Source organism: Oncorhynchus tshawytscha, linkage group LG31 (assembly GCF_018296145.1).
Source record: "Oncorhynchus tshawytscha isolate Ot180627B linkage group LG31, Otsh_v2.0, whole genome shotgun sequence".
Classification (NCBI taxonomy): domain Eukaryota; kingdom Metazoa; phylum Chordata; class Actinopteri; order Salmoniformes; family Salmonidae; genus Oncorhynchus; species Oncorhynchus tshawytscha.
Window position 1 is genome coordinate 22907974 of NC_056459.1, and position 121896 is coordinate 23029869.

Genomic DNA, 121896 nt, shown 5'->3' on the forward strand with positions numbered 1-121896 from the left:
ATGTGCATCTTCATAAATGGGTTGTGTTCATTAGGGCAGAAATGTTTCAAAACGTTTTGCAACAGAAAACAAAACAGACCCTTTCTGATTGGACAAGACCAGGTAGTTCATCCCTGATTCAGTAAGTCTTCTTTAATTTGTGTCTAATGAACAGGACCCTGAACTCTGTCAGGTTCACCTCTGTCAAGGTGCTTCGTATTAAATGGGATGAATATTCAAACCTATAATCATTATGCAGCCCTCCCTCTGCCTGCCTGCCTGTCTTGGAGGAGGCCAATCAACTTAGACCCAGACCTGAGGGAAATGCTGAGATGGCAAAGCCATCACGGAGAGGTGTAAATTTGTCCTTATGACAGTGGTCTCTCCCCCTTCCTCCTGGACATAAATCTTCTCTTCAGGAAACAAACAGGAGACATTGGTGTCTCATATGTATCCTCCCATCATACATGGGATACCATAGGCAGTGTTCCTCCAGGGAGGAGAGAGAATGGGATTCAACAGTCATTTAGGTTTTATCCCAGGTTTCTTTCCCCTGAAGGCTGAAAGGTAGAGGAGATGGGTTTAATACTTCCACTAGGATATGAAATAAGGACTTAGGGAAGGATGTCACTTTATTATCTCTTTGGCTGTCTCTCTCCCCCTGTAGACTGGTTGGTGGGTGGGGTGTTAAGGGAAAGGGTCATTCACCATGATTAGTGACAGGCTTCTGAGTGTCCCCGGGGAGAGCCAGGGAGGCTGTGTCATCCCCCAGCCCCCAGACACACTCTAATCCCCTCTGCTTTATGGGGGTCATCTGGCCTCTGAGGAGAACAAGGATGAACAATAATATGTACGGCGAGACGAACAACAAATTACAGAGCTTGATGTGGGAAGAGTTCAGGGACACTGTAATAAAACGCTTTGCAGCAAATTATGAAAATCGGTGTTCTTATTGGACAAGTTCAGGTTGTACTTTCCATTTTTTGTTTTTTTAAATGTCCAAAAGAACATGACCCGGATGGATGGTGTCTACTAAGTAGAAGGGGGTAGGGGAAAGTATAGCCAAACATACTGGCTGTAGCTCTCAATGGCTCCGTTGGTAAAGCTTGGGTTTTGGGTTCAATTCCCCGGGCCAGCCATACGTAAAGTGTATGCACGCATGACTAAGTCGCTTTGGATAAACGTTTGTGCTAAATGGAATATATAAAGCATGAAAACGGCAAAAGGCTACGTAATGCTGCTACAGTGGTAACAGTTGAGACGTTCGCTGCTCCAGATAACTACCCAGTCCTACTCTCTCTGAAAACATGACAGTGCAGTTATTATCTGGCTATTTCCCCACCCTGTCTTTTGTTTGTTTTCCAAGGTCATTGTTATGCCAAGTTTTACACAGAGTGCTGTGATTACCGCGGCAGAACATCTTTGCATCCCAGAAGATAAATCTGGATTAAAGAGTGTAATCAACTGGAAAATAATGTATTTTTTTGGTTGGGGGTTCGGTGATGCCACCCGGTTTATTGAATCTGGAATTATAAATGGGTTAATTCCTTTAATTCCTCTTTGTAGCACTCACTCACAGCCAGCATGGATGCCCAAATTGTGGATTTGAAGCAGGGCCGTTTCCACTCCTTACTCTGTGAGCTACTGTTAGTTTTTTGAGACTATTATCTAAAAACAACAGTTAAAGCCTTTGTTTGGAGGTTTTGGGGTCCTGTTGTGCTGTCTTCTCTTCACTTCCCTTCATGTTGTATTTCTCTCCTCTGGCGAGGGCTCTGTCTTCATCTGACTAGATATCACTAAGCTTTTCAGGTCAGATTCCTGCACTATAATCACCTCTATTCACGCACAAAACACACACACAGACAGACAGACAGACAGACAGACAGACAGACACACACACACACACACACACACACACACACACACACACACCAAGAAAGACAGACAGACATACACACACCCAGAAAGAAAGACAGACAGACATACACACACACACACACCCAGAAAGAAAGACAGACAGACATACACACACACACCCAGAAAGAAAGACAGACAGACATACACACACACACACACCCAGAAAGAAAGACAGACAGACATACACACACACACACCCAGAAAGAAAGACAGACAGACATACACACACACACACACCCAGAAAGAAAGACAGACAGACATACACACACACACACACCCAGAAAGAAAGACAGACAGACATACACACACCCAGAAAGAAAGACAGACAGACACACACACACCCAGAAAGAAAGACAGACAGACACACACACACCCAGAAAGAAAGACAGACAGACACACACACACCCAGAAAGAAAGACAGACAGACAGACACACACACACACACACCCAGAAAGAAAGACAGACAGACACACACACACACACCCAGAAAGAAAGACAGACAGACAGACACACACACACCCAGAAAGAAAGACAGACAGACAGACACACACACACACACACCCAGAAAGAAAGACAGACAGACACACACACACACACACCCAGAAAGAAAGACAGACAGACAGACACACACACACCCAGAAAGAAAGACAGACAGACACACACACACACACACCCAGAAAGAAAGACAGACAGACAGACACACACACACCCAGAAAGAAAGACAGACAGACACACACACACCCAGAAAGAAAGACAGACAGACAGACACACACACACACACACCCAGAAAGAAAGACAGACAGACACACACACACACACCCAGAAAGAAAGACAGACAGACAGACACACACACACCCAGAAAGACAGACAGACAGACAGACACACACACACACACACCCAGAAAGAAAGACAGACAGACACACACACACACACACCCAGAAAGAAAGACAGACAGACACACACACACCCAGAAAGAAAGACAGACAGACACACACACACCCAGAAAGAAAGACAGACAGACACACACACACACACACCCAGAAAGAAAGACAGACAGACACACACACACACACACCCAGAAAGAAAGACAGACAGACAGACACACACACACCCAGAAAGAAAGACAGACAGACACACACACACCCAGAAAGAAAGACAGACAGACAGACACACACACACACACACCCAGAAAGAAAGACAGACAGACACACACACACACACCCAGAAAGAAAGACAGACAGACAGACACACACACACCCAGAAAGACAGACAGACAGACAGACACACACACACACACACCCAGAAAGAAAGACAGACAGACACACACACACACACACCCAGAAAGAAAGACAGACAGACACACACACACCCAGAAAGAAAGACAGACAGACACACACACACCCAGAAAGAAAGACAGACAGACACACACACACCCAGAAAGAAAGACAGACAGACAGACACACACACACACACACCCAGAAAGAAAGACAGACAGACACACACACACACACCCAGAAAGAAAGACAGACAGACAGACACACACACACCCAGAAAGAAAGACAGACAGACAGACACACACACACACACACCCAGAAAGAAAGACAGACAGACACACACAAACACACCCAGAAAGAAAGACAGACAGACAAACAGACAGACACACACACACCCAGAAAGAAAGACAGACAGACAAACAGACAGACACACACACACCCAGAAAGAAAGACAGACAGACACACACACACCCAGAAAGACAGACAGACACACACACACCCAGAAAGAAAGACAGACAGACAGACACACACACACACACACACCCAGAAAGAAAGACAGACAGACACACACACACACACACCCAGAGAGAAAGACAGACAGACAAACAGACAGACACACACACACCAGACAGACAGACAGACAGACAGACAGACAGACAGACAGACAGACAGACAGACAGACAGACAGACAGACAGACAGACAGACAGACAGACAGACAGACAGACAGACAGACAGACAGACAGACAGACAGACAGACAGACAGACAGACAGACAGACAGACAGAAAGAAAGAAAGAAAGACAGACACCCAGAAAGAAAGACAGACAGACAGACATACACACACACACACACCCAGAAAGACAGACAGACAGACAGACAGACAGACATACACACACACACACACACAGAAAGAAAGACAGACAGACAGACATACACACACACACACACACACACACACACACACACACACACACACACACACACACACACACACACACACACACACACACACACACACACACAGACACACACTGTAAATCCTTCCCCTGGCTCTCTCTTCTCTCTCTTTTTCTCCCTCTTTGTGTGGATCATTCTTCATTACTGCAGTGTTGATACGTGGTGGGAAGACTTGTTCAGACTTTATTCATGATCCTGTTAACAGGAGGAGGTGCTAAGACTCTGTTAGGAGAGGAAGAGAGGGTCACATAATTAACCATCAGCCTGTTAGTAGGAGAGAGAGAGGAAGAGAGGGTAATAGAATTAACCATCAGCCTGTTAGTAGGAGAGAGAGGAAGAGAGGGTAACATAATTAACCATCAGCCTGTTAGTAGGAGAGAGAGAGGAAGAGAGGGTAACATAATTAACCATCAGCCTGTTATTAAGAGAGAGAGAGGAAGAGAGGGTAACATAATTAACCATCAGCCTGTTAGTAGGAGAGAGAGAGGAAGAGAGGGTAACATAATTAACCATCAGCCTGTTATTAAGAGAGAGAGAGGAAGAGAGGGTAACATAATTAACCATCAGCCTGTTAGTAGGAGAGAGAGAGGAAGAGAGAGTAACATAATTAACCATCAGCCTGTTATTAAGAGAGAGAGAGGAAGAGAGGGTAACATAATTAACCATCAGCCTGTTAGTAGGAGAGAGAGAGGAAGAGAGGGTAACATAATTAACCATCAGCCTGTTATTAAGAGAGAGAGAGGAAGAGAGGGTAACATAATTAACCATCAGCCTGTTAGTAGGAGAGAGAGAGGAAGAGAGGGTAACATAATTAACCATCAGCCTGTTATTAAGAGAGGAAGAGAGGGTAACATAATTAACCATCAGCCTGTTAGTAGGAGAGAGAGAGGAAGAGAGGGTAACATAATTAACCATCAGCCTGTTAGTAGGAGAGAGAGAGAGGAAGAGAGGGTAACATAATTAACCATCAGCCTGTTAGTAGGAGAGAGAGAGGAAGAGAGGGTAACATAATTAACCATCAGCCTGTTAGTAGGAGAGAGAGAGGAAGAGAGGGTAATAGAATTAACCATCAGCCTGTTAGTAGGAGAGAGAGAGAGGAAGAGAGGGTAACATAATTAACCATCAGCCTGTTAGTAGGAGAGAGAGAGGAAGAGAGGGTAACATAATTAACCATCAGCCTGTTAGTAGGAGAGAGAGAGGAAGAGAGGGTAACATAATTAACCATCAGCCTGTTAGTAGGAGAGAGAGAGGAAGAGAGGGTAACATAATTAACCATCAGCCTGTTAGTAGGAGAGAGAGAGAGAGGAAGAGAGGGTAATAGAATTAACCATCAGCCTGTTAGTAGGAGAGAGAGAGAGGAAGAGAGGGTAACATAATTAACCATCAGCCTGTTAGTAGGAGAGAGAGAGGAAGAGAGGGTAACATAATTAACCATCAGCCTGTTATTAAGAGAGAGAGAGGAAGAGAGGGTAACACAATTAACCATCATCCTGTTATTAAGAGAGAGAGAGGAAGAGAGAGTAACATAATTAACCATCAGCCTGTTAGTAGGAGAGAGAGAGGAAGAGAGGGTAACATAATTAACCATCAGCCTGTTAGAGAGAGAGAATGAGAGGGTAACATACAGTAATTAACCATTAGCCTGTTAGAAGGAGAGAGAGAGGAAGAGAGGTTAACATATTTAACTATCAGCCTGTTAAAGAGAGATTTAGAGGGTAGCTGAATTAACCATCAGCCTGTTAGAGAGAGCACCTACAACACCCTGTTCATTCACTAAGGAAGGAACCCACCCCACCCATCTAAATATACATATTTGTCCCCTCTATCACTTATAGTATGTTTCTAATGTGATCACCAAAATGAAATCAAAGTTTATTGGTGACATACACAGATCTGCAGATGTTATTGAAGGTGCAGTGAAATGTTTGTGTGTCTAGCTCCAGTGTAGTAATAATACCTAGCAATCACATAATCCCAAAATAAATCAATTAATCCATGTCAGAGTGAAGAATGTAAATATACTGTATATACACTGACTACACAAAACATTAAGGACACCTGCTCTTTCCTTAACATGGACTGATCAGGTGAATTGAGGTGAAAGCTATGATCCCTTATTGATGTCACTTATTAAATCCACTTCAATCAGTGTAGATGAAGGGGAGGAGACTGGTTAAAGAAGGATTTTTAAGTCTTGAGACATTTGCCCACTGAAGTCGGTTACGACGCCGAACTGCAGTCAGGTCAAAACCCTGGTGAGGACAACGAGCACGCAGATGCGTTTCCCTAAGACGGTTTCTGACAGGTTGTGCAAACCCAGTTTCATCAGCATCCGAGTGGCTGGTCTCAGACAATCCCGCAGGTAATGAAGCCGGATGTGGAGGTCCTGGGCTGCCGTGGTTACACGCGGTCTCCGGTTGTGATTGACACCCTAGACTTAATATTTTGTAGCACAGCCTTTGGTCAAAGTAACTGCAAAGCTTCCTGCACCTCTGTACTGGCAGTTTGGCCCCTCCTCTTGGTCAAACTGCTCCAGTTCTCCCAGATTAGAAGGGTGCCTTCTCCTAACTGTTGTTTTCAGATCTCACCACATGTTTTCAATGGGATTTAGATCTTGACTCATTGGTGGCCACCTCAGAACAGTCCAGTGTTTTGTCTTGAACCATTCCTGGGCGCTTTTTGAAGTATGTTTGAGGTCATTGTCCTGCTGACACTGGGTCCAACATTGCTCTTCAAAATGCCTTGGTATTCTCCTGGTTTCATGATGCCATGCACACGTTCAAGGCACCCAGTGCCAGAGGTAGGAAAGCAACCCCAAAACATCACTGAACATCCTCAATTTGACTGTAGGGAAGGTGTTCTTTTATTTGAAGGCTTCCTACCTTAGTCACAACACAACTGATTTGCTCAAACACATTAAGAAGGAAAGAAATTCCACAAATGAACTTTTAACAAGGCACACCTGTTAATTGAAATGCATTCCAGGTGACTATCTCATGAAGCTGGTTGAGAAAATGCCAAGAGTGTGCAAAGCTGTCATGAAGGCAAAGGGTGGCAACTTTTAAAAATCGAAAATATATTCTGATTGGTTTAACACTTTTTTGGTTACTACATGATTCCATATTGGTTATTTCATAGTTTTTATGTCTTCACTATTATTCTACAATGTAGAATATAGTAAAAATAAAGAAAAACCCTGGAATGAGTAGATGTGTCCAAACTTTTGACTGGTACTGTATATATATGTTTGGACACATTCCATAGTTGATTCCAGGCTTTTACTTTATTTTTACTATTTTCTACGTTGTAGAATAATCGTGAAGACATCAGTGCTGCATCAGATGACCTGGCCTCCACAATCGCCCGACCTGAGATGGTTTGGGATGAGTTGGACCACAGAGTGAAGGAAAACAGCGAACAAGTGCTTAGCATATGTGGGAACTCATTCAGGACTGTTGGAAAAGCATTCCAGGTGAAGCTGGTTGAGAGAATACCAAGAGTGTGCAAAGTTGTCATCAAGGCAAAGGTTGGCTACTTTGAATAATCTAAATCTCTATGAGCTTTACACACCTGGATTGTACAATATTTGCACATTATTCATTTTCAAATTCAAGCTCTGTCAGGTTGGTTCTTGATCATTGCTAGACAGCCATTTTCAAGTCTTGGCATAGATTTTCAAGACGATATAAGTCTAAAGTTCAACTAGGCCACTCAAACATTAAATTTCGTCTTGTTAAGCAACTCCAGTGTATATTTGGTCTTGTGTTTTAGGTTATTGTCCTGCTGAAAGCTGAATTTGTCTCCCAGTGTCTGTTGAAAAGCAGACTGAACAAGGTTTTCCTCTAGGATTTTGCTTAGTTTGCTTAGTTCTTTTCCGTTTATTTTAAATTTTAAAAAGTCCTTGCCGATGACAAGCACACCCATAACATGCTGCAGCCAGCACCATGCTTGAAAATATGGTACTCAGTAATGTGTTGTTTTTGATTTGCCCCTAACATAATGCTTTGTGGTCAGGACATAAAGTTAATTTCTTTTCCACATTTTTTTGCAGTTTTTACTTTAGTGCGTTAATGCAAACAGGATGCATGTTTTGGAATATTTTTATTCTGTACAGGATGGCCATAACAAAGGGGTTGAATAATTATTGACTCAAGACATTTCAGCTTTTCATTTTTTGTAAAAAAAAAAAAAAATTAACACTTTTTTTCCCCAATTTCATGGTATTCAATTTGAAGTTACAGTCTTGTCTCATCGGACAGGCGACGGTCGAGAGCTGTGCGTCTTCCAAAACACAATCCAGCAAAGCCACACTGCTTCTTGACACAACGCCCGCTTAACCTGGAAGCCAGCCGCACCAATGTGTTGGAGGAAACACGGTGCAACTGGCGACCGTGTCAGCGTGCACTGCGCCCGGCCTGCCACAGGAGTCGTTAGTGTGTGATGGGACAAGGATATCCCTGCCGGCCAAACCCTCCCCTTAGCCGGACTACGCTGGGCCAATTGTGCGCCACCCCATGGGTCTCCCGGTTGCGGCCTGCTGCGACAGAGCCTGGACTCGAACCCAGAATCTCTAGTGGCACAGCGTGCACTGCGATGCAGTGCCTAAGATCACTGCGCCACTCGGGAGACCCAGGTTTTCATTTTTTATGAATTTGTAAAATGTTCTAAAAATAAAATTCCACTTTGACATTATGGGTTATTGTGTGTAGGCCAGTGACACAAAATCCTACTTTTAATCCATTTTAAATTCAGGCTGTAATACAAATAAATGTGGAAAAAGTCAAGGGGTGTGAATACATACTTTCTGAAAACACTGTAGATACTCAGCTTTTAGAGACTCCCTAATACTGTTCCTGCCTCACACTTGGCGATTGAATAGAGACTCAAGCCCCCATGTGTAAACTCATCAAAAAAGAAACGTCCTCTCACTGTTAACTGCATTTATTTTCAGCAAATTTAACATGTGTAAATATTTGCGTGAACATAACAAGATTCAACAACTGAGACATAAACTGAACAAGTTCCACAGACATGTGTCTAACAGAAATGGAATAACGTGTCCCTGAACAAAGGGGGGGTCAAAATCAAAAGTAACAGTCAGTATCTGGTGTGGCCACCAGCTGCATTAAGTACTGCAGTGCATCTCCTCCTCAAGTACTGCACCAGATTTGCCAGTTCTTGCTGTGAGATGTTACCCCACTCTTCCACCAAGGCACCTGCAAGTTCCCGGGCATTTCTGTGGGGAATTGCCCTTGCCCTCACCCTCCGATCCAACAGGTCCCAGACGTGCTCAATGGGACTGTAACGCTCATTCCTTTGACGATAAACGTGAATCCGTGACTGGTCAGTGAAGAGCACTTTTTGCCAGTCCTGTCTGGTCCAGCGACGGTGAGTTTGTGCCCATAGGCGATGTTGTTGCCGGTGATGTCTGGTAAGGATCTGCCTTACAACAGACCTGCAAGCCCTCAGTCCAGCTTCTCTCAACCTATTTGCGGACAGTCTGAGGACTGATGGAGGGATTGTGCATTCCTGGTGTAACTCGGGCAGTTGTTGTTGCCATCCTATACCTGTCCCGCAGGTGTGCTGTTCGGATGTACCGATCCTGTGTAGGTGTTGTTACATGTGGTCTGCCACTGCGAGGACGATCCGCTGTCCGTCCTGTCTCCCTGTAGCGCTGACTTAGAGTCAGTACGGACATTGCAATTTATTGCCCTGGCCACATCTGCAGTCCTCATGCCTTCTTGCAGCATGCCTAAGGCATGTTCACGCAGGTGAGCAGGGACCCTGGGCATCTTTCTTTTGGTGTTTTTCAGAGTCAGTAGAAAGGCCTCTTTAGTGTCCTAAGTTTTCTGTAAGCCGTTAGCTGTACCTTCTGTAAGCCGTTAGTGTCTTAACTGCCATTCCACAGGTGCATGTTCATTAATTGTTTATGGTTCATTGTACAAGCATAGGAAACAGTGTTTAAATCCTTTACAATTCAGAGATGTGAAGTTATTTGGATTTTTACGAATTATCTTTGAAAGACAGGGTCCTGAATAAGCAACGTTTCTTTTTTTTGCTGAGTTCATATATGATGGTGTGTGTGTATAGACAGTATGGACACGATATGAATGGAAAAAGTGTGTACAGCAGTAGTTATATAGGATGAGCCATGACTAAAATACAGTATACACAGTTGAAGTCAGAAGTTTACATACACTTAGGTTGGAGTCATTAAAACTCGTTTTTCAACCACTCCACAAATTTCTTGTCAACAAACTATAGTTTTGGCAAGTTGGTTAGGACATCTACTTTGTGCATGACACAAGTAATCTTTCCAACAATTGTTTACAGACAGATTATTTCACTTATAATTCACTGTATCACAATTCCAGTGGGTCAGAAGTTTACATACACTAAGTTGACTGTGCCTTTAAACAGCTTGGAAAATTCCAGAAAGTGATGTCATGGAAGCTTCTGATAGGCTAATTGACATCATTTGAGTCAGTTGGAGGTGTACCTGTGGATGCATTTCAAGGCCTACCTTCAAACTCAGTGCCTCTTGTTTGACATCATGGGAAAATCAAAAGCAATTTCCAAACGCCTGAAGGTACCACGTTCATCTGTACAAACAATAGTACGCAAGTATAAACACCATGAGACCACACAGCTGTCATACCGCTCAGGAAGGAGACGTGTTCTGTCTCCTAGAGATGAACGTACTTTGGTGCGAAAAGTGCAAATCAATCCCAGAAAAACAGCAAAGGACCTTGTGACGATGCTGCAGGAAACGGGTACAAAAGTATCTATATCTACAGTAAAATGAGTCCTATATCGGCATAACCTAAAAAGCCGCTCAGCAAGGAAGATGCCACTGCACCAAAACCGCCATAAAAAAGCCACGGTTTGCAACTGCACATGGGGACAAAGATTGTAATTTTTGGAGAAATGTCCTCTGGTCTGATGAAACAAAAATAGAACTGTTTGGCAATAATGACCATTGTTATGTTTGGAGGAAAAAGGAGGAGGCTTGCAAGCCAAAGAACACCATCCCAACCGTGAAGCACGGGGGTGGCAGCATTATGTTGTGGGGGTGCTTTGCTGCAAGAGGGACTGGTGCACTTCACAAAATAGATGGCATCATGAGGGTGGAAAATTTTGTGGATATATTGAAGCAATATCTCAAGACATCAGTCAGGAAGTTAAAGCTTGGTCTAAAATGGGTCTTCCAAATGGACAATGACCCAAAGCATACTTCCAAAGTTGTGGCAAAATGGCTTAAGGAGAACAACGTTAAGGTGTTGGAGTGGCAATTACAAAGCCATTACAGACCTCAATCTTATAGAAAATGTGTGGGCAGAACTGAAAAATCCTGTGCGAGCAAGGAGGCCTACAAACCTGACTCAGTTACACCAGCTCTGTCAGGAAGAAGGCTACTTGAAATATTTGACCCAAGTTAAACCATTTAAAGGCAATGCTACCAAATACTAATTGAGTGTATGTAAACCTCTGACCCACTGGGAATGTGATGCAATAAAACCTGAAATAAATAATTTCACATTCTTAAAATAAAGTGGTGATCTTAACTGACCTAAGACAGGGAATTTTTACTAGGATTAAATGTCTGTAATGTAAGTTAACTTCCAACTGTACATGTAAAGTGGGTGAAACAGTATGGAAACAGTACTAAAGTGACCAGTGTCCAATGACTTTAGGGTGGTAGCCAGCTAGTACCCGTGACCAAAGTTCAAGGCAGGGTACTCGGTGGAGGCAGGCTAGTGGTGACTATTTAACATTCTGATGGCCTGGAGTTTGATAAACAGCTTCTGTCTTTTAGTCTCAGCTTTGATGCACCTATATTGTTTCCTCTTTTTAGTGGGCTGAAGTGGCCATGGCTGAGGTTATTGATTTTTTTGGGGGCTTCCTGTGACACCGGGTGCTGTAGTTGTCCTGAAGGGCAGGCAGTGTGCTCCCGATAATGCGTCAGGTAGACCTCACCACCCTCTGGAGATCCCTGAGGATGCGGGCGGTGCAGTTGCCGTACCAGGCGGTGCAGTTGCCGTACCAGGCGGTGATACAGCCCGACAGGATGCTCTCAATAGTGCATCTGTAGAAGTTTGTGAGGGTTTTAAGGGCCAAGACTAATTTCTTCAGCCTCCTGATGTTGTTGCGCCTTCTTCACAACACTGTCTGTGTGAAGGGACCATTTCAGGTCGTCAGTGATGTGCACGCCGAGGACTTTTGTAAACTCTCCACTGCGGCCCCGTCGATGTGGATGGGGGCATGCTCTCGCTACTAGCTCCTGTAGTCCATGATCAGCTCCTTCGTTTAGTTGAGGAAGAGGTTATTTTCCTTCACAGTCATGGGTGAACAGGGAGTACATGAGGGGGCTGAGCACGTACCTCTGTGGGGCCCCCGTGTTGAGGATCAGCGTGTCGGAGGTGGTGTTGCCTACCTTCACCATTTGGGGTCATCCCATCAGGAAGTCCAGGACTTATGGAGGGAGGGCTTTAGACTCAGGGCCTTGAGCTAGTGATGTGCTTGGAGTGCACTATGGTGTTAAACACTGAGCTGTAGCTGAAGACCAGCATTCTTACAAAGGTATTTCTCTTGTCCAGGTTGGATAGGGCGGTGTGGAGTGCAATGGAGATTGCGTTGTCCATGAATCTGTTGGGGCGGTATGTGAATTGTAGTGGGTCTAGGGTGTTGGGTAAGGTGGAGGTTATATGGTCCTTAACTAGCCTCTCAAAGCACTTCATGATGACAGAAGTGAGTGCTACGGGGCGATAGTCATTTAGTTCAGTTACCTTCACTTTCTTGTACAGGAACATTGGTGGAAATCTTGAAGCAAGTGGGTACAACAGACTGGTGTATGGGGAGATTGAATATGTCCGTAAACACTCCAGCCAGCTGGTCTGCACATGCTCTGAGGACATGACTTGGATTCCGTCTGGGCCGGCAACCTCATTAGGGTTAACACGCTTAAATGACGTGCTCATGTCAGCCACAGAGAATGAGAACAGTCCTATTGAGCTGAGGGGGTCCGTGTTGGCAGCACTTTTTCCTCGAAGCGGAGGAGGTGTTTAGCTCATCCGGAAGCGAGGGATCAGTGTCTGCGACATGGGTCACAGAGGAGTTCATGTTATTGGTGTGATCTGTGGTCATCTAGATATCAATGATGGAATTGTCTCCTGTTAAATTCCAGTTTAATAAATGTGCATGTTTAGTGTACCTGGCTCGCTCGAAGATTTGAGCTCTAATTCTGTGAGCGCTGATCGCACTGCTCCTACAGTCAGAGCAAACAGCGGCTGCCTTCCCTATGTAGTGAACTACTTTTGACCAGGGCCCATTGGGCTCTGTTCAAAAGTAGTGCACTATATATGGAATATGGTGCCTTTTGGGACACAGACGAGGCCTTTGGAGCATGACAGCAGCCCGTGTCGTCCCAGACTGACAGGTTCTTTGATATGCTGATCATTTGCTTGTTCGTCTGGCTTTCTGCCGCAGGCGTTCACTTCCTCCCCTTCTCACATCGTGTCTCTCCCGCTCCGCTCCTGCTATTCTCCTGAGCTCTGCAAACATCCTGTAGAGCAGATACGTTTTGAGGTGGGATGTTTGCATGAGAGCTCCAAAAAGTGATCTGAGACATCTTTGATATATATTCTAATAGCTGTGTGCAAGTAATACAAATACAAATATTCCATCCAAAGTGCCTTCATAAAATGGCATCTTTCCATCACATCATGGGACGGTTTCCTAAACAGAGATTCATCCTAGTCCAAAAAATCTATTTTAATTAAGAACCTCCATTGAGAATGCTTTCTAAACCAGGTCTAAAATAAATCTGTGTCTGGGAAACCAGCCCCATATGTGTAACCTAGATTTCCTTCTCTCTCTACCTCCTATCCAGACATCCAAGGTCTTTCCACCTCTCCACTCCTCTAAATCCCCCTCTTTCTTCTCCTCCCAGGTGATGCAGGTGGTGAGGGATCAGATCATGCGAGCGCTGACACAGAAGCCTAATTCCCTGGACCAGTTGAAGAGTCGCCTGCAGAACCTGAGTTACACTGAGATCCTGAAGATACGCCAGTCTGAGAGGATGAACCAAGAAGACTTCCAGTCCCGCCCCATCCTGTGAGTCTACTGTGTGTGTGTGTGTGTGTGTGTGTGTGTGTGTGTGTGTGTGTGTGTGTGTGTGTGTGTGTGTGTGTGTGTGTGTGTGTGTGTGTGTGAGAGAGAGAGAGGATGGGAAAGGGGGATACCTCGTCAATTGTACAGCTGAATACATCCCGAGTGGCGCATCGGTCTAAGGCACTTCATCCCAGTGCTAGAGGCATCACTACAGACCCTAGTTCGATTCCAGGCTGTATCACAACCAGCCGTGATTGGGAGTCCCAGAGGGGGCTCACAATTGGCCCAGCGTTGTCCGGTGTTGGCCGTCATTGTAAATAAGAATTTGTTCTTAACTGACTAGTTCAATAAAGGTTAAATAAATACTGAAACGTGTCTTCCACATTTAACCCAACCCCTCTGAATCAGCTGCCTTAATCAACGTCATCGGCTCCCGGTGAACAGTGGGTTAACTGCCTTTCTCAGAGGCAGAGCAACAGGTTTTTACCTAGTCAGCTCGGGGATTCGATCCTACCCGCCAGGCTACCGTGCGTGATGGTCCTCTCAATAGGAAAAGATGGAACTGCTTGAGAAGGACACAGCAGTCAGTGATATCGCTGTCTAGATGTCCCCAATCCTTCATTAAAAGAAGACAAAAACATTGAGGCAGAAAGGAAATAGGAAATAAAGGAAATAGCTGCTAATATTCATGACATGGATGTCCTCATGCCCCATCCTTTACCCAGTCCAAAAACAGACGAAAACAAAGGGAACAAGAGACAATATGACTGTGGAAGAAAGGAAACACGCTAGTTAATACTAATTTAATAAAACGTCCCTCCACCCTCGCTCATTTCCATCCTTTATCCATTTGTTCATATAATGTCGGCTATTGGCACAGCACACCTGCGTACGGTTCCCCTCAGGTTGAAAATCTGCATTAAAATCGAATTTGTCTACAAATGGTATTCTGAGTGAATCCTCCATTACGGTCTTATAGTGCATCAGACTAGAGAGAGAGTGTATGTTCAGTGCTATTAAAGCACTCCTTAACTGCTTATGGATAAAGTCCTAGTAATGAAGGACATTGTTTGTCCTGTCACTGTATTTTAAGGAATTTAGCATCTAGCGGCATTGAAAATCATTTCATGCCGCCAGCTTGGTCTCTGAAGAACCGGACAGTGGCATGTATCGAGCTGATATTGATCATGTGAAAGGGTCATTGTTATTGGAGAAATGAGGGAGGGGAAATGGTTTTAGCTTTTAGACGGTAAGCGTCAGATGTTTGGGACGTGGGGTTGTTCAAACCTTAGGATTGCAATGTGCTGGAAAGAAAGACCCGTGTAACATTTACCTTCTGTAAGGGCACTCACTCAAATTAGACCAGCTTATATAAACAGGGTCTTAACAAGAATGAATATTACATTCATTAATGCAGAGGAAACATTTATGAGAGAAGGTGTTAGGCTGCATCTCATATGGTTTGAAAATAAAAGAGAGCCGCACACTCTAAGAGCTCAGATGCAAACATTTAATTACCAATTACCAATATTTCGACAGCCAAGCTGTCTTCTTCAGGGTATAATGCAGGGTATAACCATAATCTCATATGGTTCCAGGTTGGTTCCAGATTTCCTACATAGGGCCCTTGGTCAAAAGTAGTGCACTCAATGTACAGCTTTACCTAATGTAATCTACAATACAGTAACTGTATAGAAGGGGAGAAAAGTCATGTATAATTCATTCTTGAGTCCTCCATATAATTTGGTTCAATATTTCACGCTTCAATAATGAAGTACGTTTCCATTTCTATTTGGATTCCACTCCCATCTCAGTGGGTCCTGCCACTCTATACTCTGTGTCCAGGAACATTTGATACAAGCCATCGCAGAGATTTATCTACAGTATGTAGCCTTTGAAAGAGCTCATTTGGGTGCTTTTCAGAGGTGAAGAGTGAATGAGATTGAGCTGCAATGAATCTGATTTATAAAATGGCAGTGCCAAAAGTCTGAGACACAGACAGGGCGACAGACAGTCTGAGACACAGACAGGACGACAGACAAAGTCTGAGACACAGACAGGACGACAGACAAAGTCTGAGACACAGACAGGACGACAGACAAAGTCTGAGACACAGACAGGACGACAGACAAAGTCTGAGACACAGACAGGACGACAGACAAAGTCTGAGACACAGACAGGACGACAGACAAAGTCTGAGACACAGACAGGGCGACAGACAAAGTCTGAGACACAGACAGGGCGACAGACAAAGATGATTTCACTATGTGGAGTAACTGAATCCTTAGCGTCCCTTCCCACTGACAGATATCAGAGTAGGGTGAAGTTGCCCCTAGATGCTGATCTTGGGTCAGTTTAGCATTTTCCTAACTAGGATTTGGGGAGAGGAAGCTGATCCCCGATCTGTACCTAGGGGAAACTTCAACCTTACATGTATGTCTACTCAACATCCAACTACAGATCAATGTAATGACGTAGTCCACTGATAATCAGAAAGCACAGAGCCAGTGGATATAATTGCTAGGGAAAGGCACAAAAAGCCTGACCTAATGAGAAAGAAATTCTGATTCGACAGTCCTCTCCACAGCAGCCCTCTAATAGGCTGTTTTTTCCACAGCAGCGTCCTGACTGGCTGGGAAGTCATGGACTATGTGGGCCCGCGTGTTTCCCCAGTCAGAGGAGGTTTTATGTATAATTCATGTTTGTAGATGTTAGGGGCTGTGTTCAGAGCTTTCATATGTAGAGGAAGAGCATGCAGAGAAACCTACATGCTAGGCTAAATGACAGATCACTGCAGGGGGCTGTGCATCTCGCTCCGGGAGACTGGATGTGTGTGTGTGTGTTTGTGTATGCGTTTTCCTCTTATGTTTTCCCACCTCACCATATGTGGTCCTAGCACTCATAATGCTTTGTGTGTGGACAGAGTCAGTTGTTTATGTTTCCAGTTTGAATAGTGCAGTTCTATTCTAATAGGTCGTCTGGTTAGTGTGCCTAATTCCAGTTTGAATAGTGCAGTTCTATTCTAATAGGTCGTCTGGTTAGTGTGCCTAATTCCAGTTTGCCTCAGCCTGTGACTGAGACTGATTTTAGACCTGGGACTGATTTTGACCTGGGACACCAGGTGGGTGATTCCCCTCTAGTCAGGGACTAATTTAGACCTGGGACACCAGGTGGGTGATTCCCCTCTAGTCAGGGACTGATTTAGACCTGGGACAACAGGTGGGGGATTCCCCTCTAGTCAGGGACTGATTTAGACCTGGGACACCAGGTGGGTGCAATTAATGATCAGATAGAATAGAAAACCAGCAGGCTCCGGTCCTCATAGGGTAAGAGTTGACTGCCCCTGCCCTAAATAGTGCACTATTTTGACCAGGGAATAGGGTGCCATTTGGGACAAAACCCAGTGTGTGTTGTGCCAGTGAGTCTCTATCTCTCTCTCTTACTGACTGACTGGTCTCTGTTTTCTCTGTTACACTGACTGACTGGTCCCTGTGTTACTGACTGACTGGTCTCTGTTACTAACTGACTGGTTCCTGCGTTACTGACTGACTGGTCCCTGCGTTTCTGACTGAATGATTCCTGTGTTACTGACTGACTGGTCTCTGTGTTACTGACTGACTGGTCTCTGTGTGACTGACTGACTGGTCTCTCTCTCACTGACTGACTGGTCTCTGTTTTCTCTGTTACACTGACTGACTGGTCTCTGTGTGACTGACTGACTGGTCTCTGTGTGACTGACTGACTGGTCTCTGTGTCACTGACTGACTGGTCTCTGTGTGACTGACTGACTGGTCTCTGTGTTACTGACTGACTGGTCTCTGTGTTACTGACTGACTGGTATCTGTGTTACTGACTGACTGGTCCCAGTGTTACTGACTGGTTCCTGTGTTACTGACTGACTGGTTTCAGTTTTTCTGTGTTACTGACTGAATGGTTACTGTGTTACTGACTGGTCTCTGTGTTACTGACTGACTGGTCTCTGTGATACTGACTGACTAGTCCCTGCATAACTGACTGACTGGTCCCTGTGTTTCTGACTGATTGGTCCCTGTGTTTCTGACTGATTGGTCCCTGTGTTACTGACTGACTGGTCCCTGTGTTACTGACTGACTGGTCCCTGTGTTTCTGACTGACTGTTTCCTGTGTTTCTGACTGATTGGTCCCTGTGTTACTGACTGACTGGTCCCTGTGTTTCTGACTGACTGTTTCCTGTTCTCTCTGTGACTGACTGACTGTTTCTCTGTCTTGTCCGTAGGGAGCTGCGGGAGAAGATCCAGCCAGAGATCATGGAGCTGATCAAACAACAGAGGCTCAACCGTCTGTGTGACGGAACCTGCTTCAGGAAGATCAGCAGCCGCCGGAGGCAAGGTGGGGGTGACACACACACGCACACACACACGCACACACACAACTTACTTGGACTGTCAGTAATGGCTCTGTCGCTGTGAATCAAGAAAACACACACATACACACACACAAACATGTGTGTGCCAAACCAAACATTAAGAACACCTTCCTAATATTGAATTGCGCAATCCATGTCTCAAGACTTAAAAATCATTTTTTAACCTGTCTCCCCCCTTTCATCTACACTGATTGTAGTGGATTTAACAAGTGACGTAAATAAGGGATCATAGCTTTCAGCTGGATTCACCTGATCAGTCTATGTCAAGGAAAGAGCAGGTGTCCTTAATGTTTTGTGTAGTCAGTGTTTAACACAGTGTCAGGAATTTACTAAGACATCCTACTGCTTCCAAAAGCAGCTAATATCTGAGCTGTGTGGCCCTTACCTTTTTGTCTGGAACGGTTTCTGTCCCCAGCTCTACAGTTCCACTGAGCCTCATTGCTCTGAAGTGCATGAATCGATTTCACTAATGGAGGAACGGCCTAATTAAATTCCCGGCCAGGCTTCTGAAGCTCTTCCCCGGTCATCTCAGAGTTCTGGAATAGACATGAAGTTGGTTATTGTGACTCTTCAGAACCTTTGGACCCAGATAGAACCAGTTCCTTCAGTGCTGCGGATGTATCGGATGTCTGGGGGAAATGTAGGGCGTTTTATCTGTTAGTGACTCCTCTTTTGTCTGGGCGTTTGTTGGCGTTGTGTGTCCCAGGTCCCATGACATTCTACATAGCTTTTATTAACAGTAACATAAAAAACCTCCTTTCAGTAGAAGCTTAGTTTATGTTTGTGTTCCCAAATGGCAACCTATTCCCTATATAGTACACTACTTTTGACCAGCGCCCTATTGGTCCTGGTCAAAAGTAGTGCACTTTACAGGGAATAGAGTTCCATTTGGGACATAGCATATATCTCCCTGTCCTTGATTTAACTGTGGCGGTGGAATGGAAGCCTGTTCATCCTTTCCCTGTGGAGCTGGAGGACATATGAAGCGTTTACACTTCAGAGTGGAGTGTTTGGGGAGCATTGAGCCTAATATCCTTTTTCACACTGACTGACTGGCTGGCGCGTATGCCTGGACACAGCAGGGAGAGAGCACAGCACAGCACAGCACAGCACAGGGGGAGGCCTTATCGGTTAGCACCGCTATAATGTGGTGCCTTTCACAGCCGGAGAGGATTAAATCTCCCACCCGAGACCAGACTCTGTCTCTCTCTATCCTATCCACCTCTGTCTCTCCCTGTCCTCGTCCATCTCTCTCTGTCCTCCTCCTCTCTCTGTCCTCCTCCTTCTCTCTCTGTCCTCCTCCGTCTCGCTCTATCCTCCTCCGTCTCGCTCTATCCTCCTCCGTCTCTCCCTGTCCTCCTCCGTCTCTCTCTGTCCTCCTTCTCTCTCTGTCCTCCTCCTTCTCTCTCTGTCCTCCTCCGTCTCTCCCTGTCCTCCTCGGTCTCTCCCTGTCCTCCTCGGTCTCTCTCTGTCCTCCTTCTCTCCCTGTCCTCCTCGGTCTCTCCCTGTCCTCCTCGGTCTCTCTCTATCCTCCTCCGTCTCTCTCCCTGTCCTCCTCCGTCTCTCTCTCTGTCCTCCTACTTCTCTCTCTGTCCTCCTCCGTCTCTCTCTGTCCTCCTCCGTCTCTCCCTGTCCTCCTCCGTCTCTCTCTGTCCTCCTCCGTCTCTCCCTGTCCTCCTCCGTCTCTCTCTGTCCTCCTCGGTCTCTCCCTGTCCTCCTCGGTCCTCCCTGTCCTCCTCGGTCTCTCCCTGTCCTCCTCGGTCTCTCCCTGTCCTCCTCGGTCTCTCTCTATCCTCCTCCGTCTCTCCCTGTCCTCCTCCGTCTCTCTCTGTCCTCCTCCTCCTCTCTCTGTCCTCCTCCGTCTCTCTCTGTCCTCCTCCGTCTCTCTCTGTCCTCCTCCGTCTCTCCCTGTCCTCCTCGGTCTCTCCCTGTCCTCATTGGTCTCTCTCTGTCCTCCTCCATCTCTCCCTGTCCTCCTCGGTCTCTCTCTGTCCTCCTCGGTCTCTCCCTGTCCTCCTCGGTCTCTCACTGTCCTCCTCGGTCTCTCTCTGTCCTCCTCCGTCTCTCCCTGTCCTCCTCGGTCTCTCACTGTCCTCCTCGGTCTCTCTCTGTCCTCCTCCGTCTCTCCCCTGCACAGACATAAACCGCTTCTGTCTCTCTCGCGCTCTCTCTCATGCACGCACACACATGCACACACAGGTTACGTATTGTTGAGGTGCCCTGGAAGCGCTGTCGTCCCAGCCCAGGGCCTGTGGGCTATTGGCTGTCTGCCACCACACTGTAGTGAACACAACTGAAGAATTAGTATAACTGCAGATCCACACCTCCACCCGGCACTTTCTAAGTGCTTCATTCCTAAAGGACTCCTCTCAAATCATATTTCCACATACAATATACGTATACAAATGGCTAAGTGTGAGGCAGGAACAGTATTAGAGAGTCTCTAAAAGCTGAGTATCTACAGGGCCTTCAGAAAGTATTCACACCCCTTGACTTTTTCCACATTTTGTTGTGTTACAGCCTGAATTTAAAATGGATTAAATTGAGATTTTGTGTCACTGAAAAACTCACAGCTGTAATCAATGCCAAAGGTGATTCTAACAATGTATTGACATGGGGGTGTGAATACTTATGTAAATTAGATATTTCTGAAAAAATCTATTTAATCCATTTTGAATTCAGGCTCTAACACAACAAAATGTTGAATAAGTCAAGGGGTGTGAATACTTTCTAAAGGCCCTGTAGCTGACAAACAGCATCAGTCTGAGGCCCCTGTCTTTCAAGTACAGATGCCTACTGTATGTGGAAAATACAGATATATATGTTTACATACAAGTCATTTCAAGCAATATGGGCCATTATGTTGTATGCAAGCATCACGTGTCCCAAAAGTGCATCCAAAATCATACAAATATATATTTTCTTAGTCAATTATGTAGTTAAGAAATAAATGATGAATTAAAGTGAATTGGAGAGTAGCTGTATCTCAATAGCTGAGGAAACAGAAACAATAACAACAATCTGAGCAGTATTCTGTCTGGAGGCTAGATATCTCCAGTCTAGATATCTCCAGTCTAGATATCTCCAGTCTAGATATCTCCAGTCTAGGTATCTCCAGTCTAGATATCTCCAGTCTAGATATCTCCAGTCTAGATATCTCCAGTCTAGATATCTCCAGTCTAGGTATCTCCAGTCTAGGTATCTCCAGTCTAGGTATCTCCAGTCTAGGTATCTCCAGTCTAGATATCGCCAGTCTAGGTATCTCCAGTCTAGGTATCTCCAGTCTAGGTATCTCCAGTCTAGGTATCTCCAGTCTAGGTATCTCCAGTCTAGGTATCTCCAGTCTAGGTATCTCCAGTCGAGGTATCTCCAGTCTAGATATCTCCAGTCTAGATATCTCCAGTCTAGATATCTCCAGTCGAGATAGCTCCAGTCTAGATAGCTCCAGTCTAAATCCTCTCGCTCTCTCTCTCTCCTCTTTCTTTCTCGCTCTATCCTCTCTCTCGCCCCTCGCTCTCTTTCTCTCTTGTCCCTCGCTCTCTCTCTTGCTCTCTCTCTTGCTCTCTCTCCTCTTTCTCTCTCCTCTCTCTTTCTCTCTCTCTACCTCTCTCTCTACCTCTCTCGCTTTACCTCTTTCTTTCTCTCTCTCTCTCTCGCTACCTCTCTTTACCTCTCTACCTCTTTCTCTCTCTACCTCTCTCTCTCGCTACCTCCCTTTACCTCTCTACCCCTTTCTCTCTCTACCTCTCTCTCTCTCTTTCTCTACCTATCTCTCTCTTTCTCTCTCTACCTCTCTCTCTACCTCTTTCCCCCTCTTTACCTCTCTACCTCTCTTTCTCTATCTACCTTGCTCTACCTCTCTCTATCTTTCTTTACCTCTCTTTTCTCTCTACCTCTCTCTCTCTCCTCTCTCTCTCTTGCTCTATCTCTCCGCTCCCTAAGCAGTCAGTCAGTCGTCTCACACCACCACTACACTAGGCACGACACAGCCACTCCCCACAGACCAGCGCCAGCCTCCCTGCTGCCAAATGTCTATTCTCAGCAATTAGGATTTGGACTGTGTTGTCCATGCGAGCGCCAACCAACCCTCCCTGGTCCCCAGCCTAGTTCTGCTCTTCCAGGGACATGCATAATGGGTAGAGAATAAAGTGCCAGGCCTTGCTCTACAGGAGGCCTGTCCACAGTGCCCAGGCATGCCAGCCTGTGTGCCAGCCGGCCCCAACTGCCCAGCAGGCGATAGCACCCCAGTGCCGGGTGCTATCAGTCACGCTAGCCACCTCCAACACATGAGAACATCACACACCACAGCCCATGAGAATAGAGATCGGCCGATTATGATTTTTCAGCGCCGATACCGATTTTTGGAGGATCCCTCAAAAAAACATCCGATACCGGTTAATCTGCCGATTATTTTACATGTATTTGTAATAATGACAATTACAACATTACTGAATGAACACTTATTTGAACTTAACATAATACATCAATAAAATCAATTTAGCCTCAAATAAATAATGAAACATGTTCAATTTGGTTTAAATAATGCAAAAACAAAGTGTTGGAGAAGAAAGTAAAAGTGCAATATGTGCCATGTAAAAAAGCTAACGTTTAAGTTCCTTGCTCAGAACATGAGAACATATGAAAGCTCGTGGTTCCTTTTAACATGAGTCTTCAATATTCCCAGGTAGGAAGTTTTAGGTTGTAGTTATTATAGGAATTATAGGACTATTTCTCTCTATACGATTTGTATTTCAAAGACCTTTGACTATTGGATGTTCTTATAGGCACTTTAGTATTGCCAGTGGAACAGTATAGCTTCCGTCCCTCTCCTCGCCCCTACCTGGGCTCGAACCAGGAACACATTGACAACAGCCACCCTCGAAGCAGCGTTACCCATGCAGAGCAAGGGTAACAACCACCCCAAGGCTCAGAGCGAGTGACGTTTGAAACGCTATTAGCGCGCACCCCGCTAACTGAATAGCCATTTCACATCGGTTACACCAGCCTAATTTCGGGAGTTGATAGGCTTGAAGTCATAAACAGCGCAATGCTTGGAGCATTGCGAAGAGCTGCTGGCAGAACGTACTAAAGTGCTGTTTGAAGGAATGTTAACGAGCCTCCTGCTGCCTTCCATCGCTCAGTCAGACTGGTGCCTACCATCGCTCAGTCAGACTGGTGCCTACCATCGCTCAGTCAGACTGGTGCCTACCATCGCTCAGTCAGACTGGTGCCTACCATCGCTCAGTCAGACTGCTCTATCAAATCATAGACTTAATTATAACATAACACTCAGAAATACGAGCCTTTGTTTCCGGATTTGACCATATTAATGACATATAATTTCAAAAACAAAAAGTTTATTCTTTCAGTGAAATACGGAACCGTTCCCTATTTTATCTAACGGGTGGCATCCCTAAGTCTAAATATTGCTGTTACATTGCACAACCTTCAATGTTATGTCATAATTACGTAAAATTCTGGCAAATTAGTTTGCAATGAGCCAGGCTGCCCAAACTGTTGCATATACCCTGACTGTGCTTGCAATGAACGCAAGAGAAGTGACACAATTTCACCTGGTTAATATTGCCTGCTCACCTGGATTTCTTTTAGCTAAATATGCAGGTTTAAAATATATATACTTCTGTGTATTGATTTTAAGAAAGGCTTTGATGTTTATGTTAGGTACACGTTGGAGCAACGGCAGTCCTTTTTCGCGAATGCGCACCGTATCGATTATATGCAACTCAGGACACGCTAGATAAACTAGTAATATCATCAACCATGTGTAGTTAACTAGTGATTATGATTGGTTGATTGATTGTTTTTTACAAGATAAGTTTAATGCTAGCTAGCAACTTACCTTGGCTTCTTACTGCATTTGCGTAACAGGCAGGCTCCTCGTGGAGTGCAATGAGAGGCAGGTGGTTAGAGCGTTGGACTAGTTAACTGTAAGGTTGCAAGATTGAATCCCTGAGCTGACAAGGTAGAAATCTGTCATTCTGTCCCTGAACAAGGCAGTTAACCCACCGTTCCTAGGCTGTCATTGAAAATAAGAATGGGTTCTTAACTGACTTGTCTAGTTAAATAAAGGTGTAAAAAAAACTGCAAAATCGGTGCCCAAAAATACCGATTTCCGATTGTTATAAAAACTTGAAATCGGCCCCAATTAATCGGCCATTCCGATTAATCGGTTGACCTCTACATGAGAACATCACACACCACAGCCCATGGGAACATCACACACCACAGCCCATGGGAACATCACACACCACAGCCCATGGGAACATCACACACCACAGCCCATGAGAACATCACATACCACAGCCCATGGGAACATCACATACCACAGCCCATGGGAACATCACATACCACAGCCCATGGGAACATCACATACCACAGCCCATGGGAACATCACATACCACAGCCCATGGGAACATCACATACCACAGCCCATGGGAACATCACATACCACAGCCCATGGGAACATCACATACCACAGCCCATGGGAACATCACACACCACAGCCCATGGGAACATCACACACCACAGCCCATGGGAACATCACATACCACAGCCCATGGGAACATCACACACCACAGCCCATGGGAACATCACATACCACAGCCCATGGGAACATCACACACCACAGCCCATGGGAACATCACATACCACAGCCCATGGGAACATCACATACCACAGCCCATGGGAACATCACATACCACAGCCCATGGGAACATCACATACCACAGCCCATGGGAACATCACACACCACAGCCCATGGGAACATCACACACCACAGCCCATGGGAACATCACACACCACAGCCCATGGGAACATCACACACCACAGCCCATGGGAACATCACATACCACAGCCCATGAGAACATCACACACCACAGCCCATGGGAACATCACATACCACAGCCCATGGGAACATCACACACCACAGCCCATGGGAACATCACACACCACAGCCCATGGGAACATCACATACCACAGCCCATGGGAACATCACACACCACAGCCCATGGGAACATCACATACCACAGCCCATGGGAACATCACATACCACAGCCCATGGGAACATCACATACCACAGCCCATGGGAACATCACATACCACAGCCCATGGGAACATCACATACCACAGCCCATGGGAACATCACATACCACAGCCCATGGGAACATCACATACCACAGCCCATGGGAACATCACATACCACAGCCCCATAGTGGTACACAGTGAAAACATTTTCCAGGAGACCATCATCAGACAGACCAGAAAGGTCCAATCAGCCCCACACAGCACTGAACACAGAGTTCCAGATGATGCCATTGGGAAGGTGCTATAGGGTGCCTAGATGCAGGCTGAACATTATTTTGTCCCCCTGTCAATAAAACTGCTAAACAGCAGGGGAGACGGAGGGAGACGGACTGGTGCCAGGCCTGTAGGGCTTCATGTGGAATTGCCACCTGGTCACAGTCTGGCCTGGCTGGGAGGGGGGTGTATGGTAGGCTGTTGTTCTGTGTCTGACTGTCCATATGGGATAGTGTTAGGGTTGTTATGTTTGGTGTTGCTGCCTTTAGAAAGTAGCGTAAATATGCTTTGGGTGGTTCTGGTCTATACAGTACATACACAATCCAGGTGTATTAGTGTCTGTTTCACCAGGTTTGTTGGTCTTTATGCTGGTTTTTTTTTTTTCTCTCTCTCTCTCTCTCTCTCTCTCGCTTTCTCTCTCTCTCGCTTTCTCTCACTCTCGCTTTCTCTCTCTCGCTCTCGCTCTCTCTCTCTCTATAGATAAGTTCTGGTACTGTCGACTGTCTCCGAACCATAAAGTCCTGCACTATGGAGATCTGGAGGAGAGCCCTCTGGGAGAGGTGTCCCATGACCTTCTACAGGAAAAATGTGAGTAATGTGAGCAACACAAGTACTGTTCTGGGTCAATGACTGGAACGAATTGCAAAATTCGCTGAAGTTGGAGACTTATATTAACCTCACTAACTTTAAACATCAGCTGTCTGAGCAGCTAACCGATCTCCGCAGATGTACATAGCCCATCTGTAAATAGCCCATCCAATCTACCTACCTCATCCCCATATTGTTTTTATTTACTTTTCTGCTCTTTTGCACACCAGTATTTCTACTTGCACATCATCATCTGCACATCTGTCACTCCAGTGTTCATTTTCTAAATTGTAATTACTTCGCTACTATGGCCTATTTATTGCCTTACCTCCTCACGCCATTTGCACACACTTTATATAGACTTTATTTTTTCCATTGTGTTATTAACTGTACGCTTGTTTATTCCATGTGTAACTCTGTGTTGTTGTTTGTGTCGCACTGCTTTGCTTTATCTTGGCCAGGTCGCAATTGTAAATGAGAACTTGTTCTCAACTGGCCTACCTGGTTAAATAAAGGTGAAATAAAATTAAAAATTAAAAACAAACTGACTGTCAGTTTTCTTTTTTTCTTTTTTTTTTAGCTAAGTGCAACTTGCAAAATAATAGTTTACTGCCAGGGTGCCTGACGAAGATGTTGTTACTGACATTGTTAGTAGTTAATGTAGCATGTCAACAGAATAGCAGTTGACACTAAATCTAACGGGTGATTATGAGAGGACGTTATTCTTGATGTTGACGTTCCTCTCTTCCTCCTCCCGTAGTGCCTGTGGCCGATATCAAAGCAGTGGTCACTGGTAAGGACTGTCCTCACATGAAGGAGAAGGGAGCTCTGAAGCAGAACAAGGTGAGTGTGTGTACAGTATCTGTCTGTGTTTCTGTGTCTTATATCACAGTATCTGTCTGTGTTTCTGTGTCTTATATCACAGTATCTGTCTGTGTTGCTGTCTTATATCACAGTATCTGTCTGTGTTGCTGTGTCTTATATCACAGTATCTGTCTGTGTTGCTGTGTCTTATATCACAGTATCTGTCTGTGTTGCTGTGTCTTATATCACAGTATCTGTCTGTGTTGCTGTGTCTTATATCACAGTATCTGTCTGTGTTGCTGTGTCTTACATCCCAGTATCTGTCTGTGTTTCTGTGTCTTACATCCCAGTATCTGTCTGTGTTGCTGTGTCTTATATCACAGTATCTGTCTGTGTTGCTGTGTCTTATATCACAGTATCTGTCTGTGTTGCTGTCTTATATCACAGTATCTGTCTGTGTTGCTGTGTCTTATATCACAGTATCTGTCTGTGTTTCTGTTGTCTTATATCACAGTATCTGTCTGTGTTGCTGTGTCTTATATCACAGTATCTGTCTGTGTTTCTGTTGTCTTATATCACAGTATCTGTCTGTGTTGCTGTGTCTTATATCACAGTATCTGTCTGTGTTGCTGTGTCTTATATCACAGTATCTGTCTGTGTTGCTGTGTCTTATATCACAGTATCTGTCTGTGTTGCTGTGTCTTATATCACAGTATCTGTCTGTGTTGCTGTGTCTTATATCACAGTATCTGTCTGTGTTTCTGTGTCTTATATCACAGTATCTGTCTGTTTCTGTGTCTTATATCACAGTATCTGTCTGTGTTTCTGGGTCTGTGTGCCTTATATAACAGTACAGTTTTCAGTGCTGTGAAAAAGTATTTGCCCCCTTTCTAATTGTCTCTACTTTTGCATATTTTTGAAACTGAATGTTATCAGATCTTCAACCAAAACCTAATATTAGAGAAAGGGAACCTGAGGGAACAAATAACACAACAATTACATATTTATTTCATTTTTTTTATCATGAACACAGTTATGCAACACCCAATTCCCCTGTGTGAAAAAGTAATTGCACTCAATAGCTGGTTGTGCCACCTTTAGCTGCAATGACTGCAACCAAATGCTTCCTGTAGTTGTTGATCAGTCTCTCACATCGCTGTGGAGGAATTTCATTCCACTCTTCCAAGTGCAGCTGGGTCATGCAGAAAGACAATGATCCAAAACACACAATTAAAATGCAAAAAATTGGCATAGTCAAAGTCTAGACCTAATCCCAATTGAGATGTTGTGGCAGGATTTGAAACAAATTTCACTGAGTTAAAGCAGTTCTGCATGCAAGAGTGGGCTGAAATTCCTCCACAGCGATGTGAGAGACTGATCAACAACTTCAGGAAGCGTTTGGTAGAAGTCATTGCAGCTAAAGGTGGCACAACCAACTATTGAGTGCAAGGCAGCAATTACTTTTTCTCACAAGGGAATTGGATGTTGCATAACGTGGTTAATTAAATAAATAAAATAAGTATATATTTTTTTGCTATTTGAAAACTCTGGTTCCCTTTATCTAATATTAGGATTTGTTTGAGGAACATTCAGTATCAAAAATATGCAAAAAATAGAGACAATCAGAAAGAGGGCAAATCATTTTTCACAGCACTGCATGTCTGTGTGTCTGTGCCTTATATAACAGTACAGTAGACGGCTCCTGAGTGGCACAGCGGTCTAAGGCACTGCATTCCTGTGTGTCTGTGCCTTATATAACAGTACAGTAGAGGGCTCCTGAGTGGCACAGCGGTCTAAGGCACTGCATGTCTGTGTGTCTGTGCCTTATATAACAGTACAGTAGAGGGCTCCTGAGTGGCACAGCGGTCTAAGGCACTGCATGTCTGTGTGTCTGTGCCTTATATAACAGTACAGTAGATGGCTCCTGAGTGGCACAGTGGTCTAAGGCACTGCATGTCTGTGTGTCTGTGCCTTATATAACAGTACAGTAGAGGGCTCCTGAGTGGCACAGCGGTCTAAGGCACTGCATGTCTGTGCCTTATATAACAGTACAGTAGACGGCTCCTGAGTGGCACAGCGGTCTAAGGCACTGCATGTCTGTGTGTCTGTGCCTTATATAACAGTACAGTAGAGGGCTCCTGAGTGGCACAGCGGTCTAAGGCACTGCATGTCTGTGTGTCTGTGCCTTATATAACAGTACAGTGGAGGGCTCCTGAGTGGCACAGCGGTCTAAGGCACTGCATTCCTGTGTGTCTGTGCCTTATATAACAGTACAGTAGAGGGCTCCTGAGTGGCACAGCGGTCTAAGGCACTGCATGTCTGTGTGTCTGTGTCTTATATAACAGTACAGTAGAGGGCTCCTGAGTGGCACAGCGGTCTAAGGCACTGCATGTCTGTGTGTCTGTGCCTTATATAACAGTACAGTAGATGGCTCCTGAGTGGCACAGCGGTCTAAGGCACTGCATGTCTGTGTGTCTGTGCCTTATATAACAGTACAGTAGACGGCTCCTGAGTGGCACAGCGGTCTAAGGCACTGCATGTCTGTGCCTTATATAACAGTACAGTAGAGGGCTCCTGAGTGGCACAGCGGTCTAAGGCACTGCATGTCTGTGTGTCTGTGCCTTATATAACAGTACAGTAGAGGGCTCCTGAGTGGCACAGCGGTCTAAGGCACTGCATGTCTGTGTGTCTGTACCTTATATAACAGTACAGTAGAGGGCTCCTGAGTGGCACAGCGGTCTAAGGCACTGCATGTCTGTGTGTCTGTGCCTTATATAACAGTACAGTAGAGGGCTCCTGAGTGGCACAGCGGTCTAAGGCACTGCATTCCTGTGTGTCTGTGTCTTATATAACAGTACAGTAGAGGGCTCCTGAGTGGCACAGTGGTCTAAGGCACTGCATGTCTGTGTGTCTGTGTCTTATATAACAGTACAGTAGAAGGCTCCTGAGTGGCACAGCGGTCTAAGGCACTGCATGTCTGTGTGTCTGTACCTTATATAACAGTACAGTAGAGGGCTCCTGAGTGGCACAGCGGTCTAAGGCACTGCATTCCTGTGTGTCTGTGCCTTATATAACAGTACAGTAGAGGGCTCCTGAGTGGCACAGCGGTCTAAGGCACTGCATGTCTGTGTGTCTGTGCCTTATATAACAGTACAGTAGAGGGCTCCTGAGTGGCACAGCGGTCTAAGGCACTGCATGGCTGTGTGTCTGTGCCTTATATAACAGTACAGTAGACGGCTCCTGAGTGGCACAGCGGTCTAAGGCACTGCATGTCTGTGCCTTATATAACAGTACAGTAGAGGGCTCCTGAGTGGCACAGCGGTCTAAGGCACTGCATGTCTGTGTGTCTGTGCCTTATATAACAGTACAGTAGAGGGCTCCTGAGTGGCACAGCGGTCTAAGGCACTGCATGTCTGTGTGTCTGTGCCTTATATAACAGTACAGTAGAGGGCTCCTGAGTGGCACAGCGGTCTAAGGCACTGCATGTCTGTGTGTCTGTGCCTTATATAACAGTACAGTAGAGGGCTCCTGAGTGGCACAGCGGTCTAAGGCACTGCATGTCTGTGTGTCTGTGCCTTATATAACAGTACAGTAGACGGCTCCTGAGTGGCACAGCGGTCTAAGGCACTGCATGTCTGTGCCTTATATAACAGTACAGTAGAGGGCTCCTGAGTGGCACAGCGGTCTAAGGCACTGCATGTCTGTGTGTCTGTGCCTTATATAACAGTACAGTGGAGGGCTCCTGAGTGGCACAGCGGTCTAAGGCACTGCATTCCTGTGTGTCTGTGCCTTATATAACAGTACAGTAGAGGGCTCCTGAGTGGCACAGCGGTCTAAGGTACTGCATGTCTGTGTGTCTGTGCCTTATATAACAGTACAGTAGACGGCTCCTGAGTGGCACAGCGGTCTAAGGCACTGCATGTCTGTGTGTCTGTGCCTTATATAACAGTACAGTAGACGGCTCCTGAGTGGCACAGCGGTCTAAGGCACTGCATGTCTGTGCCTTATATAACAGTACAGTAGAGGGCTCCTGAGTGGCACAGCGGTCTAAGGCACTGCATGTCTGTGTGTCTGTGCCTTATATAACAGTACAGTGGAGGGCTCCTGAGTGGCACAGCGGTCTAAGGCACTGCATTCCTGTGTGTCTGTGCCTTATATAACAGTACAGTAGAGGGCTCCTGAGTGGCACAGCGGTCTAAGGCACTGCATGTCTGTGTGTCTGTGTCTTATATAACAGTACAGTAGAGGGCTCCTGAGTGGCACAGCGGTCTAAGGCACTGCATGTCTGTGTGTCTGTGCCTTATATAACAGTACAGTAGACGGCTCCTGAGTGGCACAGCGGTCTAAGGCACTGCATGTCTGTGTGTCTGTGCCTTATATAACAGTACAGTAGACGGCTCCTGAGTGGCACAGCGGTCTAAGGCACTGCATGTCTGTGCCTTATATAACAGTACAGTAGAGGGCTCCTGAGTGGCACAGCGGTCTAAGGCACTGCATGTCTGTGTGTCTGTGCCTTATATAACAGTACAGTAGAGGGCTCCTGAGTGGCACAGCGGTCTAAGGCACTGCATGTCTGTGTGTCTGTACCTTATATAACAGTACAGTAGAGGGCTCCTGAGTGGCACAGCGGTCTAAGGCACTGCATGTCTGTGTGTCTGTGCCTTATATAACAGTACAGTAGAGGGCTCCTGAGTGGCACAGCGGTCTAAGGCACTGCATTCCTGTGTGTCTGTGTCTTATATAACAGTACAGTAGAGGGCTCCTGAGTGGCACAGTGGTCTAAGGCACTGCATGTCTGTGTGTCTGTGTCTTATATAACAGTACAGTAGAGGGCTCCTGAGTGGCACAGCGGTCTAAGGCACTGCATGTCTGTGTGTCTGTACCTTATATAACAGTACAGTAGAGGGCTCCTGAGTGGCACAGCGGTCTAAGGCACTGCATTCCTGTGTGTCTGTGCCTTATATAACAGTACAGTAGAGGGCTCCTGAGTGGCACAGCGGTCTAAGGCACTGCATGTCTGTGTGTCTGTGCCTTATATAACAGTACAGTAGAGGGCTCCTGAGTGGCACAGCGGTCTAAGGCACTGCATGTCTGTGTGTCTGTGCCTTATATAACAGTACAGTAGAGGGCTCCTGAGTGGCACAGCGGTCTAAGGCACTGCATGTCTGTGTGTCTGTACCTTATATAACAGTACAGTAGAGGGCTCCTGAGTGGCACAGCGGTCTAAGGCACTGCATTCCTGTGTGTCTGTGCCTTATATAACAGTACAGTAGAGGGCTCCTGAGTGGCACAGCGGTCTAAGGCACTGCATGTCTGTGTGTCTGTGCCTTATATAACAGTACAGTAGAGGGCTCCTGAGTGGCACAGCGGTCTAAGGCACTGCATGTCTGTGTGTCTGTGCCTTATATAACAGTACAGTAGAGGGCTCCTGAGTGGCACAGCGGTCTAAGGCACTGCATGTCTGTGTGTCTGTGCCTTATATAACAGTACAGTAGAGGACTCCTGAGTGGCACAGCGGTCTAAGACACTGCATTCCTGTGTGTCTGTGCCTTATATAACAGTACAGTAGAGGGCTCCTGAGTGGCACAGCGGTCTAAGGCACTGCATGTCTGTGTGTCTGTGTCTTATATAACAGTACAGTAGAGGGCTCCTGAGTGGCACAGCGGTCTAAGGCACTGCATGTCTGTGTGTCTGTGCCTTATATAACAGTACAGTAGAGGGCTCCTGAGTGGCACAGCGGTCTAAGGCACTGCATGTCTGTGTGTCTGTGTCTTATATAACAGTACAGTGGCACAGTCTAAGGCACTGCATGTCTGTGTGTCTGTGCCTTATATAACAGTACAGTAGAGGGCTCCTGAGTGGCACAACGTTCTAAGGCACTGCATGTCTGTGTGTCTGTACCTTATATAACAGTACAGTAGAGGGCTCCTGAGTGGCACAGCGGTCTAAGGCACTGCATGTCTGTGTGTCTGTGCCTTATATAACAGTACAGTAGAGGGCTCCTGAGTGGCACAGCGGTCTAAGGCACTGCATGTCTGTGTGTCTGTGCCTTATATAACAGTACAGTAGAGGGCTCCTGAGTGGCACAGCGGTCTAAGGCACTGCATGTCTGTGCCTTATATAACAGTACAGTAGAGGGCTCCTGAGTGGCACAGCGGTCTAAGGCACTGCATGTCTGTGTGTCTGTGCCTTATATAACAGTACAGTAGAGGGCTCCTGAGTGGCACAGCGGTCTAAGGCACTGCATGTCTGTGTGTCTGTGCCTTATATAACAGTACAGTAGACGGCTCCTGAGTGGCACAGCGGTCTAAGGCACTGCATGTCTGTGCCTTATATAACAGTACAGTAGAGGGCTCCTGAGTGGCACAGCGGTCTAAGGCACTGCATGTCTGTGTGTCTGTGCCTTATATAACAGTACAGTAGAGGGCTCCTGAGTGGCACAGCGGTCTAAGGCACTGCATGTCTGTGTGTCTGTACCTTATATAACAGTACAGTAGAGGGCTCCTGAGTGGCACAGCGGTCTAAGGCACTGCATGTCTGTGTGTCTGTGCCTTATATAACAGTACAGTAGAGGGCTCCTGAGTGGCACAGCGGTCTAAGGCACTGCATGTCTGTGTGTCTGTACCTTATATAACAGTACAGTAGAGGGTTCCTGGGTGGCACAGCGGTCTAAGGCACTGCATTCCTGTGTGTCTGTGCCTTATATAACAGTACAGTAGAGGGCTCCTGAGTGGCACAGCGGTCTAAGGCACTGCATGTCTGTGTGTCTGTGCCTTATATAACAGTACAGTAGAGGGCTCCTGAGTGGCACAGCGGTCTAAGGCACTGCATGTCTGTGTGTCTGTGCCTTATATAACAGTACAGTAGACGGCTCCTGAGTGGCACAGCGGTCTAAGGCACTGCATGTCTGTGCCTTATATAACAGTACAGTAGAGGGCTCCTGAGTGGCACAGCGGTCTAAGGCACTGCATGTCTGTGTGTCTGTGCCTTATATAACAGTACAGTAGAGGGCTCCTGAGTGGCACAGCGGTCTAAGGCACTGCATGTCTGTGTGTCTGTGCCTTATATAACAGTACAGTAGAGGGCTCCTGAGTGGCACAGCGGTCTAAGGTACTGCATGTCTGTGTGTCTGTGCCTTATATAACAGTACAGTAGAGGGCTCCTGAGTGGCACAGCGGTCTAAGGCACTGCATTCCTGTGTGTCTGTGCCTTATATAACAGTACAGTAGAGGGCTCCTGAGTGGCACAGCGGTCTAAGGCACTGCATGTCTGTGTGTCTGTGTCTTATATAACAGTACAGTAGAGGGCTCCTGAGTGGCACAGCGGTCTAAGGCACTGCATGTCTGTGTGTCTGTGCCTTATATAACAGTACAGTAGACGGCTCCTGAGTGGCACAGCGGTCTAAGGCACTGCATGTCTGTGTGTCTGTGCCTTATATAACAGTACAGTAGAGGGCTCCTGAGTGGCACAGCGGTCTAAGGCACTGCATGTCTGTGTGTCTGTGCCTTATATAACAGTACAGTAGAGGGCTCCTGAGTGGCACAGCGGTCTAAGGCACTGCATGTCTGTGCCTTATATAACAGTACAGTAGACGGCTCCTGAGTGGCACAGCGGTCTAAGGCACTGCATGTCTGTGTGTCTGTGCCTTATATAACAGTACAGTAGAGGGCTCCTGAGTGGCACAGCGGTCTAAGGCACTGCATGTCTGTGTGTCTGTGCCTTATATAACAGTACAGTAGAGGGCTCCTGAGTGGCACAGCGGTCTAAGGCACTGCATGTCTGTGTGTTTGTGCCTTATATAACAGTACAGTAGAGGGCTCCTGAGTGGCACAGCGGTCTAAGGCACTGCATTCCTGTGTGTCTGTGCCTTATATAACAGTACAGTAGAGGGCTCCTGAGTGGCACAGCGGTCTAAGGCACTGCATGTCTGTGTGTCTGTGTCTTATATAACAGTACAGTAGAGGGCTCCTGAGTGGCACAGCGGTCTAAGGCACTGCATGTCTGTGTGTCTGTGCCTTATATAACAGTACAGTAGAGGGCTCCTGAGTGGCACAGCGGTCTAAGGCACTGCATGTCTGTGTGTCTGTGCCTTATATAACAGTACAGTAGAGGGCTCCTGAGTGGCACAGCGGTCTAAGGCACTGCATGTCTGTGTGTTTGTACCTTATATAACAGTACAGTAGAGGGCTCCTGAGTGGCACAGTGGTCTAAGGCTCTGCATCGCAGTGCTAGAGGCGTCACTACAGACCCGGCTTCGATCCCGGGCTGTATCACAACCAGCCATGATCGGGAGTCCCATTGGGCAGTGCACAATTGGACCAGCATCGCCCGGGTTAGGGGAGGGTTTGGTCGGCTTAGGCCGTCATTGTAAATAAGAATTTGTTCTTAACTGATTTGCCTAGTTAAATTATATAAATAAAAATATGTCAGTGTATCTGTGCCTTATATGATAACATGATAGCCAACTCAATATCAAGGTATATCAACCCACTATCAAAGTAGATGTTGACATGCCAGCCAAGTTAAACCCAAATCCCTCTATCTTCTATGTATAGACATCTTAACCAAGGTGGAATAGCTGTGTTCAGTCCTGCCAGCCTGTCTGCTGGTACGAAAGCCCCAGCCTCCGCAGGTCCTGTCTCAGTAGTGACTAGAAACCAATACATTCTGCTGACATTGACAGATTAGGTCCTGTAAATATAGCCTTGAAGACAAAGGAGCACCGCTCCTCTCTCGCCTGGACCTTTATTACTCTGTCCATAAATCTGGTGTCTGAAAGAATGGGCCTACAGGTCTGTGGGCTGGCTGGCTGGCTGGATGGCTGGATGGCTGGCTGGATGACTCGACCTTGTTTGGGCTGTTTGAATGAGAACACGAGCGGAGCAACATTCATTAGTCAAGCTGTAAGACACAAAAAGTAACCTCTGTGGTCACGGGCAGCGCAGCCATAGACCTAGGATTCGTCTCTAATGGCACCCTATTCCCTATGGGCCTTGGTCAAAAGTGTACTATATAGGTAATAGGGTTGTGGTCAAAAAAGTGCACTATACAGGGTGCCATTTGGGACGTGGAATCACTCTACAGTATACTGGGCCTGGGAGATGGAGAGCCAGGGTACAGTTCAGAGATATCTGTCTGTCAGGCCTATTGGATTGACCTATTGTGTTGAATCAAATACAACATGTGCCATAGTACTAGGACACACATACAGTAGGTGCTCTGGATCAATGCGCTTCCACCATCTATGTGGTTGCGTGCCATATGCTACACAATTTATCATTAGTTCGGCAGCATTTGATGACGAGCGAGAAACATCTGTTTCAAAGGAGCCTTAACAGATGTGAACAAATGAGACATCAGCTCTCCTTCAGTGTTCTCTGTGTGGAACTCTCTCAGGTGTCCCTATGCATTCCCCATCTGACTCATTGTTTGCATCCCCCTGTGTACTTCTGACCCGTGTGGAGAACACAATAATCTGATCCAAAGTCAGCTTTTGTGTGTTTTCTCTCTCAGGATTAAGTTAGACTCTAGGGGCAACTTTTCTCCTGTGTTGGATAACCGTCTCAAAGTGCCTTTGCATCCCAGTTTGTCCCCTAGCTGTCCCCCTGCTCGGTGTGTCCCGTCCCCTGTCCCCTGGCACCCAGCTTGACAGCCAAACCATCTGATGTTGGAGTGGCTGGGGAGAGAATGTGTTATAGAGGCACAGTGGGAGGGATGCACACACTGGATTGGTGAGGAGCTCATTAGCATGTTAGTGACAGTGCTACATTTCAACTCCCTCCTTCTGTCTCTCTCTCCTCTCCTTCTCTCCCTTCCCCTCCTCTCTTTCCCCCCGCTCTCTCTCCCTCCTTATCTCCCTCTATCACTCTGTCACTCCCACATTCTCCCCTCCCTCCCTGTCTCTCTCTTTCCCCCTCTCGCTACAGGAGGTTCTGGAGCTGGCCTTCTCCGTCCTCTACGAGTCAGACGAGTATTTAAACTTCATCGCTCCGGACAAGCATGAGGTAAGCACTGAGCAGTTGGCACAGTCACCCAGCCAATGACAGGATTCAGAGATGGACTGAGAGGAAGTCAATGGAGGTTGTCCATTCTACAGCACGACGTGGAACACTTAATGTTAATACACTGATGTACGGTTGTGTGTGTCTCTGTCTGTGTGTGTGTGTACTCATCCTCTCCTGTCTCTCCTCAGTACTGTGTGTGGACGGATGGTCTGAACGCCCTCCTGGGAAAGGAGATGACCAGTGACTTCACCAAGTCAGACATGGATACCCTACTCTCCATGGAGATGAAGCTCCGCCTCCTCGATCTGGAGAACATCCAGATTCCAGAGGCCCCTCCCCCAATTCCCAAGGAGCCTAGCAACTATGACTTTGTTTATGACTGCAACTAACTAACCAACCGATCAAAATCCCCTAGCTACTGTACTGGACCTACCAACTCTCTATTTCCTAAAACGGCAACTGGAAAAAAGAAAAAGAAACTAATGACGATGAAAATTATGAGTGACAGAAAAAGGATTCTATTGAACTAGTTTCCTTCCTTCTTGCTATACTTGCTAAACTTTCTTTTTGAATTAAAGGGTGCGATTTAATACGTTTGCGGCGCTTAATGCCTCTTTGCAACACTAGGTGGCCCACTGACTGAATCATCACGTCACCATGGAGACCAAACCAGGAAGCATCCATATGGGTCCTTTAGGTCCTAAACCAGAGATGTTCTAACATTCTCTAAGCGTTGTTGTTTGGTCATCACTCTCCAAGATGTCTTCAGTGTTCTTCTCACCTCAACCCTGCTCACTCTTCACTCCTCCTTCACTGAACAATTTGCCATTTGCTTGGGGTTTGTTGTAGAAACTCTCTTTGATAATCGCTTGGTTGTCCTTTTTAGTTTTGTTGATTTTATACAGACTGTTGGATGAGAGGTGTGGCGTTTTATAAAATATAAAGAAGTGCTGGAGACGTTAGTCTTTAGTTCTCCAACGTTCTGTGTGTTCAAAATGGCACCCTATTCCTTATATAGTGCGCTACTTTTAGTACACTATATAGGGAATAAAGTAGCGCACTATATAGGGAATAGGGTGCCATTTCAGAAGCAGGCTCGGTCCCCCATTCACACTTACGTGGCAGCTAATGTCTCTGAGAGGAAGAAAGGATCAAATGTATTTAAGACGTTGAAGTGTGTATTAACACTTTTCTCCCAGGTATCTTTCTGCATACTTCACATCCTGTGTAGACTGTTACAATACGTGTGTCATTCTGAAACCTGACACTGTTATACAATAGGGGAAACTGCCTCTGAAGTTCCTGAAGTCTTCTATCCTATATCACGGCTGCTTTGACCATGCTGTATACCCAAACAAACATAACTGTAATATATGCTTGCTCAGACATACACATCTCTTTCCTCCCACTTGATACCGTTCAATCAGGCTCGATTACGACTGCTGGAACATTTCGAAGCAATATTGAGCAAAAAAAAAAACTTTGTTAAGCTGATGGTGTAATTTAGTGATATTTGTGATGCTGCCAAGTAGTCCGTATGGGGGACGTTTGAGTTTTTAGTAAAGGGAAGTTGTTCTCTGTTTGTTTTCAAGAACTATGTGGCCGTCAATTTGGAGGTTCATGGAAATGTAATTTAAAAGCGAATCATGAGTCAACATTTTTAATATGATTTATTATTTTCCATATTTAATACCTTCAGATGTTTGTCTCTAGGTCTGAAAGCCCCTCAACCTGCTGTTTACATTAAAGATTTAAGGAAACTCACCTCTTGTTGCATTGTCCATGTCTTTATCTACACTGAACAAAAATATAAACACAACATGCTACAATTTCTAAGATTTTACTGAGTTATAGTTCATATAAAGCAATCAGTCAATTGAAATAAATAAATTAGGCCCTAATCTATGAATTTCACATGACTGGGACTGTAAATATGCATATGTTGGTAACAGATACCTTAAAAATATATATATAATTGAACTGGAACAGCGTGTTCCAGTTCAATTATATATATACACTACTATGACCCAGTGCATCCCAAACGTGCTCAGTGGGTGACATGTCTAGTGAGTATGCAAGACGTGGAAGAACTGGGACACATTTTAAGCTTCCAGGAATTGTGTACAGGGATCTCTGCATTCCAATTGCCATCGATAAAATGCAATTGTGTTCATTGTCCGTAGCTTATTCCTGCCCACACCATAACCCCACCGCCACCATGGGGCACTCTGTTCACAACGTTGACATCAGCAAACCGCTCGACTTACACAACGCCAGCCAGGTAGAGTTGAAACTGGGATTAATCTGTGAAGAGCTTCTCCAGCGTGCCAGTGGCCATCGAAGGTGAGCATTTGCCCACTGAAGTCGGTTATGACGTCAAACTGTAGTCAGGTAAAGACCCTGTTCAGGTTGATGAGTATGCAGATGAGCTTCCCTGAGTTTCTGACAATTTGTGCAAAAATTCTTCAATTGTGCAAACCCACATCTTCATCAGCTCTCCGGGTGGCTCATGTCAGACCATCTCGCAGGTGAAGAAGCCAGATGCGGAAGTCCTGGACTGGCGTGGTTACATGTGGTCTGCGGTTGTGAGGCCGGTTAGACGTACTGCCAAATTCTCTAAAACAACGTTGGAGGTGGCTTAATGCAGAGAAATTAACATTAAATTATCTGGCAACCACTCTGGTGAACATTCCTGCAGTCAGCACACCAAATGCATGCTCCCTCAAAACTTGAGACATCTGTGGCGTTGTGTGACAACTGCGCATTTTAGAGTGACCTTGTATTGTCCCCAGCACAAGGTGCACCTGTGTAATCATCATGCTGTTTAATCAGCTTTTTGACATGCCACACCTGTCATGGAATATCTTGGCAAAGGATAAATGCTCACTAACAGGGATGTAAACAAATTTGTGAAATAAAATTGAGAGAAGTAAGCTTTTTGTGAGTATGGAACATTTCTGGGATCTTTTATTTCAGCTTATTAAACATGGGACCAACACTTTAGATGTTGTGTTTATATTTTTGTTCAGTATGGTTTCCTATCACACAAGATACCCATACTGCAACATTTATCGTTGATATGGCTTTCTATACAGTCAATTTTGAAGAATTGGTGAGACTTCTCTATGTACTGTACGTGGCAGTCTCTTGGATCAGAGTTCTTCCACAGACGAGAGAGAGTGAGATGAGCGGCAGTGACGCCCTGGTGTTGCTGCCTGGTTGTACATACTCTGCTGTGTTTGGGCATATTTATTATCTTTACACAGGTGACAGTGGTTCTTTCTCCCTCTCCACGCTGAACTCTCCCTCATACACACACTCGCTCCTCCGTGGGGGAATCTCAGGCCATTTACCACTCTGTGGCTCGACCCAATGGAGTCTGTCTGGACAATGTTCTATTCTGTCCATAGACTCCTGAGGGAAGACTGTTCATTTGTTAATGGAAGATGATTTCCCTGGTCATTTTCATATAGTTTAGTATTTGTGTCAGCATTCAACATCTCTCTCTCTCTCTCTCACACACACACACACACACACACACAGAGAGAGAGTTTATATTTAAGCAGCAGGTCACCCCGGAATACACTCCATTTGTCCCTGTACTGTGGTGCTGGCCTGATCAGGCCTGTTGGGCTGTTAAGTGGATTAGTCATGGTGGCTGATGGCTCTGATGTGCATCTGGTAATATGTGGATAAAAGAGGGACAAAGTGCCCTCCTCCCTCCCACCTCTTCCTCCTGTGCCCTCCTCCCTCATTCTCTCTCATTCTCTTGTTTTTTCTCTGTCTCACTCGCTATCGATCAAATCAAATTATTGGTCACATACACATGTTAATGCGAGTGTAGCGAAATGCTTGTGCTTCTAGTTCTGACAATGTAGTAATATCTAACAAGTAATCTAACAAATTCACAACGACTACCTTATACACACAAATGTAAGGGAAGAATAAGAATATGTGCATATATATATATCTGGATGAGCCATGGCCAAACGGCATAGGCAAGATGCAGTAGATGGTATAGAGCAGTATATACATATGAGATGAGTGATGTAGGATATGTAAACATTATTAAAGTGGTGTTATTTAAGGTGAATAGTGATACTTTTATTAAGTCCATTTATTAGTGTTCAGAGATTTGAGTCAGTATGTTGACAGCAGTCTCTCTATGTTAGTGATGGCTGTTTAACAGTCTGGTGGCCTTGAGATAGGAGCTGTTTTTCAGTCTCTCGGTCCCTGCTTTGATGCACCTGTACTGACCTCGCCTTCTGGATGATAGCGGGGTGAATAGGCAGTGGCTCAGGTGGTTGTTGTCCTTGATGATCTTTTTGGCTTTCCTGTGACATCGGGTGTTGTAGGTGTCCTGGAGGGCAGGTAGTTTGCCCACGGTGATGCGTTGTGCAGACCGCACTACCGTCTGGAGAGCCTTGCGGTTGAGGGTGGTGAAGTTGCCGTACCAGGCGGTGATACAGCCCAACAGGATGCTCTCGATTGTGCATCTGTAAAAGTTTGTGAGTGTTTTGGGTGACAAGCCAAATTTCTGTTGAAGAGGCACTGTGCCTTCTTCATCACGCTGTCTGTGTGGGTGGACCATTTCAGTTTGTCCGTGATGTGTACACCGAGGAACTTAACTTTCCACCTTCTCCACTACTGTCCTGTGGATGGGGGGGGTGCTCCCTCTGCAGTTTCCTGAAGCCCACGATCATCTCCTTGGTTTTGTTGACGTTGAGTGAGAGGTTATTTTCCTGACACCACACTTCCAGAGCCCTCACCTCGTCCCTGTAGGCTGTCTCGTCGTTGTTGGTAATCAAGCCTACCACTATAGTGTTGTCTGCAAACTTGATGATTGAATTGGAAGCTTGCATGGCCACGCAGTCATGGGTGAACAGGGAGTACAGGAGAGGGTTGAGAACGCACCCTTGTGGGGCCCCAGTGTTGAGGATCAGCAGGGTGGAGATGTTGTTACCTACCTTCACCACCTGGGGTGAAGCATGTGGTGACAACAGACTGGGATAGGGATTGATTGAATATGTCCGTAAACACACCAGCCAGCTGGTCTGCGCATGCTCTGAAGACGCGGCTAGGGATGTCGTCTGGGCCGGCAGCCTTGCGAGGGTTAACACGTTTAAATGTTTTACTGACGTTGGCCATGGAGAAGGAGAGCCCACAGGCTTTGGTGTCAGTGGCACTCTATTGTCCTCAAAGTGATGAAAGAAGTTGTTTAAATTGTCTGGGAGCATGATGTCGATATCCGCGACGGGGCTGGATTTCTTTTTGTAATCCGTGATTGACTGTAGAACCTGCCACATAGGTGTTGTGTTTGAGCTGTTAAATTGCGACTCTACTTTGTCTCTATACTGACGCTTTGCTTGTTTGATTGCCTTGCGGAGGGAATAGCTGCACTGTTTGTATTCGGTCATGTTTCCAGTCGCCTTGCCTTCAGTTTTGCGCAAATGCTGCCATCAATCCAAGGTTTCTGGTTAGGAGATGTTTTAATAGTCACAGTGGGTATGACATCTCTGATGCACTTGCTAATTAACTCGCTCACCTTGTCAGCGTATAAATCAATGTTGTTGTCTGAGGCTATCCGGAACATATCCCAGTCCACGTGATTGAAGCAATCCTGAAGCATGGAATCTGATTGGTCAGACCAGTGTTGTATTGACCTGAGCACGGGCGTTTCCTGTTTTGTTTTAGTTTCTGTCTATAGGCTGGGAGCAACAAAATAGAGTCATGGTCAGATTTACCGAAGGCAGGACGGGGGAGGGCCTTGTATACATCGCAGAAGATAGAGTAGCAATGATCCAGAATGCTAGCAGCCCGTGTCGCGCATTCGATATGCTGATAGAATTTAGAAAGTCTTGTTCTCAGGTTAGCTTTGTTAAAATCCCCAGCTACAATAAATTCAGCCTCAGGATGTATGGTTTCCAGTTTACATAGAGTCTAGTGAAGTTCTTTCAAGGCCGACGAGGTATCTGCTTGGGAGGGGGGGATATACACGGCTGTGACTATAATCGAAGAGAATTCTCTTGGACGATAATGCGGTCGGCATCTGATTGTCAGGAATTCTCGGTCAGGTGAACAAAAGGACTTAAGTTCCTGTATGTTGTTGTGATTACACCATGAGTCGTTAATCATAAGTCATACATTCCCGCCCTTCTTCTTACCAGAGAGATGTTTGTTTCTGTCGGCCCGATGCATGAAGAAACCGGGTGCCTGTACCGACTCTGATAACGTATCCCGAGTGAGCCGTGTTTCCTTGAAACAGAGAATGTTACAATCTCTGATGTCTCTCTGGAAGGCAACTTGTGCCATAATTTCATCCACATTGTTATCTTGAGATTGGACATTGGCGAGTAATATGCTCGGGAGCGATGGATGGTGTGCTCACCTTCTGAGTCTGACCAGTAGGCCGCTCCGTCTGCCTCTCCTGCGGCAACCGCGTTGTTTTGGGTCGGCCTCTGGGATAAGAACACATGTCCAGGGTGGAGGTCCGAACAAAGGATCCGCTTCGGGAAAGACATATTCCTGGTCATAATGTTGGTAAGTTGTCATCGCTTTCATATCCAATAATTCTTCTCGGCTGTATGTAATAACACTTGCGATTTCCTGGGCTAACAATGTAAGAGATAATACATAAAATACATTAAAAAACGAATAACTGGGGCTTCCGGTGACGCAACTTAGGAAATAGTTTTTCGTACTGCACATCGGTTGGGTATTTCCCCCCCTAAATTCAAGTATTTACTCTGAGCATTATAATAACTTACGCAAAATGGAAAAGGGGAAAATAGGAAAAGGTCGCGGAGCTACAACAACAACCCGTAACAAGACAGCAGAAGATATAATCGTCGATGAACCCGAGATGGCTAATGCTAGCGCAAATAAGATAGCAGCAGCAAAATAACCCTCATTTTGTGAGGTGATGAAGGAGGAATTACGAGAGGAACTTTGAGAATATGTAAGAAAATAACTAAATGAGTTCAAGAAGGACATTAACCAGAAACTGGAAGAAAACAAATTAGAACTTCACAGCATATCTACAAGAATGGGGGACTCAGAACAGCATTGGGGAAACAGACACATGGAACTCCGCAGACAAGGAAACAGTTGAACAGTCACTGAAAAGCCAACACGCACTACAGGCAAAAGTGACTGAACTCGAAGGTTTCTCACGTCGAAACAACATTAGACTTTAAAACGTAGTAGAGGGCGCAGAAAAATACTCTATGTCCAACTTCGTGGAGGGTCTATTCAAGGGCATACTTGAAGACGACACTGACCTGGGAATCGAGAGAGCACACCGAGCTCTGGCCTCAAAACCCCCCAGCAGCGCCCCACCAAGATCCATAGTAGTACGGTTCCTAAGATTCTCAGTCAAAGAGAAAGTCTTACATGCAACCTGGAAAAGGCCTGTTAACGTCCAAGGCCAACGAGTGTTCTTTGATCATGACTACGCGGGAGAGATACTGAAAAGGAAAGAATACACCCCCATTAAGAAAGCACTTAAAGAGAAGGGTATTCGCTTCCAAACACCAGACCTGGCAAAAATGTGGGTATTTCTGGAAAAAGGCCTGGTTACATATGAGCATGCAGACGAGGCAGCTGAGGACCTGAAGTCAAGGGCCTTCCCAGTGGAGTATACCGCCAGGAGAAAGGTGACATCACCGGTGGAAAGACTCCAGCAGGCTCTCCCATGGATCACTGTTGACCAGCAGGGTCATGGAGAAAGAGGACATCACCAGTGGAAAGACTCCAGCAGGCTCTCCCATGGATCACTGTTGACCAGCGGGGTCATGGAGAAAGGTGACATCACCGGCGGAAAGACTCCAGCAGGCTCTCCCATGGATCATTGTTGACCAGCAGGGTCATGGAGAAAGAGGACATCACCAGTGGAAAGACTCCAGCAGGCTCTCCCATGGATCACTGTTGACCAGCAGGGTCATGGAGAAAGGTGACATCACCGGCGGAAAGACTCCAGCAGGCTCTCCCATGGATCATTGTTGACCAGCAGGGTCATGGAGAAAGAGGACATCACCAGTGGAAAGACTCCAGCAGGCTCTCCCGTGGATCATTGTTGACCAGCAGGGTCATGGAGAAAGAGGACATCACCAGTGGAAAGACTCCAGCAGGCTCTCCCGTGGATCATTGTTGACAAGCAGGGTCATGGAGAAACAGGGAAACCATCTCGGCGAGAGGACGTTCACATCCGAGAGAGACTCAGGCATTTCCAACGGGAAGATGGAAGACACTGAACCGGATTTAACAGAATTAATAGTTACCACGAGCTGTTAAGACTTTGGGTTGTTATAGTTGACATTATTGCAATAGGTAAAACATCTCCCCTATTTTCCCCCAATGCTGAACAAGGGTGAGTAGCCAAAAGTCTGTGTTCTTTACGAACACACTAAGTACCGTCACGGTAATAACATATATATATATATATATTAGCTAAGGATTAATGACACATTGACAACGGGGCGACAGAAGGGCATATCGAGGGGAGGATTCATGATATGCACGCAGGACCGATATAGTTTTCACTTGTAATTAACCGATGTGTATAAGCAACGAAATAGGCGCCCTTAATATTTTCGGTTCCACCAGGTCTTGTTTGTGACTACGTCACACATATATCTGAGCGAGGGGCCCCTCCTGCGGACAGGCTCATCTCCTCAAACCCCAGAGGCAAGAGACAGTCCTCTGACATGGGAGTCCGAATACCAAAGTATTTTCCCACTTTGGTTTACTTTATTATCGTTCTTGATTTTTTTGTTCATTTTTAGGTTCATGATAAGCAGACAGATATGGTGCACAGTTTTTATTTATTTATATTCATGCATCATGGGGAATTTAAGGTCATAAGTCTCAATGTAAACGGACTGGGGAGTGACATCAAGAGAAGTAAGGTCATCAGTCTCAATGTAAACGGACTGGGGAGTGACATCAAGAGAAGTAAGGTCATAAGTCTCAATGTAAACGGACTGGGGAGTGACATCATGAGAAGTAAGGTCATAAGTCTCAATGTAAACGGACTGGGGAGTGACATCAAGAGAAGTAAGGTCATCAGTCTCAATGTAAACGGACTGGGGAGTGACATCAAGAGAAGTAAGGTTATAAGTCTCAATGTAAACGGACTGGGGAGTGACATCATGAGAAGTAAGGTCATAAATCTCAATGTAAACGGACTGGGGAGTGACATCAAGAGAAGTAAGGTCATAGCAAAGATGAAATGGGAGAGAGGTGACATACTATTCTGACAGGAAACTCACTTATCCACACCTGAACACGAGAAACTCACTTATCCACACCTGAACACGAGGAACTCCCTTATCCACACCTGAACACGAGGAACTCCCTTATCCACACCTGAACACGAGAAACTCACTTATCTACACCTGAACACGAGAAACTCACTTATCCACACCTGAACTCCCTTATCCACACCTGAACACGAGAAACTCACTTATCTACACTTATCCACACCTGAACACGAGAAACTCACTTATCTACACCTGACTTATCCACACCTGAACACGAGGAACTCCCTTATCCACACCTGAACACGAGAAACTCACTTATCTACACCTGAACACGAGGAACTCCCTTATCCACACCTGAACACGAGAAACTCACTTATCTACACCTGAACACGAGGAACTCCCTTATCCACACCTGAACACGAGAAACTCACGTGTCTACACCTGAACACGAGGAACTCCCTTATCCACACCTGAACACGAGGAACTCCCTTATCCACACCTGAACACGAGAAACTCACTTATCTACACCTGAACACGAGGAACTCCCTTATCCACACCTGAACACGAGGAACTCCCTTATCCACACCTGAACACGAGGAACTCCCTTATCTACACCTGAACACGAGGAACTCCCTTATCCACACCTGAACACGAGGAACTCACTTATCCACACCTGAACACGAGAAACTCAAGAAAATGGGATTTAGGAACACTTTTTTTCTTCTTACAAAGTGGGTAGAAGGGGAGTTGCATTCTTGATACCAAATTCAGTTAATTTTGAGTTTATTTCAGAAATAAAAGACAAGGAGGGCAGATTTATACTTGTTAAATGTAAACTGGATAACAAGGAAGTTACATTATTTAATGTATACGCACCCCCAGGGAGTGACATGGTCTTCTACAGGAAGGTGTTTGATTTAATTGCCACAGAAACCTTTGGCACTCTTATCTGTGTATGGTATTTTAACACAATTCTAAACTCAAAATTGGACAGCACAAACCAAAATAGGAAAATTAATCTAGTTGCCAAAAAGATCAATAAGATACTGCAGGATCTAGGACTGCTCGATGTATGGCCGTGACATCCACAGGACTGATAAGGAATATACTTTTTACTCAGCCCGCCACACTGGATACTCCAGGTTAGACTACTTTTTACTCAGTCCGCCACACTGGATACTCCAGGTTAGACTACTTTTTACTCAGCCCGCCACACTGAATACTCCAGGTTTGACTACTTTTTACTCAGCCCGCCACACTGAATACTCCAGGTTAGACTACTTTTTACTCAGCCCGCCACACTGGATACTCCAGGTTAGACTACTTTTTACTCAGCCCGCCACACTGAATACTCCAGGTTAGACTACTTTTTACTCAGCCCGCCACACTGAATACTCCAGGTTAGACTACTTTTTACTCAGCCCGCCACACTGGATACTCCAGGTTAGACTACTTTTTACTCAGCCCGCCACACTGAATACTCCAGGTTAGACTACTTTTTACTCAGCCCGCCACACTGGATACTCCAGGTTAGACTACTTTTTACTCAGCCCGCCACACTGAATACTCCAGGTTAGACTACTTTTTACTCAGCCCGCCACACTGAATACTCCAGGTTAGACTACTTTTTACTCAGCCCGCCACACTGAATACTCCAGGTTAGACTACTTTTTACTCATCCCGCCACACTGAATACTCCAGGTTAGACTACTTTTTACTCAGCCCGCCACACTGAATACTCAAGGTTAGACTACTTTTTACTCAGCCCGCCACACTGAATACTCCAGGTTAGACTACTTTTTACTCAGCCCGCCACACTGAATACTCCAGGTTAGACAATTTTTTACTCAGCCCGCCACACTGAATACTCCAGGTTAGACTATTTTTTCATGTCCAGTGCAGATAGACACAGGCTTAAGGATTGTAGGATCGGGCAGAGCGACTTATCAGATCATAATGGAGTTTACCTTACTCTACACCTTGATAGCAAACCAAGAAATACTATATGGAGACTTAATACAAGGAGACTGAATGATCCAGCATTCAAGGAATCAATAAAGACAGAATTGAACATCTATCTGGAGAATAATGATAATGGGGAAGTATCTCCTGCTATATTGTGGGATGCTCATAACCACATCATCTCTCAAGAAAAAGATTAAAGCACAGAAACTACTGAAATTACAGAAAACCCTAAGAAACTTAGAACGATCTCATAGTCAATACAAAGACACTCTTATATTACGAGAGAATCAAAAGGGAAAACAGGAAATTGACCAGATTTATAGAGAAGAAGTAGAGAAACTCAGGTTCCTGAAACAACGATATTATGAAGCAGGTTCAAAGGAAACCAAATTACTAGCATGGAGACTCAGGAAACAACCAGCACAGAATACCATTTTCAAAACAAAAGACCCCAAAACATAAAAGATCGCATGCAAATTAGATGAAATACAGAATGCATTTGAATCATATTACACAAATCTGTACAAGCAACCAGAGAAGGCAGATGCACAGACAATAGAGCACTTTTTGAACTCACTTGATCTCCCCTCAATTGGGACAGAGCAAAATGATAGACTACCTTTAGAAATGTCCACCGGAGAAATTAATAAAGCAATATCTCAACAAAAAGTCAACAAGTCTCCAGGCCCTGATGGCTTCCCCTCCAGAATGGTTCAAGACCTTCAGAGAACAATTAACACCTCTACTTAAGGCCTGTTTTAACTGGACTCTGAGGGAGGGGGGGTCTGTGTGCTTAACGTACACAAGACCCAAGCCCTACTATATAAGTATACCCCACAGGAAGAGCTGAAGAGTAGGTATAACTTCACCTGGACCTCTTCATCCATTAAATATCTGGGAGTATATCTACCAAAAGATACACTCAAACTTTATTGCATGAATTACAATCACATTAACAAGAAAATATATGATGACCTAGACCGGTGGAATTCACTTCTCTTGGATCTTAGTAGTAGAATTGAAACAATCAAAATGAACATCCAACCGAGGTTACTGTATTTGTTCCAATCACTGCCCATAGAAATTGCACCTAAACAGAGAATGGGATAAACAATATCAAGGTTTATCTGGAGCAGTAAGAGACCAAGAACTAGATATACAACATCACAATTACCAAACAACTGTGGGGGTGTGGCCTTAACAAACCTAAAATATTATTATGTGTCAGCCCAATTGAGACCTCTGGTGTGTTGGTGCAATTCAGAATATGAATCCAAATGGAAAGACATCGACACTACTTTGACAGAGACACACATACAGTCAGTTTTGGAAAATAGCAATGCTCACCGAGTCTGCACATTGTCAAAGCTTTCCTTCATTTTGGGTCAGTCACAGTGGTCAGGTATTCTGCCACTGTGTACTCTCTGTTTAGCGCCAAATAGCATTCTAGTTTGCTCTGTTTTTTTGTAAATTCTTTCTGTCTCTCGCTCTCTCTATGCTTTGCCTCAGGAGCTCAGACAGGTCATGGCTTTCCCAGGATGTTATTGCTTTTCAGTGAAGTTGCAATAATGATCTTATAAAACAATACTTGTTTCACCAAGTGTCAAAGGTTACTAATACACAATACAATGCATTTAATCTGTACCTTACAAATTGCCAGACCTGTCAGAAGGCAAAAATCCCTACTCAGTGTCATCGTCTGAAGTGCAGCAAAAATAGTTGTTCAAAAACTCAAAATGGAGTGATCAGAAATCTGTGACATGCCAAATTAGTACTAAAACACACTTATCCCCAGACACTGAAAGGAGATAATGTGAGTGCACCCTGGACTCACCTGTGAGTGAAGCCTTTGCTCATCTCATCTGAAGTTGTGAGCAGTCGTGCTGTGTGTGAAAGCTGCTAAAGGCCTCAGCACAGCGGGGGGCAGCTACTCTCCTCTTAAAGCAGGCAACACTAATCAATCTGATTAAGGGTGGTACTGATGTGATGGGAAACACGTTTCTCCGTAGCCCGCTCACTAACCTCTCACTACACCTAGGATACGTCCCACCTAGGATACGTCCCACTGGATTGGTGTTGGCACAGGTCAGATGGAGTTTTCATTTGCCAGTAATTTCCTTTCAAATCCATGAAGGGAAGTGAACAAGTGCACCCTTCAAGAAGAAGGAGATATCATTGGGGCACACTCTGACAGGCATCGAGAGGTGCCCAGAATGGCCAAAAACAACCAAACCCCGGAAAACACATTTCTACTGCCTGTAATTTCTATTTAATAGTACTCTGCCATCCCCTGGGCTTTATTGACTAACTGACATTCTACTTTAGTCATTTGACAAATCTGGAAACATTAAAGTAGGGGCGCCTTGGGCCCAAGTTCCACAATACTTTTCTTCTTCGACTGCCATTGTTTCTAATGGAGTTTTTCTACCTCAGAGTGTACGTTCGCTTTGAAATTATTTACTTCTTAACACATTTGATAAATTCTGTCTTCTCATTGGAGAGATTATTTGTTATTGATGTTGATACCACGGCCGGCTCCATTCTTAGCTCTCCCTCCAATCACTATTTTGCTTGAGGGCACCAACCTTGGAGTAATGTGGAACATGTTCTCAGTTATAGTTTGGAACAGAAATTGGAGTGTCTTCACTAGGAACCAAATGGAGGTAAACAGGTCGAAACAGGGAGAGACTACCCTGAATTTGTCCAATAAGAAACGCTTTCGTTGCTAAACGTTTTGCTACGGTGTGTACTCCTCGATAGCCCACTTTTTAAAACAGTAACTCAACAACCTAGATTCAAATCAAATCAAATTTTATTTGTCACATACACATGGTTAGCAGATGTTAATGCGAGTGTAGCGAAATGCTTGTGCTTCTAGTTCCGACAATGCAGTAATAACCAACAAGTAATCTAACTAACAATTCCAAAACTACTGTCTTATACACAGTGTAAGGGGATAAAGAATATGTACATAAGGATATATGAATGAGTGATGGTACAGAGCAGCATAGGCAAGATACAGTAGATGATATCGAGTACAGTATATACATATGAGATGAGTATGTAAACCAAGTGGCATAGTTAAAGTGGCTAGTGATACATGTATTACATAAGGATACAGTCGATGATATAGAGTACAGTATCTACGTATGCATATGAGATGAACAATGTAGGGTAAGTAACATTATATAAGGTAGCATTGTTTAAAGTGGCTAGTGATACATGTATTACATAAGGATACAGTCGATGATATAGAGTACAGTATCTACGTATGCATATGAGATGAACAATGTAGGGTAAGTAACATTATATAAGGTAGCATTGTTTAAAGTGGCTAGTGATACATGTATTACATAAGGATACAGTCGATGATATAGAGTACAGTATCTACGTATGCATATGAGATGAACAATGTAGGGTAAGTAACATTATATAAGGTAGCATTGTTTAAAGTGGCTAGTGATATATTTACATCATTTCCCATTCTGAAGCTATACAGTGTTATCAATACATGATATTCAAAATAAATTACTCAAAATCAATCAAGTCAAAAAGTATGTACCGATTCCAATCTCTGTGGCCGTAGGGCAGCAGAATTAACAGGGCCAAATTATTTCATTATCAGAGAGAGGAAGCCTATCTTTTTAAAGAGAATCAGCATACAGAGATATTATTCAGAGCTTAATTTGATCTACACCCTCAGTGTTATTTATTTCCTAATTATCCATCTCACATGATCTACCCGGAGGGATGCCATACTGTCCCTAGAATAAATAACAAGATTGTTGGGAATACTAAAATAAGTTAAAAAGTACATTTGTGCATAGGACCTGAGTCTGTGTCTGAATGTTGCACATAGTCTGGTGTGTGGGTGCCAAGACATCTATTTTCAGTTGTTTGAAGCTGGTGCACAAAACCAAAAGTAGAAGATGCAAAAATTTAACTTAAGCACAGGAAGCATAGAAATAGAGCACATAGAACAGATATGTAATTTCTTAAGACTTGCTTTCAATGGGAATGATAGATATAACTCATATTTCTATGTGAATATGGTTGGGTCACCCAAAAAGTTGCAGCTTTAACAGTTTAGGCCTACTTATAAAGCTCACTCAAACAACCAACTCAAGGTCTCAAGAAGTGTTTTACCACTCAGATTCTTTGTTATAATCTCAAGCCATTCTAACCTGATCACACACGCACACCAACGTGTGTTCTCGTCTTCAAAGCTTCAAAGGAATCTCAGGCGAAGACGTGAGTCTTCTCTTTATTTATAGCCTGTTTGATTGTCTGCCTGGGAGACATTTTGAACTTGTCACACCGTATTTCTTCAGTGTTTCAGGGAGTATGCCTGTCATAAAGGTAACCATTTTAAAATAGTCTCAGGCTCTGTCTGTCTGTCTGTGCGTGCTATTATGGAATTGGTTCTCCGCCTTTTCCCAGCAGTCATGTCACACGGTTTGTTGTTTTGTATTCAGTTTGTTGTATTCCTCAGGAACTAATTCAATGAGTGTTGCTTATTGATGCTGGGAAATAGACCAGGCACTTTATTGAAAAACAAAGCCTGCTTTTGGGATTACTTTGAAAAAGCTTGGCTATGTGGGGGAGGAGGAGGAGGCTTCGTGTGACAAACAAACAACATTGCCCTGGGCGCTGTTTTTGGATCACAGGGTTTATTTAGCTAAATTAACCAATTTTTAAAGCTGTCGTTCGCCCTTCTGTTTGTTCTCTTCCATCTGACAGAATTGTGTCCTATGTGAGGGGGAGAGGGACGGAGGGACAGAGGGGGAGAGAGAATTTCTATGGCCTTGGCCACAGATGTTGTCTTAGTCCGTAGCTGTATACAGTCGGGAGGATAGAATGAACAAAGATTGATTTGGACACACAAAGCTGCCCAGTGTCCTTGTGTGTACATCTATTTCTCTGTTGTCATTTGAACCAGAATGCACCACCTTCACTGGACAGAACAGTCTACATTCAGTGTCACAGGGACCCCCTTTTTTTAGGGAGGGGTGTATTTATGTTGCCATGTGGCAGAGAGGAATATTTGCAGTTTCACAGCTAATCTGACGTGTTCACTTTGAAAACCGCAATTATCATTGTTTTTCATTACAGGAAATTAGCTTTAAAACTGCTAAATGAGTGTTTGTTTACCAGAGACGGTAATGTGAAGAACAACATGACCTGCACCAAAGTCAGATTAGGATACAGGCCAACAACTAGAAAAAGTGTCTTTTTACATGGAGTTTTTTCCCTTATAGTAGGTTACTAGTTTCACCAATTTGAGTCTTGAAACCTTTGGTTGTTTACACCACTACCTTCCTCACTCTGTTTAGCACATGGCCTCACATCTGAATCCTTAAAGAGATGGGTGGGGTTAAGGCTTAAGAGGGTGTGAACGATGCTGAATGGGTGTAGATAAAGAAGAGCTCTCCAGTAGGTGTACCAAAACATTTTCTCAAAAGTGAGGTTACAAGTTTATGAACTTCCAAGCATAATTACTTTCCCATTGTTCCTCAAATGCAGTGTATGATACATCGTTTGTAGCTCTAAGTCTACTTTTATCCAATGTAAAAAATAAAATTCAAATGTTGCTCAATAAGACCGAATAGGTCTAGGTCGGTCACATATGCTCTCTGGGGGGCAAGACCTCCCGCTTTGTGGGCGGGGGGTACTACGCTAGTGCCTCCATTTAAACATCCGTGTCACACAGAACAAAAAAGGCCAGGTGATCTATCTCGGACAGCTCTTCGGCACGTGTCTAGCCTCTCTCTCTGCAGCTCTGTGCTGGGTTAGCAGTCCTCTCTCTCTCTCTCTCTCTCTCTCTCGCTCTCTCTGCAGCTCTGTGATGGGTTAGCAGTCCTCTCTCTCTCTCTGCAGCTCTGTGGTGGGTTAGCAGTCTCCTCTCTCTCTCTCTCTGCAGCTCTGTGATGGGTTAGCAGCCTCCTCTCTCTCTCTCTCTGCTGCTCTGTGGTGGGTTAGCAGTCTCCTCTCTCTCTGCAGATCTGATGGGTTAGCAGTCTCCTTTCTCTCTCTCTGCAGCTATGTTGATGGGTTAGCAGTCTCCTTTCTCTCCATTGATGGGTTAGCAATCTCTTCTCTCTCTCTCTCTCTCTCTCTGCAGCGCTGTGGTGGGTTAGCAGGCTCCTCACTCTGTTGATGGGTTAGCAGTCTCCTCTCTCTCTCTGCAGCTCTGTGGTGGGTTAGCAGTCCTCTCTCTCTCTGCAGCTCTGTGGTGGGTTAGCAGTCCTCTCTCTCTCTCTCTCTCTGCAGCTCTGTGATGGGTTAGCAGTCTCTCTCTCTCTCTCTCTCTCTCTCTCTGCAGCTCTGTGGTGGGTTAGCAGTCTCCTCTCTCTCTCTCTCTCTGCAGCTCTGTGATGGGTTAGCAGTCTCTCTCTCTCTCTCTCTCTGCAGCTCTGTGGTGGGTTAGCAGTCTCCTCTCTCTCTCTCTGCAGCTCTGTGATGGTTTAGCAGTCTCCTCCCCCCTCCCTCTCTCTCTCTCTCTCTCTCTCTCTGCAGCTCTGTGGTGGGTTAGCAGTCTCCTCTCTCTCTCTCTCTCTCCCTCAGCAGCTCTGTGGTGGGTCAGCAGTCTCCTCTCTCTCTATGAGGCTCTGTGATGGGTTAGCAGTCTCCTTTCTCTGTGTGGTGGGTTAGCAGTCTCCTTTCTCTCTGTGTGGTGTGTTAGCAGTCTCTCCTCTCTCTCTCTGCAACCATGTGTGGTGGTTAGCCCATGTGTGGTGGTTAGCCCATGTGTGGTGGTTAGCCCATGTGTGGTGGTTAGCCCATGTGTGGTGGTTAGCCCATGTGTGGTGGTTAGCCCATTTGTGGTGGTTAGCCCATGTGTGGTGGTTAGCCCATGTGTGGTGGTTAGCCCATGTGTGGCTGGCGCTGCAGTGGCTGCACTGACAAAAGGCTATATTTTAACCATATTTAACACTGTATTCACAGCCTACTGTGCCAACGTGTAGGACGATGAGCGATTTTCCAGCAGCAATACTGTAGTCAGCTCATAGCTACAGCCCAAAGAAAAGGCCAAAGAACGAACAGAAGTGAACCAAAGTCTGAGAGGAAAAGAAAAGAGCTAGAGGACATAGAAAGTACTGTAACAGCTAATCAGAAGAGCTTTGAGACATCTTCAGTCACAGCAGCAGAAGCATAACCCTGAGACTACGTTGGCAGACACTTCACGGAGCACTTTGGAGACCTCCTTGAGAGTTTAGTTTCTTACCTGTCAGGCAGTGTCGTCTGAGGCTGCTCCAGTTAACTTTAAATCATGGCTGTCCAGCTGTCGATCCGTGTTATGGGCCGATTCAGACAGGAAAGGTATGCCTTCCCTACACACTTGTCAGTAGTTTGTATTCAGACTTATGAAGGTGGGTTCGCAAGTGCGTGGTTACGTTGCGGGCGCTGAATAAATGTAATTCAAGCGATGAAAACCCTTCAACTTGCTGGCCAACAGATTTTCTCGTCAGCAGCAACGATGTTAAGATGAAACAGTCAGAGGTCACCAAGTGCAACAGCTTCAGCATGTAATTTAGCTCGAAAGATGTGTTGGCATCGACTAATTGTCTCTGGCCCCCTCCCAATTAGGGGGAGTGATAAGCTTTACAGCAGACTCGCACAACTCAATCGCTGGTTGAAAGGTGTATTCAGCCCCTCCCAAAAGATAGAATTTGTAGATAACTGGCCCTCTTTCTGGGACTCACCCACAAACAGGACCAAGCCTGGCCTGTTGAGGAGTGACGGGCTCCATCCTAGCTAGAGGGGTGCTCTCATCTTATCTACCAACATAGACAGGGCTCTAACTCCCCTAGCTCCACAATGAAATAGGGGCTGTTAGCCAGCCTGCCAGCTTAGTGGAGTCTTCCCCTAGCACAGTATCTTAGTGGAGTCTGCCCCTAGCACAGTATCTTAGTGGAGTCTGCCCCTAGCACAGTATCTTAGTGGAGTCTGCCCCTAGCACAGTATCTTAGTGGAGTCTGCCCCTAGCACAGTATCTTAGTGGAGTCTGCCCCTAGCACAGTCTCTTAGTGGAGTCTGCCCCTAGCACAGTATCTTAGTGGAGTCTGCCCCTAGCACAGTCTCTTAGTGGAGTCTGCCCCTAGCACAGTCTCTTAGTGGAGCCTGCCCCTAGCACAGTCTCTTAGTGGAGTCTGCCCCTAGCACAGTCTCTTAGTGGAGCCTGCCCCTAGCACAGTCTCTTAGTGGAGTCTGCCCCTAGCACAGTATCTTAGTGGAGTCTGCCCCTAGCACAGTCTCTTAGTGGAGTCTGCCCCTAGCACAGTCTCTTAGTGGAGTCTGCCCCTAGCACAGTCTCTTAGTGGAGTCTGCCCCTAGCACAGTCTCTTAGTGGAGTCTGCCCCTAGCACAGTCTCTTAGTGGAGTCTGCCCCTAGCACAGTCTCTTAGTGGAGTCTGCCCCTAGCACAGTCTCTTAGTGGAGTTTGCCCTAGCACAGTCTCTTAGTGGAGTCTGCCCCTAGCACAGTCTCTTAGTGGAGTCTGCCCCTAGCACAGTCTCTTAGTGGAGTCTGCCCCTAGCATAGTCTTAGTGGAGCCTGCCCCTAGCACAGTCTCTTAGTGGAGTCTGCCCCTAGCACAGTCTCTTAGTGGAGCCTGCCCCTAGCACAGAGTGGAGTCTGCCCCTAGCACAGTATCTTAGTGGAGTCTGCCCCTAGCACAGTCTCTTAGTGGAGTCTGCCCCTAGCACAGTCTCTTAGTGGAGTCTGCCCCTAGCACAGTCTCTTAGTGGAGTCTGCCCCTAGCACAGTCTCTTAGTGGAGTCTGCCCCTAGCACAGTCTCTTAGTGGAGTCTGCCCCTAGCACAGTCTCTTAGTGGAGTCTGCCCCTAGCACAGTCTCTTAGTGGAGTTTGCCCCTAGCACAGTCTCTTAGTGGAGTCTGCCCCTAGCACAGTCTCTTAGTGGAGTCTGCCCTAGCACAGTCTCTTAGTGGAGTCTGCCCCTAGCATAGTCTCTTAGTGGAGTCTGCCCCTAGCACAGTATCTTAGTGGAGTCTGCCCCTAGCACAGTCTCTTAGTGGAGTCTGCCCCTAGCACAGTCTCTTAGTGGAGTCTGCCCCTAGCACAGTCTCTTAGTGGAGTCTGCCCCTAGCACAGTCTCTTAGTGAAGTCTGCCCCTAGCACAGTCTCTTAGTGGAGTCTGCCCTAGCACAGTCTCTTAGTGGAGTCTGCCCCTAGCACAGTCTCTTAGTGGAGTCTGCCCCTAGCACAGTCTCTTAGTGGAGTCTGCCCCTAGCACAGTCTCTTAGTGAAGTCTGCCCCTAGCACAGTCTCTTAGTGGAGTCTGCCCCTAGCACAGTCTAGATGTTTTCTTTAATGAGTCTGACATGCAGTATATACTGTTGCTCCCAGACCAGGCCCAAATCCCCGCTATTCACATGAAGAAAATACAGAGATTCAGGGGGCGCAGATCCGAGTGCCTTGTGAGAATTCGTCGGCGAGTGGGGAACCCACCACTACCATCCGTTCTATTGGCCAATGTTCAATCACTGGAGAACAAACTGGTTGAGCTCCGTTCGAGACTATCCTACCCACATGATATTAAAAACTGTAATATCTTTTCACTGAGTCTTGCCTGAACGACGACACAGATAATATACAGTTGGCTGGAATTTCCGTGCATCAGCAAAACCGGTACCTCCAGTAAGACGAGGGGTGGTGGTGTGTGTCTTTGTCAAAAACAGCTAGTGCGCGATGTCTATTAGTAAGGAAGTCTAAGCAAACAAAAATGCTCATCCAGAAGCGGCGCTCCTAGTGGCCGGGGACATTAATGCAGGCAAACTTAAATCCATTTTACCTCATTTATACCAGCATGTCACATGTGCAACCAGAGGGGGAAAAAAACTCTAGACAACCTTTACTCCACACACAGAGACAAGTACAAAGCTCTCTCCCGCCCTCCATTTGGCAAATCTGACCATAACTCATAACCTCCTTCTCACAAGCAAAAACTAATGCAGGAAGTACCAGTGACTCACTCAATATGGAAGTGGTCAGATGATGCAGATGCTACACTAAAGGACTGTTTTGCTAACACAGACTGGAATATGTTCCGGGACTCATCCAATGGCATTGAGGAGTATACCACCTCAGTCACTGGCTTCATCAAAAAGTGCATTGACGATGTCATCCCCACAGTGACCGTACGTACGTACGTACATATCCCAACCAGAAGCCATGGATCACAGGAAACATCCGCACCAAGCTAAAGGTTAGAGCTGCCACTTTCAAGGAGCGGGACACTAATCCGGACGCTTAGAAGAAATCCTGCTATGCCCTCAGATGAACCATCAAAGAGGCAAAGCATCAATACAGGACTAAGATTGAATCCTACTACACTGGCTCTGACACTTGCAAACTATTGAGTACTACAAAGGAAATCCCAGCCGCGAGCTGCCCAGTGACGCGAGCCTACCAGACGGGCTAAATGCCTTTTATGCCCGCTTTGAGGCAAGCAACACTAAAGCATGCAAGAGAGCACCAGCTGTTCCTGTCAACTTTCACAAGGCTGCGGGGTCATATGTGTTACCAGGATGTGTACTCCGTGTACTGACAAGTGTCTTCACTGATATTTTCAACCTCTCTCTGACCAAGTCTGTAATAGCTACATGTTTCAAGCAGACCACCATAGTTCCTGTGTCCAAGTAAAGGTAACCTGCCTAAATGACTACCACCCCGTAGCACACACGTCGGTAGCCATGAAGTGCTTTGAAAGGCTGGTCATCTCTCACATCATCATCCCGGAAACCCTAGACCCACTCCAATTCGCATACCGCCCCAACAGATCCACAAATGATGCAATTGCACTCCACACTGCCCTTTCCCAACTGGACAAAAGGAACACCTATGTGAGGACACTGTTCATTAACTACAGCTCAGCGTTCAACACCATAGTGCCCACAAAGATCATCACTAAGCTTAGGACCCTGGGACTAAACACCTCGCTCTTGCAACTGGATCCTGGACTTCTGCCACAGTGATCCTCAACACTGGGACCCTCAGTGGTGCATGCTTAGTCCCCTCCTGTACTCCATGTTCACCCACGACTGTGTGGCTAAGCACGATTCACCATCATTAAGTTTGCTGACGACACAATGGCGGTAGGCCAAGCCTCCTGCCATCCAGGACCTCTATACTAGGCGGTGTCAGAGGAAGGCCCAAAAAATTGACAAAGACTACAGTCACCCAAGTCATAGACTGTTCTCTCTGCTACCATATGGCAAGGGTTACCGGAGTGCCAAGTCCAGGTCCAAAAGGCTCCTTAACAGCTTCTACCCATAAGACTGCTGAACAATGAATCAAATAGCCACCCGTAATATTTACATTGACACCCCCCCCACACACTGCTGCTACTTGCTGTTTATTATCTATGCATAGTCACTTTACCCCTAACTACATGCACAAATTACATTTAGTTTATTCTGTAAATATTTTCTTAACTATATTTTCTTAACTGCATTTTGGTTAAGGGCTTGTAAATAAGAATTGCCCGGTAAGGTCTACACCTGTTGTATTCGGCGCATGTGACAAATACACTTTGATTTGAACTTTGCGTAATACCCTAGATGCAGTCACACCGCTAAAAATCATGTCACAAGAATCTAGCAAAGAAGCAAATGACAGATACCTCTTTGAATCAGCGTATTTCTCCAAAACTCAGTTGTCCTGAGTCTGCACAGAACTGCCAGGACCTCGGATCAATGGAGACAAGTTTCTTAATCCTGTATCTTTCAACACATTCACAAAAATAATAATGGCCTCTAAACCTTCCAGCGGCCTACTGGACCCTGTTCTAACTAAACGACTGAAAGAGCTACTTCTTGTGCTTGGCCCTCCTATGTTGAACATAATAAATGTCTCCCTATCCTCCAGATGTGTATCAAATTGACTCAAATCTGAAACTTTGTCTAAAAATAATGCAGAAAAGCTAATCCATGCTTTTGTCACTTCAAGATTAGACTACTGTAATGCTATACTCTCCAGTTCCCTGGATAAAGCGCTAGAATCCTGACAATAACCCCCAAATTTGATCATATTACTCCAGTGCTAGCCTCTGGCTTCCTGTTAAGGCTAGGGCTGATTTCAAGGTTTTACTACTAACCTACAAATCATTACATGGACTTGCTCCTACCTATCTCTCTGATTTGGTCCTGTTGTACATGCCTACACGTACGCTACGGTCACAAGACCCAGGCCACATTGTTCCTAGAATTTCTAAGCAAACAGCTGGAGACATGGATTTCTCCTATAGAGCTCCATCTTTACGGAATGGTCTGACGATCCATGTAAGAAACGCAGTCTTGGTCTCAGCCTTTGACTTTACTGAAGACTCATCTATCTCTTCAGTAGGTGCTAAGATTGAGTGTAGTCTGACCCAGGGGTGTGAAGGGGAACGGCACTGGAGTGACGAACCCCCCTTGTGGTCTTTGACTGGCTGGCTACCCTCTTCACTGGGATTCTCTGACCCTATTACCGGTGCTGAGTCACTGGCTTACTGGTGCTCTTCCATGCCGTCCCTAGGAGGGGTGCATCACGTCTTGCCAGGCTTTTTTCACTATATTTGACTTGAGTGAGTGGAGTTACTGACGTTATGTTGCGCCCTCTCAGGCTCGTGTGGTGGGGGAGATCTTTTTGGGCTATACAGTGGGGCAAAAAAGTATTTAGTCAGCCACCAATTGTGCAAGTTCTCCCACTTAAAAAAATGAGAGAGGCCTGTAATTTCCATCATAGGTACACTTCAACTATGACAGACAAAATGAGAAAAAAAATCCAGAAAATCACATTGTAGGATTTTTAATTAATTAATTTGCAAATTATGGTGAAAAATAAGTATTGATTTCTAAGATTTTTTTTCTCATTTTGGCTGTCATAGTTTAACTTGTCCGAAGCCAGTTCTGCGTTGTCTTGACTGTGTGCTTAGGGTCGTTGTCCTGTTGGAAGGTGAACCTTCACCCCAGTCTGAGGTCTTGAGTGCTCTGGAGCAGGTTTTCATCAAGGATCTCTGTACTTTGCTCCGTTCATCTTTGCTTCAATCCTGACTAGTTTCCCAGTCCCTGCTGCTGAAAAACATCCCCACAGCATGATGCTGACACCACCATTCTTCACAGTAGGGATGGTGCCAGTTTCCTCCATATGTGATGTTTGGAATTCAGGCCAAAGAGTTCATTCTTGGTTTCATCAGACCAGAAAATCTTGTTTCTCATGGTCTGAGAGTCCTTTCGGTGCCTTTTGGCAACTCCAAGCGGGCTGTCATGTGCTTTTTTACTGAGGAGTAGCTTCCGTCTGGCCACTCTACCATAAAGGCCTGGTTGGTGGAGTCCTGTAGAGATGGTTGTCCTTCTGGAAGGTTCTCCCATCTCCACAGAGGAACTCTGGAGCTCTGTCAGAGTGACCATTGGGTACTTGGTCACCTACCTGACCAAGGTCCTTCTCCCCCCCACTTGCTCAGTTTGGCCGCCAGCTCTTGGAAGAATCTTGGTGGGTCCAAACTTCTTCCGTTTAAGAATGACGGAGGCCATTGTGTTCTTGGGGAACTTCAATGTTTCAGAAATGTTTTGGTACCCTTCACCAGATCTGTGCCTCAACATAATCCTGTCTCGGAGCTCTACGGACAATTCCTTCGTTCTCATGGCTTGGTTTTTGCTCTGACATGCACTGTCAACTGTGCCTTTCCAAATCATGTCCAATCAATTTAATTTAACCACAGCTGGATTCCAGTCAAGTTGTAGAAACATCTCAAGGATGATCAACGGAAACAGGATGCATCTGAGCTCAATTTCGGGTCTCATAGCAAAGGGTCTGAATACTTATGTGAATAAGGTATTTTATATTTTTATTTAATACATTTGCAAAAAAAATCCAAATCTGTTTTCACTGTGTAGATGAGAATTTTAGAATAAGACTAATGTAACACAATGTGTATAAAGTCAAGTGGTCTGAATACTTTCCAAATGCACTGTATATCCTGCCTGGTTGGTCCTCGGACAGGGCCACATTGTTGCTTTCTCTTTGAGGTTTTAGGCTGGGTTTCTGTTTAAGCACTTTGACATTTGCTGATGTAAAAAGGGCTTTATAAATACATTTGATTGATAATCAGGACATGTTAGCACCAGGTGGGGCTATTGTGTAGACCTGACCAATCTTGATCGGATGACGAAAACCATAAAGGTCTAAGCGGATCTAGAGTAGCATCGTTTTCTCCACATAGGCGCCCCCAGGGTCATTTTATTTGGCCCAAAATAATTTTCGTTGGACATGTATAAAGAGTCATATGTGATCATATCCCAATGTAAATCAAGGTTTGAAATTATTCTTTTGTTGTTGTCAAATACTATATCTGTTTGGGTTTCATGCGGTCAATTTGCAGTGTACAAATTATAACCATGTCCCAGCTGCTCAAGGAAAAAAGAAATGTCACACGGCTGAACAAAATTGAGGACCCTGATCTGTTGGTTCCTAGCTGGAAAACCTGTGCCTCTGCATTAGTGATATCACACTTATACAGTACTGTAGGTGTAACATCAGAAAATAAACATGACAAATGAAATGCAAAAAATATGAAGTAATATCATATTGCTAATTGTTTAATTTGTGATACATTGTACATTTTTCCATGTTTTTTTGCATGATAATTTAATTGGAAACATTAATAGTCAATATGTCCGTATCATACAATCATATTTACATTTAAATGCATACGTGTGCATGGATTTATATTATGTAGCAGATACATTAAATAAAAATGGCTAAATTACAAAATGACCATTAAATGAAGGTCAAAATTAACAGATAGACATACACCTGTCATTAAGCGAGCGTTACTCTTTGGCCGGGTTTGAACGTCACTGTGCTCTGAGACTTTCCTTCTCCCGAAGCGCCAAAGGACTCATACCTGATGAGACAGAAAACAACAAGGCTGGAAAGAAAAACTCTTTACACCAGGGATGGGAAACTTTGATGGGGGTGCTGGCCACCAAAAACAGAACTCATCATGAGAGGCTGCGGGGGCTGGTGGGCATGCATATCTATTTGGTGTTTTGATTTCCTGAGAAATTGATCGATGTACTGCAGTACTACTCACAGGTCAGTGTACCTCCTCCAGTCCTGCTTGCTGAGGGAGGCTCTGGTGGCATTCAGGGCTGAGGTGAGGTGGGCCTGACACAGGAGCAGACCTGTCCTGATGGGGCCACCCTGGACCGGGACACTGTCCTCCTGCACAGACAAACACCTCCTACAGTTACTAGTGCTTTGAGATGAATGTATGAAAAGTGCTTTATAACCAGAGTTACTATCCTAGATAAAGTACTGACAGTAGCTCGTCTGTAGTTGCTCTTGATGTTGCTGATTTCCAGACGGAGGCGGTCTAGCTGCTCATGGCTGAGCTCCTCGTAGCCATCCTGTAGAGAGGACATATAGGCCGGGGGGTGGGAGAAGCCAGGGTCTCTGACCGACGCACCGGTCAGGTCATTAGAGTTGGGCCCCGAGACACCCTGGGAGTTCTAGGGGGACAGACAAAGGGAGGGTGAGAACAACACAGCTTTAGACGGAGCTCTCCACATAAAGAAGTACATGTCATTTAAAAAGATTAGCTAATGTTGCTAATAACGTGTAGGTCTATAAGGGGTGACACTTCATTTGGATAGTCCCAAGAAGATGGTTTGTCGATGTTCAATAACTGTCAACAACATTTCAACTAACTATCCACTAACCCTTATTGTTAGCGAGCAGTTGCTTAGATATGACCATCCATAGATCTATATGGGACTACTATGCCAAAAAAAGTGTTACCCTACACGGTTCTTTCCATATTACACTATTCTCATCCCACTAGTTCCCTTTCCATGACACTATGTGATTGATTGGACAATCAATCATAATATTGTGTCCCAAATGGCACCCTATGCCCAATATCATGCACTACTTTTGACTAGTACCCTATGGCCCCATAGGACCCTGTTTAAAATGTACTTCACTACATAAGAGAACAAGATGCTGTTTGGGAGCCAGACCATCATCTCACCAGTCCTGAGGGGGAAGGGTTGCCCAGCTCGGACTCAAAGGAGCTGCCGAAATACAGCCTCCAGATGTTACCACGGGGGTCCTCAGGGGGGACGTCGCTGAGGTCCAGCAGCACCATGGAGTGGTCCAGCCCGCACCCTCTCTCCCCTTCCCCAGTTGAGTCATCAGACCCACTGCTGTGGTTCAGAAAGATCATGGAGGACAGGCTTATGTCGCTGTCCGAACCCGACCCCAGGTCCTAGAGGGAGAGAGGGGAGAGGTTTACTGGTCCTGGAGGGAGAGAGGGAGGAGAGATTTACTGGTCCTGGAGGGAGAGAGGGATAGAGAGGAGAGGTTTACTGGTTCTGGAGGGAGAGAGAGGAGAGGTTTACTGGTTCTGGAGGGAGAGAGAGGAGAGGTTTACTGGTCCTGAAGGGAGAGAGGGATAGAGAGGAGAGGTTTACTGGTTCTGGAGGGAGAGAGAGGAGAGGTTTACTGGTTCTGGAGAGAGAGGAGATGTTTACTGGTCCTGAAGGGAGAGAGGGATAGAGAGGAGAGGTTTACTGGTCCTGGAGGGGAGAGGGATAGAGAGGAGAGGTTTACTGGTTCTGGAGGGAGAGAGGAGAGGTTTACTGGTCCTGGAGGGAGAGAGGGATAGAGAGGAGAGGTTTACTGGTTCTGGAGGGAGAGAGGAGAGGTTTACTGGTTCTGGAGGGGGAGAGAGAGGAGAGGTTTACTGGTCCTGAGAGAGGGATAGAGAGGAGAGGTTTACTGGTTCTGGAGGGAGAGAGAGGAGAGGTTTACTGGTCCTGAAGGGAGAGAGGGATAAAGAGGAGAGGTTTACTGGTTCTGGAGGGAGAGAGAGGAGAGGTTTACTGGTCCTGGAGGGAGAGAGGGATAGAGAGGAGAGGTTTACTGGTTCTGGAGGGAGAGAGAGGAGAGGTTTACTGGTCCTGAAGGGAGATAGAGGAGAGGTTTACTGGTCCTGGAGGGGAGAGGGATAGAGAGGAGAGGTTTACTGGTTCTGGAGGGAGAGAGAGGAGAGGTTTACTGGTCCTGGAGGGAGAGAGGGATAGAGAGGAGAGGTTTACTGGTTCTGGAGGGAGAGATAGGAGAGGTTTACTGGTTCTGGAGGGAGAGAGAGGAGAGGTTTACTGGTCCTGAAGGGAGAGAGGGATAGAGAGGAGAGGTTTACTGGTTCTGGAGGGAGAGAGAGGAGAGGTTTACTGGTCCTGAAGGGAGAGAGGGATAGAGAGGAGAGGTTTACTGGTTCTGGAGGGAGAGAGAGGAGAGGAGAGGTTTACTGGTCCTGGAGGGAGAGAGGGATAGAGAGGAGAGGTTTACTGGTTCTGGAGGGAGAGAGAGGAGATGTTTACTGGTCCTGAAGGGAGAGAGGGATAGAGAGGAGAGGTTTACTGGTTCTGGAGGGAGAGAGAGGAGAGGTTTACTGGTCCTGAAGGGAGAGAGAGGAGAGGTTTACTGGTCCTGGAGGGAGAGAGAGGATAGAGAGGAGAGGTTTACTGGTTCTGGAGGGAGAGATGAGAGGTTTACTGGTCCTGGAGGGAGAGAGGGATAGAGAGGAGAGGTTTACTGGTCTTTTGGGAAGAGAGGGATAGGGAGGAGAGGTTTACTGGTTCTGGAGGGAGCGAGAGGAGAGGTTTACTGGTCCTGGAGATAGAGAGGGAGGAGAGGTTTACTGGTTCTGTAGGGAGAGAGGGATAAAGAGGAGAGATTTACTGGTTCTGGAGGGAGAGAGAGGAGAGGTTTACTGGTCCTGGAGGGAGAGAGGGATAGAGAGGAGAGGTTTACTGGTTCTGGAGGGAGAGAGATGAGAGGTTTACTGGTCCTGGAGGGATAGAGAGGAGAGGTTTACTGGTTCTGGAGGGAGAGAGAGGAGAGGTTTGACTACCTTTGACTACTGGATGTTCTTATAGGCACTTTAGTATTGCCAGTGTAACAGTATAACTTCCGTCCCTCTCCTCGCTCCTACCTGGGCTCGAACCAGCAACACAACGACAACAGCCACCCTCGAAGCAGCGTTACCCATGCAGAGCAAGGGGAACAACCACTCCAAGTCTCAGAGCGAGTGACGTTTGAAACGCTATTAGCACGCACCCCGCTAACTAGCTAGCCATTTCACATCGGTTACACCAGCCTAATCTCGGAAGTTGATCGGCCTGAAGTCATAAACAGCTCAATGCTTGAAGCACAGCGAAGAGCTGCTGGCAAAACGCACGAAAGTGCTGTTTGAATGAATGTTAACGAGCCTGCTGCTGCCTACCACCGCTCAGTCAGACTGCTCTATCAAATCATAGACTTAGTTATAACATAACAACATACAGAAATACGAGCCTTAGGTCATTAATATGGTCGAATCCGGAAACTATCATCTCGAAAACAAGACGTTTATTCTTTCAGTGAAATACGGAACCGTTCCGTATTTTATCTAACGGGTGGCATCCCTAAGTCTAAATATTCCTGTTACATTGCACAACCTTCAATGTTATGTCATTATTACGTAAAATTCTGGCAAATTAGGCGGCCCAAAGAATCTGCGTGCAATGAACGCAAGAGAAGTGACACAATTTCACCTGGTTAATATTGCCTGCTAACCTGGATATATTTTAGCTAAATATGCAGGTTTAAAAATATATACTTCTGTGTATTGATTTTAAGAAAGGCATTGATGTTTATGGTTAGGTACACATTGGAGCAACAATACACACCACATTGATTATATGCAATGCAGGACACGCTAGATAAACTAGTAATATCATCAACCATGTGTAGTTAACTAGTGATTGATTGATTGTTTTTATAAGATAAGTTTAATGCTAGCTAGAAACTTACCTTGGCTTACTGCATTTGCGTAACAGGCAGGCTCCTCGTGGAGTGCAATGAGAGGCAGGTGGTTAGAGCCTTGGACTAGTTAACCGTAGGGTTGCAAGATTGAATCCTGGAACTGACAAGGTAAAAATCTGTCGTTCTGCCCCTGAACAAGGCAGTTAACCCACCATTCCTAGGCCATCATTGAAAATAAGAACGTGTTCTTAACTGACTTACCTAGTTAAAAAAATATTAAAAATAAATAAAAATCGGCCAAATCCGTGTCCAAAAATACCGATTTCCAATTGTTATTAAAACTTGAAATCATCCCTAATTAATCGGCCATTCCGATTAATCGGTCGACCTCTAGTCTGAATACTTTTCAAATGCACTGTATAGGAGTACGGGCTCATTGTAATGTCTAGGATGGACTAAATGGAACGGTATCAAACATATGGATACCATGTTTGACTCCATTCCAGCCATTACAAGGAGCACGTCCTCCTATAGCTCCTCCCACCAGCCTCCACTGCCAGAAACCTCAAAAGATGATTGGTCATTCACAGTGAGCCCAGCAGATCTTTCTGTTGGTTACTTTTACAGATCCATTTAGCTCTACCATTAATTAAAACTAAAATGAATAATTAAAATGAATTACCCTGTTAACCTTTTAGGGCAGGCGGAACCCCTCGACAACATTGTTAATCTACCCATCGTGTCCGATTTCAAAAATGCTTTACAGCGAAAGACAATATATGATTATGTTAGGTCAGAGTTAAGTCACAAAAACACACACAGCCATTTTCCAGTTTTGTTACAGTCCTTTAGAAACATGTCAAACGATGTATGGAATCAATCTTTAGGATGTTTTTAACATGAAACATCAATAATGTTCGAACCGGAGAATTCCTTTGTCTGAAGAAAAGCACTGGAACGAGAGGTAACTCTGTCGGGAGCGCGCGTCATGAGACCAAGGCTCTCTGCCAGACCACAGACTCAAAGAGGTCTCAGGAGCCCCTCCTGAATAGCAGAATCCTCAAACCAGTTTCTAAAGACGGTTGACATCTAGTGGAAGCCCTAGAAAGTGCAACCTCATCCATATCTCAATGTGTATTCGGTAGGTCAAGCTTTGAAAAACTACAAACCTCAGATGTCCCACTTCCTGGTTGGATTTTTCTCAAGTTTTCGCCTGCCATATGAGTTCTGTTATACTCACATCATTCAAACAGTTTTAGAAACTTCTGAGTGTTTTCTATCCAATACTAATAATAATATGCATATATTAGCATCTGGGACAGAGTAGGAGGCAGTTCACTCTGGGCACGCTATTCATCCAAAAGTGAAAATGCTGCCCCCTATCCCAAAAAGGTTAATGACATAAATCCATGTAGTTCTACTATTAAATCCATAGTCCTCTTTACTGAAGCTATGGTATTAGAACCAATAGCTGACTGAATATCATATATTGCTGTAGTGCATCTCTACCAATAGACCCACAGCGCCCCCTGGTGGCAGAATGACTCACGTGCAGCAGGCTGGGCCCCAGGCTGCTGTGGATGGCCTCTAGCTGGGCATTGTACAGCAGGGCCTTCAGGTCAGCGCCAGTGAACGTGTCTGTGGCCCCGGCCATCTGCTCCAGGTCCACATCGTCAGCCAGGGGAACCGAGTGGCTCAGAGCCCTCAGGATCTCTACACGCGCCTCCTGGGGGGGACCATCGGGTTAAATACAACATACAATCACTCAAAAGACTGCGTCCCAAATTCCAAACTATTCCAAACATAGTGCACTAGTGTATCATTGGCCCTATATAGGACTGAGTGTGGTCAGGAGGGGGATAGTAGAGACTATATAGGACTGAGTGTGGTCAGGAGGAGGGCAGTAGAGACTATATAGGACTGAGTGTGGTCAGGAGGAGGACAGTAGAGACTATATAGGACTGAGTGTGGTCAGGAGGAGGACAGTAGAGACTATATAGGACTGAGTGTGGTCAGGAGGAGGACAGTAGAGACTATATAGGACTGAGTGTGGTCAGGAGGAGGACAGTAGAGACTATATAGGACTGAGTGTGGTCAGGAGGGGGACAGTAGAGACTATATAGGACTGAGTGTGGTCAGGAGGGGGACAGTAGAGACTATATAGGACTGAGTGTGGTCAGGAGGGGGACAGTAGAGACTATATAGGACTGAGTGTGGTCAGGAGGGGGACAGTAGAGACGATATAGGACTGAGTGTGGTCAGGAGGAGGACAGTAGAGACTATATAGGACTGAGTGTGGTCAGGAGGGGGAGAGTAGAGACTAGATAGGACTGAGTGTGGTCAGGAGGGGGACAGTAGAGACTAGATAGGACTGAGTGTGGTCCAGACCTGTTCAGGAGGGGGCAGTAGAGACTATATAGGACTGAGTGTGGTCCAGACCTGGTCAGGAGGGGGACAGTAGACTATATAGGACTGAGTGTGGTCATGGTCAGGAGGGGGACAGTAGACTATATAGGACTGAGTGTGGTCCAGAAATGGTCAGGAGGGGGACAGTAGACTATATAGGACTGAGTGTGGTCAGGAGGGGGACAGTAGACTATATAGGACTGAGTGTGGTCCAGACCTGGTCAGGAGGGGGACAGTAGAGACTATATAGGACTGAGTGTGGTCCAGAAATGGTCAGGAGGGGGACAGTAGAGACTATATAGGACTGAGTGTGGTCCAGACCTGGTCAGGAGGGGGACAGTAGAGACTATATAGGACTGAGTGTGGTCCAGACCTGGTCAGGAGGGGGACAGTAGACTATATAGGACTGAGTGTGGTCCAGACCTGGTCAGGAGGGGGACAGTAGACTATATAGGACTGAGTGTGGTCCAGACCTGGTCAGGAGGGGGACAGTAGACTATATAGGACTGAGTGTGGTCCAGACCTGGTCAGGAGGGGGACAGTAGACTATATAGGACTGAGTGTGGTCCAGACCTGGTCAGGAGGGGGACAGTAGACTATATAGGACTGAGTGTGGTCCAGACCTGGTCAGGAGGGGGACAGTAGACTATATAGGACTGAGTGTGGTCCAGACCTGGTCAGGAGGGGGACAGTAGAGAGACTTGTCCAGGCGGCCAGGCCTCAGCAGGGCAGGGTCTATCAAGTCTGGACGACTAGTGGCAGCCAGGACATACACACCTGGACGCAAGCGCGCACACACATACACAAACACACACATATACATACACATACATACACAGAGAGGGAAACATAAGACAAGCAAACCGCTGAGCAAAAGGAACATTACTCACTAAAATTATAGTGCAGGTAAAATGACTGTACTGTTAATTTGTCTAAATATATAAACAATTTAAGTATATCATAAATCAAGCCGACTAAGCAAAGCCTAATGGAATGGGACAAAAGCTAGTAGGATAGATAGATCAAATCAAAGTTTATTTGTCACGTGCACCGAATACAACAGGTGTAAACCTTACAGTGAAATGTTTACTTACAGGCGCTAACCAATGGTGCCAAAAAAAGGTGTGTGTGTGTGTGTAGGTAAATGAAGAAAGAAAACAACAGTAGAAATACATTTGAAAAAAAGAGTAGCAAGGCTCTATACAGACACCTGTTAGTCGGGCTTATTGAGGTAGTATGTACATGTAGGTATCGTTAAAGTGACTATGCACATATGATGAACAGAGAGTAGCAGAAGCATAAAAAGAGGGGTTGGCGGGTGGTGGGACACAATGCAGATAGCCCGGTTAGCCAGTTTTGCTTGTCTCAAAGCGAGCATAGAAGTGATTTAGCTCGTCTGGTAGGCTAGTGTCACTAGGCAGCTCGCGGCTGTGGTTCCCTTTGTAGTCTGTAATAGTTTGCAAGCCCTGCCACATCCGACGAGAGTCGGAGACGGTGTAGTATGATTCAATCTTAGCCCTGTATTGACGCTTTGCCTGTTTGATGGTTCATCGGAGGGCATAGCGGGATTTCTTGTAAGCTTCCGGGTTAGAGTCCCACACCTTGAAAGAGGCAGCTCTACCCTTTAGCTCAGTGCGAATGGTGCCTGTAATCCATGGCTTCTGGTTGGGGTATGTACGTACAGTCCCTGTGGGGACGACGTCCGCGATCCACTTATTGATAAAGCCAGTGACTGATGCGATGTACTCCTCAATGCCATCAGAAAAGAATCCCGGAACATATTCCAGTCTGTGTTAGCAAAACAGTCCTTTAGTTTAGCATCTGCTTCATCTGACCACTTTTTTATAGACCGAGTCACTGGTGCTTCCTGCTTTAAATGTTGCTTGTAAGCAGGAATCAGGAGGATAGAGTTGTGGTCGGATTTACCAAATGGAGGGCGAGGGAGAGCTTTGTACGCGTCGCTGTGTGTGGAGTACAGTTGATCTGTTTTCCCTCTGTTTGCACATTTAACATGTTGATAGAGATGTGGAAGAACTGATTTATGTTTCCCTGCATTAAAGTCTCCGGCCACTAGGAGCGCCGCCTCTGGGTGAGTGCTTTTCTGAGTGCTTATTTCCTTATACAGCTGACTGAGTGTGGTCTTAGTGCCAGCATCTGTCTGTGGTGGTAAATAAACAGCCACGAAAAGTATAGCTGAGAACTCTCTAGGCCTGCAGTGTGGCCTGCAGTTTATCACAATATACTCTACTTCAGGCCAGCAAAATCTAGAGACTTCTTTTTATTTCGTGCACCAGCTGTTGTTTACAAATATGCACAGACCCCCCCACCCGTCTTACCGGAGTGTGCTGTTCTATCCTGCTGGTGCAGCGTGTATCCCGCTAGCTGAATATCCATGTCATCATTCAGCCACGATTCCGTGAAGCATAGGATATTACAGTTTTTTATGTCCCGTTGGTAGGATATTCGTAATCTTACCTCGTCTAGTTTATTGTCCAATGATTGCATGTTGTCGAGTCATATTTACGGTAACGGCAGCTTTGCTAGTCTTCTGCGGCTCCGGACGAGGCATCCGGCTCTTCGATCCTCTCCGTCACTTCCTCTTGCGAATAATTGGGATGTCTGCCCTGTGGGTTGTTTGGAGAAGATCGTGTGAGTCCTGCTTGCTGCTGTTGAAGAAATCTTTGTGTAATCCGAGGTAGTGATCGCTGTCCTGATATCCAGAAGCTCTTTGTCTAGTCCGAGGTAGTGGTCGCTGTCCTGATATCCAGAAGCTCTTTGTCTAATCCGAGGTGAGTGGTCGCTGTCCTGATATCCAGAAGCTCTTTGTCTAATCCGAGGTGAGTGGTCGCTGTCCTGATATCCAGAAGCTCTTTGTCTAATCCGAGGTGAGTGGTCGCTGTCCTGATATCCAGAAGCTCTTTGTCTAATCCGAGGTGAGTGGTCGCTGTCCTGATATCCAGAAGCTCTTTGTCTAATCCGAGGTAGTGATCACTGTCCTGATATCCAGAAGCTCTTTGTCTAATCCGAGGTAGTGATCACTGTCCTGATATCCAGAAGCTCTTTGTCTAATCCGAGGTAGTGATCACTGTCCTGATATCCAGAAGCTCTTTGTCTAATCCGAGGTCGTGATCACTGTCCTGATATCCAGAAGCTCTTTGTCTAATCCGAGGTGAGTGATCACTGTCCTGATATCCAGAAGCTCTTTGTCTAATCCGAGGTGAGTGATCACTGTCCTGATATCCAGAAGCTCTTTGTCTAATCCGAGGTAGTGATCACTGTCCTGATATCCAGAAGCTCTTTGTCTAATCCGAGGTGATTGATCACTGTCCTGATATCTAGAAGCTCTTTGTCTAATCCGAGGTAGTGATCACTGTCCTGATATCTAGAAGCTCTTTGTCTAATCCGAGGTGAGTGATCGCTGTCCTGATATCTAGAAGCTCTTTGTCTAATCCGAGGTAGTGATCACTGTCCTGATATCCAGAAGCTCTTTGTCTAATCCGAGGTAGTGATCACTGTCCTGATATCTAGAAGCTCTTTTCTGCCGTAAAAAACGGTTGCAGAAACATTATGTACAAAGAATTTACAAATATCGCGGAAAAAAACACATAATAACGCAATTGAGAAGTCCGGCGCCGACAGAGATGGCCGCCTCGCTTCGCGTTCCTAGGAAACTATGCAGTTTTTTGTTTTTTTACGTGTTATTTCTTACACTAGTACCCCAGGTCATCTTAGGTTTCATTACATACAGCCGAGAAGAACTACTGAATATAAGATCAGCGTCAACTCACCATCAGTACGACCAAGAATATGTTTTTCGCGATGCGGATCCTGTGTTCTGCCTTACAAACAGGACAACGGAGTGGATCCCATGCAGCGACCCGAAAAAACGACTCAGAAAAAGAGGGAAACGAAGCGGTCTTCTGGTCAGACTCCGGAGACGGGCACATCGTGCACCTCTCCCTAGCATTCTTCTCGCCAATGTCCAGTCTCTTGACAACAAGGTTGATGAAATCCGAGCAAGGGTAGCATTCCAGAGGGACATCAGAGACTGCAACGTTCTCTGCTTCACGGAAACATGGCTAACTGGAGAGACGCAATCCGAAGCGGTGCAGCCAGTGGGTTTCTCCACGCATCGCGCCGACAGAAACAAACATCTTTCTGGTAAGAAGAGGGGCGGGGGCGTATGCCTTATGACTAACGTGACATGGTGTGATGAAAGAAACATACAGGAACTCAAATCCTTCTGTTCACCTGATTTAGAATTCCTCACAATCAAATGTAGACCGCATTATCTACCAAGAGAATTCTCTTCGATTATAATCACAGCCGTATATATCCCCCCAAGCAGACACATCGATGGCTCTGAACGAACTTTATTTAACTCTCTGCAAACTGGAAACGATTTATCCGGAGGCTGCATTCATTGTAGCTGGGGATTTTAACAAGGCTAATCTGAAAACAAGACTCCCTAAATTTTATCAGCATATCGATTGCGCAACCAGGGGTGGAAAGACCTTGGATCATTGTTACTCTAACTTCCGCGACGCATATAAGGCCCTGCCGCCCCCCTTTCGGAAAAGCTGACCACGACTCCATTTTGTTGAACCCTGCCTACAGACAGAAACTAAAACAAGAGGCTCCCACGCTGAGGTCTGTCCAACGCTGGTCCGACCAAGCTGACTCCACACTCCAAGACTGCTTCCATCACGTGGACTGGGAGATGTTTCGTATTGCGTCAGACAACATTGACGAATACGCTGATTCGGTGTGCGAGTTCATTAGAACGTGCGTTGAAGATGTCGTTCCCATAGCAACGATTAAAACATTCCCTAACCAGAAACCTTGGATTGATGGCAGCATTCATGTGAAACTGAAGGCACGAACCACTGCTTTTAATCAGGGCAAGGTGTCTGGTAACATGGCTGAATACAAACAGTGCAGCTATTCCCTCCGCAAGGCTATCAAACAAGCTAAGCGCCAGTACAGAGACAAAGTAGAATCTCAATTCAACGGCTCAGACACAAGAGGCATGTGGCAGGGTCTACAGTCAATCACGGACTACAGGAAGAAACCCAGCCCAGTCACGGACCAGGATGTCTTGCTCCCAGGCAGACTAAATAACTTTTTGCCCGCTTTGAGGACAATACAGTGCCACTGACACGGCCTGCAACGAAAACATGCGGTCTCTCCTTCACTGCAGCCGAAGTGAGTAAGACATTTAAACGTGTTAACCCTCGCAAGGCTGCAGGCCCAGACGGCATCCCCAGCCGCGCCCTCAGAGCATGCGCAGACCAGCTGGCCGGTGTGTTTACGGACATATTCAATCAATCCCTATACCAGTCTGCTGTTCCCACATGCTTCAAGAGGGCCACCATTGTTCCTGTTCCCAAGAAAGCTAAGGTAACTGAGCTAAACGACTACCGCCCGTAGCACTCACATCCGTCATCATGAAGTGCTTTGAGAGACTAGTCAAGGACCATATCACCTCCACCCTACCTGACACCCTAGACCCACTCCAATTTGCTTACCGCCCAAATAGGTCCACAGACGATGCAATCTCAACCACACTGCACACTGCCCTAACCCATCTGGACAAGAGGAATACCTATGTGAGAATGCTGTTCATCGACTACAGCTCGGCATTCAACACCATAGTACCCTCCAAGCTCGTCATCAAGCTCGAGACCCTGGGTCTCGACCCCGCCCTGTGCAACTGGGTTCTGGACTTCCTGACAGGCCGCCCCCAGGTGGTGAGGGTAGGCAACAACATCTCCTCCCCGCTGATCCTCAACACTGGGGCCCCACAAGGGTGCGTTCTGAGCCCTCTCCTGTACTCCCTGTTCACCCACGACTGCGTGGCCATGCACGCCTCCAACTCAATCATCAAGTTTGCGGACGACACAACAGTGGTAGGCTTGATTACCAACAACGACGAGACGGCCTACAGGGAGGAGGTGAGGGCCCTCGGAGTGTGGTGTCAGGAAAATAACCTCACACTCAACGTCAACAAAACTAAGGAGATGATTGTGGACTTCAGGAAACAGCAGAGGGAACACCCCCATCCACATCGATGGAACAGTAGTGGAGAGGGTAGCAAGTTTTAAGTTCCTCGGTATACACATCACAGACAAACTGAATTGGTCCACTCACACAGACAGCATCGTGAGGAAGGCGCAGCAGCGCCTCTTCAACCTCAGGAGGCTGAAGAAATTTGGCTTGTCACCAAAAGCACTCACAAACTTCTACAGATGCACAATCGAGAGCATCCTGGCGGGCTGTATCACCGCCTGGTATGGCAACTGCACCGCCCTCAACCGTAAGGCTCTCCAGAGGGTAGTGAGGTCTGCACAACGCATCACCGGGGGCAAACTACCTGCCCTCCAGGACACCTACACCACCCGATGCTACAGGAAGGCCATAAAGATCATCAAGGACATCAACCACCCGAGCCACTGCCTGTTCACCCCGCTGTCATCCAGAAGGCGAGGTCAGTACAGGTGCACAGCTTCTATCTCAAGGCCATCAGACTGTTAAACAGCCACCACTAACATTGAGTGGCTACTGCCAACACACTGTCAATGACACTGACTCTACTCCAGCCACTTTAATAATGGGAATTGATGGGAAATGATGTAAATATATCACTAGCCACTTTAAACAATGCTACCTTATATAAATGTTACTTACCCTACATTATTCATCTCATATGCATACGTAGATACTGTACTCTATATCATCGACTGCATCCTTATGTAATACATGTATCACTAGCCACTTTAACTATGCCACTTGGTTTACATACTCATCTCATATGTATATACTGTACTCGATATCATCTACCGTATCTTGCCTATGCTGCTCTGTACCATCACTCATTCATATATCCTTATGTACATATTCTTTATCCCCTTACACTGTGTATAAGACAGTAGTTCTTTTTTTTTTGGAATTGTTAGTTAGATTACTTGTTCGTTATTACTGCATTGTCGGAACTAGAAGCACAAGCATTTCGCTACACTCGCATTAACATCTGCTAACCATGTGTATGTGACAAATAAAATTTGATTTGATTTGATTTGGTTAGGAGACTGTAAAACGGCGGCCATCTCCTCCGGCGCCATCTTGGAAATCGGGTACTAACCCTGTGTAGGGACTGGGATAGATAGGGTGCTAACCCTGGGTGCTGCGTCCCTTGTGTAGGGACTGGGATAGATAGGGTGCTAACCCTGGGTGATTTGTCCCCTGTGTAGGGACTGGGATAGATAGGGTGCTAACCCTGGGTGCTGCGTCCCTTGTGTAGAGACTGGGATAGATAGGTTGCTAACCCTGGGTGATTTGTCCCGTGTGTAGGGACTGGGATAGATAGGGTGCTAACCCTGGGTGCTGCATCCCTTGTTTTAGGGACTGGGATAGATAGGGTGCTAACCCTGGGTGATGCATCCCTGTGTAGGGACTGGGATAGATAGGGTGCTAACCCTGGGTGATGCATCCCCTGTGTAGGGACTGGGATAGATAGGGTGCTAACCCTGGGTGATGCATCCCCTGTGTAGGGACTGGGATAGATAGGGTGCTAACCCTGGGTGATGCATCCCCTGTGTAGGGACTGGGATAGATAGGGTGCTAACCCTGGGTGATTCGTCCCCTGTGTAGGGACTGGGATAGATAGGGTACTAACCCTGGGTGCTGCGTGCCCTGTGTAGGGACTGGGATAGATTGGGTGATGCATCCCCTTTGTAGGGACTGGGATAGATAGGGTACTAACCCTGGGTGATTCGTCCCCTGTGTAGGGACTGGGATAGATAGGGTACTAACCCTGGGTGCTGCATCCCTTGTTTTAGGGACTGGGATAGATAGGGTACTAACCCTGGGTGCTGCGTGCCCTGTTAATTTGTCTAAATGAAAGTATATCATAAAACTAAATCAAGCCGACTAAGCAAAGCCTAATGAAATGTATGTTAAACATATGACAGCAGTGTCTGTTCTAGATGCCGCCCTCCTCTCTCCGTACCCTGTAGTCCCTCCACCCCATCCAGCTGGGTCAGTAGCTGGTTGACCACCCGGTCAGTGACCCCGGTGTTGTCGTGACCCCTCCTGGGTGCCAAGGAGTCAAACTCATCAAAGAACAGGATGCAGGGCGTAGCAGCCTGGGCTCTGCAGGGGAACAGAAACACATAGTATAGGTTAACACTACACCAGCACAGTTTGTAGCTATGGTTACAGTATTGTGTAGCAAAGTGCACACACCTCTGGAAGACGTCTCTGATAGCCTGCTCACTGGCTCCAATGTACTTGCTGAGGAGTTCGGGACCCTGAAAACAGTATTAAAAACACACTCATATGCGACTCAATGAAACCACGCAACACTAAGTTCCCAGTGTTAACGCTCACCATGTATTCTTGTATTAGAACGTATTTCAATCAATCAAATGTATTTCTAAAGCCCTTTTTATATCAGCAGATCTCTCAAAGTGCTGTACAGAAACCTGGCCTTTAAGCATTCATTTATCTAGTCACCGATACTGGGGCTGTGAACACAAATGGCACCCTATTCCCTACATAGTGCACTACTACCCTATGGTCCCTGGTCAAAAGTAGTGCACTATATAGGCAATAGGGTGCGATTTGAGACGGGTCCTGGTACATTTCAAACCCACCTTGATACTGATGAAGTTCATCCCACTCTCCTTGGCCACGGCACCAGCCAGCAGGGTTTTCCCAGTGCCTGGAGCGCCGTACAGCAGAAGTCCTGAGCGCTGCCGGATGGGAAGGCTGGAGAAGAGCACCGGATACTGGAACATAGAAAGACTGACATGAGTGGGAGATGGGCGACTATCCAATAACACACCAAGTACCTCATATCAAATTCTATAGGCGAACAGCTCCACCAAAGCTCTGAGACAAAGTTCTACAGCAACACCAATTAATGGATTCATCCAACCTGTCCTGTTTACTGTATAACCTGGGTAAGTAATTGAGAAACATTTTCCTGGTACAATAATAACCTGGTCTTCCTGTGAGATTTGGACTGACCTGATCCCAGATCATAGTCACACTCACTATAGGAGTTAGCAAGACAACACACACAGATCTGGGACCAGGCTAGTGATATTCACCTTGGCCGGTAGCAGGATGGTGTCCATGAGTAACTGGCGTACTTGATGCAGTCCCCCTACCCTCTCAAGGCCTGCACCACTGGGGCTCTGCAGCTGAGCCCCCCACAGAGTGGGAGGGGTGAAGCCCTTCAGAGCCTGCACAAAATCCCTCCACGACAGACACACTCCTGGGACGAGGAGAAGACACAGACAGAGTATACGACGTTACAATAAGGACAGCATAAGGACTGATTCTCAACCAAGTACAGTACTCTATTACTGTAGTCATTGCATGTGATAACCATGTGTTGTTCATTTTGTCTTAGTGGTTTGTGATTGAAGTTGGGAGATGTGTGTTATGGTTTTGGTGTGACTGAAATATCTATAGCCTTTGTTTACTAATTCAAGGTCATTTTTAGGAATCGGAAGGATGCCACAAACAGAGATAGTTTTATATTTGGGCCAAAAGCTAGGATAGATAGATTGGGTACTAACCCTGGGTGCTGTGTCCCCTGTGTAGGGAATGGGATAGATAGGGTACTAACCCTGGGTGCTGTGTCCCCTGTGTAGGGAATGGGATTGATAGGGTACCAACCCTGGGTGCTGTGTCCCCTGTGTAGGGAATGGGATAGATAGGGTACTAACCCTGGGTGCTGTGTCCCCTGTGTAGGGAATGGGATAGATAGGGTACCAACCCTGGGCGTTGTGTCCCCTGTGTAGGGAATGGGATTGATAGGGTACCAACCCTGGGTGTTGTGTCCCCTGTGTAGGGAATGGGATAGATAGGGTACTAACCCTGGGCATTGTGTCCCCTGTGTAGGGAATGGGATAGATAGGGTACTAACCCTGGGCATTGTGTCCCCTGTGTAGGGAATGGGATAGATAGGGTACTAACCCTGGATGTTGTGTCCCCTGTGTAGAGAATGGGATAGATAGGGTACTAATCCTGGGAGCTGTGTCCCCTGTGTAGAGAATGGGATAGATAGGGTACTAATCCTGGGAGCTGTGTCCCCTGTGTAGAGAATGGGATAGATAGGGTACTAACCCTGGGCATTGTGTCCCCTGTGTAGGGAATGGGATAGATAGGGTACTAACCCTGGATGTTGTGTCCCCTGTGTAGAGAATGGGATAGATAGGGTACTAATCCTGGGAGCTGTGTCCCCTGTGTAGAGAATGGGATAGATAGGGTACTAATCCTGGGATGGGAATGGGATAGATAGGGTACTAACCCTGGATGTTGTGTCCCCTGTGTAGAGAATGGGATAGATAGGGTACTAATCCTGGGAGCTGTGTCCCCTGTGTAGAGAATGGGATAGATAGGGTACTAATCCTGGGAGCTGTGTCCCCTGTGTAGAGAATGGGATAGATTTTTATTTATTTATTTTACCAGGCAAGTTGACTGAGAACACGTTCTCATTTACAGCAATGACCTGGGGAATAGTTACAGGGGAGAGGAGGGGGATGCATGAGCCAATTGTAAGCTGGGGATGATTAGGGACAGCTTGGGAATTTAGCCAGGACACCAGGGTTAACACCCCTACTCTTACGATAAGTGCGATGGAAGCTTTCATGACCTCAGAGAGTCAGGACACCCGTTTAATATCCCATCCGAAAGACGGCACCCTACACAGGGCAATGTCCCCAGTCACTGCCCTGAGGCATCCCCTGTGTAGGGACTGGAATAGATAGGTTACTAACCCTGGGTGCTGCATGCCCTGTGTAGGGACTGGAATAGATAGGTTACCAACCCTGGGTGCTGCGTGCCCTGTGTAGGGACTGGAATAGATAGGTTACCAACCCTGGGTGCTGCGTGCCCTGTGTAGGGACTGGAATAGATAGGTTACTAACCCTGGGTGCTGCGTGCCCTGTGTAGGGACTGGAATAGATAGGTTACCAACCCTGGGTGCTGCGTGCCCTGTGTAGGGACTGGAATAGATAGGTTACCAACCCTGGGTGCTGCGTGCCCTGTGTAGGGACTGGAATAGATAGGTTACCAACCCTGGGTGCTGCGTGCCCTGTGTAGGGACTGGAATAGATAGGTTACCAACCCTGGGTGCTGCGTGCCCTGTGTAGGGACTGGAATAGATAGGTTACCAACCCTGGGTGCTGCGTGCCCTGTGTAGGGACTGGAATAGATAGGTTACCAACCCTGGGTGCTGCGTGCCCTGTGTAGGGACTGGAATAGATAGGTTACCAACCCTGGGTGCTGCGTGCCCTGTGTAGGGACTGGAATAGATAGGTTACCAACCCTGGGTGCTGCGTGCCCTGCGTAGGGACTGGAATAGATAGGTTACCAACCCTGGGTGCTGCGTGCCCTGTGTAGGGACTGGAATAGATAGGTTACCAACCCTGGGTGCTGCGTGCCCTGTGTAGGGACTGGAATAGATAGGTTACCAACCCTGGGTGCTGCGTGCCCTGTGTAGGGACTGGAATAGATAGGTTACCAACCCTGGGTGCTGCGTGCCCTGTGTAGGGCGTTGGCATGGATGGCCCTCTCTAGCAGCAGGGCCAGGTCACGGGGCAGGTAGCCCTCTGTTTCCTTGGCAATAATCCCCAGGTCGAGCGTATGTAGGGTCTCCTTGGATACAGCAGTCTTACTGAGGATCAGACAGCGCAGGATCTCTCCTCTCTGGGCCTGACAGGCAGACAACACAGTCACAATACATATCAAATCTAATCTAATTTTACTTGCCACATTCTTCATAAACATCAGGTGTTGACTAACAGTGAAATGCCTACTTACAGGTCCTTTTCCAGAAAATATCAACAACAAAAAATGCTACGCTTACAGATGGTCCCCATTAACTGTTTACAGATGGTCCCCATTAACTGTTTACAGATGGTCCCCATTAACTGTTTACAGATGGTCCACATTAACTGTTTACAGATGGTCCACATTAACTGTTTACAGATGGTCCACATTAACTGTTTACAGATGGTCCACATTAACTGTTTACAGATGGTCCACATTAACTGTTTACAGATGGTCCACATTAACTGTTTACAGATGGTCCACATTAACTGTCTGGCATAATTATCATCACAAAGGTGAAGATGACGCCTTTGCACAAATTACTTGACAGTCACAAAGCGAGACATAACTATGTAATACACATTATTAGAAAGAAAGATACATGTAGCAACAAAGACACTGTCCTGTCCATGTAGCAACAAAGACACTGTCCTGTCCATGTAGCAACAAAGACACTGTCCTGTCCATGTAGCAACAAAGACACTGTCCTGTCCATGTAGCAACAAAGACACTGTCCTGTCCATGTAGCAACAAAGACACTGTCCTGTCCATGTAGCAACAAAGACACTGTCCTGTCCATGTAGCAACAAAGACACTGTCCTGTCCATGTAGCAACAAAGACACTGTCTTGTCCATGTAGCAGCAAAGACACTGTCCTGTCCATGTAGCAACAAAGACACTGTCCTGTCCATGTAGCAACAAAGACACTGTCCTGTCCATGTAGCAGCAAAGACACTGTCCTGTCCATGTAGCAACAAAGACACTGTCCTGTCCATGTAGCAACAAAGACACTGTCCTGTCCATGTAGCAGCACACTGTCTTGTCCATGTAGCAACAAAGACACTGTCCTGTCCATGTAGCAGCAAAGACACTGTCCTGTCCATGTAGCAGCACACTGTCTTGTCCATGTAGCAACAAAGACACTGTCCTGTCCATGAGCGACAAAGACACTGGCATGTCCATGAGCAACAAAGACACTGGCATGTCCATGAGCGACAAAGACACTATCATGTCCATGAGCAACAAAGACACTATCATGTCCATGAGCGACAAAGACACTGTCATGTCCATGTAGCAACAAAGACACTATCATGTCCATGAGCGACAAAGACACTATCATGTCCATGAACGACAAAGACACTGGCATGTCCATGAGCAACAAAGACACTGTCCTGTCCATGAACGACAAAGACACTGTCCTGTCCATGTAGCAACAAAGACACTGTCCTGTCCATGTAGCAACAAAGACACTGTCCTGTCCATGAACGACAAAGACACTGGCATGTCCATGAACGACAAAGGCACTATCATGTCCATGAACGACAAAGACACTGTCCTGTCCATGAACGACAAAGGCACTATCATGTCCATGAACGACAAAGGCACTATCATGTCCATGAACGACAAAGACACTGTCCTGTCCATGAACGACAAAGACATTGTCCTGTCCATGAACGACAAAGACACTGTCCTGTCCATGTAGCAACAAAGACACTATCATGTCCAATAAATTTTAATTCAGTTACTTCTTGCTAATTTGCTGGTAAGACAACATAGATATTTCAGAGCATTAGCAACCAGCGCAAAGTCAAGCTGGATAAATGGACGTGGTTCCCAGATCTAGGTTTAGCTTATTCTCCCCCGATGCTAACCTGAGCCATTAGAGGTAGAATTGCTAAACTGACCCAAAATCAGCACAGAGGGGCAACTTGACCCTACCCCAGTTACCTGATCAGGAGGCTGGATGTGTATGAAGCCCTGGAGGAAGTGGGAGCCCTGCACCTCCCTGAGTGACGGGTGGAGAGAATGTTCACTGTGACTACTGACGACCAGAGACACCAGGCTGGAGCGCACCACCACGTCATGTACCATGTCCCTTAGACCTGGACAACACACACAGGGAGGGGTCAAAACACACACACACAGATATTAGATGTCTATGAACAAGAAACACACACACGGACGCGTATGCGGATATGGACACACACAGAGTTGTGTAGTATCATACTCTGGGCAATGTGCAGCCTTAGCAGAGCCTCTGGTCCGTGTTCATGTTCCGGTGAGGTCGGTGCCCCCGTCACATGATCCAGGTCATCCAGCAGGACCACAGAGGGCTGTCTCCACACCGCCTGTTCAAAAACCTCTTCCAATATCTGCCTCACGGTCTCTGCTCTCTTCCCTGCAGAACATTATACAACAACACTGTATCATCATGGTAAAAAATAAACAAGTCACCACAGACACAATAAGTGAAAGGTCCAACTCCCACCTTTCAGCTTTTTGCAGTCAACCACCTCCACATGAGCATCCAGGTCCTCCATAGTTTTCCTACACAGAGCTCTGGAGAGTGCCGTCTTCCCACTTCCCTGTAAGGGAATACAAAACACACACTGGACAGTCACACCAATGCTCACAGTCCACAATCTGATTGAGTGGGTCACTACAGCTGGCAGTGGTATTCGTTTTAACCTACATATTAGCCCTTGATATCAAGATAAAACTGTTTTAACTTAATGTGATCTGACTTGGACATTCAGATCATGTCAGAATCAGTCCTGCTGATTTCTGGGAAAGATTGACAGGATGACATGAGGTCAGAGGATACCTTGGCCCCTGTGATGAGTAGGGCTCCGCCCCGGAGGCCCCGGCCGGTGGACACCAGCTCCCAGGAGAGAGGCCGTCCCATCAGGCTGTGGGAGAGGAAGTTAAACCCTGTCCTGATCAGCTCCTCCACACCACTGGGGACAGCACAAGAAGAGAACACAGGTCACATCATGGCAGGGCAGTGACACACTTTGGCCGCATTCCAGGCTGACTACATTGCAGATGCATGCCAGATCGCATCATGCCTGGATAGGGGTTTGACATGTCAACTAAGCAAATCATTTGATATGGCAGTCTGTTGCCCGACTGCGCAGTGGGATGATGTTACATTGCATCAACCAATGGTCGTGTGCCACGTCTGCAATGTAGTCGGCCTGGAACTCGACCAACATAAAAACAGCTACCATTAATCAACAATCAACCAAAAACATAAATCCTATACCGTTTGTGAGATGTTTAGTATAAAAATATCCATTTGGTTCACACAGCTATGACTTTAACAGGTTAGTGTGTTCTGTAAGGAATCTGGTGGTTTACCCAAGACTGCTGAGAGAGGGTAGATCTTGATTAGGTGTCTCACCCATGGCTTTCATTGTAGGCACAGTTACAGGTTCCCTGACAACCTAGACATCATGAGGGGGGGGGGGGGACCTCAATATTAGGAAGGTATTCTTAATGTTTTTTTACACTCAGTGTATGAAGTCTGAGTTAGCAAAGCTTGTCACTAGTACCTGTATGTCTGTTTTCTGTATCACACATGGAGCCAACAGAAACAACTGGTCAGGCGCTTTACTCTCCGGCTCAGGTTCTGACTTCAACACAGTCAGAGCAAACTCCACCTTGCCTGAAGTGAGAAGATCAAGATTGTATTACATTTACAATGCACTCCATACACTTTGGGTGAGGTTGAAGAACCTGCTGCCAACCATCACAGAGTGACTTATTCCCTCTGACATTTCTTGATTTGTATTATTTGTGTACAGTGCCTTCAGACAGTATTCATACCCATAGACTTATTCCACATTGTTGTGTTCCAGCCTGAATTAAAAATGGATAGATGTTTCTCACCCATCTACACAATGACAACATGAAAACATGTTTTTAGAAATGTTTGCAAATGTAAGGATAATGAAATAAAAAAATATCATATCACATTCAATTTCGCCGTGGTAAGCAACTCCAGTGTAGACTTGACCTTGTGTTTTAGGTTATTGTCTTGCTGAAAGGTGAATTTGCCTCCCAGCGTCTGTTGGAAAGCAGACTGAACCAGGTTCTCCTCTAGGATTTTGACTGTGCTTATAGCTGTATTCCGTTTCTTTTTATCCTAAAAAAAAAAAAAAAATCCCTAGTCCTTGCCGATGACAAGCATACCCATAACATGCCACCACCATGTTTGAAAATATGAAGAGTGGCACTCAGTTGATGTGTTGGATTTTCCCTGAACATATCACTTTGTATTCAGGAAAAAAAATACATTTATTTCTCACATTTTTTTGCAGTATTACTTAAGTGCCTTGTTGCAAACAGGATGCATGTTTTGGATGATTTTTTTTCTTCTGTACAGGCTTCCTTTTTTCACTCTGTCATTTAGGTTAGCACTATGGAGTAATTACAATGTTGTTGATTCATCCTCAGCTCTCATATCACAACCATTAAACTGTGTAACCATTTTAAAATCCCCATGGGCCTCATGGTGAAATCCCTGAGCAGTTTCCTTCCTCTCCGGCAACTGAGTTAGGAAGGACGCCTGTATCTTTGTAGTGACACACTATCCAAAGCCTAATTAATTACTTCACCATGCTCAAAGTGATATGCAGCATCTGCTTTTTTTTTTTTTTTACCCATCTACCAAGCGGTGCCCTTGTTTGCGAGGCATTGAAAAACCTCCATGGTCTTTGTGGTTGAATCGGTGCTTGAAATTCTCTACTCGATTGATGGACCTTACAGATAATTGTATGTGTGGGATATAGAGATGAGGCAGTCATTCAAAAATAATGTTAACCACTATTATTGAACACAGAATGAGACCATGCAACTTATTATTTGACTTAAGCTCATTTTTACTCCTTTATTTAGGCTTTCCATAACAAAGGGGTTGAAAACTTACTGACAAGACATTTCAGCTTTAAATTTGGAATTCATTTCAAAAAGGTTCTACAAACAAAATACCACTTTGACATTATGGGGTATTGTGTGAAGATCAGTGACACATAATCTAAATTAAACAACTTAAATTCAGACTATAACACTACAAAATGTGAAAAAGGTCAAGGGGTGTGAATACTTTCTGAAAACACTGTATTTGTTTGACATTTTACTGCAGTTAGAAGCTAGTAACACAAACATTTCACTGCAGCTGCTATAACTTCTGCTAAAGTGGGTACATGACCAATAAACTTGGATTTTATTTTTATAGTGCACTATAAAGGGGACAGGGTGCTATTTGTGATGCAACCTATGTGTACCTTCAGTGGCAGGTAGGAAGATGGTGTTGGAGCGGCCAGTCAGACAGGCTAGTGGTTCGTGGCTCTGGGTGTGCAGCCAACCCAGGAAGGCAGTCTGAATCTCCACCTCACTCTCTGCTGCAGGCTAGGAGGACACCAGGGCAGGGGTCAAACAGCAACACGGAAAGTACAAGATTAGGCTGAATAGAACAGTAGAATCCATAGAATTGCGTATTCCAAATGTACCAATATGTCAAAGCTCTGAAGATATAACATGATGTAAAAATAAATGTTACTCACCAGTGGTTGTAAAGGCTGCAGGTGGATACTGGTGGCTACTTTAGGAGTTGACTTGATTGGCTTGATTCTCACTGATGAGTGTGGGTTGATATGAAGACTAGTTTCCAGGGATTGTGGGATCTGAGAAAAACAACTGTATGAGGCATGGATACATATGAGCCTCAATATGAATACGTTAGGGCTGACAAACCTGTAAACCATGGGTAGAATGGGTCATTTGATTAGGCCTACATCGTGTCCAACTTGAGTTTAGACCATGGCTTCAGTACGTGTACTCACCCAGACCCTTCCACTGTGGAGCTCTCCCTCTCTAGATGATCCCTGCTTCCCTTTCAACCCCTCTGTAAGGTGACACACCACCTTGACTACAGTGGCATCCTCTTTTTCCTCCCTGTCTCCTACCCCACCAGCACCACCTGGCTGGGGAGCATCACCAGCCCCGCCACCCTTCTTCTTTTCCATGGCCTGCTTAGCCCTCTCTCTCACCTCCTTGGGAGAGAGCACCTTGGACAGTAGGCCATAGGTCACAGCTGGCTGGCCTCCATGGATATTACCTCCCATCTGCTGGCCCCAGGGCAGGATGTGGGCAACCCCATGGGTGGCACTCAGAGGGCCAGGAGACACGGGCGGTGCTCTGCACACTCTGAAGACTGAGTCACTGAGGAGGGCAGGGATGGTGGGGATGGGTGGAGTCTCTCTCACAGGGTCACAGTTCCCTGTTAGCATGTACCTGACCAGGCTCTTTACGTCTGCTATCCCGCCCCACTGCCGGGGGCTCTGGAGGGCAGCAGCGTTAGGATGTTGTTCTACAGGGAGTCCAGTCCCCTGAACGCTGAACTCCTGAGAGGACCTGGAGGAGGGTGAGAGGTCAAAGTTCGGCTGCCTGTGGAGGGGCATGTTCTGATTGGATAAGGATGATCCAGAAGGAGCGCAGGAGAGGTCCTCACTTCCAGCACGGATTTTAGGAGAGACGTGTAGCTCTGTGAACTGCTCTAATCGACCGTACGGCACAGTTGGGGTGAGTGAAGCTGCAGAAGAAGAAGAGTATGAACGATAGTATGACATCAACTGCAGATGAGGCTGGTGGGAGGAGCTATAGGAGGATTGCTCATTGTAATGGCCAGAAATTACATTCCAGAAATTACAATGAGCTTGTCGTCCTCCTATAGCTCCTCCAATCAGCCTCCTCTGATCAACTGTTTCTTTGGTCATAACATAGGAGCTGGTGAGTTCATAGCTGTTAGATGCTGAGAAAATGTAAAAGTGAAAATCAGTGCTGACCGATTCTGATGTAGATGACTGTTCTCTGGTCCACCCACACAGGAAACACTGCATCAGGAAACACCACTCTAATCTGATCCAGGAGCTGCTGCTCCAGCTCTGCACTGTGGAGCTCCTGAGGACAAGACATGGTTAAATATTTGCCCATCCCAAACTGTACATTTACGAACCATATTGACAGTTGCTCTTCAATGTTGAATTTGCTGTGACAGCAAAGGATCAAAAATAGCCTTGGTAGCTGTCTGTTGCATGACAACGACAAAGGAGTTGAATGAAGAATAAACCCACAGGCAACACTCCCAGGCTATACTAAAACCATAGGGTACTAAATGTTTCTGATGGGTGAGCTTGCCTATTGCACAAAGACCTCTCTATAGGTTCTCACCAGGATTTCCCAGTCGTCAGAGGAGAGTGGCTCCACAAACACCTGCTGTACAGACAGGACCTGCTGGCATGACCGCAAGAAGCCCTGAAACCATCCAACATGAGTTAGTAATCAGGAAAAGTGGGGTTATCAGGGCATGATGAGTTTGGGGAATGGGCAAGAGAATTAGTGAATGGGACATCATTGCCTGCTCTCCATCTCTGAGTCCAAGCTTCTCTCCCAGTTGCCTGCTCAGCGCTACTTTGTGGTCCTCCTGGTTGACAGGGCTTCTGCTTCTGGTCCAGCTGAGGAACACACGGGCATCATGACCCCAGGACAGCTCCAGGGCCTGGTTCTTTATAACACAGAAGATAGCTAATTGCATGAAAAAACGTTGGGAAATTGTCATACTACAGATCAGACCAGAAGAAATGGCATGCAATGGTTACAAGTGCAAGTTAGCTACCGGTAGTTTGTTGATAGTTTGGCATAGTTATTATTTGACACAACTTAAAAGACAACACTAACTAGCTGTTAGCTAGCTAGCTAGTTTATAGCTTACGTCTTGGAGAGAGAGCTGTTTTAACAAGTTTGGAGGAAGGTGAAGAAAACAGTTTTTCGTGTTGTGGAAAATCAGAGTGACAGGTTGGATGCCATGATTGCCCAACATAACTAAATATGTTTACAATATCATCAAAATGTCCCTTTTCAGAGCATGGAAATATATTGTTAGTAGCTAGCTAGCTAGCTAAGCGACGTGAATGTACTCTTGGGGATCGATGCATTCGGTGCTATGTCTGGCAGGCAAAAGTAGCTGATCTGCTTTTTTGTTTTTCACAGAGACATCGATGAGCTCAGATCCGATTATTGTCGTCTGGGAAACTACTTCCGGTTTGGTGCTTGTTGTAATTCGCAAACATGGCAGGATTTACCAACAGCTCATGTTGGAGCACTCCAGAGGTTTATAAACATCATGAGCAGCAAAAGATTTGCCCCTCACGACCGAAGTATAGAGAAGGGAGGAGACCTAAAGCAGTTAAGGTAGGAATATCGTTTCCTACCTTAACTGCAGCGAAATGCTGGATATGGCGTGGATACAGGATACAGCATTTCGCTGTATCCATGCTCAATACTTGGCCAAGTGAGCTAGCTAGCTAGACATCGAATGTATTTGGTTGATTGATAGATACAATTTATTGTATTTCTAACCCGTGCTATATTGCCCCTGTAGGTGTACACCATCAACTTGGAGTCTCGTTACCTGATGTTGCAAGGAGTCCCAGCCATCGGGGTGATGACAGAACTGATTGAGCTCTCTGCGCTGTACGGGGCTGTGGAGGAGTACAGGGTGCTGGATGAGTACCCTGCAGAGCAATTCACAGAGGTCTACCTCATCAAGTTCCAGAAACTCACCAGTGCAAGGTTAGGACAGGTTTTATAGGTTAGGATGAGATAGACAGGGATGGGTGTTTTCCCTGACCATGCAACCTTCAGGCCCTAGTTTTATCTACCCTAGTTGTACACCAGCTGTTAGATCACATGTCTCAGCCAGTTATGCTTTAAGGTAATTGTGTTTCAGGGCGGCCAAACGGCACATGGATGAGAAGAGTTTCTTTGGAGGTTTACTACATGTGTGCTATGCCCCAGAGTACGAGACGGTGGAGGACACCAGACTAAAGCTGCAAGACAGGAGACGATATGTGAACAGGACGACTCAAAATAAAAGTACAGATGTTGTGCTAGTAGAATATTATCAGAACTATCTCTGGTATGTCATTCCCAATGTAAGAAGGATTATTATGATGTAGTTAGTTGACATATGATTCTTCTTTTTCGGTTGAGAAGCAAAGGAACAGGACCACAGGGATGAAGAGTGCAAAAAGCCCATGTCTTCAGATACAGTTGCTACCACAGCCAGGACTTCCTCAGGTGATGATCAGAGATCCAGTGATGCCAGCAATAAGGGAGAGACTTCGAGTACCAGCCAAGGCCATTATTTAGGATTTCCCTTATTGCCTTTACCCCCACAGGAGTTTCTTCCTTACAGACATGCCCCATCTTATGATCGGTTGTATAGTTATCAGGCAAACCAATGCAGGTCTATTCCATCAGAGGACAAAATGGGGTCATTGCATAATGCCATAAATACTAAACAGCAGCTGGCAACCAACATAAGCAGTGTTCCCTCCTCTTCTGGGGGAGACAGAGGAATAGTGAAAAGACTGAGTAAGAATCCACCCCTTGCAGCACCCCCAAGATTCGTACCGAGGACCACCCATTTGGAGAACAGAAAACGGAAAATAGTAGAAACTAATAAAGACTCACTTTTTGGCTTTGTGGACAAAAATGAAATCCTCATTGGACCAAAACTACCAGACCGGCCTAAGATGGATATGGCGGACGAGTCATTGAACATAACAGCCAACATGATCAGAAATACATTGAAAAAGGTATATTCGTGGTCATTTGCTTCTTAAAATTGTTCACTCACAATTTCATACAATTGAAGAGTGATACTACAGTAAATTAATTTCTTTCCTTGCTCTCAGGTTGCATCAGTTCCTGAAGTCAAGCCAACAGAGAAGAAGACAAAGTCAGCAAAGCCTCGGAGGAGAATCTAACAGGCCTGTCCTGAAAGACTGCTTCTCACAGGGAATGAGGTGGACATTAGCAAGTTCCTACATTTACACCATTCAAATATATTTTCTCAACATGTTTTATTTCTACATTTCCCATCAGTGTATAAGAAGATTTTTGTTTATAAAAAAATAAAAAATGGTGTTATGAAAATGAATAACTTAGTGATGTCCTTAATGCTCAAGTGGATCCTGGAATGCATGCTGCTCAAATGCCAATATGCTCTGTAACACAAAAGGAACGAACATGTCAGACAATGGCAAAATATTGTCCAATCCAGACAGACAAGTCATTACACTGTTTTTACAGTCTTAACTTCAAGGGTCACCTTGGCATCGTGAAGGCAGGTTCCAAAAGCCTCAAGCAATAGATTTTCATCTCTCACTGCCTTTTCAAAGTCTGCATAGGATAGTCTGCTGTCATGATCCTGAGGAAGGAAACAGCTCATTGATATTTTATGTTCAGACAGTATATTTAATCTGAAACATGAATTGGTCAATTGTGGCCAAGTTAAACAGTGATTGTAAACACAGGGTACCATGAAGTTAGCTTGGCAGGTTAAACAATAGGTAGCACAGCATTCAGCCTGGTGTAACCTGATGAAAATGAAGATAAACATTTTGCTATTACCATCTTCTTGAGCGTGATCACCACCAGGTATTTGATGCCCTCGTCTGGGTCCTCCTCTGTGGGCTGTCTGATCAGGCTGTTCTTCAGCATGTGGAACGTCTCTTCCCGGGAAATGTACCCAAGTCATACACATCAAAGCTGTGAAAACCAAATGGGGGACCATACATGGGTAGAAATATCGTAGATAGCAGTCGAAAAGTCTACATGATACACTTTATAGCTTTCTTAAACTTTATTTTTTCATCCTATGTCCCATGGAGAAAGACTGATTGGACCGAGGGACTCTCTTTCACACTGACGTAGCTGTCGTTGTCCTTGTCAAATGCGCAAAAGACTGGAATATAATACCAATTTTTTTGTGATACCTTACCACATCAGTATCATACTTTATTTGATGCTTACATTCTGTTTCATATGACAAAAGAGACACACCTACCTCTATCCATGATCATATGATCAGTCATTCCAAAGCTGTTGTGGGGAATATTCCTGAATTTCCCACTGTCCAGGCCATTCCCTATCATCCTGTCACTCTTGATCCCCCAGGAGTCCATTGAAAAGTCGGATCAGACACTCCGTTTCTGTTTAGTGTTAGTACTGCTTCCATATGCATCATTTCAATTTACGTAGACTGATATATGCTTTTATTAATTTGCATAAACACAGGACATACTTGACATGATCTCAACAAAGCAAGATTATAGCGCCCCCATCTGTCACCTAAACAGTGGTGCCAACACGTTCAATGGAAGGTGAGTTTTGGTTGGAGGAGCTAGACAACAATAGAGCTAGACAACAATAGATAGCTATTAACTTTTCTTTTGTTTGCACTTTTTGTTATTAGATATATCGCTACTGTTGATGAATAGGTATATGAGAAACGAGACCAAGTCGAGACGCTGGACAAGGCGGATACGGTATAGTAAAGGCCGTTTATTCAAGAGTAATGATATCTGGCAATTACGTGCACGGCTCCGTTTCGTCAAGTTCTCAAGCGAACCATTGGAAAAAAGAGAGGCCGGTCACAATCGTACAGTTCATTTTATACATTGAAATGACGTAGGTAGATTCTGGTAGTCCTGGCTCCTGGTAGGTTGTTCGTAGATGATAGACAGTCTCCTCCAGCCTGGTGTCAGTATCCCATTGGTTCTCGACAGAGTTCTTTGTCTTTGGAGCCCATCCAGAAGGGGAGGGGCTGCGTGTGTGCGTTCCTGTCTTGGCAAGTCTGTGTGTCTTTTCAGTGAGTGTGTGTGTGAGAGATATCCTGTATGGCCCTACCATGTTTTACTGTGAAAATGCGTTGCTATGTGTTGTCTCAGTTATAGCAATGCAATAGCAGTAAGCTGGACATTTGCATAGGAAATAGCACTTCATTACACTACTGTAGCTAGATAAATGCAGAGAAGAAGAAACTAGGTAGTTGGCTACTAAGAAGTTCTGCGAGCCGTTACTGTAACGTAGCTATCTCAGGACGCAACATAGACTCTCTGCCAACTGACATTAGCTATCAAAACTCATACTTACAGTGTTTGACCGTGTTTAGAAAGAGTTTCAGCGAGATTCTGAATCAATTTTCTATTCATAGCAGACATTTCAGCCATTGTAGATAGGAGGCAGGATTGTTGGCTCGTAGCTAGCCGTAGATACATAAACACTAACGTTAGCTACTGTTTTTCTAGAACTAGTCTGACAACAACATTATTTGGGTTAAACAATTATTGAATAATGATGGACAACTATATGATTATCCAGAATGTATTAGAACACACAATGTTATATTCACTCCAGAGGAGTATCAAATTGTTGTTAGAGCTGTCCCTAAAGGTGCTATTCTTCTTTTAGGAGAATATAACAGTACTCAAAGTGCAACTGTTTTTGTAGCCTCAATACAACTGAAAGGAATTGACATAGGAATTGACATATTACTATAAATGTAATAACATGTATATAAGGAAACTATGTCAATATGCTAAAATGTACTAGAATGTAGCCCTAGGACAAGTGAACTGGATCAAAAGTTCGTTGTTATTTAGTAAATAGTGTATAAATAGTGTATATCTAATAAGGTGAAAGAAGTTTCATACAAACCCATTCATAGAATATACCCTGTAAAGACCTTTATTATACACAGATTTAACAAATGTGTATTTTGTGATTGTGACCAAGACACTTCTGAATTTATTTTGGGACTGCTCTTATGTCAGAAGATTTTGATATGAGTTAGAAGATTTTATTTGAAAAGAAACAACTATTAATGTTAATTTGAAAGACTCTGATATTATGTTTTATTTTGAACCAAATGATATGGACCCTGATTTCACTTTCATTGTCAATTTGTTTATCTTTCATGGAAGATTCTTTGTCCATAAAATTAAGTGAGCAGGGGACAAACCCCTTTTCACATGATTTAAGATAGAATTGAAATATTATTTTGAAATGATCAGTAAATGTAAAAACAAAAAAGCAATATGCACCATAAAAGTATAAAAGACCCTGGGTTTAAAACCGCGGAAATCGAGTTTGCCGCACGAGCATACTTTTGCGGCACAGTCGATAGCGCGCCGGACCTCGGGCTAGAAGGTCGAGGGTTCGAGACCTGCTCACTGCTGTTTCATTACATTATTTAATGGTTAGGTTTATGTACTCTTGTTTGTATATTTCTGTTTTTTTTGTTGTATTTGTTGTGTTCATAATAACATTTTTTTTAAACTAACGTTAGCTACTTGATGTTGTTACCATAGTAACTCCAATCCACGTATAATACAGGCAATGGCTCAGAAAGTGAGGAGCATGAATGATACATAGTATGGGTGGCTATCTTCTCCGATTTCAGAGCACTCTTGTCTAAGTGTGCCAGAGCGCAGAATAACTGATGATTTATGAACGCTCAACACCCATTGAATAAGGCCGGTGTCAGTAAACGTTGGCGTAATGAAATGCGTAATGAAAGTGATGCCAGCAGTACAGTTACAGTCACCAACGCTCTGGATAACATGACAACAGCCTAACCAGCTCTGACAGGCTGAGTAAAATGGTCTTAGCTAGCCAACGTTAGCCAGTTAGCTTGGGTGCTTGACTGCAGTTGAGGTCAGAATGATGGGATCAACCCTACTCCTTGGCCAAAGCGTCTAGTGTGCGCTCTGAATGTAGTAACTGACAATCTTGACAGCGCTCTGAATTTATGATCGCCCAGAGCGCACTCTGAGCACACCCATGCGCTCCAGAATTAATTTACGAACACACCCATACTGTACATAAATATTTGACTCTGATACCATTTAGCCAGTGGAGATTGATAGCCTATAAGGAATGATACACTAAATACTCAACAAGGAAACATTTAAATGATTGGGTGACATGATTTAACATTCTTGTATTCATCAGTGCAAGGTTAAATTCAAATGCATTCACAAAAAGGGTACAATCCAATGTCAGTACAGTGACAAGATCATAAATCATTTGAAATAGTGTCAGTCCTGATTAGCATCATCCTTCAGACCTGAAGGAATCTGAGAGTACCATTTCCTGCACTTGTATGAGTTTGGGTCACAGGTGTATCCATATTCACAGCAATGCAGGCCATCTGCACAACACTTCGCCTAAAAATTTAAAATAGGTCTCAGAACATGATAGTAATATAAAATCGGCATAATATTGCACATGATCTTAATGTGATAACTCTACCTACATGTACATATTACCTCAATTACCTCAACTAACCGGTGCCCCTGTACAGTTGAAGTCGGAAGTTTACATACACCTTAGCCAAATACATTTAAACTCAGTTTTTCACAATTCCTGACATTTAATCATAGTACAAATTCCCTGTCTTATGTCAGTTAGGATCACCACTTTATTTTAAGAATGTGAAATGTCAGAATAATAGTAGCGAGAATTACTTATTTCAGCTTTTATTTCTTTCATCACATTCCCAGTGGGTCAGAAGTTTATATACACTCAATTGGTATTTGGTAGAATTGCCTTTAAATTGTTTAACTTGGGTTAAACGCTTTTGGTAGCCTTCCACAAGCTTCCCACAATAAGTTGAGTGAACTTTGGCCCATTCCTCCTGACAGAGCTGGTGTAACTGAGTCAGGTTTGTAGGCCTCCTTGCTCACACACGCTTTTTCAGTTCTGCCTACAAATGTTCTATAGGATTGAGGTCAGGGCTTTGTGATGGCCACTCCAAGACCTTGACTTTGTTGTCCTTAAGCCATTTTGCCACAACTTTGGAAATATGCTTGGGGTCATTGTCCATTTGGAGGACCCATTTGCGACCAAGCTTTAACTTCCTGACTGATATCTTGAGATGTTGCTTCAATACATTGTCATGACGTTGGCCTCTTTGGGTATAGCAAGCCCCAACCCCCTCTCCCTGCCTCCCCCTTTCCTCCTTCAACTAGGTTGCTGTGGTCAGAGAGACGTCGTAAATTCCTGAGGCTCTCCTCATGGACACACAGTATAGAGAGTAAATTTTCATAGACAACAAAGCAATTCCTTCCACCTCACAGAACTTGAGGTACCAACAAATTTCATGTTCCGGAGAAAGTATAAAAGATCGGTGAAGAATCCAGCTACAAACTGGTCCATTTGTCACAACTTGGGGAAGCTCATGGGAGACGGTGTGGCCACATTACCATAACGCTGTTTATATAATAGCCTCAGATATGTGGTTTACATCTACTTGTTGTATAAGATGAATGAGTATGATACTGTTTGTAAAATTATGTAATATGATTTTGGACGTGTTTAATGAAGGAAAACTGAAAAGGGGGATTGGAGTTAACTAAATCAGAGGACCGCCCCTGAGCCCAGTTAGGGTCAGGCGTCCTGGGAAAGCCCTTTTCTGCCTTCCGAATAAAACCCCCACTCGGGTTTTCGATCAGCAGACCGAGCTTACCTCAATTACGAGATGGCAAAAGGTTGCAGACCATGTTTTTCTCCATTAGGAGAGTACAAAGGTTGTAGACCATTGCTGAATCTTTTAACCATACCATGTGGTTAAACTCTTAGACTATCGATACCGACAGAATAAGAACAAGTCTTTGATATTAATTACTAGTCTGCAGTTAGGAATTCGGTATCATTGAACATGAAGAACGACAACCGCCGAAACATCCATTCTATAACGAAACGAATGAATGTCACTCTGAACTATCCACTATAAATACGACAGAGAGAGAGACGGACAATTCTACAAAAGAAATGAACTTTTCACCAGCGATCAAGACGACACACTGAGCGTAAATATATACAGTATATTGATTGCAATTGTTCCCAAATGAGTGAGCGTCCATGTGCAAAGGATTAGCATTTCAATTGTTATTATTATCACTTTGTAGTGACTTCTTAGTCGACCCCCACTTCCCCTTTTGTCTAACAAGCCGCCATGCCGGTTTAGCCCACTAGGGCACATTCTCCTATCATTTCTTGTAACCACTTTTACCTCGTTTGTTTGTTTATGCATTTCTGTGAATTACTTAGTTAGTAATAAATAAATGATTTAAGACAATTGATGTATGGATGACTCATAGTGAAGACTGGGTTTGTGCAGATAACCAACAATTTACGACGTTTGGAATGAGACTAACGCGAGGTAAAGTAAATAATTAATTAATCAGAAGACTATGGATCAGATATGAAAATATCTGAAAGGTTATATTAGGAAATTATAGCCTTGTAATCTGAATATTTTTTCCTTGGTGCCCCGACTTCCTAGTTAATTAGTTACATGATTAATCAGTCTAATCGTGTAATACTAATTACAGAGAATCTTTGATAAAAATTAAGTCTTCAGTTAATGATAGTAAATACACGACAACATCCACATCATTTTCCAGCCTCATGATGCCATTTATTTTGTGAAGTGCACCAGTCCCTCCTGCAGCAAAGCACCCCCACAACATGACGCTGCCATCCCCGTGCTTCACGGTTGGGTTGGTGTTCTTCGGCTTGCAAGCCTCCCCATTTTTCCTCCAAACACAATGATGGTCATTATGGCCAAACAGTTCTATTTTTGTTTCACCAGACCAGAGGATGTTTGAAGTACGATATTTGTCCCCATGTGCAGTTGCAAACCGTAGTCTGGCTTTTTTATGGCGGTTTTGGAGCAGTGGCTTCTTCCTTGCTGAGCGGCCTTTCAGGTTATGTTGATATAGGACTTGTGTTACTGTGGATATAGATACTTTTGTACCTGTTTCCTCCAGCATCTTCACAAGGTCCTTTGCTGTTGTTCTGGGTTTGATTTGCACCTTCCGCACCAAAGTACGTTTATCTCTAGGAGACAGAACGTATCTCCTTCCTGAGAGGTATGATGGCTGCGTGGTCCCATGGTGTTAATACTTGCGTACTATTGTTTGTACAGATGACCGTAGTACCTTCAGGCGTTTGGAAATTCCTCCCAAGGATGGACCAGACTTGTGGAGGTCTACAATTTTCTTTCTGAGGTCTTGGCTGATTTCTTTAGATTTTCCCATGATGTCAAGCAAAGAGGCACTGGATTTGAAGGTAGGCCTTGAAATACATCCACAAGTACACCTCCAATTGACTCAAATTATGTCAATTAGCCTATCAGAAGCTTCTAAAGCCATGACATAATTTTCTGGAATTTTCCAAGCTGTTTAAAGGCACAGTCAACTTAATGTACATAAACTTCTGACTAGAGGTCGACCGATTAATCGGAATGGCCGATTAATTAGGGCCGATTTCAAGTTTTCATAACAGTCGGAAATCTGTATTTTTGTTGGCCTATTTGCCTATTTTTTTTATTTTTAATTACACCTCTATTTAATCTTTATTTAACTAGGCAAGTCAGTTAAGAACACATTCTTATTTTCAATGATGGCCTAGGAACGGTGGGTTAACTGCCTCGTTCAGGGGCAGAAAGACAGATTTTCACCTTGTCAACTCCGGGAGCCAATCTTGCAAGATTACAGTTAACTAGTCCAACGCAATAACGACCTGCCTCTCTCTCGTTGCACTCCACAAGCCTGTTACGCAAATGCAGTAAGCCAATGTAAATTGCTAGCTAACATTAAACTTATCTTATAAAAAACAATCAATCATAATCACTAGTTAACTACACACGGTTGATGATATTACTAGATATTATCTAGCACGTCCTGTGTTGCATATAATCTGACTGAGCATACAAGTATCTAAGTATCTGAGCGGTGGTAGGCAGAAGCAGGAGCGTAAACATTCATTCAAACAGCACTTTCGTGCAGCTCTTCGTTGTGCGTCAAGCATTGCACTGTTTCTGACTTCAAGCCTATCAACTCCTGAGATGAGGCTGGTGTAACTGAAGTGAAATGGCTGGCTAGTTAGCGCGCGCTAATAGCGTTTCAAACTTCACTCGCTCTGAGCCTTGGGGTGGTTGTTTCCCTTGCTCTGCATGGGTAACGCTGCTTCGATGTGGTGGCTGTTGTGTTGCTGGTTCGAGCCCAGGGAGGAGAGGGACGGAAGGCTATACTGTTACACTGGCAATACTAAAGTGTCCACAAGAACATCCAATAGTCAAAGGTTCATGAAATACAAATGGTATAGAGGGAAATAGTCCTATAATAACTACAACCTAAAACATCTTACCTGGGAATATTGAAGACTCATGTTAAAAGGAACCACCAGCTTTCATATCTTCTCATGTTCTGAGCAAGGAACTGAAGCTTTCTTACATAGCACATATTGCACTTTTACGTTCTTCTCCAACACTTTGTTTTTGCATTATTTAAACCAAATTGAACATGTTTCATTATCTACTTGAGGCTAAATTGATTTTATTGATGTATTATATTAAGTTAAAATAAGTGTTAATTCAGTATTGTTGTAATTGTCATTATTACAAATACATAAAAAAAAAAGAAAATGTAATCGGCCGATTAATCGGTATCAGCTTTTTTGGTCCTCCAATAATCTGTATGGTATAGGCGTTGAAAAATCATAATGGTCGACCTCTACTTCTGACCCACTGGAATTGTGATACAGTGAATTATAAGTGAAATAATCTGTCTGTAAACAATTGTTGGAAAAATGTCTTGTGTCATGCACAAAGTAGATGTCCTAGCCGACTTGCCAAAACTATAGTTTGTTAACAAGAAATTTGTGGAGTGGTTGAAAAACGAGTTATAATGACTCCAACCTAAGTGTATGTAAACTTCTGACTTCAACTGCATATAGCCTCGCTATTGTTATTTTACTGCTGCTCTTGAATTATTTGTTACTTTTAATTGTTACTTTTTTTTAGGTATTTTTCTTAACTGCATTGTTGGTTAAGGTGGTATTTAATGTCAGTTGTATTAAATCCCCTCTAGAGTACACCCAACACTTTCAGTATATTTACCAGTGGGAATGGGCAACATCCCCATTTGCCATTAGGTCCCTTGCAGCAGCTGGTTGCAGAAGGACAATAGAATTTAGTGTCACAGTGAGTGACTCCAGCCTGTGGCGTGCTGTCAGCGGCCTGAACTAGAGCTGTCCATGAGACCTGCTAAAAGACGAGGGAAAGAAGATAACCACACCGTCAATGTTCTACTCAGGGGTTCAACATGTAAAAAGAACACGCACATCTGAGTATCTGGTTGCGTGGGAATAATGTGATTACATTGCTAACTACTCTCAGAGGTTAAAATGTAATAGCATACCAGTGTGCAGGAAATCATTCTCTATTCATTATTATTTTTAATGCCCATAAGGTGGGAATCAAAAGTGATTTTCTCTTAGACTGACTTGAATGGCACAGGAACAAACATAGAAAGAGAACAATGTCCACTGCCTACACAAACATTGGTTGCCTGTGAGTGTGACGCATAGGTACCTACCTGATCATGGACCTTGTTTTCCGGTTTGGAGACCTTGATGGCTTCGATCATTGAAGGGGCCTGCCTCGGAGCAAAAGGGTACCTCAGGTTGCCGTACCTCACACACTTTGTGTATGTGGGGTCACAGTCATAGCCATAGGGACAGCAGTGGTACCCATCTAGACAGCACCTACCCTGTGGAAAAACAGAAGTACACAAGTTGATACAGTGAGCTACAAAAGTATTGGGACAGTGACACGTTTGTTGTTGTTGTTTTGGCTCTGGGGGTATGGTATTTGTGCGTCTAACTTTCTAACTCATCACTATTCACCATTGATTCAGGACTATCCATAATCATGGTAGCATCCACATTAATGTAGAAATATTTAGAAATATATTATCATCTTATTTACAATAAAAGTGACTCCAAAATTACACAATATATCATCAGAAACAACAAGTTTGTAGTCACACGCTTGATGTAGTCATTGTGTGCTAGGATTATGGGACCAAATACTACACTTTAGACTACTTCAATACACATAAGTGAAATTCTACCAAATATTTTTGGTCCCCTGAAATGGGGGGACTATGTACAAAAATTGCTGTAATTTCTAAACTGTTGAACCAATATAGATGACAATAACCTCAAATTAAAGCTGACAGTCTGCACCTTAACCTCTTAGGTCATTGTATAATTTTAAATCCAAAGTGCTGGAGTACAGAGCCAAAACAACAACAACAAATGTCACTGTCCCAATCCTTTTATAGCTCACTGTATATTGACAATAACCATTTTGGAATTAAGTACAACGTATATTGATTCAGTATATTGTTTCATGCATACCACAGCTCTCAAATTCTTGTTTTTAATATTTCTGAGAAAATATCCAGTTTAGAAAAATATGAATAACTTATTGTGTAGTATGTTTTGTTTTTTAGCTGTAATAAAAACCTAATACAATAACAACAAAAGTGTCACTAATTCCTGATACTGCCAGCTACTCTATAACACTATTACAAATTGACAAGAGCCCTTCAAGCCAACATACTACAAGCAGAGAAACACTAGTCAACTCACAGGAGAGTACGGACAGCAGAACCACAGGCCTGTGGGGTGGTGGCAGCAGGTGGTGCCATCGGGACAAGCATAATAGTTGTCACATTGCACCTTGCCGACCATGGAGCTCTCCATTGCATTGCTCTGGACAGGGCTGCTGTCAGATTCGAGCGGAGCAGAGACAGGAGAGCTTGGTTCCTCTGCAGCCACCTTGTTCAGCATGGGCACACTGCTCCATGGATGGTCGCCTTTCTCACACTTCTGGGTGATGGCATTGCAGTTGAAGTCTGATGGGCAACAGTGGGCCATGTCAGAGCAACACACCGCCTGGAAAACATAATGAAAAAAAGGTGATATGCAGTCAAAATACCTTTATGGGGTCTTTGCTCATACAGCTTTCTAAACCCAAGGTCTTTCAACTGAAACATTGGAAACAACAGTACCAGTATGCTGGTTTCTTTTTCCAGTATTTACAACCTTAGTGCTGCTGAGAATCCCATTTACTAGTGTTATCAAATTCCCTAGCCTGGTTCCAGATGTTTGTGCTGCCAATTGCTATGGCTGTTGACATGACAAACAGATCTGGGACCAGGCTACAAATTGCCCTAAGGTGAACCCTGGTTACTCACATTGGGAACTGGACAGCAGGCATATCCTCCTTTAGTCAAACAACAGGTTGTTTGATCAGAGCAGACCTTCCCACCAGGGCACGTGATGTAGCAAGAGGCAGACCCTGTCAGCACTAACACCAATGCAGCTATGCTCCACATCTAAAGGATAGGGATTTAACAAGTGGTTACAATTTAGAGGAATTTTGTAGTAGGTTGAGTATGATGATTATTTTTTGAAGTTTACTGGATCATTATACCTTGTGGAATTTCCAACTCTTTGTCTTTATCTTAGGGTACGTTTGTAAATTACCTCTGGAGTACCAGTTCTGTCAGATTATTTGTTTGTAACGCACCCTTAGATGAGCAAAAGTAAGATGAAAAACATGAGGGTGGTTTGAGAGTGCCAGAGTGAAATGCTCTGAATTTAGCCTACAAATGGTTAATCTGACAATGCTCTGAATTTATGATAGGCCAGAGCACACTTTGAACGCACTCTGGCACTCCAGAATCCAGAGTGAATTTACAAACATGCTGCCACAGCACTAACACGGTGTCTCAGTTTACTTTCAATTTCAAATGCATCTAAATTTAGATGACTTCTGAATTACTTGACTAAGATTCAAATAATTGAATACATTTGTTGTTTACTAATTCTTATATTTGTGATTTCTAATTGCATAGTTTAAAATGAAATGATGTTCTCTTTTTTAAATCTCACTTACCTCAGCCTTGATATTGAGCTCAGTTTAGTGATCCAAACACTTCCTGTGATGAGATTACACAATGGGGTGACTGCATGAATCCTTGATCAATTCATACACTAGATTTGAACCTCCCACTTTTTATAACAAATAACTAACTTTATCTAATTTCCCCATGTATGCCAACAACGCACTAAACAGAAGCTTAGGTCAGTGATGAATACAGAAGTAGTTAACAGTATATTACCATGTCCAATAGCACCAGTTGGCTTTATAGACCCTTTGGTTTTCATTATGTCAGTCTGTCAATGATCACTAGACCTTATAGTCTCGGGAATCGTGAATTTGGCCAAGGTGTGGAAAATGAAGAACCCCAACGACTTCTATATTTAAAGGTTTAATAGACAAACAATAGACAGAAATATGCACACAGGGAGACAGACACGCTCCTCTGATAGGTTCGTAGCAATCTGCCAACCCCCTCAAAGGCAGGCAGGCAGGCATAAATACTTTTGCTTATCTGTTCGTTCTCCAAGTGTTCTGGGCCCCTGGTCAAAACATTAATCAAGGAAATCAAGACCACTTGGTTCAGTGAGCCATATATTACATATCTCTATCATTTGAAACCACCGATGGCTGAATTTACATGACCTCGGGGATGTTACCTAGAAGTCACCTAGGATACCAGGTTCTGCTTTTATGGTGACTCCTAACCTCTTGGAAGTAATTCATGGGCTGAGTTCAGATTTAAGGGTGGGGGGGGACAAAGATGTAGATATTAACAATAGCTCAAACTATATGAAGGACTTAAATAGGCCTCCTTTAACCTTTGATACCAATCATTCCTATGACACATTCTTCACTCCCCTAGACTGTGTTCATCGCAATAGTTGTTTAATAAGTCTAGGAGTTATTTCAAAAACGATTCATCATTTTCAGAGAAATGTGGAATATAAGGAAGGAAAAAGTGAGAAATGATGTAAGGTACAGCATTACTCTTATCGCGGTTGTCTGTAGTACGATTGATTCCTCTGTGTAACCTGAGTCCTTAACTGTACTGTAAAGTTATTGTCATGCAAATTGCAGCGTTTCTCAACAAAAAAAGTGACTGCTGTATAAGTCTATTTAGTATTGTGTTGCAAACCACAGTGATAAGGAATACAGTCTGTTTTAGGGAATCTGGGTGTAACCATGAGGAACCTTGTCCAGATTGAGGATGTCTACAAATGTTCTGTTTAAAGACAGAATCGGCAGGTCGTGGGCGACCCTATGCTGCCCTACTTCTCGTGTAGTGTTTTCACTTAGAACGAAAACAAGAGGGTGGCACCAAACAATCGGCCATTTACAGGTGGCACCAAACAATCGGTCATTTACAGGTGGCACCAAACAATCGGCCATTTACAGGTGGCACCAAACAATCGGCCATTTACAGGTGGCACCAAACAATCGGTCATTTACAGGTGGCACCATTGACTGAATACATCAATATGTGTCTTACAATAAATATTATTTTGAAAGAATAGTTGTGAAATATTAGCCTTCTGGGCTAATCCCGGCTACTCAAATGACACTGCTGCCTCAGAGTTGGAGAGGAAGTGAAAGTCACTGCAAACTAAGGGAGAGGTAAAAAAACAATGTACGCAATAGTTACCCGGAGGAAAATGGGGGAGGGTTATGCAATTTGTAATTTAGTCCAGGGGAGGGTCATGTAATTTCTAATCAATTAAATGTCATACTGCTAAGTGTTTGAGAATGAGTTGCTTACAGAATTATAGTATCTCATGTGTGCCCGATAATGCCCCTCATCCCTGATTCTCTGCTGGGCTCGCAATATCAAGTGTTCAAATCAAATCAAATCAAATTGTATTTGTCACATACACATGGTTAGCAGATGCTAATGCGAGTGTAGCGAAATGCTTGTGCTTCTAGTTCTGACAATGCAGTAATAACCAACAAGTAATCTAACTAACAATTCCAAAACTACTGTCTTATACACAGTGTAAGGGGATAAAGAATATGTACATACGGATATATGAATGAGTGATGGTACAGAGCAGCATAGGCAAGATACAGTAGATGGTATCGAGTACAGTATATACATATGAGATGAGTATGTAAACAAAGTGGCATAGTTAAAGTGGCTAGTGATACATGTATTACATAAGGATGCAGTCGATGATATAGAGTACAGTATGTACGTGTGAATATGAGATGAATAATGTAGGGTAAGTAACATTATATAAGGTAGCATTGTTTAAAGTGGCTAGTGATATATTTACATCATTTCCCATCAATTCCCATTATTAAAGTGGCTGGAGTTGAGTCAGTGTCAGTGTATTGGCAGCAGCCACTCAATGTTAGTGGTGGCTGTTTAACAGTCTGATGGCCTTGAGATAGAAGCTGTTTTTCAGTCTCTCGGTCCCAGCTTTGATGCACCTGTACTGACCTCGCCTTCTGGATGACAGCGGGGTGAACAGGCAGTGGCTCAGGTGGTTGATGTCCTTGATGATCTTTATGGCCTTCCTGTAACATCGGGTGGTGTAGGTGTCCTGGAGGGCAGGTAGTTTGCCCCCGGTGATGCATTGTGCAGACCTCACTACCCTCTGGAGAGCCTTACGGTTGTGGGCGGAGCAGTTGCCGTACCAGGCGGTGATACAGCCCGCCAGGATGCTCTCGATTGTGCATCTGTAGAAGTTTGTGAGTGCTTTTGGTGACAAGCCGAATTTCTTCAGCCTCCTGAGGTTGAAGAGGCGCTGCTGCGCCTTCTTCACGATGCTGTCTGTGTGAGTGGACCAATTCAGTTTGTCTGTGATGTGTATGCCGAGGAACTTAAAACTTGCTACCCTCTCCACTACTGTTCCATCGATGTGGATAGGGGGGTGTTCCCTCTGCTGTTTCCTGAAGTCCACAATCATCTCCTTAGTTTTGTTGACGTTGAGTGTGAGGTTATTTTCCTGACACCACACTCCGAGGGCCCTCACCTCCTCCCTGTAGGCCATCTCGTCGTTGTTGGTAATCAAGCCTACCACTGTTGTGTCGTCCGCAAACTTGATGATTGAGTTGGATGCGTGCGTGGCCACGCAGTCGTGGGTGAACAGGGAGTACAGGAGAGGGCTCAGAACGCACCCTTGTGGGGCCCCAGTGTTGAGGATCAGCGGGGTGGAGATGTTGTTGCCTACCCTCACCACCTGGGGGTGGCCCGTCAGGAAGTCCAGTACCCAGTTGCACAGGGCGGGGTCGAGACCCAGGGTCTCGAGCTTGATGACGAGCTTGGAGGGTACTATGGTGTTGAATGCCGAGCTGTAGTCAATGAACAGCATTCTCACATAGGTATTCCTCTTGTCCAGATGGGTTAGGGCAGTGTGCAGTGTGGTTGAGATTGCATCGTCTGTGGACCTATTTGGGCAGTAAGCAAATTGGAGTGGGTCTAGGGTGTCAGGTAGGGTGGAGATGATATGGTCCTTGACTAGTCTCTCAAAGCACTTCATGATGACGGAAGTGAGTGCTACGGGGCGGTAGTCGTTTAGCTCAGTTACCTTAGCTTTCTTGGGAACAGGAACAATGGTGGCCCTCTTGAAGCATGTGGGAACAGCAGACTGGTATAGGGATTGATTGAATATGTCCGTAAACACACCGGCCAGCTGGTCAGCGCATGCTCTGAGGGCGCGGCTGGGGATGCCGTCTGGGCCTGCAGCCTTGCGAGGGTTAACACGTTTAAATGTTTTACTCACCTCGGCTGCAGTGAAGGAGAGTCCGCATGTTTTCGTAAGTTATTTAGTCTGCCTGGGAGCAAGACATCCTGGTCCGTGACTGGGCTGGATTTCTTCTTGTAGTCCGTGATTGACCGTAGACCCTGCCACATTCTCTGCTGGGCTCGCAATATCAAGTGTTCCTAGTGTAGTCTCAGAAGAATTATCCATAGCCTATTCCAGCCTTTCTCAAACCCTGGTCTGTGGACCGGCGTAGGTCCGTGGAGGAATTCTTGCTGGTCTGCAGCATATTTGTCTTGAATAAATACTTGTTGTTGGCCCACTTGCGCAATGCGCTGAACAATGCATTCCACATTAAACAAATTGTGTTGCCATGACTAAATGTTGTTGTCTTAGGTCTCTCTTTATGTATTGTTGTTATCTTACATCTCTTTATGTAGTTAAAAAATTGTTAGGTGGTGTGACGTAGAAGTCCGTCACTGGCCGCGGGCAGCATTTGGTTCTTTAACGCACACACATATTCATCACTCCTCCCTGCGCCATTATACCATAAGTTAACAATGTGGGTCGACACACAATTTAACTTCTGTCTTGGTGCATGCATTTCACACTTGTCAATGTTCATATTTGAGAGATACAATGATTATTATACTTATCAATGTTGTGGATGAGCGCATTGTTTGTTTGTTCTGTTCCTCTCTCTCCATCTCTGTAGCTTCTGGATATGCTGGAAAAGGACCCGAGCTAAGGGAATTGGGTTGGCTTTATGGTGCCTGTCCCAAATGGCTCATTAATGCATGTGGGCATATTGAAAGATATTGTCAGTAATGATGTAATGTTGTAAATGTTATGTTGTGATATTGTTTAAAACCGTGTTGCAATGTATATCCTTTAGTATGTTTAGTTTATGGAAAATGTAGGTTTGTATTGTTAATTGATTAATTAATTAGGGTTAATTGTTCTGAGGGGAGGGGCTAGCCCTACAAAAGGAGCCTCTCTCCAGTCTCTAAGGGGGATTTTTTGGATTGAGCTGTGGATGGGGCAGCATTGTTGTTAAGCTGTCCCATAAGGTAGACGTTGATGGCAGTACTGTTATTTTCTGTTCCGGAATCACTTGTAAATAAACACCTTTGCACAGAAGAACTTTTGTGGTTCCTCCATCTTTTTATTTTTATAGAGGTTAGGTTATCCAGTTTAGCCATCTGGCCTACTCTACGTGACAGGTGGGCAGCACTGATTGGTGGCATTCACTGGGCTATATTTGGCTATAAGAGAGGGAGTTGTATCGTAAAAGTTTTGTAATAGTTCCCGGTTATTGATTTTGGTTTGATTGTTCAGGTAACACCAGTGAAATTTAACAGGAAGTTAAGGTATACTAACATTATAATCTGTTTTCATTACGGGGAACAATGAAAGGTCCGCAAAGTGGATTGCAGGCTGAGTTCATTTTATTTTAAAGGGACAGTGCACGTTTATCACAGTTATGTGTGTCTAATGGCAGGGTATTCCTATCAAGCATTTTGGGGAGACTATTTGGAGAAGGACTGAATGAGTTACATGAAACATAGAGGAAATGTAAAAAATAATGATTGGAGGGAGTACATTTCCATTTTCCAAGAGACATATCTTAAAGGGGTACACTCACATATGGAATATTAGAAGTTTTGTTTTCTGAGTTTAAATTAAACACGTCAATTCTTTAGATAAAGGGTTCTTCAATTTGTCTAATATTGTATGGAACACGACAGTAAAAGGGTGGTATGACTATTGACCTCTATCATGGCTTTCCCTTGTGGTCTGATCAGCCTCATGGGAGGGCCATTTGGATAAGGAATTTAAGGTAATTTGTGATACTGATTTTAAGGTAAATTGAGTAACTGATAATTATGAACGAGTATATAGTTCTTTGACAGTTGTAATTTGAACCAATGAAACGAAAGAAATGGCATAGCCTTGGACTAAGGGCAGACTTTCTTGAGTCTCTCTTCCGATGGCCATAAGGCTACAATAATTTATCTTTGTGGAGGGTTCCAGAGTAGTAACTCTGATCTGATCATGTTATTTGAAACTTTGTTTTATGTTTTGACCGGTAGTAGTATTTTTTATATACACTGCTCAAAAAAATAAAGGGAACACTTAAACAACACAATGTAACTCCAAGTCAATCACACTTCTGTGAAATCAAACTGTCCACTTAGGAAGCAACACTGATTGACAATAAATTTCACATGCTGTTGTGCAAATGGAATAGACAACAGGTGGAAATTATAGGCAATTAACAAGACACCCCCAATAAAGGGGTGGTTCTGCAGGTGGTGACCACAGACCACTTCTCAGTTCCTATGCTTCCTGGCTGATGTTTTGGTCACTTTTGAATGCTGGCGGTGCTTTCACTCTAGTGGTAGCATGAGACGGAGTCTACAACCCACACAAGTGGCTCAGGTAGTGCAGCTCATCCAGGATGGAACATCAATGCGAGCTGTGGCAAGAAGGTTTGCTGTGTCTCTCAGCGTAGGGTCCAGAGCATGGAGGCGCTACCAGGAGACAGGCCAGTACATCAGGAGACGTGGAGGAGGCCGTAGGAGGGCAACAAACCAGCAGCAGGACCGCTACCTCCGCCTTTGTGCAAGGAGGAGCAGGAGGAGCACTGCCAGAGCCCTGCAAAATGACCTCCAGCAGGCCACAAATGTGCATGTGTCTGCTCAAACGGTCAGAGACAGACTCCATGAGGGTGGTATGAGGGCCCGACATCCACAGGTGGGGATTGTGCTTACAGCCGAATACCGTGCAGGATGTTTGGCATTTGCCAGAGAACACCAAGATTGGCAAATTCGCCACTGGCGCCCTGTGCTCTTCACAGATGAAAGCAGGTTCACACTGAGCACATGTGATAGACGTGACAGAGTCTGGAGACGCCGTGGAGAAAGTTCTGCTGTCTGCAACATACTCCAGCATGACCGGTTTGGCGGTGGGTCAGTCATGGTGTGGTGTGGCATTTCTTTGGGGGGCCGCACAGCCCTCCATGTGCTCACCAGAGGTAGCCTGACTGGCATTAGGTACCGAGATGAGATCCTCAGACCCCTTGTGAGACCATATGCTGGTGCAGTTGGCCCTGGGTTCCTCCTAATGCAAGCCTAATGCAAGACAATGCTAGATCTCATGTGGCTGGAGTGTGTCAGCAGTTCCTGCAAGAGGAAGGCATTGATGCTATGGACTGGCCCATTCCAGTCCATAGCATCCAGGCCCATTCCCCAGACCTGAATCCAATTGAGCACATCTGGGACATCATGTCTCGCTCCATCCACCAACGCCACGTTGCACCACAGACTGTCCAGGGGTTGGCGGATGCTTTAGTCCAGGAGGAGATCCCTCAGGAGACCATCCGCCACCTCATCAGGAGCATGCCCAGGCGTTGTAGGGAGGTCATACAGGCACGTGGAGGCCACACACACTACTGAGCCTCATTTTGACTTGTTTTAAGGACATTACATCAAAGTTGGATCAGCCTGTAGTGTGGTTTTCCACTTTAATTTTGAGTGTGACTCCAAATCCAGACCTCCATGAGTTGATAAATTTGATTTCCATTGATAATTTTTGTGTGATTTTGTTGTCAGCACATTCAGCTATGTAAAGAAAAAAGTATTTAATAAGAATATTTCATTCATTCAGATCTAGGATGTGTTATTTTAGTGTTCCCTTTATTTTTTTGAGCAGTGTATATATGATGCTCTGGGAGAATAGTGGGTTAAAAGAATCCCTAGCAGTGGAGGGACTCAATGCCCCGTATAGTCAACAATTAAAAATTGCTTTCCTCAGTGGAATGCGTCCCGAGATAAGCCATACCATTAAACAGAACTTAGTAGGGTGGGGGCGAGCTGAGCTCGGAGAGGTGGAGAGATAAGTAGTTCACTAGGAGCAGCAAGACTCAGAGGAGAATGTGGATTTTTGGCAGGACAAGTTATGGGAAGCGGGGGAATAGACTCTATTGAGGAGGAGGAGGTTCAGGATTCTGTTGTAAACACTGACTGTGAAGGTTTCGAATTGGCTACTATTCATTTGGTATTACAACAGGAACAGAAATCCTATTTATCATCGATAATAAACGGGGGAGGATATGGTCCTTTGAGGTTTGGACAGGACATAGTTTAAGCAAATAAGGCAGGAAAATAGATTGAGATAGAAAAATAGTGATTTTATAAGCATTAAAATTAATTATTTAAAAAAAAATATGTTGCAGTTCTTAGGGATGGTAAATTACTGTCGATAATGTATCCCACACTATGCAACATATATTAAATGATTGATGAGACTGATTTTAAGGTTAACCCATGTTATTGTTAGATAAAACACAGTGGACTCCCAATGGAGAGAGCTCATTAGTACAGAAAGCATATGATATGGTTAGCATTCGTTTTGGCTTTATTTGATCATTAGAAGATTTTTATTTAAATAGTATTAAAGTTGACAGGGATATATGACATCTGTGGTGATTTAGGATTATTGATAGGATCGAGATAGGTTGATTAAGGTTATGTAAGGACTTTAGAGATTGCTACCATAGACATGTTTTTTCTAAAATCCATGAGTTCAGATAATGCTAAACAGTGAGACACTTAGTCAATAGTTGGTAACAACCCATATTTGAAAAAGACTGCTATGAGAAAGAGCGAAAGACAGATGGAGGAGCCCTCCCTGTGCTGCTGAGACCTTGAAGGTTTGAGAGCAGAGAGAAGTTTTAGAAGGGGGGCCAGGAAATGAGCAAGGTAGGAGTGACACAGAATGGGTAAATAAACAGATACTGAGTGGAATGAATGTTTAGTTGGTTTCAGGAACTATGGTGTAAAACACGGAAACATTGCCAAGAAATTATTCGGCACAGCAGGCCGACATAGTAGCATTGACTAGTGCCTGTGAAATAAGAAAGGAGAGAAAAGGGTCACTGTTTAAATAGACAAGCACATATACAGTACATCTAAGAACATACAAAGCAGCACAGATAACTCTTAAAGTAGATAAGACACTTGACAGTGAATTGATACAGGATAGACATGAATGGAATATGTGGGAGGGAGAATTAGACATGTGGAGAATGAAAGGGGAGCTCCTACATGATAATGTCAGAACATAAGGATCATTTACTAATCTTACCTAAGTCATTGTTTAGAGTAGGCAAGGTTGTTACCTGGGCAGAGCCGGGTATCAAAGGGGGTATGGGTAAGTTGTGGTCTAGGATAGGATGGGGCCTAGGGGGGCCTAGGATAGGACACTTTGTGGCCTATTGGATAATAAATGAATAAATAAAAACTAACTTGGCCCTCTTGCTTGTTTGTAGGTGACCAAATACTTATTACTTAAATACTTATACTTATACATTCTTTAAAAATCCTACAATGTGATTTTCTGGATTTTTTTTCTCATTTTGTCTGTCATAGTTGAAGTGCTTCTCTCACATGGATAGGCAGACCGTTATATAAAAATGGAGCTCTGCAGGAGAAATCCCTGCCTCCAGCTGCTTGCATAGACAGCCCAACAATCCAGCCAAAGGCAAGTGTGGGTAGCTGCAGCCCCGGAGTGGGCGTGTTGAAAGGAGTGGGTGTATGGAAAGCAAATCAGCTAATTTGGCAGATCCTTTGCCACTCAAGAACATTTGGCGTGGCTGATTGGACTGCACGATGAGATAAGCCGGCGACCAGTGCACCACCAGTGTTGTAGCTACATGCCCGCTGACCTCATGTGCTTCCTACCGCTACTGGGTATCACGGTCATGCACCGGTGGGAGCTAACGTGGCCATTTTTTCTTTCACATTATTTAATTTCAAGTAGAATAGCAGCCTACACAATAAATAACTAATATTGGTAACTATCTCGATGTCACCTTGATATATAAACTCAGTCAAAAAAGAAACGTACCTTTTTCAGGACCCTGTCTTTCAAAGATAATTAGTAAAAAGTAAAATAACTTCACAGATCTTCATTGTAAAGGGTTTAAACACTGTTTCCCATGCTTGTTCAATGAACCATAAACAATTAATGAACTTGCACCTGTGGAACGGTCGTTAAGACACTAACAGTGTACAGACGGTAGGAAATGAAGGTCATAGTTATGAAAACTTAGGACACTAAAGAGGCTGAGGCCCAACTCGGCAGAAAATCTGTCTCCCTCTCCAGCAGGTAGCACTGTTTTACCCACTAAGGAAGGTCAATGAGAGTGTTGGATTTGGTCAAAATGAATGGGTGAGGTTTATTTGATCGAACATAAGTTTTGTAAGTTAAATTGTTACAAGTGTACTGATATAAGATGTGAAAAAAAACAATCTGAGATGGCTTTGCATAACCATGGCATGAGGTTAGTAGCATAGCATCTCTCTCCATTGAATACAGACAATTGACATTGACAACCCTCATTGAACATTAAAAAAACAATTACAATAATGAGATGTATCCACCAATCCAAAGAAAGGAAAGACGGGAGATAGACAGCCTGCTGTGCCACTTTGTGGACAACAAGTCTTATTGTTAGGGCGGCGAGATATGTATCTTGTCAGTATATCCATAATCTTTGTGGCAGCTCAGGGCTCAACCCCCTTGTTTTCGTTCAAAGTGAAAACACTACATAAGAAGTGGCCGGCGTGTGGTCGCCCACAAACTGCAGATTTCAGCTTTAAAGGGGTAATCTGCAGTTGCTACAATCATTTTTGGATTTATAAATGAATAATACAGTGGGGCAAAAAAGTATTTAGTCAGCCACCAATTGTGTAAGTTCTCCCACTTAAAAAGATGAGAGAGGCCTGTAATTTTCATCATAGGTACACTTCAACTATGACAGACAAAATGAGAAAAAAAATCCAGAAAATCACATTGTAGGATTTTTTATGAATTTATTTGCAAATAATGGTGGAAAAAAGTATTTGGTCACCTACAAACAAGCAAGATTTCTGGCTCTCACAGACCTGTAACTTCTTCTTTAAGAGGCTCATCTGTCCTCCACTCGCTACCTGTATTAATGGCACCTGTTTGAACTTGTTATCAGTATAAAAGACACCTGTCCACAACCTCAAACAGTCACACTCCAAACTCCACTATGGCCAAGACCAAAGAGCTGTCAAAGGACACCAGAAACAAAATGATAGACCTGCACCAGGCTGGGAAGACTGAATCTGCAATAGGTAACAGCTTGGTTTGAAGAAATCAACTGTGGGAGCAATTATTAGGAAATGGAAGACATACAAGACCACTGATAATCTCCCTCGATCTGGGGCTCCACGCAAGATCTCACCCCGTGGGGTCAAAATGATCACAAGAACGGTGAGCAAAAATCCAAAAACCACACGGGGGGACCTAGTGAATGACCTGCAGAGAGCTGGGACCAAAGTAACAAAGCCTACCATCAGTAACACACTACGCCGCCAGGGACTCAAATCCTGCAGTGCCAGACGTGTCCCCCTGCTTAAGCCAGTACATGTCCAGGCCCGTCTGAAGTTTGCTAGAGAGCATTTGGATGATCCAGAAGAAGATTGGGAGAATGTCATATGGTCAGATGGAACCAAAATATAACTTTTTGGTAAAAACTCAACTTGTCGTGTTTGGAGAACAAAGTGCTGAGTTGCAAGTTTGCAACCAAAGAACACCATACCATACCTACTGTGAAGCATGGGGGTGGAAAACAGCATGCTTTTGGCTGTTTTTATGCAAAGGGACCAGGACGACTGATCTGTGTAAATGAAAGAATGAATGGGGCCATGTATCGTGAGATTGAGTGAAAACCTTCCATCAGCAAGGGCATTGAAGATGAAACGTGGCTGGGTCTTTCAATGATCCCAAACACACGGCCCGGGCAACAAAGGAGTGGCTTCGTAAGAAGCAGTTCAAGGTCCTGGAGTGACCTAGCCAGTCTCCAGATCTCAACCCCATAGAAAATCTTTGGAGGGAGTTGAAAGTCCATGTTGCCCAGCAACAGCCCCAAAACATCACTGCTCTAGAGGAGATCTGCATGGAGGAATGGGCCAAAATACCAGCAAGTGTGTGAAAACCTTGTGAAGACTTACAGAAAATGTTTGACCTCTGTCATTGCCAACAAAGGGTATATAACAAAGTATTGAGAGAAACTTTTGTTATTGACCAAATACTTATTTTCCACCATAATTTGCAAATAAATTCATTAATAATCCTACAATGTGATTTTTCTCATTTTGTCTGTCATAGTTGAAGTGTACCTATGATGAAAATTACAGGCCTCGTCTTTTTAAGTGGGAGAACTTGCACAATTGGTGGCTGACTAAATACTTTTTTGCCCCACTGTATTTCATGATGCTTCCAGGATGGTAAATTACAAGTATAAATGTTATGTTACTCTCATCCAATACAAATCATTCATCAATACACAAAAAATAATCACTATATTATCAAGGATAAAACAATACTTTAATGATTAAAACCCATTCATTTATAGATATTCAGTTGTAGAATTCATTACATTAACAGAATTTAACAGTTTATCCCTTGTGATAATGACAATTTCACTCGTATTTTCACAATCCCAACTTCAATATGAGGCTGGCAAGAGAAGTGACCATCATATCAGAATGCATGCATCATGACACTGGGCACCAGCATAACAAAGTCCCAAAATGACCTCAGTGTAGCTAGTGATGCACGAGATCTCCAAGAATGGTAAAATAGACATAGCAGGGCAGCATACCAAAGGTGTAAAAAATGTACACTGCTGATCAATATCCATGTATGGAAGTTCATTTTCATTTCATATGCAAATGTTTCAGTTCAGTTGGGCCACACTTGACTTATGGTGTCCTTGACGACGACTTATGGTGTCCTCGACGACGTTCATTTGGATCTAATAAAAACTAGCAACAGACAAAAGAAAAACAAATATGCAAAGTTGTCACAGAGGGTTTGATGACCCGTAACTCCCAGTTCACCAGTCCTTAATTAACATTAGAAACCCCATATCCCATCTCAACTCTCATGAGCAGAAAGCTAGCGGTTCCCCTTATCCATCAACTACCCCCATCATGGGAGCAGCCTAGATGGGATTTTTTGGTAGTGGAAAGGCAGATGCTCTCTAGTGGTGGACAGTTGGACAGAGAACCACAGCGCTAGATGTTAGTCTAACTCAACGTCAGAAGAGGTCTTCTTCTTCTTCTTCCTGCCATGTTTCTTGTGCTTCTTTTTCCTCTTCTTCTTTGATTTGTCCTGTTAACATTTACAACAGTTGGGTAAGTAAGTGTTAAACTTCCATTCTGCTATGTTTTTGTATAAAATATGTCAGTGCAGAAAAATATTACTCAGGCAGTATTGTATGTGGTCCTTTGTGGCTCAGTTGGTAGAGCACGTCGCTTGTAACGCCAGGGTAGTGGGTTCGAATCCCAGGACCACCCATATCTTAAAATGTATGCATGCATGACTAAGATGCCTTGGATAAAAGCATCTGCATATATTATATTACAAATATGCTACATTTGAAACAATCCCAAGAGATAGTCATGTAGTTATCTGCTGACAGAGGCATGTTGCCATTTCTGGTCATTTGCTAACATACACTACATGACCAAAAGTATGTGGACACCTGCTCGTCAAACATCTCATTCCAAAATCATGGGCATAATATGGAGTTGGTCCCCACTTTGCTGCCATTGTAGCACCCACTCTTCTGGGAAGGCTTTCCACTAGATGTTGGAACATTGCTGCAGGGACTTGCAGAGCATTCGTAAGGTCGGGTTATGATGTTGGGTGATTAGGCCTGGCTTGCAGTCAGTTTTCCAATTCATCTGTTTGATGGGGTTGAGGTCAGGGCTCTGTGCAGGCCAGTCAAGTTCTTCCACACCGATCTCCAAACCATTTCTGTATGGACCTCGCTTTGTGCACGGGGAGTCATGCTGAAATAGGAAAGGTCCTTCCCCAAACTGTTGCCAGAAAATTGGAAGCACACAATCGTCTAGAATGAAATTGTATTCTGTAGCGCTAAGATTCCCCTTCACTGGAACTAAGGGGCCTAGCCCAAACCATGAAAAACAGCCCCAGGCCATTATGCATCCTCCACCAAACTTTACAGTTGGCACTATGCATTGGGGCAGGTAGCGTTCTCCTGATAAAATCCACCAAACCCACATTCGCCCGTCAGACTGCCAGATGGTGAAGTCTGATTCATCCCTCCAGAGAATACGTTTCCACTGCTCCAGAGTTCAATGCTGGCGAGCTTTACACCACTCCTCCCAACGCATGGCACTGTGCATGGTGATCTTAGGCTTGTGTGCAGCTGTTCGGCCTTGGAAAACGAGGACAGACGATTGTGTGGCCTACCACTCCCCAGCTGAACAGTTGTTGACCAGGGCAGAATTTTTACAGACTTGTTGGAAAGGTGGCATTCTATGACGGTGCCACGTTGACAGTCACTGAGCTCTTCAATACGGGCCAGTCTACTGCCAATGTTTGTCTATGGAGATTGCATGGCGACATGCTTGATTTTAAACACCGGCCAGCAACGATGTGGCTGAAATAGACTAATCCACTAATTTAAAGGGGTGTCCACATAGCTTTGTAAATATAGTGTATTTTGGTCACTAGTCATTAAATCTGACATGGGGAGTGGCTGTTTTCATCCTGTGGTTAGTGTATGCTTATCTGACAACCACTTACTGCTGCTATTTTTTCTTTCTCCTCATTACTTCTCTTTCTCTTCTTGGGTTCACCCTACAGAGACATTGCAAAAATTAAACAACCACAATATATGGGGAAAGGCCGTTGACAGTTTCCTAACGTCCAATCAAAAAGTGCAGTATTTCACAATGATACAGAATGCAAAAAAAGTTCCTTCCATATAATACTTAAACTGCAGATGACCTATGCCTTCCAACGACAAACAAAAATACAGCCCATAAGTGGTCATCTAAGTCAATACATAACACATTATTTTCAGTCATAAAACATGGCAAATGAATATAAAGGTGACAAAGGTGAATGTACTTACACCCTCCTCCACTTCTGAGTCCGCTGACGACTCTGAGGATGAGTCTTTATGACTTTGCTCGGCTTTCCTCTTCTTCCTGCGGCTCTTTTCATCCTGAAGGTTAAACATTTACAGCCCTCAGCTCACTGTAGCCCAGCATGTTCAAAACCTTCTTCAGGCAGCAATACACAAAATAGGACTAACAGCCACACGAATGTCCTTAAATTACCTTTTCTTTCTTCTTCATCTCCATCTCCATCTTCGTCTTCTTGGAGAGAAACAGAATGAGAGGGAAGGAGCCCTTTTTTGCATACAAAACATGAAGATTTAATGAAGTACTCACATAACAAAAAAAAGTTCAACTTTGAAATGAATGAACAGAAATCAAACAATGGCTAAACAGAGAAGCACGTGACGAAAGACATTTCTAAGAGTGCAGAAATGTCTTCAATTAAAATGAATGTAAGGAAATAGATGGAATACTCTCCACATCAAAGTAACCTTGCTGTCGGGCTCCGATTCTACAGTCGAGTCTTCTGATGCTTTCTTGGAGGAGGACCGCTTCTTTTTACGTTTCTTTTTGACACTCTTCTTTTCATTCTGACCAAACAGACATCAGATAAAAACTCAGTTTCAATCTATCACATTTCCCCTCTTTGAATTAGTAGGACAATATTTAACTGGAAACGCATATTCATAAAAGGGGGTAGAAGCCAATCCCCAAACAAAATATCAACAGTATAAATGTATTCACAATATATATTCACAATACTTCACACAGCTCTTCGTGCCTACCTTAGAAATACAATTACTTCTAATGTATTATATTTCTATGGTGCCCACAGGGTGGCTGGGAAACAGTATGGCAAGCTGACACAGACTTGTCACCAAATACTCTGGTACATACCTCGTCTTCAGAGTCTGAGGAGGAGCTGCTAGAGGAATCAGAACTCGATGAGGAGGAGGAGGGAGAGGAATGCTTGACCAAACACAATGAAAGCAGAGCTCATTAGATTTGAAGACAGCAACTGACACAAAGATACCTTTGTGAAAAGCTTACACTTTAGATGACAGATACCACTACCGCAAGATGCATACCAACAGCCTTCAACAAGACATTGGAGACAGCTTTCCTCACCCTGTTGGATTTCTTTGCCTTTTCTTTTTTCCCCTTCTCTTTCTTCTTTTTCTAAACACAAAACCGAGATCTGGTATGAGAGGTGGATACGTTAAAACAAAATGTTTGTATTCGAATGTTAGACATGGATAGAACTGGAAGCATACCTCTTTCTTCTCCTTCTTCTCTCTCTTCTCCTTCTCCTTCTTCTCCTTCTCCTCTTTCTCCTTGTCAACGCCACCCAGTAACTTCTCTCTGTTCTTCGCCAGCTCTTTCTTCCAATTCTATACAAAGCAAATTGTGATATTTGAATGTAAGAAAAAAAGAAAACACTGGATTTGTGGTATAATAACAACCGGTCAATAAAGTACAATTGTTGACATTTGAACAATACCTCGTTCATTTGATCCTCAAAGTCCGCCAGAGCTCTGGAGCCTTTCTTCTTCCTCTCGATTATCTCTTTCACCTCTTCCCTGATGAAAAAAAAACATCACTCAATGAATCACAACTGACGGTGATGTAGGCCTAGGTCCAAACATTCAAAGGGCATAGCAACATTTTACTGTGACTTGCAGGCAGCATTTCATAGCGTGTAGCCTATTACTATAAAACAGCAATGCCTTACTACCCCGATTTACACACATAGAATCCACCATTTTGCCTGTTGTCATTCTTCAGTAACATCAATGAGGGTATGTCCATCTCGCCAGTTATACAACCTGTAGCCCTTTCAGGCACAAATCCCGGGTCCTTTGGTGTGTTATCTTATGCTTACCATGTTGGCCGTGGTCTGCTCAGGTAATCCTGGATAGACGGTCCTGCGTTGGGTGCAGGTCCCTTGGCCCGTGATGCAGCTATGGGGTTCACATATGACTGAAAACACACAAGGGAGACAGTCAGACCAGACATCTCAATGACATCTGGCTACCGTAGACAAGAAACACTAGTCTAGACAGGATCGGAAGCATAATAACACACAATATTTTGACCTGGCTAGGTTGGATCAGTCATTTTGACTAGACTGTCAATACCAATTCTATGGCCTTTCCATACAAAGGCAATGTTAACACATTCATAACATAGATACAACGTAGACAGCCAGTCCGGCCAATTCGGGTGATGAACTCGAGCCTAGTTGGCAGGCATAGTTACAGTAATAGTTAGTTGTTTTTTTCGACAGTGTGCTTGGGATTATGTAACAGGCACAGGGTGTGCTCGCTAGTTCGCTATATTATTATACACTAGCTAAATAACATAACTAGATATATTTCGAACTTAACAGTTAGCTACGTTAGTTCAGGTGTGGCTCCGTTTAGCGGTCCTTCATACGACCTGCTAACGTTTACTTGTTCTTCGATATCTGCCAGGTTAGTTTGTCTAGCTAGCTATATTCGTTCGATATATATATCGTATGTTAAAATAACTCAAATTTCCGCACCTTTGATGTAGTTAGTTTTAAAGGGATTCGACTTGTCTGCACACTAACGTAAACTACTGTTAGCTAGCTAACTTATAGGGCCTAGCTAACATCCCTAACGTTACAGGCCCATGCGTTCAGTGCCAGTTAGCTATAGCCAACACGTTTGTTTGTTTTCATGCATAACGTTACTATTTATCGTAAAAAGCTAAATATCTACATGCCTGTAATTATTTAACACGTGGCTTACCACTCTATTGTCTCTTTTCCCCATTTCTGCAGATTTCGCCTACTATTGGGCGAATATCACTATATTGAGAACCGTAGCATGCTTCCCGTCGTTAGCCACCACAACAAGCGAGCTTCTCTAGCTACGTAGCTAGATTCTCTGACGACGACGGACACACAGACCTGTGATGACTGCCACCTAGCGGTAAATACATATATTAGATTGGATTAGAGAGAACACATGTACAGGGTTGCAGATGTATGTAATGACAGGGTAGAGTGAAATTATTAAGCTCCGAGCTCCAACAATGCAGTACAAAGTGAAATAAAACAATACAAATATAATAGAGGGGGGGGTAGCTGACTAGTGATGATGGTCTGTGGGTCTGTGGGTAGAAGCTATTGGCCAGTTTTACATTTTTTTGCCACGATGCTCCTATAACGCCCACGTCTGAGTGATGGAAACGGCTCAGAATATCCAGGGGTCCCTGATGATCTTCTTGACCTTTCTGCGACACCTGGTGTTGTAGGTGACCTGAAGGTCAGGCTGTGTGCACCCAGTGGTGTATTCAGCTGAGCGTACCACCCTCTGTAGCACCTTGTGGTCTGTGGCGGGGGAGTTGCCGTACCCGGCTGTGATGCAACTCAACAGTATTTTCTTGATGGTGCTCCTGTAGAACACTGTGAGGGCCCTAGGGAACAGACTGAATTTCTTCAGAATCCCGAGTTTTATGAGTCGCTATTGTGCCTTCACCAGTGTCCGTGGGGTTTGACCATTTCAGCTCCTCGGAGTTGGGTACGCAGAGGAGCTTGAACTTTTTGACCGTCTCCATGGTGGCACAGTTGATGAGGATGGGCGCGTGCCCAGCCTGGTACCTCCTGAAGTCCACAATCAGCTCCTTTGTTTAGCTGACTTTGAGGGTGTTTACCTGGCACCATGCCATTAGAGTGCCTACATCCTCCCTGTAGGCCGCCTCGTTGTTGTTGGTAATCGGACTGTCATGTCGTCAGCAAACTTTATGATGGAGTTGGAGTTGTGTGAGACCACACAGTCGTGGGTATACAGGGAATACAGGAGGGGGGTGAGAACGCCCATCAGGAAGTCCAGGACCCAGCTTGCATAGGGAGGAGATCAGTCCCAGGGCCATACGTTTTGTGGTGAGCTTGGAGGGCACTATGGTATTGAAGGCTGAGCTGTAGTCGATGAACAGCATCCTCACATATACATTCCTTTTGTCCAGGTGGGTGAGGGCAGTGCAATGACGTTTGCGTCGTCCCTGGATCTTTCAGGGAGGTAGGCAAATTGGAGAGGGTCGAGTGTGTCAGGGAGGGAGGTGGTGAGGTAGTCTTTGACTAGCCTCTCGAAGCACTTCATGATGACGGAAGTTAG

At 44.8% G+C, this 121896-nt stretch overlaps 5 protein-coding genes across 11 annotated transcripts in view; 2 read left to right on the plus strand and 3 right to left on the minus strand.

Moving 5' to 3' along the window:
• LOC112229503 (engulfment and cell motility protein 1-like) overlaps positions 1-39119 on the plus strand; it is a 224269-nt gene extending 185150 nt beyond the window's left edge. For all 6 annotated transcript variants that reach the window (XM_042310106.1, XM_042310110.1, XM_042310107.1 and 3 more), the window contains 6 exons: positions 14077-14240; positions 18493-18605; positions 26440-26547; positions 27308-27390; positions 37278-37355; positions 37544-39119. In XM_042310106.1, coding sequence (XP_042166040.1) covers positions 14077-14240; positions 18493-18605; positions 26440-26547; positions 27308-27390; positions 37278-37355; positions 37544-37744 — 747 coding nt within the window. In that variant the 3' untranslated portion in view covers positions 37745-39119. The remainder of the gene's footprint in view (positions 1-14076; positions 14241-18492; positions 18606-26439; positions 26548-27307; positions 27391-37277; positions 37356-37543) is intronic.
• Positions 39120-63152: 24033 nt separating this feature from the next.
• On the minus strand, positions 63153-89452 carry LOC112229502 (peroxisome biogenesis factor 1-like). Its single transcript, XM_042310571.1, has 24 exons — positions 89200-89452; positions 88846-88992; positions 88659-88742; positions 88274-88388; positions 87272-88020; positions 86993-87112; positions 86714-86837; positions 84980-85092; positions 84786-84871; positions 84250-84382; positions 83914-84010; positions 83653-83823; positions 83373-83527; positions 81341-81527; positions 78914-79080; positions 78455-78589; positions 78045-78109; positions 77809-77951; positions 70474-70577; positions 68944-69120; positions 64615-64851; positions 63905-64093; positions 63676-63806; positions 63153-63486 (listed from the first exon to the last, which is right to left on the minus strand). Exons 1-24 carry the CDS (start codon positions 89305-89307, stop codon positions 63402-63404), a joined length of 3822 nt encoding a protein of 1273 aa, XP_042166505.1. The 5' UTR covers positions 89308-89452; the 3' UTR covers positions 63153-63401.
• A 60-nt stretch (positions 89453-89512) lies between these two features.
• Positions 89513-91431, plus strand: LOC112229500 (RNA-binding protein 48). The gene is made up of 5 exons (XM_024395363.2): positions 89513-89678; positions 89869-90059; positions 90217-90362; positions 90483-91087; positions 91187-91431. The coding sequence occupies exons 1-5, from the start codon at positions 89556-89558 to the stop codon at positions 91256-91258; spliced, it is 1137 nt and encodes a 378-aa protein (XP_024251131.1). The 5' UTR covers positions 89513-89555; the 3' UTR covers positions 91259-91431.
• A 1386-nt stretch (positions 91432-92817) lies between these two features.
• On the minus strand, positions 92818-103301 carry LOC112229499 (progranulin). Its single transcript, XM_024395362.2, has 6 exons — positions 103093-103301; positions 102389-102529; positions 101781-102086; positions 100721-100894; positions 100243-100389; positions 92818-95503 (listed from the first exon to the last, which is right to left on the minus strand). Exons 2-6 carry the CDS (start codon positions 102527-102529, stop codon positions 95375-95377), a joined length of 897 nt encoding a protein of 298 aa, XP_024251130.1. The 5' UTR covers positions 103093-103301; the 3' UTR covers positions 92818-95374.
• An 11882-nt stretch (positions 103302-115183) lies between these two features.
• On the minus strand, positions 115184-120687 carry fam133b (family with sequence similarity 133 member B). Of its 2 annotated transcripts, none has more exons than XM_042310173.1 (11): positions 120529-120687; positions 119637-119734; positions 119256-119334; positions 119029-119145; positions 118883-118933; positions 118652-118723; positions 118246-118344; positions 117974-118009; positions 117766-117858; positions 117435-117488; positions 115184-115991 (listed from the first exon to the last, which is right to left on the minus strand). In XM_042310173.1, the coding sequence occupies exons 1-11, from the start codon at positions 120550-120552 to the stop codon at positions 115902-115904; spliced, it is 813 nt and encodes a 270-aa protein (XP_042166107.1). In that variant the 5' UTR covers positions 120553-120687; the 3' UTR covers positions 115184-115901. The 2 variants fall into 2 exon arrangements, with proteins under 2 accessions (XP_042166107.1, XP_042166106.1); XM_042310172.1 differs by having other exon boundaries at positions 117974-118045.
• Positions 120688-121896: the final 1209 nt, after the last annotated feature.

Excerpts from the sequence above, each read along its gene's own strand:
- LOC112229502 (XM_042310571.1), bottom strand. The coding sequence starts at position 89,307 with ATGTTGGGCAATCATGGCATCCAACCTGTCACTCTGATTTTCCACAAC. Across the intron at positions 88,389-88,658 it reads CTGACGACTGGGAAATCCTG|GAGCTCCACAGTGCAGAGCT; the intron begins GTGAGAACCTAT and ends TCTTGTCCTCAG. Across the intron at positions 77,952-78,044 it reads ATCAGAGACGTCTTCCAGAG|AGCCCAGGCTGCTACGCCCT; the intron begins GTGTGTGCACTT and ends GTTCCCCTGCAG.
- LOC112229500 (XM_024395363.2), top strand. The coding sequence starts at position 89,556 with ATGGCAGGATTTACCAACAGCTCATGTTGGAGCACTCCAGAGGTTTAT. Across the intron at positions 90,363-90,482 it reads CAGGACGACTCAAAATAAAA|CAAAGGAACAGGACCACAGG; the intron begins GTACAGATGTTG and ends TCGGTTGAGAAG. Across the intron at positions 91,088-91,186 it reads TCAGAAATACATTGAAAAAG|GTTGCATCAGTTCCTGAAGT; the intron begins GTATATTCGTGG and ends CCTTGCTCTCAG.
- LOC112229499 (XM_024395362.2), bottom strand. The coding sequence starts at position 102,529 with ATGTGGAGCATAGCTGCATTGGTGTTAGTGCTGACAGGGTCTGCCTCT. Across the intron at positions 102,087-102,388 it reads CCTGCTGTCCAGTTCCCAAT|GCGGTGTGTTGCTCTGACAT; the intron begins GTGAGTAACCAG and ends TATGTTTTCCAG. Across the intron at positions 100,895-101,780 it reads TCTGCTGTCCGTACTCTCCT|GGTAGGTGCTGTCTAGATGG; the intron begins GTGAGTTGACTA and ends GTTTTTCCACAG.
- fam133b (XM_042310172.1), bottom strand. The coding sequence starts at position 120,552 with ATGGGGAAAAGAGACAATAGAGTG. Across the intron at positions 119,735-120,528 it reads GGAAAAGAGACAATAGAGTG|TCATATGTGAACCCCATAGC; the intron begins GTAAGCCACGTG and ends GTGTGTTTTCAG. Across the intron at positions 118,934-119,028 it reads AGAAGAAGGAGAAGAAAGAG|AAAAAGAAGAAAGAGAAGGG; the intron begins GTATGCTTCCAG and ends TTTTGTGTTTAG.